Genomic DNA, 144,179 nt, shown 5'->3' with positions numbered 1-144,179 from the left:
GCTTTTTCTTGTATACATTTCTACTTCTTACTTGTAGCAACTCTAATTCTGCACTTTTGATTTTCTAACATTTTAACCCAATTCTTTCTCTATTTTTCTTGTCTTTAATTCAGTTGCTTTCTTTTTCTTTTATACATATCTTGCAATCTTGTTCTTGTGTATGCGAAGATCTAACTTTGCAAGAGAACTTCTTCCTCTTGATCCTGAGATAGACAGAACATTTCATAGAAGAAAAATTCTGCAAAGACAATAAAAAGAACAAGAACATTCTATTATGGCGAATAGACCACTAAAGGATTATGCAGCACCTTACGCTAAGGGTTTTCGATCTAGTATTTCAAGGCCTTCAATTGAAGCAAACAATTTTGAGATCAAACCTGCAATTATATCTATGGTGTAGCAAAATCAGTTTAGTGGAGGATCGCATGAAGACCCAAATCAACACTTGGAAGTCTTCTACTAAATATGCAGCACAATGAAAATGAATGGTGTTCCTTCAGAGGCACTGCACCTACTATTATTTGGGTTTTCTTTGAGAGATAGAGCCAAGCAATGGTTAAATTTTTTGGCTCCAAATAGCATCACCACATGGGAGCGATGTGAGCAACAATTCCTTGACAAATTCTGTCCTCCAAGCAAAACAGCTCATATAAGGAATTTTATTGCAAGCTTCAAGCAAGCGGAATCTGAATCTTTATTTGAAGCTTGGGATAGATACAATAGTATGCTCAGACAATGCCCACACCATGGTTTGGAAAGGTGGTTAGTGCTACATATGGTTTATAACGACATCAACTATCATACAAAGGTGTCCCTTGATTCAGCTGCTGGAGGGGCACTTATGAACAAGAGTTTGGATAAAGCCGAGGAGATAATTGAGAGCGTAGCTCAAAATCACCATCAATGGGCTAATGAAAGAAGTGGTGGCTATTCTTGTGTGAACCTAACAACAAAAGCATCAGGGAAATTTGATGTTAATGCAGTAACTTTATTGGCTACAAAACTGGATGCTCTTACAAAAAGGTTTGAGAATATGAGAGCTATTTCAAATACGGTCAATGCCATTGTTTCTTCTTGTGAAATATGTGGAAGTTCTGAACATTCAAATGACTCATGTCCATTAGGAGCTATCACTACACAAATCAATCAATTAGAGCAATGTGATGCAATCATGGGTTTCAATCAAAGGCAAAACAACCCATACTCAAATACCTACAACCCTGGATGGAAAAGTTATCCTAATTTTTCCTATAGAAATAATCAAAATCAAGGGCCATCCATGGGGGCAAGACCTAATTTTCAGTCCGGGCAGTAGAATTTTCAACAACAATCCTCTCAAGGCTTTCCTATGTCTAAAATTGAAAAGATGTTTGAAGAAATTATGTCCACTCAGAATGAAATGAAACAAGACATTTTAAAGCTTACTCAGAGAATGGATAATTCTGATAGACATCAAAAGATTCTGGAAAGTCAGATTGCCCAACTAACTTCATCATCTTCTAGAGCACCAAGACAATTACCTGGCAAGCCCGATGTCAATTCTATGGAGCACTGCAATAGAATTGAGCTTAGGAGCAGATGGACCTTGGGAGATCCCCAAGTGACTGCTCCAAAAGGGATGCACACTGAAGAAGAGCTCTCTCCTCCAACACCAAATCAGATTCAAGATAATGAGGAGAGTACCACTAAGGTTGAAGAGACTCTTCCACTTAACCATCAAAGTATAGCAGCCCCTTTTCCTCAAAGACTTATTATGTTAAAAAAGGATGAAGAGTTTGGCAAATTCTTGGAGAAGGTAAAAGAAATATGTGTTGAAGTACTACTTATTGATGCAATTCTTCAAATGCCTAAGTTTGCCAAATTCTTGAAGGACATCATGTCAAACAAAAGAAGGAAAGTAGACATAGAGACCATTGCACTTACAGAGGAATGCAATGTTCTTTTGGAAAAGAACACTTCCCCAAAGTTGAAAGACCCTGGAAGCTTCTATATTCCTTGCAATATAGGAACTGAATTTATCGAGAAAGCTTTTTGTGATTTGGGAGCAAGTGTTAGCCTCATTCCTTATTCTATTTGTAATAAATTAGGTCTAAAAAACTTTAAACTTACTACTATGGAACTACAACTTGTTGATCACTCCTGCAGGTATCCTATGGGTATTATAGAAGATGTGCCAGTAGAAGTAGGTGGGAGTATAATTCCCACTGATTTTATGGTGTTAGACATGGAGGAGGACCCAAAAATTCCAATCATATTAGGAAGACCATTCCTTGCTACAGCAGGAGCTATAATAGATGTTAAAAATCATAAACTTTCTTTGGTAATTGGTAAGGAACGGTTGGAATATGATTTATCTAATGCCTCTAACCATGTCTCTTCTCTTTTAAATGCTTGTAGCAGGGCAAGCATTTACAAACTTGAGGAATGGAACTTCCATCCTCATGGGAGGCCACCAAACAAAGAAAATATTGTGGCGGAAGATGTTGGGAGGAGGCCTCCCAACAAAAATGACAAATATGTCTGCCCTCCAAGGGCAAAGAAAAGAGGAGAGTGATTTAGATTGGTCGAGCTAAAGACCTTAAACAAGCGCTTCTTGGGAGGCAACCCAAGGGTTCTTTTTAGTTAGTTTCATTCCATGTCTCTATTGTTCATTAGTAGTATTTTTACTTTGCTTTTTGCTTTATTTTCAGGTTGAAATTTCACTTCCATGAGTTGGCCATGGATTCCTTCATGGGCATGGAAGTATTGGAGAAGCAAGAAAGGAGGAGAAGCATCAATTGGAGCAAAACAGAGCATGGCCGTGTGTTGTACATGACCAGGCATATGCTACAGAGAAAGGAGATGCTTGGGCCGTGTGTACATGACACGGTCGTGTGGAGTCTCCAGAGAAGAAAAGGTGCATGGCCGTGTCTCGTACACGGCCGTGTGAAGAATCCAGAGGAGGAGAACTTCTCGGCCGTGTCTCACACACGGCCGTGTGAAGGAACCAGTGCAGAAGCATGCACTGGTCGTGTCACCTGACACGACCGTGTGCTGATTCCAGAGGAGGTTGGTGAGGCCGTGTCCCAGACACGGCCGTGCAAGGATACCCAAGGAGAAGAAGGTTAAGGTCGTGTACCCTACACGACCGTGTGAGGCAACTCGAGAAGGAGAAGGTAGGGGTCGTGTAGATCTACGCGGCCCGTGTGAAGAAACCTATTCAGGCCGTGTCTCCTATACACGGCCAGATCCAGGCCATGCCCCTCACACACCCTCATCTCAACACCCTCTTCTCTCCAAAATTCCTCTCTTCTTCAACCTTTCTTCCAAACCTTTTCAGATTTAGACCTAAACCCCTTTCTTTTCCACAAACTTCATCTAGATCTAGATTCTTCTTTTCTCTTGGACTCAAGATCTCCACTTTCTTAACCTAAGATCTTGTTCTTCGAGATCTATTTCTTCAAGATCAAGTTTCTCCAACCATAAACAGTACCCTTCCCCATTCTAACTTGACAAAATGTCTAACCTTTAGAAGTGACTTCGCAAGGGGGGTGGTGGATCTAGTGGTGGAGACAAAGGGAAGGAGCCAACCAAAGACAAAGGGAAACAACCAGTGAAGGGCAAAGGAAAGAGGACCTCACACGACAAAGGTAATGACAACGAATTCAATATCGTATTTAGAAATGATGATCAAATAACTAGATTTGCAATTCTTGTCAATAGAAAGTTCGTGTGTACTAGGTATATGGACCCAACTATTTTAGATATGATGGGAATTAGAGATGATATAGATTGGATGATTGGGTTCTTGGATTGGAGTGATATGTTGTACACACATCTACCTACTTATCGTCACCTTGTTTTGGAGTTTCTAAGTTCACTAGATGTCCATTTTGCCAATGAGGATGATTATGTTGGCAAGATAACCTTAAGATTAATGAATCAAGAATTTCAATGGACATTTAGTGACTTCAACACTTATTTTGGATTATCTTCCGGTAGCTCTCGAAGGTTTGACTCTAGGTTTAATTGGAACAATTTTTGGAATTCTATCACCGGATTAGATCATCCCTATGAGCCCTCTAGAGTTAAGGCTTCTCATATGCAAAACCCTAGTTTTAGATATTTAAATCGAGTTATGAGAAAAATTATTTTTGGTAGAGGGGAAAGTGATGGAGTCGTTATGAAAGTAGAACTTTATTCTCTATGGGCTATGTTACATGATCCTGTCCGAATCGCCGAACCAAAGGACGCTGGGCACGTGGCGCGTTCCTAGTCGATGGTGTAGGTCTCCGTCTGGTCACACGGATCTCCGGCAAACCTGCACAGAAGTCGGGCCGGGAAGGGGTTCCCGGTGGCGACCCTCCGACGCTCAAGTCAGGTAAGTGGTGGAAAAAGGAGCTCCCAAGCTTGTAGAATGTGTACCTCCGGCGAAGTCTACGGCTCTTTATATAGGGCGATGAAAAAGATCCTACACGTCTATCGAGGCATGTGCGTGTCCGCAGCCCATGCCTCGGTGTGTACCTGTCAGAGAGCTTACCTGACGCCATACTGCGACAGTCCCACTGCGCCTTCGATGGGACAACAGGACACCCCGTTGTCAGACTAGGAGTATGGCCTAGCCATATGATTCGACGGCTGTCAGAAGATGTTCCCCCCTCTTTACTGCTCATAATCTGGGGCGTTCGACCGGCTGGACAGGGAGTCCGTCCGGCCGGCCCTTCCTCCTTTTACGCGCTGGCCGGACGGCACTCACCTCGCGTCCGGCCTGCCGTTGACATTGGTGTGCTGGGGAAATTTCCAGTAGGCGCTATGTAGAGACTGTTAGCAGTGTCACTTTTTCCTGGTTCTTCCCCTCGGCTCTTAACTACTGTTTCGACAGAGCGTCGGAACCCCGACCCGGTCAGGGCGCCTTTTACTACCGAATGTCCCTTGCTCGGCCGATCGGTCTTGTCCATTTCTTCCAAGTCCGGTCGGCTCACCCTTCTCCGGCGGGCTGCTTGGCCATTTGACCTCCACGTGGCGTTGACCCCTGGTCCCGGGTTCTTACCACCGGATCACTTGCCTTCCCTTCGAGTCTAGTCGAAGGAGGCGAAGTCCGACTGACTGGACTGCCGATCTGACAGAACAACGATCATTGCATTGGGCCGCTCGGCCAGGCCTAATGATGCTCGTCCGTTCGGCGGTATCTGGTCCGTGCCTTGTGGTCTCTTGGACCCCATGTCTGATGCTCTCCCCTACTATTCATCACGTGCACTGCGCACGGTAAGGGGAGCTCATTAAATGCGGCCAGTATCCCGCTGACACGTGGCGATCATGCGTTTGTCAGCGTATGGCGGTGGCGTCACATCCGATGGGACAGCCGCCGTTTGAAATGGACGGCTGGATGATGACCTCGTTATTGACGACCTAGATCGGACGGTGGAGGTTGCTCCCGGGCGGCGATATAAAGCCCGCGACTCCGTTTCCGCCGCCTTGTTGCTTCATCCTCCTCCGACGCTTCTCTGCTTGTTTTTTTCTCCGGCGACCTCGCCCCTCTACTCTTCAGCAAACCCCAGGCCCTCGTCGATCATCTTTCTTGCTCGTAAGACCCTCTTTCTTGTTCCCCAACGTTTTCTGCTCTTTGTTACTCGTTTCCTTCAGTCAGTTTTCCTCCATTCCTTGCTTGAACCTTCCCTTTTGGTCCCGTATTCTTGTCTTTCGCCCATGACTAGCACCTCGCAGTCGACCGGCGGTGCTCCGGGTCTATGGTACACGACCATGGAGAGCCTCTTTGATGAGGAAGACGCATTGTGTCTCGTTCGGACTTACGACCTGCCGACCGACCACCCAATAGTATTAGCCACACCGGCCGATCGGCCTCATGAACTGCCGCCCGGCACCGTTCTTTTCTTCCGAGACCAATTTCTGGCCGGACTGCGTTTTCCACCCCACAAGTTTTTCTTAGAAGTTTGCAATTATTTTCGCATTCCGCTCGGCCAGGTAATTCCCAACTCTATTAGGCTGCTGAGCGGAGTGATAGTTTTGTTCAAACTGAACGGCATCCCCTTAAACCCAAAAGTTTTCCACTACTTCTACTATCCCAAGCAGGCCGAGTGGGGTAATTTTGTTTTTCAATCTAGGATAAGTTTCGTCCTCTTCGATAGCATGCCGAGCTCCAACAAACATTGGAAGGAGCATTTTTTCTATATACGTTTTCCCGAGCGGCCAACTTTTCGCACCAAGTGGCAGACGGCTATGCCAGCGCAACCGGAGCTCGGCAAGTTTAGAGGCGACGCAACCTACCTTCATGCAGCCGAACGGCTGGTTGGTCAGCGTTATCATATCGACAAGCTGCTCCTTCCGGGAGTAATGCACATATTCGGCTTGTCTTCTACCACAACCGATCTGCCCTGCAGCATGAGTAAGTTCCCTTATCTTCCCTTTTGTTTTGTTCTAACTGATTTATTTTTTTCTTCTGCAACTGAAGTCATGTGGCATGCCAAGGCAACCGAAAAGCTCAAGCTGAAAGCCGCTCAGATTGAGGCGGTGAAGAACAAGGAGGTCACCGAGCGGGGCCTTGGATCCGCTGATCCGACCGATGAAACAAGTGAGGGGACTCAGGAGGTCCCTGAAGCCTTAGCCACTGCTGCCTCTCACGACGAGGCAGCGGACGGCACCGAACCTTCTAACCAAGCTGAGGTAGAGGGCCGTTTGGCAGATGATGTTCCGCTAGTCACTCGGAAGCGTCGACAACCGGAATCTGCCTCTGCCTCAACTCCACTTAATGAGCCCTAGTCCGAGCGCGGCGCGGATGCTCCGGTGCTGTCCGGGATGGTTTCCCTCGAGAGTACTCCGACCCCACATGGCTCTCCGAGGGCCAGCTCTGAGGTGCCGCCTTCCAGCCCTTCAAGAACCCTGCGCCGTATCAGGCGTTTGGGCGAGCTTCCTTCCTCGTCCACCGGTGGGCCATCCGGTAAGGCCGCTGCTTCTCAGAGCGAGCCGAGCGGCCAGAATTTAATTAAAACCGTTCTGCGCCTTCCTTCGGAGGCGTACATGGCTGCTGCTGATCGGCCAATGGTCCCTGAGCAGCAAATTACCTTGACGGGCCCTCTTGCACCGGGGTATGCTCTGTTTCTTTGTTTACGTATTTGAATTATGTTTTAACCTGTCCACATTTGCTAGCAGATCGCCATTAGCGATCGATTGGCCGAACCGGAGGACGAGTTGAAAAAACAAAAAGCTGCGGGGGGCACCGAGCAGTCGACGGCCGCTCTGGAGAAGGCCAAAAAAATATTGGAAGCCGAATGGAAAAGGGCTTCCGATCTGGCGAGCAAGGTCGTTCGGCTTGAGGCGATGATCAAGCAACGAGATAAAGAAATCAAGACGGCGACCACCCGGAAGCTTCAGGCCATCGATGATATGGACCGAATGAAGGTGGAGATCCGAGGGCTGGAGCAACGCATCAAGGATCTGGATGCTCTGCTGGCTACCGAGAAGGAGAGCCGCTCGGCCGATCTCTAAAGGTTTGATGGAGACTTGAAGGATCTCCAAGCTGCCAGCGATGCTGCCCACGCCGCACTTAAAGAGTATCAAGAGGGGGAGTCGGCCCGTTCTGACGAAGTGAGGAAGGCGTTCCTCCGCTCGGAAGACTTCGGAGAGAAGTTTACCGACAAGATATCCCTCACTTTCGAGGAGGCGATCAAGGTGGCGGTGGGCTATCTGAAGACCAAAGGCCACCTGCCTGCCGAGCTGACCATCCCGAGGACCTCGCGAGCGTGATGGACTCCATCCCCGACGCTCTTTTTGATTTTGATGTGTGAGGAGCGTTTTTAGGAACTTTTTTGTATTCCCACCGTTCGGCCCAACTTATTTCTGTAATGACTTGTTTGATTTACCTAATGAGTAATAGGTGACCTTCTGCTCCTTTCACTTCTGTTTTAGCAAGGCATTTTTCCCTCGTCACGCCAAAGTGTTCTTTATATCCTTTCCGCTCGGCACCACGCTTCTGTCCGGCTCAGTTCAATCGTCTTAATGACATCTATCATGCGACCGCGCAACAGCTAGGCTTTCAAATGTAGCCGCTCGGCATTTACATGCTAATATCTCTAACTTCCACTGACCAACTTTTTCTTTGTGCCTTACCCCCAAAGGGGTTTTCCGTACATTTTTGATAAGCGAGCCGCTCAGCCGTATGACCAGGCTATCGTTGATTGTATCATGTGACTGGCTATCCGCTCGGACGTTTATAGACGCCTCTCGATATTTAACGCCGGAGCTCGACGGTCTTCCGCTCGGACGCTTATAGACGCCTCTCGATATTTAACGTCGGAGCTCGATGGCCTTCCGCTCGGACGTTTATAGACGCCGGCTCGTCTCTCGATATTTAACGTCGGAGCTCGACGGTCTTCCGCTCGGACGTTTATAGACGCCGGCTCATCTCTCGATATTTAACGTCGGAGCTCGACGGCCTTCCGCTCGGACGTTTATAGACGCCGGCTCATCTCTCGATATTTAACGTCGGAGCTCGACGGCCTTCTGCTCGGACATTTATAGACGCCGGCTCGTGTCTCGATATTTAACATCGGAGCTCGACGGTCTTCCGCTCGGACGTTTATAGACGCCGGCTCGTCTCTCGATATTTAACGTCGGAGCTCGACGGCCTTCCGCTCGGACGTTTATAGACGCCGGCTCGTCTCTCGATATTTAACGTCGGAGCTCGACGGCCTTCCGCTCGGACGTTTATAGACGCCGGCTCGTCTCTCGATATTTAACGTCGGAGCTCGACGGCCATTACGGCTAACTTTAACTGATTATATACGCCCTGCCGAGGGGCGAGGGGTCTTCGTTATCGAGCGTGCGACTCGTACAATATACCTCCGGCCTAACGGTCCGGGGCCTTCGATATCGAGCGTGCGGCTCGTTTAATATACCTCCGGCCTAATGGTCCGGGGCCTTCGATATCGAGCGTGCGGCTCGTATATTTATATGCCCCGGCCGAACGGCACGGGGTCTTCACGCAGTAAGCCGTTCGGCGGAGAATGCTCAATGTGTTTTCATCTTTTTGCTTCCTGCATTACAAGTACATAGGCGACTAGCATATACACAAAAATGAATTACATTCGTGCACCTTTCATCCAGTTCGATAAGGCTGGAGATGATTTGCACTCCATGGTCGATCCAGCTGCCGCCCGACTTCATCCTCCAAATAATATGCGCCCGAGCGGAGCTTTTCAATAACTTTGAAGGGGCCCGCCCACGGTGCCTCCAGTTTGCCGACGTCGCCGACCGGCTTGACTTTCTTCCAGACGAGATCACCGACCTGGAATGATCTGGGGATTACGCGGCGGTTGTAGTTTTGCTTCATCCGCTGCCGGTACGCCATCTGCCGAACGGACGCCTTGGCTCGTTCCTCGTCGACCAAATCCAGCTCCATATTCCTCAGTTCGGCGTTGCCATCATCATAGCTCATCCTCCGGACGGACTCAGCACCGACTTCAACCGGAATGACTGCCTCGCCGCCATAGACCAAATGGAACGGTGTGACTGTAATACCCACTAAACTTGTAAGATAAATATATGAATGTGGGATTTTGCCTTAGAAAAATAATAGGAAGTGAGTTGAAGCAAAAAGAAATAAAATGAAATAAAAAGAAGTGAAGGTCAAGGATTGAACCTTGAACCTCTTATATTATAATTCATAGAGTTAATTAGTAGAAACCAATTGGGATAGAGAGAAGATATTGATAGCAAAGGAGGGAAACTCATGATAAAGGTAAGAGTAAAAGCTAGCCAAAAGAAAACAAGAAAAGAGCAAGAGAAAGACAACTTGCCTTCCTCCCTTTCTCTCCCTCTTCCTCTTTGATTTTGCCGAAAACTTAAAGAGGGATTAAGGGGATTCATTCCCCCTTATTTTATCATGAATGGTGAGAATAAATAGAAAATAAAATAAATGTAAGAAAAAAATAGAAAATGGGTTAAGGGAGAAGGAAAGCAAAAATCAATTTTGCTACTTCTTCCCCCTTAACATAAAAGGGAGCAAGAAAAGAGAAAACTATTTTTATCTCATTTTCTCTCATTCATCCTCTCCCTCACCGAGAACACCACAGTCCCCTCTCCTCCATCTTCGACCCCAAAGCCAAGTTTTTCCCTAAGAAAGCCTAAGATACAAGGAGGACTTAGCAAACGAATCAAGGGAAAGGAACTAGAAGGAGAGGCTACTTCTTCTTCACCATACCTTAGATCCACAAGAAAAAAGGATGTAAGCTTCCCCTCACCTGTGGTACAAGGCTTTTATGTGATTTTCGGATTCTATAAGGATTAGAAAACCTAGGAAAGAATTTAAGAAAATTCGGCTAAAGAAAGGGTTTTCAAATCTAGGATGGTTTAAGCAAGTCCTTATTTCATGATATTCTTTCTATGCTATGTAGGAAGGATTTTCTTCATGTTTTTATACTTAAATGATGCTTGATCAGAGGAGTACCTAAGCCTAGAATTTTGACAAAAAAATATGTTAAGGAGGTTAGGGAAAAAAAAATATTGTTTAACTAAACTAGTACAAAATTTCTCCCATGAACTACTAAGGGTTTTTATTGGTTTTCTTGCTTGAAAGTTACTTGGAACCAAAGAAATCCATTTATATGTTTCGGCCAAGAAAAGGGCTTAGGGTTAGGAAGACCTTTAAACTTAAATAACCATGTTTGTATGATAGAATATAGAGTTCTCTTAAAGAATTGCATGTTGTACATTGCTAGAAATTCATGAACTCTTATTTTAGATTTTCGGCCATGATAAGATGGATAGTTTAGAAAAGCTTGAACAAAATTCTAATATGCTCAAGACCTCTGTGATATTATGATATGAAAGTTGTTTAATGCCCTTATGTTTAAATTGAGTATAGAAAATTAGTTACATGATATATGACATGTAAGATCACAAGGGTCCTAGCTTGTTTATGAACCAACTTTATATATGATGTTCTTAGTAATTTTTGCCATGAAACTTACTTAGGTTTTCCATGCTTTAGGCCACTTAAAACCTAGTTTAGAGATTGGTAGGTTTCGGCCATAAGGAAAAATAAAAGAAAAAGGGAAAGAAACCTAGGAAGCCAAAGACACAATTCACATGTATGTTTATTATGCTTCTCTTTATACATGCTATGAAACTTGTATAATTTCTCATGCTTTTAGGCTATTTGAAGCAAGTTTATATTCTGTGAGTTTCGGCCAAGTAGGGTTTAAAAGACCTAGAGGCCTTAGAAATGAAACCATATGTGTTAAAAGTGCTTCCTATGAAAATATGATAATGTGTTGATTGTGTCACATATTTGTATAATTTTTCCATGATCTAAATGGATCATTGTGTGTTTCGGCCATGAAGGGATAAATTCCCTAGAAACCCTAGAACAAAAATTAAATATGCTTATGTCACTCTACATGAAATATGATAAGTAGAAAACCAAAGTTCTCATACTATATGTTGTTTAGTGACCTAAATGAGGCTAGGGTAAGTTTCGGCCATACCTATTGTATGATGTCTTGTTATGAATTTATACATGATGTTAGTTCAAGTTCACATGCTTGTATGTTTGTTTTTAGCCCTAATGAATACTTGTTAAAAGATTGACCAAGACATACGTTAAGGGCTTGAAGGACTTAGGAACTAGCTCAATATGCTTACTATGCTATTTGGAAAAAAATGCTATAAATATGGTTTAAGGTTTCCATGCTTTCATGACATTTGGGACCTTGTTTATATACTGATAGGGTTCGGCCACATGAGTTAAGGACTTGGAGAACTTAGAAACCAAGTTAATCATGCTTATAATGCTTTCTATGAAATTTATGTGATGATGATTTAGGGTTCACATGCTTGGAGGTTGTTTTTACCTAAATTGAGACCTAAGGGGGTTCGGCCATGATAGGAACCCAAGGGTTTAGGAAGCTTAGAACTCAAGTTAACTATGTTACCATGTTTCTTATGATAGTATAATCACATGATATACCCTTATGCTTAACCATGTATGCTTGTGATTTATACCTTTTTATGATATGATATGTGGATAGAGATATGCATGTTTTAATGATATATTATGTGCTTAGAAATATGCAAGCTTTAATGATATGCTATGTGCTTAGAATATGCATGCTTTTATGATATGCTATGTGAGTAGAAATATGCATGCTTTAATGATATGCTATGTACTTAGAATATGCATGTTTTTATGATATGCTATGTGTTTAAAATATGCCTACTTTTTATGACATGATGTATGCCTAAGTGATGCATACTTTTTATGATATGATGTATGCCTAAGTGATGCATACTTTCTTATGACATGATGTATGCCTAAGTGATGCATACTTTTTATGATATGATGTATGCCTAAGTGATGCATACTTTTATGACATAATGTATGCCTAAGTGATGCATACTTTTATGCTATGCTATGTGACTAAATGATGCATTTTTATACATGCTATTTTACTTTGTAAGGCTTGTACCAAGGGTGGACTCCTAATCAGTCCCTAGGCCTTGCTTTGTGATCAAGGCTAAGCCTTGCTTTGTGATCTAGGCTAATAAGGGATGGGCTCCTTAGTACACCCTTAGGTCTTGCTTTGTGATCTAGGCTAAGCCTTGCTTTGTGATCGATGCTAATAAGGGATGGACTCTTCAAGTACGCCCCTAGGCCATGCTTTGTGATCTTGACCTAGTTCCTAGTATGATTCAAGACTTGCTACCTTGGATATACTTAGGACGCGCGCATCTATGTTATGTATGTATGGTACAAGCCGGGGCCCTAAATATGTTGATATTATGTTCAAGTATATATATGTAAGAAGAAAATGGTTTTAAAAGATCATGAGACATACATATGTTTTTCGGATACATGTTTTAAAATCATGATGCATATAATCTATGATTATGTTGTGTTGAGGCTATGATTTAAGATATGCCATGATATGATTATGTTATGTTTCATGCTATGTTTTAAGAGATGATATGCCATGATATGATTATGTTATGTTTCATGCTATGTTTTAAGAGGTGATATGCCATGATATGATTATGTTATGTTTCATGCTATGTGTTAAGAGATGATATGTCATGATATGATTATGTTATGTTTCATGCTATGCTTTAAGAGATGATGTGCCATGACTAGTTATAATGTTTGTTATGTTGCATGATATGCTTAAAGAGTATGATATGTTATGCCATGACTAGTTGAGATCATGTTAAGTTGAGACATTATTTGATTATGTGTTGTTTGTTGGTTTTAATGAGTAGGAAAGGAACTTACTGAGCCATGAGTGCTCATAGCTTACTTTCCTTGTACCACAGATAAAGGAAAAAGCTGGATGAATTAAAGGAGCAGCAGGAGGGGCAACGAAGATGTGTGTGGCGGTGGCTAGGCAACTAATTAAGAACCTGCTTTAAAACCTTTAAGAACTATGCTTTGGTTTTGTGAAATGTAATACAATATGGGTGACTTGATGTTAAGTTTTTATTTATTTTGTTATCATGTTATGAAACCATGTTAGTGTAGTTCGGTTTTAATTAAGTTAAGAAAAATAATTTTAAGTCTTCCGCTGTAATACGTACGTAGAGTATCGTAGCCCCGTCCCTTGTTGATAGCAGGGAGGGCGGGCGTTACAGGTTGGTATCAGAGCCAAGTTATTGCCAGCTCACTACACACACATCAAGCCTCCTACCTGCCGCTCCAAGTAAGAATGTTTATGCTAAATTTACTTGTTATATGCTTATGTTTAATTTTCTTGTTACATGTTTATGCTTAATTTTCATGATTATATGACTTATGCTTTATTTTTTTCTTTCTTGTTATATTGCCTATGCTTCATTTCCTTTACTACATTGCTTATGCTTTATTTCCTTATGTTACATTGTTTGTCATTATATTCCTTATTTTTCCTTATGTTGTTTATGCTTTAGATTCATGTTTTACTTGCTTATATTTGATGCTTTATTCTATTCTTTTAGTTATAAATTAGATTAGGAGTATATATTGGTAGGTTAGGAATAATACCATAACAAATAGATAGAAACAAACCAATACGTTAGATTGGCTAAAATCGATAACCACTTACACTAGTCTATTTCTTTTAGATAAACATGGTTAGGACACGCAATGCCTGAACCGGAGGGACAGTGACTCCACCAGATCTGACGCAGGTAGTCGCAGACCTTCAGCATCAGATCGCAGAACAACAACAACTGATCACTACCTTAATGGGTCAGCAAGGCAACCCCTACTCCGATGGTCCGACATGAGGCCTATCTGATTCAGTGGCAAAGGCTTAAGCCGGAAGCATTCTCGGGAAACTGTGAACCATGGGATGCGCAAGCCTGACTCAAAACCGTGGAGAACATAATGGAATTATTGGATTGGCCTGAACACGAGAAGGTCAAATGCGCGTCGTTCTGTCTTACCGGAGATGCCCGGATGTGGTGGGACAGAGTAAAGGCGAAAAGGCAAATAAACCAAATGCAGTGGACAGATTTTGAGACAGAGTTCTTAGAGGAATTTTTCCATATGCAAGTGACCAACAAGCACAATGACGAGTTCACTGAGTTTCGGCAAGGTGATCTGTCAGTCAATGAAGCTGTCAAGAGGTTCAACCGCCTAGCCCGACTGTGCCCAGAACATAGTCGGTGGAGTTAATAGACCGCAGACTGCAGAGGAGCTAGTCAGCAGTGCCCCGATCACCGAGCACTATCGGGAAGTAATGAACAAGGGCAAGAACCAAGCACCGACCGGAGCACAAAATCGCACTAACTGGAAAGGAAACTCAAGTGGAAAGAGGTGGAATAAAACAAAGGTGGTCCGATAAGCGGACCAAGTACCTCGGTGTGCCACACGGAAGATGCATTCGAGTATGTCGGTGAGCACCGAAAGTGCTACAAGCTGCGGAAAGGAAGGTCATTTGATAAGAGATTGCCCTACTCACCTCGGGTGCACCACCTTGAGAACTTCCGAATAGGAGTGCCCCCGCTTCACCAGATGCAAGTGTCATAGAAGGGACTTCAATCACCAAGGAAGATTAGAGGCCCTCCCACTATGACCGATGCGAGAATCTACTCACTTACCCATGAAGGCGTGGCGACGCCTCATCAATATCGCTACTTATTTACAATCGTTGTAGTATTATTTGATCGGGCAACACACGCTCGTTTCTCAATGCCTTTCAAGAAGCTAGATATACCAGAACTCTAGAGGACACGTTCTTAACAACCTTACCATCCGGGGAGATTATGCCATCGGATCACATGCTGCAAGCAGCACTCATTCGGATCACAAACAGAGAACTCTACTGCAATTTGATAGTACTCGATATGCAGGATTATGACATAATTTTGGGCATGGATTTCCTTAGCAAGTACGGCGCTTCAATCGAGTGCCACAAAGAATTTCCGAAAATGAACCAGAGTTTGAATTTTACGGAGAATCGAAAGGAAAGGAGAAGTTATTGTCATCTATTAAAGCACAAAAGATGTTAGATAAAGGATGTATGGGGTTTCTAGCACACGTGGTTGATACCAATCAAGTCAAAGACCCGAAGTTAGAAGACGTCAGAATAGTATGCAACTATCCAAAAGTATTTCCAGATGAACTACCAGGGTTGGCCCCTGACAGAGAGATAGAATTCGGAATCGAATTGATTCCCGGTACTCAACCGATTTCAAAAGCACCTTATCATATGGCTCCGGCTGAATTAAAGGAACTTTAGGAACAGTTATCCGAATTACTCGACAAGGGACTTATTTCCTAGTCACTCTCCATGGGGAGCTCCGGTGCTATTCGTAAAGAAGAAGGGTCTATGCGAATGTGTATAGACTACCGAAGCTGAATAATGTGACGATCAAGAATCGGTACCCACTCCCACGGATCGATGAAAGGGAGCAACTGTTTTCTCAAAGATAGATCTACGATCCGCTATCATCAAGTGAAGGTGAAACCAGATGATATACCAAAAACATTTCAAATACGGACACTATGAGTTCATAGTTATGCCTTTCGGAGTAACCAATGCTCCAGCAGTATTTATGGACCTGATGAATCGAGTATTTATGGCATATCTTGATAAATTTGTAATCGTCTTCATTGATGATATACTTATCTACTCAAGAACCCCAGAAGAACATGCTGAACACCTGAATACTGTACTACAGATCCTTCAAGAGAAACAACTATATGCAAAATTCTCCAAATGCGAGTTTTGGCTTGACCGGGTAATATTCCTAGGTTATGTCATCTCCAAAGATGGAGTTATGGTGGATCCAAGTAAAATCGAAGCAGTAAATAACTGGAACCGACCAAAGAATGCCAGCGAAGTCAGGAGTTTTCTCGGACTAGCACGTTATTACAGCCCTCACCAAGAAAAATACAAAGTATGAATGGACAGAAGATTGCGAGAAGAGTTTCACGGAATTAAAAAGGAGACTGACCAGTGCTCTGATTCTTACTCTTCCGAAAACCAACAAAGGCTTCGATATGTACAGCGATGCTTCCATCACAGGACTTGGAGCTGTACTCATGCAAGATGGCAAAGTCATTGCCTACACCTCTAGACAACTTAAAGAACATGAGAAGAATTATCCCATTCACGACTTAGAACTAGCAGCCGTGGTCTTCGCTCTCATAATATAGAGACATTATTTATATGAAGCTCAGTGTAAGATTTATACCGACCATCAGAGTCTGAAATATTTCTTCACGCAAAAAGACCTGAATATGAGGCAATGCCGATGGCTCGAATTAGTTAAAGATTATGACTGCGAGTTCTTTATCACCCAGGAAAGGCGAACAAAGTGGCCGATGCACTCAGCCGAAAGTTCAGTGCCACCTGATGCAACTATTTTAAGATATGATGAACTTAAGAAATCTGTAATACCCACTAAACTTGTAAGATAAATATATGAATGTGGGATTTTGCCTTAGAAAAATAATAGGAAGTGAGTTGAAGCAAAAAGAAATAAAATGAAATAAAAAGAAGTGAAGGTCAAGGATTGAACCTTGAATCTCTTATATTATAATTCATAGAGTTAATTAGTAGAAACCAATTGGGATAGAGAGAAGATATTGATAGCAAAGGAGGGAAACTCATGATAAAGGTAAGAGTAAAAGCTAGCCAAAAGAAAACAAGAAAAGAGCAAGAGAAAAGCAACTTGCCTTCCTCCCTTTCTCTCCCTCTTCCTCTTTGATTTTGCCGAAAACTTAAAGAGGGATTAAGGGGATTCATTCCCCCTTATTTTATCATGAATGGTGAGAATAAATAGAAAATAAAATAAATGTAAGAAAAAAATAGAAAATGGGTTAAGGGAGAAGGAAAGCAAAAATCAATTTTGCTACTTCTTCCCCCTTAACATAAAAGGGAGCAAGAAAAGAGAAAACTATTTTTCTCTCATTTTCTCTCATTCATCCTCTCCCTCACCGAGAACACCACAGTCCCCTCTCCTCCATCTTCGACCCCAAAGCCAAGTTTTTCCCTAAGAAAGCCTAAGATACAAGGAGGACTTAGCAAAGGAATCAAGGGAAAGGACCTAGAAGGAGAGGCTACTTCTTCTTCACCATACCTTAGATCCACAAGCAAAAAGGATGTAAGCTTCCCCTCACCTGTGGTACAAGGCTTTTATGTGATTTTTGGATTCTATAAGGATTAGAACACCTAGGAAAGAATTTAAGAAAATTCGGCTAAAGAAAGGGTTTTCAAATCTTGGATGGTTTAAGCAAGTCCTTATTTCATGATATTCTTTCTATGCTATGTAGGAAGGATTTTCTTCATGTTTTTATAGTTAAATGATGCTTGATCAGAGGAGTACCTAACCCTAGAATTTCGACAAAAAAATATGTTAAGGAGGTTAGGGAAAAAAAATATTGTTTAACTAAACTAGTACAAAATTTCTCCCATGAACTACTAAGGGTTTTTATTGGTTTTCTTGCTTGAAAGTTACTTGGAACCAAAGAAATCCATTTATATGTTTCATCCAAGAAAAGGGCTTAGGGTTAGGAAGACCTTTAAACTTAAATAACCATGTTTGTATGATAGAATATAGAGTTCTCTTAAAGAATTGCATGTTGTACATTGCTAGAAATTCATGAACTCTTATTTTAGATTTTCGGCCATGATAAGATGGATAGTTTAGAAAAGCTTGAACAAAATTCTAATATGCTCAAGACCTCTGTGATATTATGATATGAAAGTTGTTTAATGCCCTTATGTTTAAATTGAGTATAGAAAATTAGTTACATGATATATGACATGTAAGATCACAAGGGTCCTAGCTTGTTTATGAACCAACTTTATATATGATGTTCTTAGTAATTTTTGCCATGAAACTTACTTAGGTTTTCCATGCTTTAGGCCACTTAAAACCTAGTTTAGAGATTGGTAGGTTTCGGCCATAAGGAAAAATAAAAGAAAAAGGGAAAGAAACCTAGGAAGCCAAAGACACAATTCACATGTATGTTTATTATGCTTCTCTTTATACATGCTATGAAACTTGTATAATTTCTCATGCTTTTAGGCTATTTGAAGCAAGTTTATATTCTGTGAGTTTCGGCCAAGTAGGGTTTAAAAGACCTAGAGGCCTTAGAAATGAAACCATATGTGTTAAAAGTGCTTCCTATGAAAATATGATAATGTGTTGATTGTGTCACATATTTGTATAATTTTTCCATGATCTAAATGGATCATTGTGTGTTTCGGCCATGAAGGGATAAATGCCCTAGAAACCCTAGAACAAAAATTAAATATGCTTATGTCACTCTACATGAAATATGATAAGTAGAAAACCAAAGTTCTCATACTATATGTTGTTTAGTGACCTAAATGAGGCTAGGGTAAGTTTCGGCCATACCTATTGTATGATGTCTTGTTATGAATTTATACATGATGTTAGTTCAAGTTCACATGCTTGTATGTTTGTTTTTAGCCCTAATGAATACTTGTTAAAAGATTGACCAAGACATACGTTAAGGGCTTGAAGGACTTAGGAACTAGCTCAATATGCTTACTATGCTATTTGGAAAAAAATGCTATAAATATGGTTTAAGGTTTCCATGCTTTCATGACATTTGGGACCTTGTTTATATACTGATAGGGTTTGGCCACATGAGTTTAAGGACTTGGAGAACTTAGAAACCAAGTTAATCATGCTTATAATGCTTCCTATGAAATTTATGTAATGATGATTTAGGGTTCACATGCTTGGAGGTTGTTTTTACCTAAATTGAGACCTAAGGGGGTTCGGCCATGATAGGAACCCAAGGGTTTAGGAAGCTTAGAACTCAAGTTAACTATGTTACCATGTTTCTTATGATAGTATGATCACATGATATACCCTTATGCTTAACCTTGTATGCTTGTGATTTATACCTTTTTATGATATGATATGTGGATAGAGATATGCATGTTTTAATGATATATTATGTGCTTAGAAATATGCAAGCTTTAATGATATGCTATGTGCTTAGAATATGCATGCTTTTATGATATGCTATGTGAGTAGAAATATGCATGCTTTAATGATATGCTATGTACTTAGAATATGCATGTTTTTATGATATGCTATGTGTTTAAAATATGCCTACTTTTTATGACATGATGTATGCCTAAGTGATGCATACTTTTTATGATATGATGTATGCCTAAGTGATGCATACTTTCTTATGACATGATGTATGCCTAAGTGATGCATACTTTTTATGATATGATGTATGCCTAAGTGATGCATACTTTTATGACATAATGTATGCCTAAGTGATGCATAGTTTTATGCTATGCTATGTGACTAAATGATGCATTTTTATACATGCTATTTTACTTTGTAAGGCTTGTACCAAGGGTGGACTCCTAATCAGTCCCTAGGCCTTGCTTTGTGATCAAGGCTAAGCCTTGCTTTGTGATCTAGGCTAATAAGGGATGAGCTCCTTAGTACACCCTTAGGTCTTGCTTTGTGATCTAGGCTAAGCCTTGCTTTGTGATCTAGGCTAATAAGGGATGGACTCTTCAAGTACGCCCCTAGGCCATGCTTTGTGATCTTGACCTAGTTCCTAGTATGATTCAAGACTTGCTACCTTGGATAAATTTAGGACGCGCGCATCTATGTTATGTATGTATGGTACAAGACGGGGCCCTAAATATGTTGATATTATGTTCAAGTATATATATGTAAGAAGAAAATGGTTTTAAAAGATCATGAGACATACATATGTTTTTCGGATACATGTTTTAAAATCATGATGCATATAATCTATGATTATGTTGTGTTGAGGCTATGATTTAAGATATGCCATGATATGATTATGTTATGTTTCATGCTATGTTTTAAGAGATGATATGCCATGATATGATTATGTTATGTTTCATGCTATGTTTTAAGAGGTGATATGCCATGATATGATTATGTTATGTTTCATGCTATGTGTTAAGAGATGATATGTCATGATATGATTATGTTATGTTTCATGCTATGCTTTAAGAGATGATGTGCCATGACTAGTTATAATGTTTGTTATGTTGCATGATATGCTTAAAGAGTATGATATGTTATGCCATGACTAGTTGAGATCATGTTAAGTTGAGACATTATTTGATTATGTGTTGTTTGTTGGTTTTAATGAGTAGGAAAGGAACTTACTGAGCCATGAGTGCTCTTAGCTTACTTTCCTTGTACCACAGATAAAGGAAAAAGCTGGATGAGTTAAAGGAGCAACAGGAGGGGCAACGAAGATGTGTGTGGCGGTGGCTAGGCAACTAATTAAGAACCTGCTTTAAAACCTTTAAGAACTATGCTTTGGTTTTGTGAAATGTAATACAATATGGGTGACTTGATGTTAGGTTTTTATTTATTTTGTTATCATGTTATGAAACCATGTTAGTGTAGTTCGGTTTTAATTAAGTTAAGAAAAATAATTTTAAGTCTTCCGCTGTAATACGTACGTAGAGTATCGTAGCCCCGTCCCTTGTTGATAGCAGGGAGGGCGGGCGTTACAGGTTGGTATCAGAGCCAAGTTATTGCCAGCTCACTACACACACATCAAGCCTCCTACCTGCCGCTCCAAGTAAGAATGTTTATGCTAAATTTACTTGTTATATGCTTATGTTTAATTTTCTTGTTACATGTTTATGCTTAATTTTCATGATTATATGACTTATGCTTTATTTTTTTCTTTCTTGTTATATTGCCTATGCTTCATTTCCTTTACTACATTGCTTATGCTTTATTTCCTTATGTTACATTGTTTGTCATTATATTCCTTATTTTTCCTTATGTTGTTTATGCTTTAGATTCATGTTTTACTTGCTTATATTTGATGCTTTATTCTATTCTTTTAGTTATAAATTAGATTAGGAGTATATATTGGTAGGTTAGGAATAATACCATAACAAATAGATAGAAACAAACCAATACGTTAGATTGGCTAAAATCGATAACCACTTACACTAGTCTATTTCTTTTAGATAAACATGGTTAGGACACGCAATGCCTGAACCGGAGGGACAGTGACTCCACCAGATCTGACGCAGGTAGTCGCAGACCTTCAGCATCAGATCGCAGAACAACAACAACTGATCACTACCTTAATGGGTCAGCAAGGCAACCCAGTTACCCCACACCAGTGCCCCCGGCAGCCCCTACTCCGATGGTCCGACATGAGGCCTATCTGATTCAGTGGCAAAGGCTTAAGCCGGAAGCATTCTCGGGAAACTGTGAACCATGGGATGCGCAAGCCTGGCTCAAAACCGTGGAGAACATAATGAAATTATTGGATTGGCCTGAACACGAGAAGGTCAAATGCGCGTCGTTCTGTCTTACCGGAGATGCCCGGATGTGGTGGGACAGAGTAAAGGCGAAAAGGCAAATAAACCAAATGCAGTGGACAGATTTTGAGACAGAGTTCTTAGAGGAATTTTTCCATATGCAAGTGACCAACAAGCACTATGACGAGTTCACTGAGTTTCGGCAAGGTGATCTGTCAGTCAATGAAGCTATCAAGAGGTTCAACCGCCTAGCCCGACTGTGCCCAGAACTGGTCCGTACTGAAAAAGAAAGGGTCCGGTTGATGTTGAAGATGCTCCGACCCGAGATACCTCTGAACGTAGCCGGCGGAGTTAATAGACCGCAGACTGCAGAGGAGCTAGTCAGCAGTGCCCTGATCACCGAGCACTATCAGGAAGTAATGAACAAGGGCAAGAACCAAGCACTGACCGGAGCACAAAAATCGCACAATACCAGAACTGACTGGAAAGGAAACTCAAGTGGAAAGAGGAAACAGTGGAATAAAACAAAAGGTGGTCCAGCCAATAAGCAGACCAAGTACCCTCAGTGTGCCACACGTGGGAAGATGCATTCTGGAGTATGTCGTCTGAGCACCAGAAAGTGCTACAACTGCGGAAAGGAAGGTCATTTGATAAGAGATTGCCCTACTCAGCCTCAGGCACCACCTTCGCAGAACTTCCAGAATAGGAGTGCCCCCGCACAGCTTCACCAGATGCAAGCTTTCATAGAAGGGACTTCAATCAGCCAAGGAAGATTGGAGGCCCCTTACCCATGAAGACGTGGCGAACGCCTCTACTGTTGTCACAGGTCAGCTACTTATTTACAATCAGTATGCTGTTGTATTATTTGATACCGGGGCAACACACTCGTTCGTCTCAATGCCTTTTCTGAAGAAGCTAGATATACCACTCCGAACTCTAGAGGACACGTTCTTAACAACCTTACCATCCGGGGAGATTATGCCATCGGATCACATGCTGCAAGCAGCACTCATTCGGATCGCAAACAGAGAACTCTACTGCAATTTGATAGTACTCGATATGCAGGATTATGACATAATTTTGGGCATGGATTTCCTTAGCAAGTACGGCGCTTCAATCGAGTGCCACAAAAGAAAAGTGATTTTCCGACCCGAAAATGAACCAGAGTTTGAATTTTACGGAGAATCAGAAGGAACGGAGAAGTTATTGTCATCTATTAAAGCACAAAAGATGTTAGATAAAGGATGTATGGGGTTTCTAGCACACGTGGTTGATACCAATCAAGTCAAAGACCCGAAGTTAGAAGACGTCAGAATAGTATGCAACTATCCAAAAGTATTTCCAGATGAACTACCAGGGTTGGCCCCTGACAGAGAGATATAATTCGGAATCGAATTGATTCCTGGTACTCAGCCGATTTCAAAAGCACCTTATCATATGGCTCCGGCTGAATTAAAGGAACTTTAGGAACAGTTATCCGAATTACTCGACAAGGGACTTATTCGTCCTAGTCACTCTCCATGGGGAGCTCCAGTGCTATTCGGAATGTGTATAGACTACCGAGCGCTGAATAATGTGACGATCAAGAATCGGTACCCACTCCCACGGATCGATGACCTGTTCGATCAACTGAAGGGTGCGACTATTTTCTCAAAGATAGATCTACGATCCGGTTATCATCAAGTGAAGGTGAAACCAGATGATATACCAAAAACGACATTTCGAACCTGATACGGACACTATGAGTTCATAGTTATGCCTTTCGGAGTAACCAACGCTCCTGCAGTATTTATGGACCTGATGAATCGAGTATTTATGGTATATCTTGATAAATTTGTAATCGTCTTCATTGATGATATACTTATCTACTCAAGAACCCCAGAAGAACATGCTGAACACCTGAATACTGTACTACAGATCCTTCAAGAGAAACAACTATATGCAAAATTCTCCAAATGCGAGTTTTGGCTTGACCGGGTAATATTCCTAGGTCATGTCATCTCCAAAGATGGAGTTATGGTGGATCCAAGTAAAATCGAAGCTGTAAATAACTGGAACCGACCAAAGAATGCCAGCGAAGTCAGGAGTTTTCTCGGACTAGCAGGTTATTACAGGAAATTTGTAGAGAATTTCTCCAAAATCGCAGCCCCTATGATAGCCCTCACCAAGAAAAATACAAAGTATGAATGGACAGAAGATTGCGAGAAGAGTTTCACGGAATTAAAAAGGAGACTGACCAGTGCTCTGATTCTTACTCTTCCGGAAACCAACAAAGGCTTCGATATGTACAGCAATGCTTCCATCACAGGACTTGGAGCTGTACTCATGCAAGATGGCAAAGTCATTGCCTACGCCTCTAGACAACTTAAAGAACATGAGAAGAATTATCCCATTCACGACTTAGAACTAGCAGCCGTGGTCTTCGCTCTCAAAATATAGAGACATTATTTATATGGAGCTCAGTGTAAGATTTATACCGACCATCAGAGTCTGAAATATTTCTTCACGCAAAAAGACCTGAATATGAGGCAACGCCGATGGCTCGAATTAGTTAAAGATTATGACTGCGAGTTCTTTATCACCCAGGAAAGGCGAACAAAGTGGCCGATGCACTCAGCCGAAAGTTCAGTGCCACCTGATGCAACTATTTTAAAGTTCGAGGATGAACTTTTTATGAGGTACGGGGTACTGTAATACCCACTAAACTTGTAAGATAAATATATGAATGTGGGATTTTGCCTTAGAAAAATAATAGGAAGTGAGTTGAAGCAAAAAGAAATAAAATGAAATAAAAAGAAGTGAAGGTCAAGGATTGAACCTTGAACCTCTTATATTATAATTCATAGAGTTAATTAGTAGAAACCAATTGGGATAGAGAGAAGATATTGATAGCAAAGGAGGAAAACTCATGATAAAGGTAAGAGTAAAAGCTAGCCAAAAGAAAACAAGAAAAGAGCAAGAGAAAAGTAACTTGCCTTCCTCCCTTTCTCTCCCTCTTCCTCTTTGATTTTACCGAAAACTTAAAGAGGGATTAAGGGGATTCATTCCCCCTTATTTTATCATGAATGGTGAGAATAAATATAAAATAAAATAAATGTAAGAAAAAAATAGAAAATGGGTTAAGGGAGAAGGAAAGCAAAAATCAATTTTGCTACTTCTTCCCCCTTAACATAAAAGGGAGCAAGAAAAGAGAAAACTATTTTTCTCTCATTTTCTCTCATTCATCCTCTCCCTCACCGAGAACACCACAGTCCCCTCTCCTCCATCTTTGACCCCAAAGCCAAGTTTTTCCCTAAGAAAGCCTAAGATACAAGGAGGACTTAGCAAAGGAATCAAGGGAAAGGACCTAGAAGGAGAGGCTACTTCTTCTTCACCATACCTTAGATCCACAAGCAAAAAGGATGTAAGCTTCCCCTCACCTGTGGTACAAGGCTTTTATGTGATTTTCGGATTCTATAAGGATTAGAACACCTAGGAAAGAATTTAAGAAAATTCGGCTAAAGAAAGGGTTTTCAAATCTAGGATGGTTTAAGCAAGTCCTTATTTCATGATATTCTTTCTATGCTATGTAGGAAGGATTTTCTTCATGTTTTTATAGTTAAATGATGCTTGATCAGAGGAGTACCTAACCCTAGAATTTTGACAAAAAAATATGTTGAGGTTAGGGAAAAAAAATATTGTTTAACTAAACTAGTACAAAATTTCTCCCATGAACTACTAAGGGTTTTTATTGGTTTTCTTGCTTGAAAGTTACTTGGAACCAAAGAAATCCATTTATATGTTTTGGCCAAGAAAAGGGCTTAGGGTAAGGAAGACCTTTAAATTTAAATAACCATGTTTGTATGATAGAATATAGAGTTCTCTTAAAGAATTGCATGTTGTACATTGCTAGAAATTCATGAACTCTTATTTTAGATTTTCGGCCATGATAAGATGGATAGTTTAGAAAAGCTTGAACAAAATTCTAATAAGCTCAAGACCTCTGTGATATTATGATATGAAAGTTTTTTAATGCCCTTATGTTTAAATTGAGTATAGAAAATTAGTTACATGATATATGACATGTAAGATCACAAGGGTCCTAGCTTGTTTATGAACCAACTTTATATATGATGTTCTTAGTAATTTTTGCCATGAAACTTACTTAGGTTTTCCATGCTTTAGGCCACTTAAAACCTAGTTTAGAGATTGGTAGGTTTCGGCCATAAGGAAAAATAAAAGAAAAAGGGAAAGAAACCTAGGAAGCCTAAGATACAATTCACATGTATGTTTATTATGCTTGTCTTTATACATGCTATGAAACTTGTATAATTTCTCATGCTTTTAGGCTATTTGAAGCAAGTTTATATTCTGTGAGTTTCAGCCAAGTAGGGTTTAAAAGACCTAGAGGCCTTAGAAATGAAACCATATGTGTTAAAAGTGCTTCCTATGAAAATATGATAATGTGTTGATTGTGTCACATATTTGTATAATTTTTCCATGATCTAAATGGATCATTGTGTGTTTCGGCCATGAAGGGATAAATGCCCTAGAAACCCTAGAACAAAAATTAAATATGCTTATGTCACTCTACATGAAATATGATAAGTAGAAAACCAAAGTTCTCATACTATATGTTGTTTAGTGACCTAAATGAGGCTAGGGTAAGTTTCGGCCATACCTATTGTATGATGTCTTGTTATGAATTTATACATGATGTTAGTTCAAGTTCACATGCTTGTATGTTTGTTTTTAGCCTTAATGAATACTTGTTAAAAGATTGACCAAGACATACGTTAAGGGCTTGAAGGACTTAGGAACTAGCTCAATATGCTTACTATGCTATTTGGAAAAAAATGCTATAAATATGGTTTAAGGTTTCCATGCTTTCATGACATTTGGGACCTTGTTTATATACTGATAGGGTTCGGCCACATGAGTTTAAGGACTTGGAGAACATAGAAACCAAGTTAATCATGCTTATAATGCTTCCTATGAAATTTATGTGATGATGATTTAGGGTTCACATGATTGGAGGTTGTTTTTACCTAAATTGAGACCTAAGGGGGTTCGGCCATGATAGGAACCCAAGGGTTTAGGAAGCTTAGAACCCAAGTTAACTATGTTACCATGTTTCTTATGATAGTATAATCACATGATATACCCTTATGCTTAACCTTGTATGCTTGTGATTTATACCTTTTTATGATATGATATGTGGATAGAGATATGCATGTTTTAATAATATATTATGTGCTTAGAAATATGCAAGCTTTAATGATATGCTATGTGCTTAGAATATGCATGCTTTTATGATATGCTATGTGAGTAGAAATATGCATGCTTTAATGATATGCTATGTACTTAGAATATGCATGTTTTTATGATATGCTATGTGTTTAAAATATGCCTACTTTTTATGACATGATGTATGCGTAAGTGATGCATACTTTTTATGATATGATGTATGCCTAAGTGATGCATACTTTCTTATGACATGATGTATGCCTAAGTGATGCATACTTTTTATGATATGATGTATGCCTAAGTGATGCATACTTTCTTATGACATGATGTATGCCTAAGTGATGCATACTTTTTATGATATGATGTATGCCTAAGTGATGCATACTTTTATGACATAATGTATGCCTAAGTGATGCATACTTTTATGCTATGCTATGTGACTAAATGATGCATTTTTATACATGCTATTTTACTTTGTAAGGCTTGTACCAAGGGTGGACTCCTAATCAGTCCCTAGGCCTTGCTTTGTGATCTAGGCTAAGCCTTGCTTTGTGATCTAGGCTAATAAGGGATGGGCTCCTTAGTACACCCCTAGGCCTTGCTTTGTGATCTAGGCTAAGCCTTGCTTTGTGATCTAGGCTAATAAGGGATGGACTCTTCAAGTACGCCCCTAGGCCATGCTTTGTGATCTTGACCTAGTTCCTAGTATGATTCAAGACTTGCTACCTTGGAAAAAGTTAGGACGCGCGCATCTATGTTATGTATGTATGGTACAAGCCGGGGCCCTAAATATGTTGATATTATGTTCAAGTATATATATGTAAGAAGAAAATGGTTTTAAAAGATCATGAGACATACACATGTTTTTCGGATACATGTTTTAAAATCATGATGCATATAATCTATGATTATGTTGTGTTGAGGCTATGATTTAAGATATGCCATGATATGATTATGTTATGTTTCATGCTATGTTTTAAGAGATGATATGCCATGATATGATTATGTTATGTTTCATGCTATGTTTTAAGAGATGATATGCCATGATATGATTATGTTATGTTTCATGCTATGTTTTAAGAGATGATATGCCATGATATGATTATGTTATGTTTCATGCTATGTGTTAAGAGATGATATGCCATGATATGATTATGTTATGTTTCATGCTATGCTTTAAGAGATGATATGCCATGACTTGTTATAATGTTTGTTATGTTGCATGATATGCTTAAAGAGTATGATATGTTATGCCATGACTAGTTGAGATCATGTTTAGTTGAGACATTATTTGATTATGTGTTGTTTGTTGGTTTTAGTGAGTAGGAAAGGAATTTACTGAGCCATGAGTGCTCATAGCTTACTTTTCTTGTACCACAGATAAAGGAAAAAGCTGGATGAGTTAAAGGAGCAACAGGAGGGGCAACGAAGATGTGTGTGGCGGTGGCTAGGCAACTAATTAAGAACCTGCTTTAAAACCTTTAAGAATTATGCTTTGGTTTTGTGAAATGTAATACAATATGGGTGACTTGATGTTAAGTTTTTATTTATTTTGTTATCATGTTATGAAACCTTGTTAATGTAGTTCGGTTTTAATTAAGTTAAGAAAAATAATTTTAAGTCTTCCACTGTAATACGTACGTAGAGTATCGTAGCCCCGTCCCTTGTTGATAGCAGGGAGGGCGGGCGTTACAGTGATGCCCGTCCCTTCCTTCGGAGTCGTTCGGATGACCCATAAGACGCCCGGCACTTCATCCGGCCAACTTCCTCCCAAATGGTCGAGCCGAGCGCGCAGAATATGAAGGATTTCCCGATTGGCCACTTCGGCTTGGCCGTTGCTTTGGGGATAAGCCATAGACGGCGCCAAATTGATCCTGTCCGAATCGCCGAACCAAAGGACGCTGGGAACGTGGCGCGCTCCTAGTCGATGGTGTAGGTCTCCATCTGGTCGCACGGATCTCCGACAAACCTGCACAGAAGTCGGGCCGGGAAGGGGTTCCCGGCGGCGACCCTCCAATGCTCAAGTCAGGTAAGTGGTGGAAAAAGGAGCTCCCAAGCTTGTAGAATGTGTACCTCCGGCGAAGTCTACGGCTCTTTATATAGGGCGATGAAAAAGCTCCTACACGCCTATCGAGGCGCATGCATGTCCACAGCCCATGCCTCGGTGTGTACCTGTCAGAAAGCTTACCTGACGCCATACTGCGACAGTCCCACTACGCCTTCGATGGGACAACAGGACACCCCGTTGTCAGACTAGGAGTATGGCCTAGCCATATGATTCGACGGCTGTCAGAAGATGTTCCCCCCTCTTTACTGCTCATAATCCGGGGCGTTCGACCGGCTAGACAGGGAGTATGGCGTCAGGTAAGCTCTCTGACAGGTACACACCGAGGCATGGGCTGCGGACACCCCGTTGTCAGACTAGGAGTATGGCCTAGCCATATGATTCGACGGATGTCAGAAGATGTTCCCCCCTCTTTACTGCTCATAATCCGGGCGTTCGACCGGCTGGACGGGGAGTCCGTCTGGCCGGCCCTTCCTCCTTTTACGCGCTGGCCGGATGACACTCACCTCGCGTCCGGCCTGCCGTTGACATTGGTGTGCTGGGGAAATTTCCAGTAGGCGCTATGTAGAGACTGTTAGCAGTGTCACTTTTTCCTGGTTCTTCCCCTCGGCTCTTAACTACTGTTTCGACAGAGCGTCGGAACCCCGACCCGGTCAGGACTCCTTTTACTACCGAATGTCCCTTGCTCGGCCGATCGGTCTTGTCCATTTCTTCCAAGTCCGGTCGGCTCACCCTTTTCCGGCGGGCTGCTTGGCCATTTGACCTCCACGTGGCGTTGACCCCTCGTTAGGGGGTCCTGGGATCTTACCACCGGATCATTACATAAGGTTGATTTTGATTCCGGCTTTCACTTTTTGCAAACCTTAGTGAGAGCTACGAGGGCATCTTCGGGATCAATAGTTCTTGGTGGTTTGATTACTCAAGTAGCCATTAACTTGGAACTTGATTTAGATGGGTTGGAAGTTATACATGGCAACGGTATGATCGACATGGATGCATGTCTTGCTATGAAAATGATTGTTCGGGATGAGAATGTTTTGCATTTCCTAGGAGGAATGGTTTTCCTTTGCCTCTTCCTTGTCCTTCTTAAACTTCAATTCGCAACCCATCTAATTGGCTAATCATTGATTTAGACCCCGAATATGTCCCTTCTATATCCGGAGACACAGAGCCACACATTGAGCCCTCGACATCTGGACACCTGCAACCTTCTGGTCATCTGGATCCAGCTAGGCATTCTTTTGCCTATGGTACGGGTCCCTCCAGATTTGACTTTTTTTATTTTCGTACTTCTCTAGAATCACTTCATCAGAAGCAAGATGCCCAATGAGAAATGTTGGAGGGTTGCTTCTCTTTATCAAATGACCAGTTTAGAGAGGTACAAAATCACTTTCAGTTCACGAGGAATTTTCAAGGACAAGTGGCTGAATTTGTCCAGGATTATGATACGGATCAGGCTAGAATGAGAGATTTTATGCAGAGCATGAGTGTCACTAGACAACAAGTAGATGCTCTATTTGAGTATCATATAATCCTGAGCGAAACTCCAGGTTTTCCTAGTTTTCCCATTGTCCAACCACATCGTAGGCCTCCTTTCCCTCGTCCACCTCCACCTCCTCCACCATATTGATTTCATCGGGATGATAAAAAGTTTAAGTCGGGGGGGGGGGGGTGTCGAACCTGATTTTTCTTTATGCATTATAGTTTTCAGTTTTTTTTATTTTGATTGTCTTGCTTTGATTTCTTGATTTTTGATAGTCACTTGACTATCTTTTGAAAACTTTGTGGCATACATCTTGAGAACATCAAAACTTCACTTATATGCTTTCTTGTCTTCAAGATTAAATGTTAGCATGTTCATTATCTAGATTCATGATGTTTTAAGTAATGCTAGTAGTATGCTTAATGTACCTCTTTTCTCTATCTTGGGTAGCATGAAATAAGCTAAGTATCTTATGGAGATAAGTTTTAGTCTTGGCTTGACCTTAAGGATCTTATCTTCACTACACCTATACTTGATGCTTGAATGGTTGATATCATTGAAATAGTCATGATTCATCTTGTTTGTTTAGTACTTGGTTTCCATGGTGATTTCTCAAACTTCATTTTGGTTACTGGATGAGGCTCAACTCATGTAAGCTCATTTGGAAAAAATCAAAATATCCCAACATTTGTGCTAAAAGTACACTTGTGAATAAGATTTGCACAATGCAAATACTTATGAAAAAGAATGTGAAAAAAGCAAAGAAAACAGTGAATAAGGGATATAATGAAATAGTTGTCGTGAGTGGAATCTAGTAAGTCACCCCTTTGAGACCGAGTTAGGTTACTGGGGAAATGATTGCCTAGCTTCTCTTGAGATTGAGCACGCCTTTGAGACCTTGGGTTGATTGAGAAATATGAACCAAGTGTGTGCTAAGTAAGTGCCTCTCACTGGTTACTTGTCTATCACTGGAAACATTAGGAATCCAAACTTGATGATGACTTAACTAGGATATAGATTGAAACTTGAAGAGTTTTGAGTTATTTTATTTGCACTATGCACAGGGTACTTATGCTTGAGCCATACTTAACTTGTTTTCATGATCATGCTTACTAATGAAACTTTTTGATAGAGTTAGGAAAATACATTAAGGATATGATAGCATTGTAGAACATATGAATTTAGATTGTAATATTTTGCTTAAGGACAAGCAAAGGTTTAAGTCTAGGGGTGTGATGTGTGTAGACTGTATACACTTGTTTATCATGTTTTGACGCACATTCACATACTTTGTACATGCTTTAACTATGCACTTTCGTACTTCCAGCTTTCCTTTTGAGCATATTTACTCTTTTTGTTCGGAGATATGCTTTTGTGCATTTTGTGTACACAGGAGTCGAATTTGGAGAAGATATTGACGCTTGAACAAGGGGGGAAGGCACAAGCCCTGTGTGCCACACGACCCTGTCATGAGGGGCTGCCCAGGCCGTGTGTGGATCACTGCTTGTGTGACTGTAGTAGGAAAGGAAGTGGCCTTGGCCGTGTGAACCTCACACGGCCGTGTCAAGATGAGAAGCCAGAGGAAGCCAGGTCGTGTACCCTACACAACCGTGAAAGCCTTCCAGAGTCGAAGAATGCCTTGGCCGTGTGCTTCACATGGCCCGTGCAGGAGTTCCAGAGCTGGAGGCAGCGCAGGCCGTGTGGATCTACATGGCCGTGCAAGGAGTGCAGTGGCAGAGCCAGATGTGGCCGTGTCTCACACATGAATGTGTGAGACTGGCAGAGAGGGGAGTGAGCCAGGCCGTGTCTCACACACGGCCAGGTCCTAGGGTCGTGTGGCGCCCGATTTTACCCCTCTATATAAAGGTTTCTTCTTCATTTCAAAGGGGATCTTCTCCATTTTGGGGGGAATTCAAGATTTGGGCATTCCTCCACCTTCTTGGAGGCATTTCCGGCGATCAAGGGCAAATCTTCAACGCTTCGACTCCGGGAGAACAAGGATTGGATCCGAAGACGGTTTTTCATAGTAGATAAGCTTTTTTTCCCTTTCTTTCTTGGATTTGGGATCAAGATGTTTGTCTTTTCCTATTCTTTGGGATTCTTTCCTTGTTCCATGGATTAGATCTCTTGTTCTATGATGGAGGGAGTATTTGTAATGGAGATTTGATGTAAACTCTTGTGGATTTGCCAAGATTCCTATTTCTATGATTTTGCCCTGTTTTGTATCTATTCTTTCTTGCGTGGATTGTTGTGATTAGGGATTAATTACCATGCTTGATTTAATGTTTGAATATCTTGTGGATCTTGTATGGATTTCTTTTCATTCGATTTTCCGAGGGACATTCGTGATAGGAACATGCCCGTGTAAGGACGTTTGAGAGGTAATCTTAAGAGAGAAATTAGGTATTTCAAGAGGGTAGGATAGATTGTTTGTATTAATCTTTATATCTTAATGAGGTTGAGAAGTAGTGGATTTCTATGTTGATTTTCTGAGGGACGCACGTGATAGGCAAGCCCGTGTAAGGACAACATAGGGTTCATTCCTAATTGATCGCATTTAGATATATTTCAGTCCTAGACCGGTTGTCTATTGCAAGAGGGAACCAGTAACCTTCTACAAATGCCGGACAATTAAGGAATACAATTTGGTAGATCATTACATTGAATAACATTACAAAGAAATCAAAACTCCTAGAACATACCTTTATCATTGCCCTTATTCTTGTCTCTTATTCTTTTATTTCTTTGTTTACATTTCATAATCATTGTCACGCCCCCAAAGGAGTCTCTGCCAGATAAAAATCCGGCAGCATCTCCCCTGTACCGGTGACAATCTGAAGCATCAATACAAGCAAAATACATTAGCCACATGCGGCTGGAATATTTATATACACAGCCACGCAGTCATATATAAAACAGCCCACATGGTTGTACTAAAACACAGCAGAAAAACATAAAACAAGCTCATACAAAACACATCAAGACACTGCTAGCCGGCTAGGCTTTATACAACAACCACAACAACACAAATACAACAACAACACCAAATACACCAAATACACCGAATGCACCAAATAACGAATACAAGTAAAACATAAGAGGAAACCCGAAACGCTCTTCGGATGTGACGTAGGACCCGGCAGACAGGATACTCCGAGCGACACTCCAACCATCTACTTGAAAACATAAAAATATACATGCGGTGGTGAGTATAGGTAACTCAGCAGGTAATAGAAAAGATAGTGCATGGTCTATAAATAAACATAGAGATCAAAGGCATACAGTCTCAGTAGGGAATCAAAGAACATGATCCTACTATCATAATCAATGCATCTGAACATATCAGACCTACTAACCTGACATACATACTGTACAAACTGCAACCGACATAATGATAGATACATACCCAATCTGGGATCGACGCCTGGTACAATGGTCAGTAAACTCACCAGATCTGCAACAGACTTACTCGTGACACCTGTACAATATAAATACGACTGCAAATACATGTAAAATAAATGACATGTATGCAGCATGACAACCATATGCAACAATCATATCGTAAACAAATGCAACATACCACAAACACATGCAACTAGTATCTACTAGGCATGTATGCAAATATATCTCGAACGATGCACCGCGCATCAAATGTAAATGTGCATGCATGCTCCATGGTCACCCCCGCCACCTCTCTAGACACCATGACCCCTGTATGGCCGAGAGGCTTGGGTCCGTGACAAACCGTACTAGCCTCCAGTACATGCACCGCTATAGGGGGCCGAAGCGGACGGTCAGCTAAGCAGTTATATAACTACATAGCTAAGGGTCCCTGACCACTCACAACTCAAGCCCTCTGACTACTGTACCTTCAAGACCCACTGCTCCAGAGTGGTCGAGGCTGGCAGAACACTGAGCGGCTGAATGAGCACGACAGGACTAGCTCCACTCCTAGCTACCACTCTCCAACAGTGGCCAAATGGGCAGCTATAAACAACCGACAACTCTCTCACCACAAGGGAGACAATAGTCGTCAGTATGCAATGAATGATGACATGATATATATACATATATAATCATGATACCGACACTGTCATCATCAATGCAACCCCCAAACCACATGAGTGCCCCACAATATGAGTATAATCGTCATGATACCTCCATATATACCACCAACCACATGCGCACAACTACACATGTATAATCGACCAAAGATCTCCAATAATCCCACAAGACACATGTATATACAAGAAACCTACAACCAACACAACTCCTCCAAAAGTACATAAGAAATACGTGTGTACATACGATATGCAAACGTATAGTCAACATGATGACTCCTATCATGCGTACCAACCTACGTACAGTCTGCATCATATGCCCAATCAGCATGGTAATACTAACAGCCCGACAATCCCTACAAGACCTACTCTACACGTGTAATCACAACAGAGTAGATATCAAGAGTTGAGACTATATATGAATTAAATAGATCATCTCTAAGCTCAAGCAAAAGTAACAAGCAGGAAAAACAGCAACCGAACACGATATAAGGTAAAGTAACCTAATCCGTCAAATAACAACCATGCACTAAGCTCAAAGAAAATCTACATAGAGGCAAAGGAAGAAATACCCGCCTCGAAAAGTCTCGTATCCCTCAGAACCACCCCATAGCACGCTGCTCGTCCAGATCAAAGTCCTGTGTCATATATATATAATGTATCAAATTATATATATATATATATATATATATATATATATATATATATATATATATATATATATATATATATATATATATATAAATCGTGTACCAACATAACTAGTTATCCTTAACGCATTAACTGAATCCAATTAGTGTCTTCTTCTATCAATTTAAATGGAAACCACTTCTCCTCTCCTAATTGTTTAAAATAGAACAACTCTAACATTCCATAAACAATTAGATTAAACTCCAACATGATTCACCTTTAATCCTCACCCATATCCATAATTTCCAATCCAAAACCCCTAATCTAATATCAACATGAACACAATACTACACACTAATAAATCTAAGCAAGAATAAACCCTACAACCCCTTAGAAAAATCTAATCCAGTAACTTACGGATCAGAACACAAAAGTAACATTGGGAATTGCCTACCTTGGTACTTTGGCAGTAATTTCTGAAGCTTACAGTCCACAAGAACCTCTGCTATCCTCTACCAAGAACCCTACATGAATTTCTTCCAAGATCAAACCCAAAAACCTAATTGCAAAGCAAATTTTGTGTGCTGAACCTTAGTAAACAGAGTCTTACTCACCTCAACCAGGCCTCAATTTCCCCAGCCGAGACTCCCATAGCTTCAAGAATTGGAAGCAAGACAGTGATGCACAGGCATTGTACCAACTAACACCTCCTCTGATCCAGAATAAGAAGCTTATCAAGATCGAAGTTAACTAAACAAGATCTTTGAAGCTTTACGATTCTGAATGAAGCCTACCTTGATCGAGTGCCTCCAGATGGTGTTGTTTCGATTTGATCCAGCAAGTGTGGAGCTGCTGATCAAATTACACCGAACAAATCATAGAGAAGAACAATGAGAATAATCGGCTGGGGCGATGCGATTTAAACCTTGTTGTGCCCTAGATCGGATCCCACCGATCGAGTGAAAAAATGGCCGAAAAGGCGATCACTCCACCGGGGAAGGCTTGGGCAGCGTCAGCCCCTTCAAAATTCTGGCGACAATCCTCAGGCGACGCGGTGAGGCCGAAACTGTCGGGGAAACCGTCGGCGTCGGGTCGCCCGTGCGCATGAGAGAAATCGAGAGAGAGAGGATGGAGGATCAGCAACTCAATCCCTCCTAAAGCTCCGGTGGTTGCTTTGCGCCAGCGACACCGAGAAGGGAAGGAGGGATCGCCGATCGTCGCTCGTCTGCGAGGGAGATCGGAGAAGGAAGGGAGGTCGGGGAAGGAAGGAGAGGAGGAAGGATCGGCGTCGGGTTTGGGGGAAACGGCGCTTGGGAAGGGAATTAAAGGAAAGAAAATAATTTATAATTATAAACATTTCCTCACCTAAACGGGTATCCCAAACAGGCCTTATTTGTACCCGAAATTGATCCCCTCAAAACCTATCTTACTAGCTCTGAAAAATTTCCAGAAAATTTCTAAAAATCCCCAAAAAATCCAATAAAATTTTTCGTCTAATAATGTTTATTATTAATTTTTGCGATATCTTACAGTCATACTTAGCTTCTTGAAAATCAATTGATTAGTTGTTTAGCTAATTCATATTGAGACATCTTTAGTGCTTATTCCAGTCCCTGTGGATACGATATCTTTTATTATTACTTACGACATTTCCGTACACTTGCGGAGGTCAACAATACCTTGCTGCAAATATAATATGATTTGTGCTCTCCAATCACCTTGTATCTCTATATCAACTTGTCTTTCAATACAAGATACTAACAATGTCTGCTCAACTGGCCGATCCAAGATCCATGGTGTTATAGCAGAGGCCAACTTAGCTAATTCATCCGCTACTTGATTCTCAGATCGAGGAATTTTTTTGTATATTTACTTCTTGAAACTGAGCCTTCAATTTATCAAATGCCTCAACATATAACCTGAGTCTATCATTATTAATTTCAAAATTACCTGATAACTGTTGGGCTGCTAACTGAGAGTCAAAATAGATATAAACCCAGGTTGCTCCCACATGTCGAGCGGCTTGTAACCTTGCTATCAATGCTTCATATTCTGCTTCATTATTAGTGGCCCTATAATTCAGCCTGATAGAAAGTTAAAGCTTATCTTCCCTTGGAGATGTGAGGAGAATACCAATTCCACTACCTTGTCTGGTTGAAGATCCATCCACATATACTTTCCATGTACTCTCTTCTTTAGGACCTTGAACCTCTATGATGAAGCTAGAGCTTGTGCTTTGATGGCCGAGCGAGGTTGGTACTGTATATCATACTCACTAAGTTTAGTTGTCCATTTGATCAACCGACCAAATGCCTCTGGGTTAAGCAACACCCGCCCGAGAGTATTGTTGGTCAAGACAATAATTGCATGTGCTAAAAAATATGGACGCAACCTCCGGGCAGTTAACACTAATGCATAGGCCAGTTTTTCGAGTGTAGTATATCGACACTCGGCTCCCTTTAATAAATAACTAGAGAAATATACAGGTTGTTGCTCTTTCCCTTCTTGTCTAACTAACACAGAACCTACAACATTTTTACTAGCTGACAAATACACCCATAGGGTTTCTCCTACTACAGGCTTAGCCAACACAGGAAGGGTGGACAAGTAGTCTTTTAATTCCTAGAAGGCTTTGTCACATTCTTCATCCCATTGAAATTTGTTAGCCTTCCGAAGTATTTTCAAGAAATGGAAGCTACGATCAGCCGACCTTGAAATGAATCTCGACAAGGCGGTGACCCGACCGGTGAGTCTTTGAGCTTCCCTCATATTGCGTGGAAGCTCCATGTTTTGAAGTGCTTTGACTTTGCTTGGGTTGGCCTCTATTCCCCGCTCGGACACCATATAACCCAGGAACTTTCCACCTTTTGCTCCAAACAGACATTTGCCCGGGTTCAACTTGAGGCAATACTGCCTTAATATTTTGCAAGTTTCTTCTACATCCTTGCAAAGATCAATAGCCTGAAGAGACTTAATTAAGATATCATCAACATATACTTCCATATTTCTTCCAATCTATTTCCGATAAGTTGCTCCTGCATTTTTTAGTCCAAACGACATAACATTATAACAATAAGTACATTCAGATGTTATAAAACTGACCTTCTCTTGATCCTCCTTAGCGAGAGAGACCTGATGATAGCCCTGATAGGCATCCAGCATAGAAATATATTCACATCCATCCGTAGAATCCACTAATTGATTGATCCAGGGCAATGGGTAATAATCCTTTGGACAAGCCTTGTTAAGATCACGAAAATCAATACATACCCTCCATTTGTTTCCCGGTCTAGAGATCAGGACAACATTAGCCAACCAGTTAGGGAATTGCACCTCCCTGATGTAGCCGACTTCCATCAGTTTAGCCACTTCTTCCTTGATGATTTGATTTTGCTCTGCACTGAAATTCCTCTTTCTTTGTATGATAGGCCGAGCATCTGGGAAGACATGTAAAGAATGCTCCATTACTGAAGGAGAAATGCCCGTAACTTCTTTGCTCGTCTAAGCAAAGACATCATTATTTTTCTTCAAGCATTGAACTAGCTCTGTTTTCAGGGCAGGATCAAGGTTGGCCGCTATATAGGTGATGGCTTCAGGTCGATCGGTCTGTATCTGGACCTCTTCCTTCTCCTCATAAACTAGGACAGGTGACTTCTCTTGTATGGTACTGACCTCCATTCTTTGCATTTTCCGGGTGGCATTGGCTTTAGTTCTGACGATCTCCACATAAAACTTACAAGCCATCTTTTGATCACCACGTATTTCCCCAACCTAGTCATCAACAGGAAATTTAATCTTCTGACAAAAAGTAGAAATAACCGCCCTAAACTCATTTAAGGCCAGTCGGCCCAGTATCACATTATAGGCGGATGGAGCATCCGCCACCATGAAGTGAGATCTTCTTGCCCTCATTAGGGTCTCCTCCACTAAAGATATGACCAACTTTATTTGACCGAGCAGTTGTACCTCATTACCAATGAACCCATATAGAGGAGTCACCATCTATTGAAGTTCACTTGGGTCAATCTGTAGTTGATCAAAAGTTTTTTTGAAAATAATATTTACAGAACTACCAGTGTCTATAAAGGTACGGGAAATAGTGTAATTGGCTATCACAACCTTAATTATTAATGCATCATCATGGGGTATTTCTACCCCTTCAAAATCTTTGGGCCCAAAACTGATTTCTGGCCCTGCTGCTCTTTCCATGCTACACCCTACAGCATGGATCTCAAGTCTTCGTGCGTGTGCCTTTTTGTCCCTGTTGGAATCTCCATTAGTGGGCCTGCCCGTGATCATATTAATGTTGCCTCGGGCGGCATTGCTCCTATTCTCTTCTTGCCGGACTATCATGGGCTCAGGCTGAGTTTTCTCAGGCACCTGAGTTGTACTGACCAAGGTTGGTAATATACCTTGTTGAGGCTCAACCGGACAATATTCTAATTTGAGTGGACTCTATTGCCTGGGATATTGATGTTGATAGTAGTTTTGCCTCTAATAATGATCCCTATTTGCTTTCTTATTTTTCAAAACAAAACAGTTTTCTGTATGATGACTGCTGGTCTTGTGATAAGTACACCATCTTCTTGGTGCTTCTTGCTGCATCTCCACATATTGTACCGCTTGTTGGTGATATACTGGATAACGATGGGGTGGAGGGATTACTCGAGGTCCCCTTGGTGGAGGAACTGGAGCGGGAGCCCTCTCCTTAACAGGAGCAGGAGAAGAAGTAGTATCTTCTTTTCTACGTGCAGCCTAAGCTTCTTCAACATTAATAAATTCAGTAGCGCGTTCAATTAATGAGTCAAAAATTGCAAGAGGATTTCTCACCAAATTTTTAAAGAAATCATTATCATTTAAGACCTGAGAGAAAGCACTTACCAATATCTCAGTAGTAGCATTGGGTACACCAATAGCTACCTGATTGAATCTCTTGATGTAGGCTCTGATGACCTCTTTAGATCCTTGTTTAATTGAGAATAAGCTCCAGGGAGTTTTATGATACCTCTTGTAGCAGGAAAAATGGTGTACAAAAATCCTCTTGAAATCTTTAAACCTTCGGATAGAATTTTCAGGCAATCTTTTGAACCAACGTTGAGCAGCTCCTCCGAGTGTGGTAAGGAACATCCAGTACTTTACTCCATCAGAAAATTGTTGTAATAATGCTACATTCTCAAATTTTAATAAATGATCCTCTGGATCTGTGATTCCAGTGTATTCGCCGATCTGAAGATTTTGATATCGCTTAGGAAGAGGATCATCCAATACACCTTGAGAAAATGAAGAAATAATTCTTTCTGGTGAGCTATCACTGGCAACCATCATTTTATCTTAGCGCTTCTCCTTGTCCGGTGCCTCGCCGGAGGATTCTTGAAATACAAGCCTTCGTCCTCCCTGCTCGACAGGATTACGAAGAAAGGCTTGATGGCGTCTAGTGGGAGAAGTAGTGGCCGGAGTAATGTATACACGATGTTCTTCTTCCAACTCTCTTTCCTTTCGTCGATCAGTAGTTGAGACCGCCAGATTATGAGCTACTGGCAAAGTAGCTCCAGTATGAGCTTGCTGCTGCTGTTGTTGTTGTTGTTGTAGAGCCTTTTGGACATGAGTGTTAATAAGTAAATCCATATCTTCACGACTAATGGTGAGTAGGTTCGATTTTCCAACGTCTTCCATCTTGCAATCTTAGACTCATGTAAAATTTCCCACAGACGGCGCCAAATATGATCCTGTCTAAGAAACTTAAAAAAATAGAAAGCTGGGGAGAGAACCTAATGTTGATGAAAAAGAATACCTGAGGACTTCCGATCTGAGAAAACCAAAGCGGATCCGGAAGAAGAATGCCACAGAATACCTCCTTGTGCAAAGACCCAAGGGCGGAAGGAAGAATCCTCTGAAAAATACCTGGACCTGGGGCTTTAACGACCTCCTACGCACAAGAGACCTGCCAACACTTTTATCAGCAACCTAAGACCGGGGTGGGAATCCTTGGCTAGGCCCTCCGACGCTCAAGTTAGTGATTTCTCTTGATGGGGAAGAAGGAAAAAGGAAGAAGATGAATAATAACTAAAAATTAGGGTTCGCAATAGATGACTATGTATGTAGTGAGAGTGAACATACCTGGCCAATGAAGAGGATTTCCCTTTTTATAGCACTTCACCTAACCTCCATAATCATGAAGTGGACCCCGATTTATTAGAGTTTGTTATGAGATGACATAAGCCATGTACTTGCAGAAAATAGTTTTTAAGGAATCTTTCTTGTACCCCAGATGTACCCTCTTTGTCGCTTAGTACCTGCAGAAGAGTCTGGAAACATCCTTCCCGCCAAATTAATTAACCTGTTATACAATCACATGCTACAGATATTTTCATAAGATATTTATGAATATTCCCGAAATATTTGTTCTCACCTTGTCTTATAAGTTATGTCAAGGTATATTTATCACCTATGCCTGCTCATCCTATTTTTACTATGTTATGGACAACCCGATATTATACTATGATTTGTATCGGACGGAATTGAACCTACGTTATGTCCGGGCGGGTTATTATTACTATTCAACATATGTCCTATTCGTCCAATAATATACTATAAATTCTATAAGGCTTTGTTTCCTTATATACCCAATCGATCATATACATCCGACCCATACTAGTCTATATCCAGATGTACTAATTCAGACAATCCCGGCCATCTATCTTAAAGTGCAAACCCGACCGACATTGACTAATCTTTCTTAAGGTATTATCCCGGCCAATATTCATGCTTGCTTAATTCTGTTATCTCATTTCTCCTTCCCATCGGGGACCTACTAAACCTAACGCATATCAGCTACAAAATGAAAGATTTTAACAAAATAAAATCTCCCTTTAATCTTAGTCGTGTGGCCGACCCCATGCTTGGACGCCAAGCATGGTTTGGCCGGCCACCTCTTGGACTCCAAGTTGATGCTAGGCCGGTCCCCTTGCTCCAAGCAATAATGTGTCCGACCCATTACTTGAGTAAGAAAAGGATTTAATGGATACAAGGATTTATAGAGGCTATAACACGGACCGAGAGGAGGAATTGGTTTTGGTCTCCGATGAGCTTGAGCTTCCTGTGTTCGCCTCGAACACCCAACTCAGGTTCATCAATAATAACTCATACTACTAAAGAGTTATTATTGAACTACCTCACCAATCCCATATTACATTATAGGCTCTTTCTTATTATGAGTGTGTTAATCTCCTTGTGTTTAAGATATCGAATATCCATTAATCAAATGAGTTACTAACACTCACTTAATTAACATCTAGCTCCAACAGTAGTACTACTCAACTTCATTATCATGCCGGAATACGTTCACCTACAGGGTTTACATGACAATCCTTATGAGCTTCTCAAGAGGGCATCATCAACCTAGATTACTAGGACACAGTTTCCTTTTATAATCAACAACACACCATATAAATAATATTATTTCCCAACTTATCGGGCCTATTGATCCAACTGAATAAATCTCACCCATTGATAAATTAAAGAAATAAATACTAAGTATATGTGATTGTTATTATATCGGGATTAAGAGCATACACTTCCATAATAACAGAGGTCCTGTTCTTTTATGTAGTCAGTATAAAAGAACAACCTCAAATTGTCTTGCTCAATACACTCATAGTGTACTAGTGTAATTTTATAGTCAAGATAAACTAATACCAAATTACACTACAATCATTCCAATGGTTTGTCCGAATCCATCTTGGTTGTGAGCTCCTATTTATAATTTATAAGAAACTGATAACATGATCTTCTGTGTGACACCACACACCATGTTATCTACAATATAAATTAAATGGACAACTACATTTAACATAAATGCAGACATTTGACCAATGTGATTCTTGTTTAAAATAAATGTTCATACAAAAAGCTAGGATTTTAGTATACATCCTAACAATCTCCCACTTATACTAAAAGACTATGCTGCCATATATGCTACCATACATCTGATTCCCATCCCCTCAACATGCCCATTAAAAGCTCTCACCAAAAGGGCCTTAGTGAAAGGATCTAGGTTATCTGCTGATGCAATCTTGGCGACAACAACTTCTCCTGGTTTTTTGATGTCTTGTATCAGGTGGTACTTGCACTCAATGTGTTTACTTGCCTTATGGGCTCGTGGTTCCTTTGAGTTTGCTACTGCACCACTTTTATCACAATGATAATTTTGGGCAAACCAGGAATCACATCTAAGTCCATCAATAAGTTTCTGAGCCATATAGTTTCTTTGGTTGCCTCAGAGGCTGCCACTTAGCTTCCATGGTGGAGTCCAAAATGCATTTCTGCTTATCACTCCTCAATGTTATAGCTCCACCTCCCAAGTAAACACATACCCCAAGGTAGACTTACTATTGTCCCTATCTGATTGGAAGTCAGAATCCGTGTAACCCATAGGATGCAAATCATTTGCCTGGTAAACCAGCATATAATCTCTAGTCCTTCTCAGGTACTTCAATATATGCTTTACGACAGTCCAATGTCCTTGTCTTGGGTTACTTTGATATCTGCTAACCATGCCCACGATAAAACAAATATCCGGTCTCGTACATAACATCGCATACATTAGGCTCCCTACAGCTGAAGGATAAGGAACTGCCTTCATGTCCTCTATCTCCTTTAATGTCTTAGGAGACATCTCTTTTAGATAAAGGTACTCCATGCCGAAAAAGTTAAGAAACCTTTCTTGGAGTTTTGTATGCTAAAACGAGCTAGGATAGTATCGATGTATGAAGCTTGGGATAAGGGCAACATTCTTTTCTTGTGATCCTTTATTACTTTGATCCCAAGAATATGTCCATATTCTCCCAAGTCCTTCATATCAAACTGCTTGGACAATCATACACTTACGTCTGACAACACTTTGACATTGTTACCAATGAGCAAAATATTATCTACATATAGTACAAGAAATACCACCACGTTTCCGTCACTCTTCTTGTATACACAAGACTCATCCGGACACTAAATGAATGCATAAGACTAGATAACTTCATTAAACTGGATGTTCCAAGATCTCGAAGCTTGCTTTAGTCCATAAATAGACCGATTGAGCTTACATACAAGATGCTCTTTGCCCTTCGCAATAAATCCCTCTGGTTGCTTCATATGGATGTTTTATTCAAGACTTCCATTAAGGAAAGCCGTCTTGACATCCATTTACCAAATCTCATAATCCATATGAGCAGCAATAGATAAAAGAATCCGGATAGACTTAAGCATGGCTACCGGTGAAAAGGTTTCCTCATAATCGATTCTCTCTTTCTGAGTATACCCTTTTGCAACAAGCCTTGCTTTGAAAGTTTCCACCTTCCCGTCTGTCCCTCCTTTTCTTTTGTATATCCATTTACGCCCAATGGATTTTACACTATTTGGTGGTTCTACAAGCTCCCAGACCTGATTAGAATACATAAACTCTATCTTAGCGTTCATTGCACTTTGCCAAGATGCTGCATCTTTTTCTTAGAGTGCTTCATCATATGTGCAGGGATCAGGTTCATGTTCACCAAAGATCAAGTTTGAAGACTCTCCTAAAAACATGAATCTATCAGGTTGCCGAACAACCCTCCCACTACGACGTGACACTGCTTGTAATTGTGCACCATTTGTGACACGTGTTGCAGTTTCTTGTGGTATCTCATCTTGTACTGTTGGTACTCAATAGGCATGTCTTCTCTTATTTCCTCAAGAATAATTTTACTCATGGGCTTGTGGTTTATTACATAGTATTCTTCTAAAAATTAGGCATTGGTACTATCAATGACCTTCTGATCTTTAGGACTATAAAATAAACTACCTTTCGTTCCTCTAGGATAACCCACGAACAAGTGAACTTCTGTTCGTAATTCTAACTTATCAGTGTCTCCCTTCAGCACATATGCTGGACTACCCCAAATTCGAATATGCTTCTGACTAGGCCTACGCCCATTCCACAATTCTATGGGAGTAAAGGGTACTGACTTTAGAAGGTACTATGTCACTGTTGTTTCCAGAGCATATCCCCAAAATGAATTTGGTATTTCTGAATAACTCATCATTGATCTAACAATTTCCATAAGAGTCCTGTTCTTCCGTTCTGCCACACCATTATGTTGGGGTATACCAGGTACAGACAGTTGGGATTGAATTCCGGCCTTTGATAAGTAACTCCTAAACTCTCCTAAGAGTTACTCGCCACCACGATCAGACCGTAGTGTCTTGATACTTTTACCATGATGTTTCTCCGTATCAGCCTTGTGATCTTTGAACTTATTAAAGCACTCAGACTTGTGGTGCATCAAGTAAATGTACCCGTATCTTGAATAGTCGTATATAAAAGAGACAAAATATTTGAAACCACCTCTTGTCTGAATAGTCATAGGTCCACACAAATCAGAATGAACCAATTTCAACACATCTTTGTCTCTATACCCCCATCTTTGGCTCTATACCCCTTAACCTTAAAAGGTCTTCTTGGTTATTTTTCCTTCCAAGCAAGACTCGCAGGTTGAAAAGTTTTCCACCACCAATGAACCAAAAAGTCCATTGACTATTAACCTTTGAATCCTACTCAAGATAATATGACCTAGCCTTAGATGCCAAAAATATGTTTGGTTCATTTCCGAAGGTTACTTTCTCTTATTAGAATTAGAAGATATGTTATTTCAATTTGTTGCATCGTAGGAGTTATTGGATTTAGAGTATATAAACTGCCAACCAATGTACCAGAACAGATAATCTCCCTATTTTTTCTTGACAACCACTTTGTTATTCAAAGAAATAGAATATCTATCCTTAAACAATTTAGAAACTGAAATCAAATTCTTTCTAAAACTTGGTACATAAAGGTAATTTCTCAAAATCAATATTTTATTCCTATCAAAAGATAAATAAACATCTCTCACTGCAACAGCTGCCACTTTTGTAGCATTGCCCATGCTTACGGTGATTTCCCATTCATGTAGTCGTCGGGTTTCCTAGAACCCCTGCAATGAATTGTAGACATGATCAGTGGCTCTCGTATCTACACACCAAGTACCGGTAGATAACACCACTAAACATGTTTCAACAACTAATGAATAAGATACACCTTTATTGTGCTCAATTTTGTGAGGGCAGTCTACTTTTTAATTCCAATCAATATAATTGGGACTTGTAAGTGTATAACAGCTAGGGGATTGAAAGCTATTTGAAATCCTAAGAATCACAAAATATTTAGTTAAGACATTAAAATAATATTGATTCCTCAATATCATTTAAATTTACCAACACCTCAAAACACCGTGAATTTTATATGCTATGTTAGTGTGGACGTATACAAATTCAAACATTTGTAAGAGGAGATTTTATTAATTTTATTATCTTGTCAACGTATCTTTATGACAAATAAAATTAATAGTTGGTCTGTTTTCAATCAAATATTTGGTTAAAACTTTAGAATTTTTATATAATATTGATTCCTCAAGCAATATCATTTAAATTCACCAACAGCTTAAACACCGTGAATTTTGTATGCCACGATAGTGTGGATGTATACAAATTCAAATATTTGTAAGAGGAGGGTTTTACCCATTAATTATCTTGTCAACCTAACTTTATGACAAATAAAATTACCTCAAACACCGTGAATTTTGTATGCTACAATAGTGTGGACGTATACAAATTCAATTATTTGTAAGAGAAGGTTTTACCCATTAATTTTATTTTGTCATCCTAACTTTTTGACAAATAAAATTACCTCAAATACAATGAATTTTTTATGCCACGATAGTGTGGACGTATACAAATTCAATCATTTGTAAGAGGGGGGTTTTACCTAGCTTTATGATAAATTAATAGTTGGTTTTTCTTCGATCACACAAATAATAGCAGTGAATTCGATGGGGAGGATACTATTAAATGTGCCTAAGTGTATACCATTACTTGATACTAAGTCCACTAAATAGGATTGTGCCCTTTCAGATGGAGAAGATCACACACATCCTAAATAATTTCCTATAATCATCCATTAAGGAAGTTTGATCTAGTGATCCGTAAACAAACTCATCCAATGTGGAGGAAGGCACTCAGAGCCAATACGCATGTTTGAATGCATCACTTACAACCCAGTAATGGAGATCGTGGAATTTAATTAAATTCCTCTCCCACTTAGTTATTTAGAACGAGGAATTTTAACATGCACACAAGCACACAAGACACAAGCACCCACAACATAAAAGGCAATAAATAAGAAAAATAATTTTCCAACTATTATGGCCTCATCCAATATTGTCCTCCGTATTCCACCAACCTTAGCCGCTTCTAAAGGGTTTACGTCGTCGCGTCCATCATACTTCCTTTTCCACTACGCCTCCGATGCTCAATCAGCACCACACCTCGCAAGAATACGATCCGTGATAAAAATAAAATTTTACATTTATCGATCCTATATTCCACGAAGGAATGTACATGTAATCTAGATCAAACAGAATGTAAAATCCTAATAACTAATACAGCTCCTGCTGTATTTAATAATTACAATCATGCACACATATAAACTACCCTCGACATGTCCGAGGGTCCAATCACACACAATCACAATAGGCCATAATAGTTAGAGTCTCTAACCATAGAGTTAATCTATTTGCACATCCTACTATTATCCTGCCTAAACCTATGTATGAAAAGTGCATAATTAACTAAAAACCAAACACACAGAGGCAAAAGACTAGCTCTGATACCAATTGTTGGTTGCTACACCTGGATTCCGTTCTGTTTCTCCTGTACAAAAATTTGTACAAGCACAGAACTTAACCTAGCTATCCATGTGCTCTACTGAAGTTAAACTTGGATTACAAATGATACTTACATTATTAATCCAAGTTACTCTTCAGAAGTTAAACTTGGATTGGAAATGATACTTAACATTTTTACTCCAAGTTTAACCGATGTGATCTTCCTAAGTTAAACCATATTACAGAAGTTAATTAAACATCTATTTCAAATATTGGCTTCCAGGTTAAACATGGTGAGGTACTAGGCCTTCTTGGTTAAGGAATCATCCACCAATTCCTAGACAAAGCCTTTTAAAGAAATTGGATATTTAACTTCTTACAGTAACCCTAGGTTTAACTACAGAGACCACAATAGAAACACAAGATCGAAATGCAAAATCTAAATACAAAATCGATAGCACGAAATCGAAACATAAAATCGCTAGCATCTTGTGTTGGTGTTTCAGAATCCATGCAAAGAAAATTAACTAATTAATTTGAAGCGGAAACCATTAATTAGTTATACATTTTTTTGTAGCTAATGACCTCTTGATCTTCTATTATATTCCTCTCCTTCTCTATTTTTTTGTAGCTAATGACCTCTTAATCTTCTATTATATTCCTCTCCTTCTCTTGGACGTCGTGTGGGAGATGATCTATCAAGATAACTCCACCCGAACCACTTCTTTGCCTCCAAGAAAATCAAGCCACCAAGGAATGCCAAAATGGGAAATTTCCTTCTTCTTCTTCTTCCCCTCTAAACAATCGTCCACCAAGGAGCTCTTCTTTTCTTTTCAAGTTTCGGCCACCAAGATGAGATAGGTGTCGACCTTAGAAAGAAGAAAGGGAAGAGAAGAAGATGGTGTCGCCGGCCTAAGAGAAGAAACAAAGTCAGTAGAGGAAGGGAGAGGGTCGACCACAAGGAAGAGAAGAGAGGAGGCAAGGCTTAGGTTGTGTGTAACACGAGGCACCTTCTCCTTTTCTTTTATAATGCTTGGTCATGGCAAAAAAAGAAAATTTTTAAACATAATTAAAACTTCCTTATTTGTGCCCTCCCTTTGAAAAAGGAAATTTTAACAATTAAAATATTTTTTTTCTAAATTTCCTATTGTACATGACAATAAAGGAAAGTTTCAAAATTAATCTCTCTCTTTTAAAATATGTAGACAACTACAAAAATGGAAAGATTAATTAAAACTTCTCCTTTTAAATTATGGTTACAAAAAAGAAAAGTTTTATCAAAAGTTAAAATATCTCTTTTCAACATTATAGATATCTATAAATAAGGAAGGATTTTAACAAAATTAAAATCTATCTTTAATCTTATGTAGATAGCTATAAAAGGAAAGATTTTAAAATTTTAAAACTCTCTTTTAAAATCATGAGGATGGCTATAAAAGGAAATTTTAAAATTAAAATTTCTCTTTTAAATCCCTTCATGAATGACTACAAAATGAAAAACAAAATAAAATATCCGTTTAATCTTAGTGGTTTGGCCGGCCACCTCTTGGACTCCAAGTTGATGCTTGGTCGGTCCCCTTGCTCCAAACAAGGATGTGTCCGGCCCATTACTTGGGTAAGAAATGGATTTGGTGGATACAAGGATTTATAGAGAATAAAATAGAGACCGAGAGGAGGAATTGGTTTTGGTCTCCGATGAGCTTGAGCTTCCCGTGTTCGCCCCGAACACCCAACTCAAGTTCATTAATAATAACTCATACCACTAAAGAGTTATTATTGAACTACCACACCAATCCCATATTATATTATGGGCTCCTTCTTATTATGAGTGTGTTAATCTCCCTTGTTTAAGATATCGAATGTCCATTAATCAAATGAGTTACTGACACTCACTTAATTAACATATAGCTCTAAGAGTAGTACCACTCAACTTCATTGTCATGCCGGACTAGGTCCACCTGCAGGGTTTACATGACAATCCTTATAAGCTCCTCAAGGGGCATCATTAACCTAGATTACTAGGACACAGTTTCCTTTTATAATCAACAACACACCATATAAATAATATTTTTCCCAACTTATCGGGCCTATTGATCCAACTGAATAAATCTCACCCATTGATAAATTAAAGAAATAAATACTAAGTATATGTGCTTGTTATTATATTGAGATTAAGAGCACACACTTCCATAATAACAGAGGTCCTGTTCTTTTATATAGTCAGTATAAAAGAACAATCTCAAATGGTTTTGCTCAATACACTCATAGTGTACTAGTGTAATTTTATAGTCAAGATAAACTAATACCAAATTACACTACAACCATTCAAATGGTTTGTCTGAATCCATCTTGGTTGTGAGCTTCTATTTATAATTTATAAGGAACTGATAACATGATCTTCTGTGTGACACCATACACTATGTTATCTATAATATAAATTAAATGGACAACTACATTTAACATAAATACAGACATTTGACCAATGTGATTCTTATTTAAAATAAATATTCATACAAACAGCTAGGCTTTTAGTATACATCTAACAACTCCCACGTGTTTCTCAAAAGCACTATCCTTATTTACGCATTCTATTACACACCTAACTGAAAAAATATGACCGGCCTAGTAAAAACATGGACGGACAGAGTGATCTCTCTTAAGTATTGAGCATTGCTACCTTTAAATTACTTGACATGGAAAGTTAAACATAGATACAGAAATAAATAAAATAGTCAAACACAAGTTCGAAAATATGACAAAGGAGTTGGTTTTATTACATGAAAAATATTAAACCATGTGAGGCCATTGTTCATAAGGGCAATTCAAAAGATTAATTCAAAATAGGGAATAAACTAGGAGTGTTTGGCAGTCAAGGAAATGTGTGGGGGGATTCGAAGTTATGTAGCCTCTCTCTTGCAGTTGCTTTACTGCGCCATCAATTCCATGACTAAGAGCATTGATGATGGAATCGATGATTAGCACATTGAAATCCTTTGATTTTAGGAGGTCTTTCTTCCTTATTTCAAATCGATCATCTTCCCCTTCTTGATAACACATTGGCTTCGTTCGGGTGGTTGTCAACTCAACAGAGAGACCAGCGGATTCAGATTTACCGGTAATCATATCATCCCGTTCAACTTCTAAATTCACCTCAAGTGTCTTCAGCTTAGTTTTTTGGTCATTCAACTTTTGTTGTCGTCGCCCACCAATTGAGTCTGGGCTGCCAGCTCCGCAATAATTGTAACATTTGATTCTTCTAGTTGAGTGGAGAGGCACTGTACTTCTGTGATATTTTCATCCAACTCAGCCAATATATTTGTTCGACAAGCAGTCTCTGAGCGAAGCCTTGCTTCTGTAGTCTTTAGGGCAGCCTCAACTTCCTTGGCTCTCTTGGGTTGAGCCTTTAGGGAGGCCAGCTCCTTGGCTTTCTAATTGACTCAACCGGTCTAGTTGAGCCTGGCTCTCTTGGGTTGGGCGAGAAGAAGTGTCGAGCATGCCCATCTCGAAAAAGCGTTTCTTCAGGTCCTCATTTTCTTGGACCAAAGCTATAAATTTATATAGCATGCCAATCCCAAACGCCCATTGCTATAAGACGAGAATCATTAAGAAATACGTAGAATGAAAGATAGTTGAAGGCTTGAGAGTTTATCGTAGTCAGGTTAAAAAATTACTCATCGTTCATCCCAACCAATGTCAAGTAGCCTAGTCTGCTCATGGCAGTCTCCCAAGCTTCCATTATTAGGCTCATTAGTAGTATATGACCATTGGCTAGTGGAGTTTATGACGGGGAAGCTAAGGGTGGGGCAAACGAAAGATTGTAGATGGTGGAAAATTTGTAGAGCCTCTTGGGTTCTACACCAGAAGTGAAGGATGGGGCCTCTAATGGGAAGAGCGGTTGGTGATAGAGGGGCATCGACCATAGAACCGGTTAGTTGAGAACTAGCCTCTTGTATTGGACTACCAAGAGGGAGAGTGGAGACAGACGGGCTGGTGGATAGAGTTCGCTTGGAGGATTGCACCTGGGTCTCTTCCTAGACGAGCGTAAGGTGGACGAGGATATAAGAACTATAGGATCCCATGTGATTTAAATGTTTAAATTAGAAATTTAATTTGATGTAACGAATCATTCAAAAATATATATATATAGTGATATGATGCTTGCTTCTTCATGATGTACTTGAGATTGTTGTAACGGATTCGTGTGGTTGCGAGTTGCCTCCATTGTAGCTGTGTTTTCCATGATGGCTCCGGGTTTCTAGTGCAGATTGGTAGAATGAGATTTGAGTTTTGGTGTGTGCTTGCCTACTACTACAGAATTGGATTTCTACTGGACAGATTTGATTTGAGGGTGGAGTTTGAATTCGATGTTGAGCTCGTTTTCTCTTGATAATGAATTGCTGGCATAGAACTTGGGAATTTTGATTTGAATCTGGAGCTGCACTGGCTTTCTTAGTGTTGGATGAGTTTCTGATTGAATTGGCAATTTGCATCTTATTCTTTTGATATGTTTTAATGTATTGTAACATACCCAGATTTATTACTATGACCTCTTGTTGAAGTTTTCAATGTGTGCTAGCCTAATCTTGATGGCATGGTATTCTGTTTTGGATTTGAATTAGTGAATTCTTGTTGGGATTTCAGTGTGTTAACAATGTTGTGCTTATTTCTCCTTTTTGGTATCGATTTGGGACAAATTTGAAAGAGTTAGGATTTGAATTGTTTAAGGATTTTTTTTTTCACTACTTCCTTAGGATGCTTAAATTGTGCATTCACTTTTTGAAATTTTTGAAATTTCAAATAGATCACATTATGGATGTTTACGGAAGAACTATGCATGATTAGTTGTGTTTTAAGATAAGTGTAAATCATGTTTCGCTCTATGGATATCAAGATGAATATGGGCATGGTGGTGATAATACGGGATGGGTTCCCTCGACGAGCTCCAGGGAGGGCCCTCCAAACATAAATGTTAAAGAACTGTAGAATGGTTATAGATAGATAATTTAGGTTCACCTAAGAGGTACCTCTCAACAGTTCATGAATAAGAATCAAATGAATGGGCTCTGATAAAGGTTATGTAAGTACTCCATGATTGTTTTGATGTGATCAACAAAGTCAAGTTAGGTCCTATTATTATTTTGATGTCTTGTGTCTAAGTGTGCAGGAACTTAGGAGCACAGGAAGTTGAGTGAAAGACGCAACTAGCGAGAAGAACAGCACGGGAGAGAACTAACAGATTCGGTGCATTTGAGGGATGAGACACTGTAGAAGAGTACGCTGGCATACGAGAAAGAGGCGCACGACGTTTCCGAGGGACGAGAAGTTGGAGCGGAAGACTGCTCGAAGGCCGGAAAATGGGTTCAGGTGAGCCCTATTTCGGATGGCCAAAATCACCCAAGAAAGTGGAACCGGAGAGAAAGACCCGAACCAATGCAAGCGGAATCGGAGTGAAAGACTGGGATCAAAAGTCAACAAAATGTTGACATTTTGGTCCAAGTGCCTGGACCTAGTCCGGGGTGCCCGGACCTGGTCTAGGCACCCGGACTTGGTCTAGCCGCTTGGACTCCGGGCGTCCGGAACCCCTCCAGGCGCGCGGACCTGAAATCTCAGCCAAACACAACATGGCGAGTTTTGTTACGATTCGGATAAAATTTTATCCCCCTCCAGGTGTCCTGACCAGGGCTATAAATATAGCCCTGACCCTAGTAAGTCAAAACAACACTAGTAAACGATTCTTCTTTAGTTTTATTCTATAACTAAGTACTTCAATTGTTGTAAGAGACTTCTTTGCCTGAAGGAGATTGTTTAGTGAGCTTCAACATCCTTGGATTAACAATCCCTTGATTGCAAACCAAGTGACCCTTTTGTGTCTCTTCTTTTTAATCAGTCTCTTATTTCTTGTATGCAAGTGTCTATTTTAATCGAGCTATAAGATTGAGAAATGGGATTTGTTTGTTTTTATTGTGAAGGCTATTCACCCCCTCTAGCCGGTCGCCAAGGAACCAACAAGTGGTATCAAAGACCAATATCTTCAGGAGGAATAACTCCGAACTAAGCACAAGAGATGGTCGGACTGAGCATCTACCCACCAAAGTTCGAGGGAGAATTCAGGAGCTAGAAAAAAAAGATGGAGGTATTCTTTAAGATAGATTTTGGTTTACTATTAATCATGAAATTTTATTTTGTAGCACCAGAGGGCAAAGAAGAATAACAATGGACGAAGAAAGAGCAAGCCAACTTCGTGGCAAACGGTAAAGCAGAGTTTCATCTGCTTAGCATTTTACCACCTCAAGAAGTAAACCGAATCAGAGCCTACGAGGCAACCAAAAAGCTCTGGGAGAAATTCCTGGAACTACATGAAGGGACCTCGGAGGTAAAAACTCATGAGATGGGATCTGCTCCAGAACCATATCAACAACCTCCAATTAGAAGAAGGTGAAACCATTGCACACTTTCACTCTAGAATAAAGGAATTCATCACTGAATTCACGAATCTCGGAGAAAAGGTAACCAACCGAGATTCACTAAGGTACGCGCTTAACGCATTCCCTAGGACTACTGGATGAGCATCATTAGTAGATTCTTATTATATCTCTAAGGATTTAGAAGTAAGTACTTTAGAAGAATTGTTTTTAACTTTTAAAGTTCATGAAACGAGATGTGCAAATCTGAAAAAGGAGCCCAAGCACAACATTGCCTTAAAGGCAAAAATGGATGAACCAGATTCTGAAACTTCTCTCGATGATGACGAAACAACATTCATGATAAGGAGATTTAAAAAGTTATTTAAAACTAATAAATTTAATCAAGTGTATGATACAAGAAGAAGAAAGATAAGATGTTATCATTGCAATAAAGAAGGACATGTGAAAGATAACTGTCTCAAATTGAAGAGCAAGGACAAGAACAAGCACAAAAGAAAGGACAAAAGACCAGTTCAGACAAAGCATCAAAATCTAAAGGTGACGTGGGACGAAACGTCGTCTGAATTGAAAATCTAAGTCATCACCGAACTTGCGCTAGTGGCAAGTCACCAAGAAGATGAAGATGAAGCAAGTTCATCCTTAATGAGCATTAAGAGCATCGATGAAGGGAGGCATCATCAGAGGAAAGTAGCACTACAAGGGGAGCATCAGAAATTGACAAGGTAAGTCCGTAGATTGGAAAAGAAACCTGGATATTGTCCTAACTGCTGAAAGCTATAAGTTTGTACTGACAGCGGTCTGCCCTGATGCACCTAAAGTGATTCTAGTGTAGAGGAGATTGAGTATCATAAGAAATGGGTAAAGGCAGATGAGATGGCGCGGTGTTACATTTTTCCTTCGATGTCAAATGTATTGCAACATCAGCATCAGAACTTACCAACGGCTGATGATATAATGAACAATCTCAAAGAACTCTTCAGACACCAGAGTAGGACTACTAGGCAAGAGACAATGAGAAAGTTAATGATAGCCACCATGTCGGAGGGGGCACCCATAAGGGATCATATCCTCAAAATGATGGTTTATCTGAACGAAATACAGATCCTTGGAGGAGAAATCGATGGGAAAACACAGGTCGATATTATTCTCCAAACGCTGCCCAGAAGTTTTGAGCAGTTTTGCCTAAACTATAACATGAACAAAAGGAGTATACGTTGGTGGAACTTCTGACAAAACTACAAGTAGCAGAAGGTATATTCCGTCACAGTTCTCAGATTCACTTTGCTGAAAATGATTCTACTTCTAAGTCGAAAGGCAAGAAGAAGAAACAGGCTGTCTCAGCAAAGAAGGTGAATAAACCTCTAGGTTCTTATTCCCAAGAATGTTCATGACCTAGGTTTTTATACCTTATCTGATCTGTGTTCCTAGACCTTTGATTTGATTCTTTGTCCTATGGTGCACATTATGTAGAGATGGATAGGTTTAGGATATTGCCATGCTTAGTGTCATGCATCATCTCGCATGATTGCATGCTGCGCGATAGTCGGCTCCATTATTGTTGAGCACATCGCCAGTTGCATGGATTTACACACACAACCACTCATGGGTTAGTGGTATATCAGGCAGGGTGTGTGGCAGTTTTGCTCTGTCAGTGCTCCGCTGGTCCACTCATGGGTAGCGTGATGCAGCGTGGTAGCACGTCATGGATCCCTCCTCTAGATTGTCTCAGGGAGATGAGAGCATTGCGCTCCCCCACTTATGATTTAGGATAGGACGATAGGTGTACTTTGACAACATCCCGTCCACTCGGTCACTCTTCAAGTGCAGTGACGGCAGAGTGCACGGTTGTCACAGCCCTACCCACTTGGTCTCACCATCGTGTGTGAGACGGCTAACTGGAGAGTAGGGGTGACCAAGACATGTCACTGGCATCATACGCATTGATGCATTTATTGCTTGTGTTTGCTTCACTTGTATGCTACATATTGGATGGATGCATTTGTTTGACATGCATATAGGATTCCTATACTTCTCGGTTGATTATTCATACACCAAGTCCTGGTTAGTACAGTTTTCTCCTATTTATTTCAGTTGCATTTATCATTATTATATCAGGAGACTGTACGCATGATTAGTGCTAATTGTAATTTTCTTTATTATGCATATCAGTAGTTACCCGCTGAGGAGTTGACTCACCCCGTGGATATTTACTATTTTCAGGTTGAGGCTGTCCGGAGGAGTTCCAGTCGCTAGTCCCCTGCAAATCGCGAGGATGTGCTTTATCTTTTAGTTTTCCTATTGTACTTTTTAGACTTGTTATAGTTTTGACACTTGGATATTGTGTTATCTTTATTGTTGATGAGTTTTTATTTGGATGTGTTTCTTTTTTGCTACATGCCTGCCTGGATGGAAGAAGAGGTGAGTTCGTTGTGATTTGTGTTTTATGGGTATAGTGGATTAGGATATCGGTTTTGGGCTTTATGGGTGTAATTGAGTAGGATTTTTGACTTGGTTTTTGTTATCGTTGCATTTGTTTAGTTTTACTATTAAACTGCGTGATTATTGCTTGTTTTTATATATATTATTCCGGCCGTGTTGGCCGAGGTATTTGGATGGATGTAGAAAGTTTCAGATTGTCACCCGTACAGGGGAGATGTTGCCGAAGTTTGTTCTGGCAGGGACTCTCCTGTGGCATGACAAAAAGTCTCAAGGACAATTAAAAAAATATTAGAGTTTAAGCTTTGAAAATTTTTTTTAACATATTTAAGTCAAAAGAAAAAAAATTCATATAAAGTTGAAATTATTATTAAAAAATTTTCTAAAAATTTAACATTCAAAAAATTTTAACATTTAAAATTTTTCTCACATTTAAGTGATAAAGTTCTCGAAAAAATTAACTTTTAAATAATTTCTAATAGAATTTTTGACAAACAATTGAAAGCATTTTTATAACAACTAATTACTTAACGGTTAGTCAATTAAATACTTATTTTAATAATTGGCTTCCAAGCTGTAACGTGACACTAGGCCTTCTTGGATATTGAAGCGACAATCACTTTCTAGAAAAAACCTTTTAAAAAAATTAAATATTTAACTTTCTATATAAATGTCAAAAAATAATTCATCTAAATATGATTTTGCAACTCAAACTAGGTTCCTTCCTACAAGATTAATCAAAAATTTCTTAGGAATGTATTTCTGTGATATTTTTCTAATTTGGCTCTTATGGTATTTAAAATATCAATTTAATTCATTGTATTTTCTAACATGTTGAATATGTGAGCATGTATGATTTTCAAATTTTCTATTTCCTTTTTTAATTTTTAATTTCAAATTTTCAATTTTTTACTTTATCGAAATCTTCTAATCGACAAGACCCAGTTAAGTTTGATTTTAATTCTTTATTTTCTTTTTCTAATTTATAAAAATTCTTCAATAATATTTTTATAAACTAAAATAACTTATCAGGAAGAAGAGACCGTAGCTAACTTACCATGTCGATCCCATAATCTAAAGCTTCCCTTGAAGTGATGTTTTCTTCCGATGTCGCTTGCCCTTCATCGATGCTCTCAATAATCATTTTAGACAAGCTTTCTTTGTCCTCGTCTTCTTGGTGACTTTCCACTAGCGAAAGTCCAGCGAGGGCTTCTATCTCCGATTCGATTGATGTTTCATCCCACTACGCTTTGAGATTTCTATGCTTGTTGGTTTGAGGTGGCTTCTTTATTGTAGTGGTAGTATCTTATTTTTATTTTTCTTCTAGTACCTTGCACTTGATTAAATTTCTTAGTTTTAAATAACTTTGTAAATTTTTTACCATCAGTGTCATTTTGTTGTCATCGAGAGAAGATTCAGAATCTCATTCGTCCGTTTTTGCCTTTAAAGTAATGTTGTACTTTGGCTCCTTCTTCAGATATGCACATCTTGTTTCATGAACTTCAAATATTGAAAATAATTCTTCTAAAGTACTTGATTCTAGATCCTTAGATATATAATAAGCATCTACTAATAATGCACATTCAGTAGTCTTAGGAAATACATTAAGTGTGTACCTTAGCAAATCTGGGTTGTTTACCTTTTCTCAGAGATTTGTGAGTCCGATGATGAGTTCTTTTATTCTTGAGTGAAGGTGTGCAGCAGTTTCACCTTCTTCGAACTTGGTGTTGTCGATTTGGTTCCTGAGCAAATCTCGTCTTGTGAGTTTCACCTCTGAGGTCCCTTCGTATAGTTCCAGGAATTTCTCCCAGAGCTCCTTTGCTGACTCGTAGGCTCCGATCTGGTTGACTTCTTGTGGCGGTAAGACGCTTAGCAGATGGAACTTTGCTTTGTCATTTGCCACGAAGTCGGTCTGCTCCTTCTTCATCCATTAGTATTCTGTTGGTGCAGGGAGCACTAGACAATCGAACCTAAGTTTGGATTGTGGAAAAGAGTTCAAAGTTAAGGTTATTTGTGGTCTAACAAGTGTGAATGAGCTTGAAGGAAAGTCCTAAGTGTTCTTAGGTAAAAGTCCTAGTAGATGCTAGGCAGATGGAAAAACCTAGGGGGAGGTAACCCTAGGTCTTGGGGGAGGTAACCCTAGCTGGTGGAATGTCTTAAGTAACACCCCAAATTTCCTCAATTAGAGTCCTAAAAGTAATTTTAAAATATTTAAAAATGCTATAGAAATATTCTAGGGATTTTTAGAAATTTTTAGAGTATTTTTATGTAATTTTTGGAGGTCGTTTGGTATTTTTACTAAACGAAGGAAGTTTTTACAAAAAAATGTTCAAGTCGAGATTCGAACCGTGCACCTCGGACCTGAACCGAGCCTTAACCGAATCCAGCCAGCCAACTATTCCAGCGAGTGTTGCTGAACAAAAAGGGAGAGAAATAGTCTTAAGCCGTAACCGAATTACCCTAGTTATAAAAGAAAGGACTTAAGTGAAATTTCGGGAATTAACCTCTCCTTCTCCTCTCTCGTGGCGTCGACTTCCTCTCGGGCAAAACTGCAGTCGAAGCAAGGACTTCGTCTCCGGCGCCGGCCAAGGGGCATTTTCGCGAGATCTTCACACCGTCGAGATCCTCTCGTCAAGGAGGAGCTGTAGGCACGAGGAAGAGGCCGAGATCTTCACTCCTCCGGGAACCCTAGAAGCCCCCTTTCATTCGGTTGTAGGTTTAAGAAGAGGTAAGTAACTTCCTCACCTGCAGTAAGAGTGGTTTTCGAATCTCCATTTCATTCTTTGCTTTCGGTAAAGTATGTGGCCTTTGAAGTTGTTGTCGTGAGCCTCAAAAGAGGATAAAAAAAGGGAAGTTGTATAGATTAGACATTTAATTTAAATCCCACCATCTTTAGGAATCGTACATCAGATTTGGTCAATTTTCGGATTGGTTTATGTTTGGGCCTTTCGGTTTTGAAGTTGTGCTAACAATGGGCATGAAGTGAGCTGAGGTATAGAGCACGAACAGGACAGAAGACCACAGTATTACCTTAAGCATTGTAGTTAGATTCCTCCTGTTAAAGAATGTTGTTCGGAATTTAGTGTTGTAGTATAGTTGTTTTTTTGGCTTTCCCTTGTCATTGCTGCCGTAGCTAGCTTAAGGGAATTCAGATGTGGATCCAAATCCTTTTGTTCATGAATTCTTGTGGGCATGATTAGTAAATTAGAAGGGTTACAGATTTCGGATCCCTGTTGTTGGGCAAGGAACAAGGAAGAGTTTAGTTTCCTTTAAAGCATGTAGTTTGATTTTGTAGAATGGTATATTATGTTACAATACATGAAGATCAGCCATGTTTTCCTAGGTTTTCAGTAGCAAATCTTTGTTTGGTTGTTTGCTTGTTTAGCTTATGGTTCTTTGATTCGGATTTTATGGGGTTCAGATTTAATTATTGTCTTAGAGTTGATCAGGTTGAGGTTATTCTATGGTTTCAATTCAGCAAGTTTGATTCCTTGAGTTTCAATTCAGCAAGTTTGATTCCTTAGGTTCAATTCAGCAAGCTTGACTTCCTATGCTTCAATTCAGCAAGTTGAATTTCCATGAGTTCCGAACAGGAGTAGCTTTTGTTCCTTTTAGCATGCAATTTGTGGTTTTCCTCATTAATTCCTTGAACATGATTAAGTTTCAGATTTTGTTTTCGTGCACGTTTATGCTAGTATAAATGCATTCGGGTTTGCTGTGCATTATGTTTTTATGTATGCAAATTTGGATTGGCATGTCATGAGTTTTATGCCTTAGTTTGGGTGCATGTGTTATAAACAGATAGTTTAGTTTTAGTTCTTAAAGTATGCAATTTTACGTTTTACAGTTTTAGTTTTGTTTAGCATTACAGTTCTAGATTAAAACATGCAATTTAATATAGTGCATTTTTATAAGTATTGTATGCAAGATTTTTAAAAGTATTGTTTGAAGATTTTGATAAGTGTTGCATGCAGAATTCCAATCTTAGAATAGATTTTTATTAAGCTTAATATGTAGAATTTTATTAGCATAGTAGGTAGATTTTTGGTTTAAGCATTTTAAAGTTAGAATTTGCTTAAACATTTCAGTTTCTTTTTAAAGAAGCATTCTTTTAGAAGTATTAACAAGTATAAGAAAGATAAAGAAAAGCAAGAAAAAGGCCAAGGCCTTAAGTAGATCCCAAAGTCAAGACTTTAGGGATTTTTGGCACACAAGGTGCTTGTTAAAATGCCGAGGCATTATATATTAGAAGTATTAAAAGATAACAAGTATTTTACTTTTATTAGTGGCACTGTGCTGGACTCTCAGTTGTCCTTGGGTTAGGCTCTCATAGTCATCCCTAGGTTTAGATAACCTAGTAGTAATGGCACGACCGACGGTCGACGGTCGACGACCCGAGGGTCGCCAAATAGGCCGCCAAATGGGTCAGGTCGTTACATACTAGATTCGGGACTAGCTACCTTAGGTCTAGTTAGGGATGCGCGCATAGCAAGTACAGTTGTCGGACCCAAGAAGAAAGTTGATTATTATTTTGAAGTATTATAAGTATAAGTTTTTGAACAAGTAAAGTAAGTTTTACATAAGTATAAAAGTATTAAAGAAGAAGTTTTTAAACAAGTGAATAAAAGAATAAGTTTAGAACAAATGAAATAAGTTTCATTTTGTTTTAAAAGCAGCAAGTTGAGTTTGTTGGAACCCCAAGGTTGTTTTGGTGTGATCAACAAGTTAAGTTAGGTCCTGTGTATTTAACCTTGTGTCTAAGTGTGCAGGAGCTTAGGAACACAGGTACTCGAGTGGAAGACGCAGCTAGCGAGAAGGACGGCACACTGTGCGTCCGAGGGACGAGGCGCTGCGGAAGAGTACACCGGCGGACGAGAAGGAAGCGCGCGGTGGTTCCGAGGGACGAAAGCCGGAGCGGAAGATTGCTCGGGGAGCAAGAGACGCAGCTAGCGAGAAGGTCGGCACCAGGGACGAAGATCATGGATGAGTCTGGCGGACGAGAAGGAAACACGCGGCAATTCCGAGGACGAGAAGCCGGAAGCACGCTCGAAGACCGGAAGTTGGGTTCGGTGAGCCCTTTTCAGGGGCGAGATCACCCAAGCGAGCGGATCGGGAGGAACCGAAGCGGGACTGAACCAGAGAAGCGGTCCCGGATGAAAAAGTCAACTGTGTTGACTTTCGGGGTCCGGGGCCCCCGGACCCATCTGGGGCGCCCGGAACCCTTCCGGGCGCCCGGAACAGTAATGTTGACCAGATCGAGAATTATCTCGATCTGAACGTTGGGGGATAAAATTTATCCCCCCAGGGCGCCCGGAACCTTTCCAGGCGCCCCGACCATAAATACAGCCTTGGTCCAGAAGCTTTACATCAGTTCAGAAATTGTAACAACACTTGTGTGCTTCCATTGCTTTGATTAGCTTCTTTCTTTTTGTGCCTACACTGCTGTAAACGAGGCTTCTCCGCCTGAAGGAGTTTTTAGTGCAACAATCTTTCTTGGATTAACAACCTCCCCGGTTGTAACCAAGTCAAAACCGGTGCCTCGTTTTTATGCTTTACTTTCTGATTAATCCATTTTTTTTCAAGTGTTAGCTTAATTGTCCGAGAAAGGGTTGTAATTTTACTCAGGGCTATTCAACCCCCCCTTCTAGCCGACCGCATCGGTCTTACAGAGTTTTCTTTTATGCTAACATGTTATTTAGATTAGCTTACTGTTCTTTGCTATTAGAAGAGCATGAGTAGCTTTACATGTTGAGCATTTCAGTATGTTTGTTTCTTTTACTAGTAGATGAGCATGAGTAGCTTTCCTTTTGAGCATTCAGTTTTAGTTATCAGTATATTCACATGCATATCGAGATTTTGTGAGTTAGATAGCGCTTACTAAGCATTCGCTTATAGTTTGCATTTCCTCTAACTGCAGATAAAAGAAAGGAAAAGATTTAGCAAAGGAAGGTGACAAGATGGAGCGGATGGTGTGTGATGCCAGGACTATGGAAGTCTTGGGACTTAGTTTAAGAATTTGTTAGATTAATTCTGTATATAGGTTGATAAGAAAGTGTTGGAGTAAGAAGCTGTATTTTATTTTGTTTCCGCTATTCATTACTTGCATGATTTGATTAAACTGCGTAGTGATGTTATTTCTTTTGTGTGTTTGATATATGTTCCAGCCACCTGTGGCTGATGTATATTATGTTTGTATCTCAGTTTAAGGTCACCGGTACAGGGGAGACTCTGTCAAAATTTTTCGGTAGAGACTCCTCGTGGTTTCGATCATACCGGTTAAGTAGAGTTAGTAGTTAAGTAACAGTCATCCTTAGAGTGTAGTGGTAGTAAGAAGGGTGGTCATTACATCCTAGCTGCGATTAGGCAACGTGAAGTCTTGGCCGGTCAAACACTTTGGGCGAAATCCTAGAGTCGGGGACTCTAGGTGAAAATCCTGGTGGTAGCGGACTAGGTGGAAGTCTGGACAGGTCATGGAGCGGACGTTTAGTATGAAGACCTGAAGTCTCAGACGTTGAACAAAAGTCCAGACGTTCATGGAAGACCGATCTGGAAAAAGGTAAACTCTCCTAAGAGGAGTAGGTGAGGACATGTTTCTCGAAGAAGGAATAGTACGTGTCGGTTCGACCTAAAGTTTCACCGAAACTCAAAGTTAGAATCGGACAGTCAAAGGTTGTCAAATTCATATGTTATATATATTGTTTATTGCTTGGACTAACTTTGTTTTGTAGAAAATCAATTGGCTGGAAAACTTGGTCCAGGCAATTGGACCAACCTCGCCCAATGTGGGCAATGGACTCCCAGGTGGTCCGAGCGCTCGGACCTGGTCTAAGCGCTCAAACTCAAAAAAATCATCCATAAGCCTACATGGAGTGCGTCAATTGGACGGGAGACATGGTCTAGAGGCTCAGAGGGGTTTCAGGTGCCCGAAACAACCTATATTAGCAGCATTTGACCAAGAGCTTGACAATGACATTCAGAACGACTTCTGCACTTGCGGTCTACTCCAATAAAGCCTCTACGACATCCAAAAGTTCTAACGACGACTCTGCTAAAGTTTTCATCCTACCAAGTCGTCAGTATTTTTAATTTTCTAATTACTTGTAATTATTTCAAATTGTACTTGTAATCTTTACGATTGATTAGTGATTACCCATTGAAAGCACTCTCACGTGCGGGCCTTGGAGTAGGAGTCACTACAGACTTCGAACCAAGCAAATCTTGGTCGTGTTAGCATTGTTTGTTTTTCGTTTCTATCTTTATTCCACTATCTTTTACTTAACTGTTTTAAACGAACGTGAAAGTCACAAGCGCTATTCACCCCCCTTCTAGCGAAACGATCCTACAATTGGTATCAGAGTGGGGTTGCTTCAAATTAGTGAAACCACCATTCAAGCAATTTTTTTCATGGTATTAGTCTTTTAAATTTTTCAGAATCTATTGGAATTGGTACAGTTGCCTTTTCCCGATCAATTTTATCACAATCGAGTTTTCTTCCTTTTCGAAGCTGGTGTAGCACCACTTGAATTCGTTTATTCACTTAAAAAAATCATCCATAAGCCTACATGGAGTACGTCGATTGGCCGAGACACGTGGTCCAGACGCTTGGAGGGGTTTCAGGTGCCTGAAACAAGCAGCATTTGACCAAGAGCTTGACAATGACATTCAGAACGACTTCTGCACTTGCGGCATGCTCTAATAAAGCCTCTACGACGTCCAAAAGTTCTAACGATGACTCTGCTAAAGTTTTCATCCTACCAAGTCATCAGTATTTTTAGTTTTCTAATTATTTGTAATTATTTCAAATTGTACTTATAATCTTTACGATTGATTAGTGATTGTCCATTGAAATCATTCTTACATGCGGGCCTTGGAGTAGGAGTCGCCACAGGCTCCGAACTAAGTAAATCTTGGTCGTGTTAGCATTGTTTGTTTTTCATTTCTATCTTTATTCCACTATCTTTTACTAGATTGTTTTAAATGAACGTGAAAGTCATGAGTGCTATTCATCCCCCTTCTAGCGCAATGATCCTACAATTGGTATCAGAGCGGGGTTACTTCGAATTAGTGAAACCATCATTCAAGCAATTTTTTTCATGGTATTAGTCTTTTAAATTTTTCAGAGTCTATCGGAATTGGTACAGTTGCCTTTTCCCGATCAGTTTTATCGCAATCGAGTTTTCTTCCTTTTCAACGCTAGTGTAGCACCACTTGAATTCGTTTATTTAAATTCTTTATCCCGTACTACTAAGCCAAGACCTAGTCTCGGGACAAGTTCTGTTTTTGTTTGTTGTGAAAGAGCTCTTTTTCAAATGGCCCGCCAAGAAGGTTATAGCACTGCATGCCCTCCCCTCTTCTCTGGCGAAGACTTCGGCTACTAGAAGAGTCGAATGGAGTACCACCTCAAGACACAAGTTGAGATGTGGATAATCATCTAGACAGGATTCGCATATCCCACTGAAGATGGAGTCCTCGTCCCATTTGACAAATGGGATGCACCAACTAGAAAGAAGATCGAGGCTGACGTCAAAGCTACTCAGACTCTACAATGCATTCTGACAAAAGAAGAGTTGAACCGAGTCCGCCTGTTCTCAAGTGCAAAGGAGCTGTGGGAAAAGTTTATCGAGTTGTATGAAGGAACTACCGACATGAAGGTAAGCAAACGTGATTTGATATTAAATAAACTTTATAATATAAAAATGCAGGAAGGTGAATTGGCAAGCCAACTTCACACGCAGATTCAAGACCTGCTCAACAACCTCCATGCAATCAGTCAGAAGGTGGAAAACCGTGATATCATCAGGTATACACTCAATGCATTTCCGAGGAACACTTTGTGGGCATCCATGGTAGATTCTTACAAATTATCCAAGGACCTTTCCTTAATAAAATTAGATGAATTATTTTCCAAATTCAAGCTTCACGAACAAACTAATACTACACGAGTCGAGAAAGGTATTGCTTTGATTGCAGGAACAAGCAGAACCCGAGAACGTAAAACCAAGCGCCGGACCAAACTTGAGTTCGAAGATGAACTAGACTCAGAAGATGATGAGACAGTGGAAAACTCTACAAGTGGAAGAAAGGATTCACCAAAAAAGACATCAAGAAGGTGATTCAGTCAAAGATAGTGCAACCGAGTCCAAAAGTCAAGTACGAAGTAACTTGCTATGGCTACAACAAAAAGGGATACATTAGAGCCAACTGTTCCGAACCAAAAGGAATCGAAGAAGCAACAGAAGAAGAAAGCACTGCAGGTGATGTAGGATAAATCCTCTTTAGAAGATTCTGACGAAGATCTTGAGCAGACGAGCTTCCTCACACTTACGACCCGAGAATAAGTCGATGAGTCTGAAACCAAGAGCGAGTCAGAAACAAAGTCTGAGAGAAGTCATGGATCCGTATCTGTTTCCGAAGGGCCTAACCACACTGTAAGTTCTTCTCAAATGGATAAACTACATAACTTAGTGAATTATCTCATGTGCAAGTTAGTTAAATCCAACGTCCGGCCAAGTCACTTCAAAAGGAGCTAACAACCCTTAAGGAAGTAACTAACCCAAGATCTTTGACTGAACCTGTTCAAATTGGAACGTCAACTCAAGTCCAAAAACTTGAGGAAGAAAATTCCAGACTAAAAAGTTAAGTCAAGGAACTAAAAGAAACATTGGAATAGTTCACCTTGGATTTCAAGAATCTTGATATGATTCTTAGAAAGCAAAGAGCCGTATACAATCGATCCGGACTTGGATACAAGGCTAAACATAAATTTAAATCATATTTATCTCTTATTAATCGTACCAATAGAAGAATAGTCTAAGCATGGGTCTCCAAGTCTAACTTGATCAATCATGTTGGACTTAGTCAATATTGGATCTCCAAGGATCAAATCCACTACCTTGTTAACCCTATCGAGACTATAATCCAGAGGGAGCCAATAGAAAGATCATTTTTATCATTAGGTAAACTCGTTTGATGTTTGCTTTACTGCTTTTATTATACATGCTTAGATTAAGCTAGATAAGGACTTAGGTTTGATTCACACTTGACTAGTTTGACCTAGGATTATCAGAAAGGAAATTAAAAATTCAATTTCTTTAAAAGTTTTTGTCTAGAAGTGGTTGATGATCTAATATCCAAGAAGACCTAGTGCCTCGTCATAGTCTGGAAGATAATTATTGAAATAAATATTTAATTAACTAACTGTTAAATCTTAGTGTAACTTAAATGTAAATCAATCCTTAGATATTAATCTAAATTAAAGATAAAATTAATCATCTCATAAAAACCTATAAGGTTCCCTGATTGACAATCTAGAAAAGAGTGAGATGGACTTACATAAAAAATTAGTTAAACTAAATTTAATAAATTAACTTAATCAATTGAGCTTAATCACTTAATTAATTAACCTAATTGATTAATCAATAAAGTTAAATTCAAACTTAATTACTTAATCAATTAACCTAATCACTAAAAATTAATTTAAACTTAATTAATTCAAACTTAATCAATTAACTCAATCAATTAAACTTAATCCATTAACTTAATCAATTAAACTTAACCAATTAATTAATTCAAACTTAATCACTTAATTAACCTAAACTAAACTTAATCAATTAACTCAAACTGAAATCAATCTATTAATCAAACTTAAAATTAATTTAAATTAAACTTAAATTGAACTTAAGTGAATTCAATCAACCATCTCACTATCACCCATAGGTATAACATGATTGACAATCTAAACTGGGTGAGATGGAGAATAAGGGGTAAAACTCAATCAATATATCTTACAATCCTTTTAAATTGGATCCAAATCAATTACTTTATGTATAGGAACATAACGATTTGGACCAATGGATGTTGGATAGTGGATGCTCCATACACATGACTAGAGACTGATTGAAGTTCACCAAGCTAAAATTTAAAAATCTAGGATCAGTTGCATTCGACAATGACAAAACACTTGAGGTAATCGAAATAGATAATATCAAACTGAGTTCTAATTTTTTTATTCAAAAAGTTCTATTAGTTGATAAATTGAATTTTAACTTAACATAAGTCAACTGTGTGACTCTAGGTATTTAGTAACATTTTCAAACTCTAAATATTTAATTAAAAAGTTGAAAATCTTGAAATTACACTTAAGAGAATTAGAAAAAAGAATATCTACATAATTAACCTACCAACCTCCTCACTCAAGTGTCTTTTGACACAACAAGAGGAGATTAAATTGTGGCACAAAAGATTAGGTCACACTCATATTAGACTCATTTCAAAAATGAGTCAAAATGACTTAGTTAGAGGCCTACCCAAATTAAAAAATTTAGAAAATACAATCTATAATGCTTGTCAATATGGTAAATAAACTAAGTCAACCCACAAGTTAACTAACTTGAATCGAACTAACTCGATACTTGAGCTCCTACACTTAGACCTATTTGATTCACATGGAGCCAAGTCATTAATTAGAAACTAATACTGCTTAGTCATAATTGATAATTACTTAAGATTTACTTGGGTAAAATTTCTAAAAACTAAAGATGAAACTCTCGAAATCTTTATAACTTTTTGCAAGTTAACAGAAAATGAAAAAGATACCAAAATCAAAAGAATTAGAAGTGACCATGGAGGGGAATATGACAATCATAGGTTTAACGAATTTTGTAAATAAATGGCTACAATCATGAATTTTCATGTCCTAGAACCCCCCCCCTCCCTCCAAACAAAATCGTCTAGTAGAATGAAAAAATAGAACATTACAAGAGCCCGCTAGAACCATGTTAAATGAATATAACATAAATAATCAATTCTGGATCGAAGTAATAAATACAACATGTTACATTCAAAATAGAATATTAATCAATAAATTTCAAAAAAAAATCCGTATGAAATATATTATAATAAAATCCATAACTTTAATTATTAAAATGTGTTTGGATGTAAAGTCCACATACTAAACACTAAGGACTATTTATGAAAATTTACATCAAAATTAACAACAGGAATCTTTTTAGGGTATTCCACAACTAGTAGGGCTTATAGAATCTATAACAAAAACACCCTAAAAGTTGAAGAAACAACCAATGTGATTTTTGATGAAGAAAATAATTTACCTAATTCAATAAATGAAAATATTAATCAAAATACAAGAAACATAGAAGATGATGAAGATGTTCAAATTAAACATAAACCTAGAGAATCACAAGAACTAATTGTTGACCCTAACATATAACCTTCTAGAATAAGTTCTTATCACTTGTTTGACCAAATTTTGGGTGATCCAACCCTAGGAGTTCGAACTCGATCATCATATAGAAACCTAAGTCAAATAGCTCTAATTTCCAAAATTAAATCCAATATTATAAAAGAAGTCCTACCTAACCCAGACTAGATAATTGCAATGCAAGAGGAACTAGTCCAATTTGAAAGAAACCAGGTCTGGGAATTTGTACCTAAACACATAAATAAATTCATAGTTGACATAAAGTGGGTATTTATAAATAAACTAGATGATAAGGGTAAAATAGTAAGAAACAATGCTACATTGGTAAAAAAGGGGTTCAGCGAAATAGAAGGATTAGATTATGATGAAACCTATGCACATGTGGCTAGACTTGAATCCATTAGGATGCTGCTAGCATATGCAGCATATAAAAGATTCAAGTTATACCAAATGTTGATGCGGGAAGCATCAGACGATCGAACCTTAGTTTTGATAATGGCAAAGGATTCAAAGTTAAGTTAGTGTGTGATCTAACATGTTTGAATGAGTGTTTCAGGAAAGTCCTAGCTGCGGTTAGGCAGGTGAAAAACCCTAAGGAGTGGTAACCTTAGGTCCTACAGGGCGGTAACCCTAGGTGGAGGAAAACCCTAAGGGACGGTAACCTTAGGCCCTAGGGGGTGGTAACCCTAGGTGGAGAAAAACCCTAGGGGGCGGCAACCCTAGGTCCTAGGGGGTGGTAACCCTAGGCGGAAAGTCCAGTCAGTCTGGAGGACCGGACTGGCATCAGCTAATCTCTCCTGAGGGGAGTAGGTGAGGACGCGTTCCCCGTAGAGGTAACAGTAGGCGTCGGGTCGACCTAGGGTTTCCGGTAGGGAATCCGAAGTCAGACTCGGACAGTCCGAAGACTGTCAGTTATTCCTTACTGTGTTTTATCAGATTCTAACACTGTCTTGCAGGGTATTTTGCTCGGACTAACCTTTGTTTGCAGGTGAGGAACCTGCTGGAAAAAGGTGGTCCGGGCGCCCGGGATGGATCCGGGCGCCCAGAGGTCCGGGCGCCCGGGATGGATCCGGGCGCCCGGGGCCAACTTTTATCCCCTGCGCGACTTCGCCACGTGGAGCATCCTGGTTGGTTGGCCACGTCACACTCCAGGCGCCCGGAAAGGATCCAGGCGCCCTGAATGTCATATAAAAAGAGGGTTGAGGTGCAGCTTCAAGAACAACGATTCAACAAGCTTTCCTTCTGCTGTGTGCAGCTCAAGAAACGACTCTAAAGTGCCGTTACATTCGCCGATGACCTAAAGCTTCAGTTATTATTTTGTTGTCGGTATTATTTCAATTCCAGTTGTACTTATTTCCTTGTACTTATTCACGATATTATAGTTGTTGCCCACCGGAAGCGATCAAGGATCGCGGGCCTTCGAGTAGGAGTCGCCTTAGGCTCTGAACGAAGTAATTCCCTGTGTCTTTGTGTTTGACTGTCTTTATTCCGCTGCTTATTACTCTATTAGTTTCACGTACGATTTACGGATTTCGAAAAATGAAATAGCCACGAGCGCTATTCACCCCCCCCCCCTCTAGCGCTTTCGATCCATCAATTGGTATCAGAGCGGGGTCATTTTGAATCGGTGCAACCACCATTCAAAATATTTTTTCGTGGTATTTATTTTTTTCAGAGTCAATTAGAATTTAGCCTCATAGCTATATTCTAATTCTTTTTCGCTCGAATCAATTTTTCTCAGAATTGGTGCAACACCACCCGAGTTCGTGGTCCATTTTTTTTCTTACCACACTACTAAGCCAGGATCAAGTCCTGGGATATTTTTTTTGGTTGTTTTTTCGCTTTAGGTAAAACTGAAATGGCCCTTCAAGAAGGCTACAGTACTGCCCGCCCTCCGCTATTCACCGAAGACGACTTCGGGTACTGCCATTGATAAGAGCATGCTTAGATCATCTTGGTTTGCTTCCCATTAAGTTTTGGGACTAAGAAGTATAATCAAGTGCCTAAAGTGCTTCTGTAACGACCCAATTTTCCCTATTTCAAGTTCTAAAAGTCCATAAAAATATTTGGAAATACCTTTAAAATATTCTAGAGATTTTTAGAAATTTTTAGAGTATTTTTACGTAATTTTTGGAAGTCGTTTAGTATGTTTACAAAAAAGAAAAAAACCCATTGAAGGCGAGGCTCGAACCCGTGACCTCGGGTCGAATCCGATCTAACCAGACGCAGCCGACCAGCTGAGCTACGCAGGTTTTGTTAACCCAATATGGAGAAAAATAGATTTAAGTTATAGAAAAGGGCAGAAATAAACCTAGGTTTTAAAGGGTTAATTTTCTTCCCAAGCCCTAAGTTCTATTTCTCCTCCTCTTCGGGTGCGTCGACGTCGCTGGTTTCGGGCGGAACCGCAGCAACTTTGGAGCTTCTCTCCGGCGGCCGGCGAAGGCTTCTTCCGGCGAATCTTGCGGATCCGAGCTCTCCTCGTCAAAGAGAACACGCGGAAAGGAAGGGATCGCCGAGATCTTCAAGCTTCACCTGAAACCCTAGAATTTGCTCTTCTCCGGTTGTAAGTCCAAGAGCAGCGAGGTGAGTCGCTACTCACCTGCAGTAGGATAGTTTCGGATTTCTATTTCGTTTGTTTTCGAATTTTTCTGTGATGTTGGTTTAGGGTTTGCCGTCGTGACCTTCAAAGAAAGAATAGGATGGGTAAAATTCAAGCATGTGGATTTGATATCTCAAGCTTTATAGTTTGAATTCGGATTTTGTTATACTAGGCAATGAGGAATCTTTTGTTTTGGTTCTTTGCCGTGGACTGAGCAGTAGCAACCTTCAATTCTTTTTGTTGCCGTGGCACATAGGATAGAGAACAATTGATGTCTTGGTTTTCAGTAGTTGAAAGCATTGTGGCATGTTTTAAAGGTTTCCTTTACTCTATATAAACATAAGCTGGGATTAAGTTTTCATAGGTTGTTTCATTTTCTTGAAACATTTTAGATCCTTGTTCTTTTCACCATGCTTCCTACAAAGGAATACCCTGCTCTGTTCGTGTGGAATTTTATAGTTTAAAGATCTGTTGCTCGATGAGGAATTTTGAGTTTTGGGTTTCTTTTGTTTAATTCTGCTGTAATTAGTTTAAAGGGTTATGTTGCTTGATAAAAGTATAGTTATGAACAAGTTATAGGAATCTTTAGTTTTGGCAGGTTCTGGTTTTGTATGTGTTGGGTATTTGAAATGAAACCAAGTTTTATGTGGGTTTAAAAACTCTAGTACGTGTCAATTTGTGATGGCAACAGTAGTGTTCCTTTATGCTTTGCTTGGAAGGAATCAATTTAGAATGAGTAGTACCTCTCAGGTTCTGTTCTAGTAAATCCACGTTTCAAGAACAACTTTAAGCTTAACACGTGTAATAGGTTTAGAAAACTAGCATTCCTTACTTTAAGCTTGCTGTGGGGATTTTTGGAATATATGCATATCTGTTTTCATTTGCTATTATTGAGCATGTGCAGTTTTTAATTGCTATGAGTTGAGAATGATCAGTTTTCTTTATTACTAGATGCACATGAGCAGTTTCTTTGGTTTTTATTTTCTATTTTAATAAGCATGAACAACCATGTATTCTAGTGGGAAAATAAGAGTTCTATCAAATTCTTTTAGAAGAATTAACAAGTAAAAAGAAAGAAAAAGGAAAGAAAGAAAAGGCCAAGGCCTTAAGTAAATCCCAAAGTCAAGACTTTAGGGATTTTGGCACACAAGATGCTATTAAAATGCCAAGGCATTTAAAGAAGAAGTAATTTAAAATAATAAGTATTTTACTTTTTAAGAAGAGGCTAGTACCCGACTTCCAAGGTTGTCATTAAACAAATCCAGGTGTCCAATTCCAAGGTCTTGGCCCTAGTAGACCAAGGTCTACTCTTTTAGGATTGACGACTCGCTACCCCAACCTATTAGGGAACGCGCATAAGATGGTACTGAGCCTGGGCCCAAGAGAAGTTGATTATTATTTTCAAATATTAAAGTATAAATTTTAAACAAGTGAAATAAAAGAATAAGATTAGAGTAAAAGAAGTAAGTTTCACTTTGTTTTAAAGATCAGCAAGTTTAGCTTTCTTTTATGCTAGCAGCTTTTACATGTTTAGTTTCTTACATGTTATTTATTTGCTAGTTGATGAGCATGTTTTGCTTTATATGTTAGCATTCCAGTTAGTTTGCTTTCTTTATTAGTTTATGAGCATGAGTAGTTATACATGTTATCTTTTCTGTTAGTTGATTTCTTTGCTATTTATGAGCATGAGTAGCTTTACATATTAGCATTCAGTTTTAGCATGTTTTTATTTGTATACATGCATATCGAGTTTTTGTGAGTTAGATAGCGCTCACTAAGCTTTATGCTTATAGACTGCACTTTCTCCTACTGCAGATAAAGAAAAAGGAAAGCTAATATGAAGGAAGGCGAAAAGGAGATGCAAGAGGGGTGTGTGATGTCTGCACTATGGAAGTCCTAGGGATCCTTGCGAATAAAATAAATTATGATTTGTTCTTTGAGTTAATTAAGTCTTTATGTGTTAAGGAAATTTGATAACTGTTTATAAGGACACTTGATACTGTGTTTGCTATTCAGTTGTGAGTATGGATTAGTTTTCCTTTATTGTTGCTGAGATAGAATTTTTATACTGCGTGGTTAATTGTTATGTGTTCCAGCCGCTTGTGGCTGAGTATATATACTGCATGTATTGTTGAATATGGTCACCGGTACAAGGGAGACTCTGCCGAAATTTTTCAGTAGGGTTTCCATGTGGTTTTTAATCACACCGGTTAAGTAGAGTTAGTAGTTAAGTAACGGTCATCCTTAGAGAGTAGTAGTAGTAAGAAGGGTGGTTGTTACAGCTTCCCTATGAGTACGGGGCAATTAAGCGCACATAAGGTGTTTGGTTAAATGCCAAGCAAGTGCAAGTACAAGAAAGTAATAGTTAAAAAGAAGTATTTTACTTTAGAAAGGCATGTACTAGACACAAGGTCTTTGGGTGGGCTCCTAGATCGCCCCTAGACTCCTAGACCGCCTAGTAGTACCTTAATGGATTCGGGATTAGCTACCTCAGATCTTATTAATGATGTGCGCAAAATGGTACAATGCCGGACCCAAGCAAGTGATTATTATTTTCACTAATATGTACTATAAAGTTTTTAAACTTCATGGTTTGTCTAGTGGAAGTTTCCTAAGTTGAAAATTGAGTTATGTAGTGCAACAGTGATAAACTTAATAGTATGCCAAGATGCCTGTTTTTATTTCGTTACTTGCATGGTTTTTAGTTGTCGGTATGCATGATAAACTGGTTTGAAAATACATGGCATGTACATATTTCCGAAGTACAATTTTAGTGTGATCTACTGGCAAAAACATGTTTACAATGTTGCATTTTTCTTCAAGCAGTTTAAAGAGCATGTCCTCTGTTAATGCATCTTTTTGTGAGTAGTGTTGGTGCGGGAAGCATCCGACGATCGAACCTTAGTTTTGATAATGCCAAAGGATTCAAAGTTAAGTTAGTGTGTGATCTAACATGTTTGAATGAGTGTTTCAGGAAAGTCCTAGCTGCGGTTAGGCAGGTGAAAAACCCTAAGGGGTGGTAACCTTAGGTCCTAGGGGGCGGTAACCCTAGGTGGAGGAAAACCCTAAGGGGCGGTAACCTTAGGTCCTAGGGGGTGGTAACCCTAGGTGGGGAAAAACCCTAGGGGGCGGCAACCCTAGGTCCTAGGGGGTGGTAACCCTAGGCGGAAAGTCCGTCGAAGACCTGACCGCATCGTAATCTCTCCAAGGGGAGTAGGTGAGAGACGCGTTGCCCCGTAGAGGAAGAGGGCTTGCCCACCTAGGGTTTCTGTAGGGAATCCTGTCGACACCTGGACGATCAAGACCGGCTATTCCTTAATGTGTTTTATCATATTCTAACACTGCCTTGCAGGTATTTTCTCGGACTAACCTTTATTTGCGGTGAGGAACCTGCTGGAAAGGTGGTCCGGGCGCCGGATGGATCCGGGCGCTGAAATCGGCGCGACCAACTTTTATCCTGCGACCGCCACGTGAGCATCCTGGTTGGTTGGCTCGTACACTCCGTGCGCCCTGAAGGATCCGGCATACGCCAATGTCATATAAAAAGAGGGTTGAGGTGCAGCTTCAAGAACAACGATTCAACAAGCTTTCCTTCTGCTGTGTGCTGCTCAAGAAACGACTCTAAAGTGCCGTTACAATCGCCGATGACCTAAAGCTTCAGTTATTATTTTGTTGTCGGTATTATTTCAATTCCAGTTGTACTTATTTCCTTGTACTTATTAACGATATTATAGTTGTTGCCCACCAGAAGCGATCAAGGATCGCGGGCCTTCGAGTAGGAGTCGCCTTAGGCTCCGAACGAAGTAATTCCCTGTTTCTCTGTGTTTGACTGTCTTTATTCCCCTGCTTATTACTCTATTAGTTTCACGTACGATTTACGGATTTCGAAAAACGAAATAGCCACGAGCGCTATTCACCCCCCCTCTAGCGCTTTCGATCCATCAATTGGTATCAGAGCGGGGTCATTTTGAATCGGTGCAACCACCATTCAAAATATTTTTTCGTGGTATTTATTTTTTTTCGGAGTCGATTAAAATTTATCCTCATAGCTATATTCTAATTCTTTTTCGCTCGAATCGGTTTTTCTCGAAATTGGTGCAACACCACCCGAGTTCGTGGTCCATTTTTTTCTTACCACACTACTAAGCCAGGACCAAGTCCTGGGACATTTTTTTTGGTTGTTTTTTCGCTATAGGTAAATCTGAAATGGCCCTTCAAGAAGGCTACAGTACTGTCCGCCCTCCGCTATTCACCGGAGACGACTTCGGGTACTGGAAAGGTCGAATGGAGGCATATATCCAGACTCACTTTGAAGTCTGGATGATTGTCAAAACCGGACTCGAACTACCATCTGACAACGCCGGTAAACCACTACCGTACAAGGACTGGGATGCATCTTTGATCAAGAAAGTGGAAGCTAATGCCAAGGCAACCTGCACCCTCCAGTGTGGCCTATCAAAAGAAGAACTCAACCGCGTCGGCCCCTTCAACAGTGCCAAAGAATTGTGGGAGAAACTAATTGAACTTCACGAAGGGACATCCGACACCAAGGTAAGTAAAATAGACCTAATTTTTAATAAATTATTTAACATCAAATTGCAGGAAGGTGAAACAGCTGCCCAACTCCATGCCCGGATTCAAGACCTGCTCAATGGGCTTCATGCAATTGGACAGAAGGTAGACAACCGGGATATCATAAGGTACTCTCTAAATGCATTTCCAAGGAACACCTTGTGGGCATCCATGGTAGATGCCTACAAGGTCTCCAAGGACTTATCTACCATTAAATTAGATGAACTGTTTGCAGAACTCGAACTTCATGAACAGACTAATGCACGCCCGACCGAGAAAGGGTTGGCTTTGGTTGCAGGAACAGGGAGATCGCGTGAGTCAAAAATCAAGCGAAGAACCGAACCTGAATCAGAAGAAGAAGAAGATTCAGAAGACGACGATGAACTTACCACCGAGTTCATCAACTTAGTAAAGAAGCTCTGCAAAAAGAAGGGCTTCAACAAAAAGGATCTCAGAAAGGCCATCCAGTCTAAAGAAGCCCAACCAAGCTCGAAGGTTAAATTCGAAGTGACCTGCTACGGATGCAATCAGAAGGGTCACATCAAGGCAAATTGCCCGAACCAGAAGGATCCAAAGAAACCCAAAAGAAAGAAGGCATTGAAGGCAACATGGGACGAGTCTTCTTCCGAGGAATCTGACGACGAAGAACTAGAACAGACGAACTTTCTCGCCTTGACAGCCCGGGACTACACCAACAGATCCGGAAGTGAGGATGAATCAGAAACCGAGTCCGAGAGAAGCCACGGATCCGCATCCGTTTCTGAAGGACCGAACATCTCTATAAGTAAAAATTGTTTATATAGCTTAATTAATTACTTAATGCATAAAGTAGCTAAGTCCAAGATTCGAATCAAAACGCTTCTAAAGGAGGTAACACTCCTTAAAGAAACGCCAAACAACGAATCCTTAACTGATCAAGTTCAGACTGGAACCTCAACTCAAGTTCAAAAACTTGAGGAAGAGAATTCCAATCTGAAAAGTCAGGTAAAGGATTTGAAAACTACCCTAGAACGATTCTCCTTGGGATCCAAGAATCTTGACTTCATTCTTGGAACACAAAGGACAATCTACAATCGAACTGGACTAGGATATAAAAAGAAATATAAATCTTACCTATCCTTAATAAACAAACCAAATAGAAAAGTGGTCCAAGCATGGGTTGCCAAGTCCAACCTGATCAATCAAGTTGGACTTGGACATTATTGGGTTCCTAAGGATCAAATACATTACCTCAATAAACCTTATCGAGGCTATGATCCAGGGGGAGCCAAAACTTTAAAAAATTTGAAATTAATCTAAAAACTCAAATTTAAAAATTCAAAATTAATCTAAAAACTCAAATTAAAAAATTCGAAATTAATCTAAAAACTCAAATTTAAAAATTCGAAATTAATCTAAAAACTCAAACTTAAAAATTCGAAATTAATCTAAAACTCAAATTTAAAAATTCGAAATTAATCTAAAACTCAAATTTAAAAATTCGAAATTAATCTAAAAACTCAAATTTAAAAATTCAAAATAAATTTAACTCAAAATTCAAATCTAAAAATTCAAAATTCAAAATAAAACTTAAAATTCAAAATTCAAAATAAAACTCAAAAGTCAAAATTCAAGATAAATCTAAAGGTTAAAATTCAAACTCAAAATTCAAAATTCAAAATTCAAAATAAATTTAAAACTCAAATAGAAGGAGGGTCCAGAATAGCTGGCAACTCCGAAATCTATTTACCCGATAGGGTAACCGAACTTAATCTACCCGAAATGGGTAAACAAGAGTAGAGTACCCGGATGGGTAAATAAGATAGATTAAAAAGGGTTAAATTTTAACTTGAAGCACAGTACTGGTGAAGTTTTTGGATGATAGTACGTTGGGAAAACTTGGGCATCGCATGTCTAGGAAGATATGGCTTCGACCTGGTGCATTTGGCCAAGTGGAACTAACCGAAGCTACCCTTAAATGGATCATAACTAGTTAGACCAAGGTTTAGTATTAAACTCACTGGGTAGGACTATTTGGGAAACCTCGAAGGCATGGTTACTTTAATGAGCTCCTTGTGACTCACCATAGCCCAGAGGTTTATCCAAAGAACGCTTACTTGTTGAACCCAAAGCTAAATCCAAATCTAACATAAAGTTAAGCAAAATCCTATAAATTGAACTAATTCATCTTACAAAATAATAGGATCCCCTGATTGAAAACATACATCGGGTGAGATGACTGAGCAAATTAAAATTTAAAATAATTCTCAATTAAACATCTTGAAAACGACATCTTTATAGCACAAATTTACGTTGACGATATTATTTTTGGATCAACCAACTCAAAATTTTTAAAAGAGTTTACCAAACTAATGGAAAATGAATTTGAAATGAGTCTAGTAGGTGAACTCAATTTCTTTTTAGGTTTACAAATTAAGCAAACAAAGGATGGAATTTATATTTATCAAACTAAATATGCTAAGGAATTAATTAGTAAATTTGGAATGGAAAATTCAAAAATCATTAATACACCAATGGCTACTAATGTTAAAATTGACTCAGACTTAGAAGGAAAACCAGTAGATTTGAAATACTATCGAAGTGCAATAGGAAGTCTACTGTACCTAACTGCAAGTCGACCAGACATCATCTTTGCAGTAGGTATGTGTGCAAGATACCAATCTTGTGCAAGAGAGTCTCACTTAACATTAGTAAAAAGAATCCTTAGGTATGTTAAGGGAACCCTAAACGTAGGACTTTGGTACCCTAGATCGTGCACCCTTGATCTAACCGGCTACTCTGACTCTGACTATGCCGGGTGCAAGCTAGATAGAAAAAGCACAAGTGGTAGTTGTCAATTTTTAGGCCACTGCCTAGTAAGTTGGTCAAGTAGAGAACAACACTGTGTTGCCTTATCTACCACTGAAGCTGAATATATAGCACTAGGTGAATGCACATCTCAGCTACTATGGATGATGCATACCCTTAAAGACTATCAACTTGAATATCAAAAAACAAAAATCTCAATTGATAACATAAGTTCAATAAACCTAACAAAAAACCCAATTCATCACTCAAGGACTAAACATATAGAAGTAAAACACCACTTTGTAAGGGATCATGTAGCTAAGGGTGATATTGTACTCAACTATGTTGAGTCAAAATCAAACCTAGCTGACATCTTTACAAAACCCTTACCTGAACTTGAGTTCACTTAGAAGACAAATAGGAATGTGTTGGGTAGAATAGATACTTTCAATTCAGTCCGTTTAATGCTTTTTGGTTTTTTTTTAAAACAACATTTTTTTTCAAAATTCTAGGCAAAACTTGATTTTTCAAAATCCCTACTTTACTAGACTTTCAAAAGTTGGATTTAGACTAGGATTTTCCCCTAGAAATAATGTTCCCCCAGGACTTAGCCAGAGCATCTCACAAACACCTAGGTATACCTTGCATGTGTTTGTAAAACATAGAACGGTGTGAGATGCATAGGGTACAACCTGGACTCGAGAATGCTTATTTCTGTGCATCAATATGAGTCTGGGCGATAAATACGTGATTAAAAGTAATCAAATCAAGTCTTCCAGCCTTAGTCAAATCTAACTGGATCTATTGACTTGACTTGACTAACCAAGTGAACACTGTTGCCCTATAGGCAATCAGTAAGTAGCTAAACGGTTAGACAGTTGGTGAAGGAAATAATAAGTTTAAGCATGTCTGTACTTAAAAGATCTGATACCTGATCAAAACAAATCTTGACTCATGCTTGGACTTTAGGGCTCTGATACCATACTAAAACAAATGGCAAGCTATTTAAAAATAAGGTCATCGCTTCTCCTTTGCCTTAAGTATTCTTGAAATACATTTCAAAAACATGCCTTAAGCAGCTTTCTCAAAAACTTTCTCCAAATTTAAAACTTTCAAGTGTTCTCTACTTTAAAACTTTAAATTTTTTAAGTATTATTTTCTTTAAAAAATTTTTAAGTTAAAAATTTTTTTAAAGCAGTATTATTTAAAACTTGGAAATTTTTAAGTTAAAAATTTTTCCTTGGAAATTTTCCTTAAACACCTGAATATTTTTTGAAAATTTTTGAAGATGAAAATCTTGTTTGAAAATTTCTGAAGCTGAAAATTTTGTTAGAAAATTTCTGAAGCTGAAAATTTTGTTAGAAAATTTCTAAAGTTGAAAAATTTTGTTTGAAAATTTTTGAAGTTGAAAATTTTGTTTAAAAATTTCTGAAGTTGAAAATTTCGGTTGAAAATTTTTTGAAGTTAAAAATTTTGTTTGAAAACTTTTTTGTGCAAATTTTGAAAGCTCCTCAAAATACACTAAGTTAAAAAGAGCTCCTTGTTGCTAATCTCTTCAAACAAAATCAATTGATAAAATTTTGAAAAATATTGCTATTTTAAGGTGTTTCCTTTCACTTGCTCCTTGCCTAAGTTAAATGGTTTCTGCTAAATTTTGTCTTGAAAAATTAAGTTTTTCAAAACTAACTCATTTTTGATATATGGCAAAGGGGGAGAGTAGAGAAATTCAAAGAAAGAAATAAAAATATAAATTCAAATAGAAATTCAAATTCAAAGAAAGAGTAGAGAAATTCAAAGAAAATAGTTTAAAGGGAGCTTGTATTAAGGGGGAGCTATGTTTATCTTGCTATCACGCTTATCTTGTGTCTTGTGCTTATACATAACAGCATATTTCTTGTACTTAACATTGAATTTCGGTTGCCATTATCAAAAAGGGGGAGATTGTTGGTGCGGGAAGCATCCGACGATCGAACCTTAGTTTTGATAATGGCAAAGGATTCAAAGTTAAGTTAGTGTGTGATCTAACATGTTTGAATGAGTGTTTCAGGAAAGTCCTAGCTGCGGTTAGGCAGGTGAAAAACCCTAAGGGGTGGTAACCTTAGGTCCTAGGAGGCGGTAACCCTAGGTGGAGGAAAACCCTAAGGGGCGGTAACCTTAGATCCTAGGGGGTGGTAACCCTAGGTGGAGAAAAACCCTAGGGGGCGACAACCCTAGGTCCTAGGGGGTGGTAACCCTAGGCGGAAAGTCCAGTCAGTCTGGAGGACCGGACTGGCATCAGGTAATCTCTCCTGAGGGGAGTAGGTGAGGACGCGTTCCCCGTAGAGGGAACAGTAGGCGACCTAGGGTTCGGTAGGGAATCGTCGGACTTACAACGTCAAGACCGTCGCTTATTCCTTACTGTGTTTTATCATATTCTAACACTGTCTTGCAGGGTATTTTGCTCGGACTAACCTTTGTTTGCAGGTGAGGAACCTGCTGGAAAAAGGTGGTCCGGGCGCCCGGAGGTCCGGGCGCCCGGAACAGGTCCGAGCGCCCGGGACCAACTTTTATCCCCTGCGCGACTTCACCACGTGGAGCATCCTGGTTGGTTGGCCACGTCACACTCCAGGCATCCGGAAAGGATCCAGGCGCCCTAAATGTCATATAAAAAGAGGGTTGAGGTGCAGCTTCAAGAACAACGATTCAACAAGCTTTCCTTCTGCTGTGTGCTGCTCAAGAAACGACTCTAAAGTGCCGTTACAGTCGCCGACGACCTAAAGCTTCAGTTATTATTTTGTTGTCGGTATTATTTCAATTCCAGTTGTATTTATTTCCTTGTACTTATTCACGATATTATAGTTGTTGCCCACCGGAAGTGATCAAGGATCGCGGGCCTTCGAGTAGGAGTCGCCTTAGGCTCCGAACGAAGTAATTCCCTGTGTCTCTGTGTTTGACTGTCTTTATTTCGCTGCTTATTACTCTATTAGTTTCACGTACGATTTACGGATTTCGAAAAACGAAATAGCCACGAGCGCTATTCACCCCCCCCCCCCTCTAGCGCTTTCGATCCATCAATGCAGCACATAAAGGATTCAAGTTATACCAAATGGATGTAAAATCCACATTATTAAATGGGTTCATCAAAGAAGAAGTTTATGTAAATCAACCCTTAGGATTTGAGAATTTAAACCACTCAAATCATGTCTATAGGTTAAAGAAAGCTTTATATGGACTAAAACAAGCACCTAGGGCCTGGTATGAACGACTTTCAACTTATCTAATATTCAAGGGGTTTAACCAAAGACAAATAGATCAAACTTTATTTGTTAAAACCTCAGAAAAAGATATCTTTATAGCTCAAATTTATGTAGATGATATAATTTTTGGCTCAACTAATACTAAATTTTTAAAAGAGTTTACTAAGTTAATAGAAAGTGAATTTGAAATGAGCCTAGTAGGAGAACTTAACTTTTTCTTAGGCTTACAAATAAAATAAACAAGGAATATATAATTTTCAAATAAAATATGCTAAAGAATTAATTAAAAAGTTTAGAATGAAAAATTCTGAAAATATAAATACTCCAATGGCAACTAATGTTAAAATTGACTTTGACTTAGAAGAAAAATTAATAGACTTGAAATATTATAGAAGTGCAATAGAGATTCTACTATACTTAACTGCAAGTCGACCTGATATTGTATTTGCAGTAGGTATGTGTGCTAGGTATCAATCTTGTGCAAAAGAATCACATTTAACTAATGTAAAAAAAGAATACTTAGATACATTAAAGGAACTCTAAGTGTAGGATTTTAGTACCCTAAGACTAGTACGTTTGAATTAGTTGGGTACTCTGATTCAGATTATGCTGGGTGCAAACTAGATAGAAAAGTATAAGTGGAAGCTGCCAACTTCTAGGTCAGTGTCTAGTAAGCTGGTCAAGTAGACAGCAACATTGTGTTGCCCTATCCACTGCTGAAGCAGAGTATATAGCAATAGAAGATTGTGCATCTCAATTACTATGGATGATGCCCACTTTAAAGGATTATTAATTATATTATAAAAATATAAAATTTTTAATTGATAACATAAGCTTCATCAACTTAACTAAAAATCTAATCCACCACTCAAGGACTAAACACATAGAAGTAAAACATCACTTTGTAAGGGATCATGTAGCTAAGGGTGACATTGTACTTGACTATGTTGAGTTTAAGTCAAATCTAGCTCACATTTTCATAAGACCCTTACCTGAACTTGAGTTCAATGCACTTAGAAGATACTTAGGTATGTGCTTACCAGAGTAGATTCTAATACTTTCAAAATTATTCCTTTATATTATTGATCTTTCAAAAGTTACAATTTTTTTTTCAGCTTGGTTTTAAAATTCTAGGAAAATTAGGTTTTGATCTCATCCAATCCCTTTTATACTAAGTGGAAGTTGGAGCATCTCTTCGCACATAATCCACATATAAGGAATTGTTTCATATTGCTTATGTGATGCTTTACCACCACCTAATGGCTACTTAAACAAATCTCAAGCAAGAGGTCTCAGGTTTGAATCCTAGCTCGGGTCATTTATGCATATATTTTTACTTTTTTTCTCTTCTTCTATTTCTTTTTGTGCATTGTAAAAATAAAGGAAATTTACGAGTGTTACAATTCCCCATACCTTATAAAAAGTTTGCCCTCGAACTTAGAACAAGTGTGGATACTTCCGTCTCATATCATCCTCGCATTCCCAAGTTGCCTCTTCATACTGCTGACCTTGCCACAACACTTTTACTAATGGTATATCCTTGTTCCTCAACTTTTTAACTTCTCGATCTATTATCTGAATAGGTCGACTTTCATAACTGAGGTTCTCTTGAACTTGTATCGTCTATGGCTTAATCACTTGATTCACATCGGGAACATGCTTCTTCAGCATTGAGACATGAAATATATTATGAATGGTTGATATTTTCGGAAGTAGTTCTAGCTCGTAAGCTACCTTGCCAATCCTTCTAGTGATCCGGTATGGCCCCACGTAACGTGGGCTCAATTTTCCCTTCTTTCCAAACCTCATTACTCCTTTCATAAGAGCTACTTTGAGGAACACTAAATCCCCAACATCAAATTCTAGTGGCCTACGGTGCACATCCGCATAGCTCTTCTGCCGGCTTTAAGCAGTTTCTATCCTCTGGCGAATGTTCTGAATAGCTTTGGTGGTGTCCTCGATAAGATTTGTCTGGAGTCCCATTTCTTTCTTTTCACCACCTTCATACCAGCATATAGGAGATTTACATCTCCTCCCATATAGGGCCTCATAGGGTGTCATTATGATAGTAGCTTGATAGCTATTATTATATACGAATTCTGCTAAGCATAGGTATCGACACCAACTCCCTATGAAATCTAAGGCACAAGCCTGTAGCATATCCTCCAGGACTTGATTTACTCATTCTATTTGCCCATCTGTTTGAGGATGAAATGTTGTGCTAAACCACAGCTTAGTGCCAAGAGCTCTCTGAACACACTCCCAGAAGTGTGAAGTAAAATGACCATCTCTATCAGAAATTATGGTCTTGGGAACTCCATGCAATCTGATAACCTCTTTAACATGCATTTGCGCTAGCTGTTCTATGAAGTAAGATGTTCTGATAGCTAGAAAATGGGCAGACTTGGTCAATCTGTCCACTATTACCCAAATAGCATCGTAACCATTCGTGGTTCTAGGTAGTCCTAGTATGAAGTCCATAGATATATCCTCCCACTTCCACTTTCGAATCTGGATAGGCTGTAGAACTCCGTCTAGTCTCTGATGTTCTGCTTTAACCCGTTGGCATGTTAGGCAGGTACTGACATATCTTGCAATATCTCTTTTCATTCCAGACCACCAGAAGTGTTCCTTTAAATCTTGGTACATCTTGGTGGAACCAGGATGCATCGCATAGGGTGCTCCGTGGGCTTCCTCTAGAATTTTCTTTCGTAGTTCTTCTTGATTAGGGACGTAGAGGCGCTCACCATAATATAGTATCCCACCGTCTGATATTTGGAACTCCCCATGTTCTCCTTCCTGTATTCCCTGCTTGATCTTCTGAATATTAGAATTTTCATCTTGCCCTTTCTGTATCTCGTCAAGCAGGGTTGACACTAATCTCAAAGTGGAGAGTTGCCCAGTAATGATTTCAAGCCCAAAATTTTCTATTTCTTTCTGGAGGGGAGTGGCCATGGCGGCTAAGGACAATAGGGCGACACACATTTCCAACTTAGTGCATCCGCCACTTTGTTCGCCTTCCCTAGATGGTAGAGGATTTCACAGTCATAGTCTTTGACCAGTTCAAGTCATCTCCGTTGTCTCATGTTCAAGTCTTTTTCAGTGAAGAAATACTTCAGACTCTAGTGATCTATGTAAATCTTGCACTGAGCTCCATATAAGTAATGCCTCCAAATCTTAAGAGCAAAGACTACTGTTGCTAACTCAAGGTCATGAGTAGGATAGTTCTTCTCATAATCCTTGAGTTGTCTCGAGGCATAAGCGATGACCTTTCCATCTGCATCAGTACGACCCTGAGTCCCAATTTAGAAGCATCACTATAAATATCAAAGCCTTCGTTATTCTCTGGGAGAGTCAGGATTGGGGCACTGGTCAGCCTCCTTTTTAGTTCAATGAAACTCTTCTCACAATCCTCTATCCGCTCAAATCTTCGATTCTTTCTGGTGAGTACTATCAGTGGTGAGGCGATCCTTGAGAAGTTCTCTACAAATTTCCTGTAATAGCCTGCTAACCCAAGAAAACTCCTGATTTCACTGACATTCTTGGGTCATTCCAGTTACTCACAACTTCTATTTTTGTCGGGTCTACCATAACCACATCCTTGGAAATAATGTGACCTAGGAAGGACACTTGATTGAGTCAGAACTCGCACTTGGAAAACTTGGCTTACAGCTGGCTTTGCTGAAGGATCTGTAATACTGTTCTCAGATGTTTAGCATGTTCTTCCTGAGTTCTGGAGTATATAAGGATATCGTCTATGAAGATGATTATGAACATGTCCAAATATGCTTTGAATGAATACTCTGTTCATCAGATCCATAAATGTAACAGGAGCGTTCGTCACTCCAAAAGGCATAAGTACAAACTCGTAGTGCCCCAAACTCGTAGTGCCCATACCTCGTTCGGAAAGTCATCTTCGGCACATCATCTGCATTCACTTTAACTTGATGATATCAGGACCGTAAATCTATCTTGAAAAAGACTGTGGCTCCCTTTAACTAATCAAATAGATCGTCAATTCTCAGCAGGGGATACTTATTTTTTATAGTTACTTTGTTCAACGCTCGGTAATCCACACACAATCGCATGGACCCATCCTTCTTCTTTACAAACAACACCAGAGCTCCCCATGGTGAGTGACTAGGGTGAAGAAAACCTTTGTCAAGGAGCTCCTGTAGTTGTCCCTGAAGTTCTTTCAATTCTGCCAGAGCTATGCGGCAGGGTGCCTTTGAGATTGAATGGGTACCAGAGATGAGTTCAATCTCAAATTCAATTTCTCTATCCGGAGCCAAGCCCGACAACTCATTCGGAAACACTTATAGGTAGTCACATAAAACTCTAACTTCCTCTAGCTTTTGGTGTCTTTATTGCTGGGTATTAACCACATGAGCTAGGAACCCAGCACATCCATCGGCTAACATTTTCTGAGCTTTTATGGCCGATAAGAATTTTTGGCTTCTCTTCTTGGATTCTCCGATGAACTCAAACTTAGGCTCTACCTCAGGTTGGAATAGGACTCTTCGTTTATGGCACTCGATGGAAGCACCATACTTGCTCAGAAAGTCCATCCCAAAAATAACATCATAGTCAGACATGTTCAGCATTAACAGATCATTGTACAGTTCTCTGTCTGAAATTTTGACTGGCACAGCACGTACCCAGTGCGTAAATATCATTATCTCTCTCGATGTAGTGTTGTTAAGAACTGTCTGCTCAAGACATCCGGGGCCATACCTATACTTTCAGCGAATATTATGGAGACAAACGAATGAGTTGCCCCAGTATCAAATAGCACAGTTGCATATAGATTAAAAATACATATATGACATGTGACAATAGTGGAGGCATTTTCTACCTCCTCTCTGGTAAGGAAGAAGACTCAAGCATTAGTAGCACTTGGTGGAGCCTCCACTCTGCCCTGGTTAATTTGGGGACCCTCCAATGTGGCCTGCATCTAGTGTAACTGCGCCTAATTGCCTCCGTACTGAACAGGTTGCGCTGGAGGTAGGTTTCTCTTGGTCAGGCAATACTTGGCTATATGCCCCTCTTGACCACACGTATAACATCCACTAGTGTCCTTGCGACAGATTCCAGGATGCATCTTTCCGCACATGGAACACGTGGCATTCTTAGGCTGCTTGCTTACAGATCCTCCCTTCTTAATACTCCACTACTTTCTCTTGGAGCTCTCCTTCCAAGTTGAACCATGTCTCGGGGGTTTCTGAGTGCCAGAACTCCCTTGATTTTTATTCTCAATCAGTACTGGCTTCTGTTGCTTGATGTTGTTCAGGTAATACTCCATGATCAGGGCACTACTAATCAGCTCTTCTATAGTCTGCGGTTTATTTATTCCGCTAGCTACATTCAGAGCTATCTCTGGCCTCAACATCTTGAGCATTAGTCTCACCCTTTCTTGTTTCGTGCTGACCAGCTCGGGGCATAAGCAAGCTAGTCTATTAAATTTCTTCACGGCTTTATCCACCGATAAATTTCCTTGTCGAAATTCTGTGAACTCGTCATAATGTTTATTCGTGACTCGTATATGGAAGAACTCTTCGAAGAACTCGGTCTCGAAGTTAGACCAAGTCATTTGATCCACTTTTCATTTTGCCTTGACCCGTTCCCACCACATTCTTGCATCACCAGTAAAGCAGAAGGAAGCACACTTAATCTTTTCTACCTCCGGCCAGTCCAGTAGCTCCATTATGCTCTCCAGGGTTTTGAACCATGCCTGAGCATCCCATGGTTCATTGGTGCCAGAGAAGTTCTTTGGTTTCAGTTTCTACCACTAGATGAGGTATGCTTCTTGTCTCACTACCTTTGCTGGTGCTATAGGTGTAACTGATGGAACTTTGACGGTAGTAGGTGTCACCATATTGGCTTCCGGTGGGACTACAGGAGGAGCTTGCTGATTAGCAGTCAGGGTGGCAATGACCCGCTGCTGCTCCGCCAATTGTCTCTGCAATTGAGCTACTACTTCTAAAAGGTTGGGCTGGGGTGCAGACTCATTTCCCACCGGTTGAGGTTCATTAACTCTCGGCTATCTAGCTGGTCGTCCTCTAGCCATTCTATATATCCATAGACCAACCAGTGAGATATTTCGTCAGCCTATCATCATTCTTATTTACTATTATTAGTACTTCCCTGTATAAGCACACTACTTCCTATCATTAGCACTTGATAGTATTTTCATGTATAAGCGTGCTAAATCTGAACAAGCATTCTTAATAATCATAACAGAATTAGATGCATAAAAGTTATGAAAATGGTAATTTCTTACTTGGAGGTTGCAGGATCAATGCTTGAGGTGTGTGACGGAATGATGGAACTTGCTCTGATACCAAACTGTAGCGCCCGCCCTTCCTCATACCCTTAAGCTACAAGACAAGCATTACTCTTTCCTCGTACATCTAAATTTTCGACATTCTTAACTATTATATGCTGCTTAGTCCATAGATCTATTCTAACCTGTTATGACTGGTAGGATATGACTTGCAACCACGTAGGGCCGAAGGGATTCAGAAGCTTCTAGTGGGTCTGGGTCGTGTGGCCTGACAGGTGTTGTACTCTCAACTAACATAGGGCACTGCCATGTGAGGGTCACACGGCCGTGACCCTTGGGAGAGGATGGAAGGGGCATGGTCGTGTGAACCCACATGGCCATGTCACTTCGGCCGAGAGAAGGAGAGGCACGACCGTGTGGAATCACACGGCCGTGTAACATTGGCCGAGAGGAGGAGGTGCCCGGTCGTGTGATCCCACACGGCTGTGTCACCTCGACTGAGAGGAAGAAGGGCACGGTCGTGTCACCTTTAGCCGAGAAGAGGAAGGGCACAGCCGTGTGCTTCCACACGGCCGTGTTGCCTTGGCCAAGAGGAGACAGCGCACGACCGTGCGAACCCACACGACCGTGCCACAGGTCATGCGGAGGATCCCCTTTCTCCACTGAAACATGCTTGTTCTCCTCTTTTTCACTTTCACTTACCATTCAAAAATCTGCCAAGCCGTCAAATTCATCTTAAACCAATTAGTGACAGTATCTTAGGTAAAGCGGAGAGAAAAAAACAAAATGAAGTTTCTACATGTTGCCCATAATAATAATTTCTCTGATCTCTTTCCATTGTTTCACCACACACGCACACACCCGAAGCACCACTCCTGCTGCCTCCTCCTACCTGAACTTTCCTTTACCTTTATCTGCAGTATAAGGAAATTCAAATCTATAAGCGGATGCTTAGTAAGTACCATCTACTTGATGGATCGAAAGCGCTAGAGGGGGGGTGAATAGTGCTCGTGGCTATTTCGTTTTTCGAAATCCTTAAATCGTAGGTGAAACTAATAGAGTAATAAGCAGCGGAATAAAGACAGTCAAACACAGAGACATAGAGAATTACTTCATTCGGAGCCTAAGGCGACTCCTACTCGAAGGCCCGCGATCCTTGATCGCTTCCGGTGGACAACAACTATAATATCGTTAATAAGTACAAGGAAATAAGTACAACTGGAATTGAAATAATACCGACAACAAAATAATAACTGAAGCTTTAGGTCGACGGCGACTGTAACGGCACTTTAGAGTCGTTTCTTGAGCAGCACACAGCAGAAGGAAAGCTTGTTGAATCGTTGTTCTTGAAGCTGCACCTCAACCCTCTTTTTATATGACATTCAGGGCGCCTGGATCCTTTTGCGCACTGGGGGACGTGGCCAACCAACCGGATGCTCCACGTGGCGAAGTCGCGAGGATAAAGTTGGTCGGCGCCGGACCACCTTTTTCAGTTCCTCACTGCAAACAAAGGTTAGTCGAGCAAAATACCGCAAGATGTGTTAGAATCGATAAAACACGAAGGAATAACGATAGTCTTTGATTGACCGTCTGAGTCGACTGATTCCCTACCGGAAACCCTAGGTCGACCCGACGCCTACTGTTCCCTCTACGGGGAACGCGTCCTCACCTACTCCCCACAGGAGAGATTACCTTATGCCAGTCCGGTCCTCCAGACTGACTAGACTTTCCGCCTAGGGTTACCACCCCCTAGGACCTAGGGTTGCCGCCCCCTAGGGTTTTTCTCCACCTAGGGTTACCACCCCCTAGGACCTAAGGTTACCGCCCCTTAGGGTTCTCCTCCACCTAGGGTTACCGCCCCCTAGGACCTAAGGTTACCACCCATAGGGTTTTTCACCTGCCTAACCGCAGTTAGGACTTTCCTGAAACACTCATTCAAACATGTTAGATCACACACTAACTTAACTTTGAATCCTTTGCCGTTATCAAAACTAAGGTTCGATCGTCGGATGCTTCCCGCACCAACAATCTCCCCCTTTTTGAGAATGGCAACCGAAATTCAATGTTAAGTACAAGAAATATGCTGTTATGTATAAGCACAAGACACAGGATAAGCGTGATAGCAAGATAAACATAGCTCCCCCTTAATACAAGCTCCCTTTAAACTATTTTCTTTGAATTTCTCTACTCTTTCTTTGAATTTGAATTTCTATTTGAATTTCTATTTTTAATTCTTTCTTTGAATTTCTCTACTCTCCCCCTTTGCCATATATCAAAAATGAGCTAGTTTTGAAAAACTTAATTTTTCAAGACAAAATTTAGCAGAAACCATTTAACTTAGGCAAGGAGCAAGTGAAAGGCAACACCTTAAAATAGCAATATTTTTCAAAATTTTATCAATTGATTTTGTTTGAAGAGATTAGCAACAAGGAGCTCTTTTTAACTTAGTGTATTTTGAGGAGCTTTCAAAATTTGCACAGAAAAGTTTTCAAACAAAATTTTTAACTTCAAAAAATTTTCAACCAAAATTTTCAACTTCAAAAATTTTTAAACAAAATTTTCAACTTCAAAAATTTTCAAACAAAATTTTTCAACTTCAAAAATTTTCTAACAAAATTTTCAGCTTCAGAAATTTTCTAACAAAATTTTCAGCTTCAGAAATTTTCAAACAACATTTTCAGCTTCAGAAATTTTCTAACAAAATCAGCTTCAGAAATTTTCAAACAAGATTTTCATCTTCAAAAATTTTCAAAAAATATTCAGGTGTTTAAGGAAAATTTCCAAGGAAAAATTTTTAACTTAAAAATTTTAAAGTTTTAAATAATACTGCTTTAAAAAAAATTTTAACTTAAAAAATTTTTAAAAGTTTTAAAGAAAATAATACTTAAAAAATTTAAAGTTTTAAAGTAGAGAACACTTGAAAGTTTTAAATTTGGAGAAAGTTTTTGAGAAAGCTGCTTAAGGCATGTTTTTGAAATGTATTTCAAGAATACTTAAGGCAAAGGAGAAGCGATGACCTTATTTTTAAAAAGCTTGTCATTTGTTTTAGTAAGGTATCAGAGCCCTAAAGTCCAAGCATGAGTCAAGATTTGTTTTGATCAGGTATCAGATCTTTTAAGTACAGACATGCTTAAACTTATTATTTCCTTCACCAACTGTCTAATCGTTTAGCTACTTGCTGATTGCCTAGAGGGCAACAGTGTTCACTTGGTTAGTCAAGTCAAGTTAATAGATCCAGTTAGATTTGACTAAGGCTGGAAGACTTGATTTGATTACTTTTAATCACGTATTTAACGCTCAGACTCATATTGATGCACAGAAATAAGCATTCTCGAGTCCAAGCTGTACCCTATGCATCTCACACCGTTCTATGTTTTACAAACACATGCAAGGTATACCTAGGTGTTTGTGAGATGCTCTGGCTAAGTCCTGGGGGAACATTATTTCTAGGGGGAAATCCTAGGCTAAATCCAACTTTTGAAAGTCTAGTAAAGTAGGGATTTTGAAAAATCATGTTTTGCCTACAATTTTGAAAAAAATGTTGTTTTAAAAAAAAACCAAAAAACATTAAACGGACTGAATTGAAAGTATCTATTCTACCCAGCACATTCTTATTCGTCTTCTAAGTGTACTGAACTCAAGTTCAGGTAAGGGTTTTGTAAAGATGTCAGCTAGGTTTGATTTTGACTCAACATAGTTGAGTACAATATCACCCTTAGCTACATGATCCCTTACAAAGTGGTGTTTTACTTCTATATGTTTAGTCCTTGAGTGATGAATTGGGTTTTTTGTTAGGTTTATTGAACTTATGTTATCAATTGAGATTTTTGTTTTTTGATATTCAAGTTGATAGTCTTTAAGGGTATGCATCACCATAGTAGCTGAGATGTGCATTCACCTAGTGCTATATATTCAGCTTCAGTGGTAGATAAGGCAACACAGTGTTGTTCTCTACTTGACCAACTTACTAGGCAGTGGCCTAAAAATTGACAACTACCACTTGTGCTTTTTCTATCTAGCTTGCACCCGGCATAGTCAGAGTCAGAGTAGCCGGTTAGATCAAGGGTGCACGATCTAGGGTACCAAAGTCCTACGTTTAGGGTTCCCTTAACATACCTAAGGATTCTTTTTACTAATGTTAAGTGAGACTCTCTTGCACAAGATTAGTATCTTGCACACATACCTACTGCAAAGATGATGTCTGGTCGACTTGCAGTTAGGTACAGTAGAGTTTCTATTGCACTTCGATAGTATTTCAAATCTACTGGTTTTCCTTCTAAGTCTGAGTCAATTTTAACATTAGTAGTCATTGGTGTATTAATGATTTTTGAATTTTCCATTCCAAATTTACTAATTAATTCCTTAGCATATTTAGTTTGATAAATATAAATTCCATCCTTTGTTTGCTTAATTTGTAAACCTAAAAAGAAATTGAGTTCACCTACTAGACTCATTTCAAATTCATTTTCCATTAGTTTGGTAAACTCTTTTAAAAATTTTGAGTTGGTTGATCCAAAAATAATATCGTCGACGTAAATTTGTGCTATAAAGATGTCGTTTTCAAGATGTTTAATTGAGAATTATTTTAAATTTTAATTTGCTCAGTCATCTCACCCGATGTATGTTTTCAATCAGGGGATCCTATTATTTTGTGAGATGAATTAGTTCAATTTATAGGATTTTGTTTAACTTTATGTTAGATTCGGGTTTAGCTTTGGGTTCAACAAGTAAGCGTTCTTTGGATAAACCTCTGAGCTATGGTGAGTCACAAGGAGCTCATTAAAGTAACCATGCCTTCGAGGTTTTCCAAATAGTCCTACCCATTAAGCTTAATACTAAACCTTGGTCTAACTAGTTAGGATCCATTTAAGGGTAGCTTCGGTTAGTTCCACTTGGCCAAATGCACCAGGTCGAAGCCATATCTTCCTAGACATGCGATGCCCAAGTTTTCCCAACGTACTATCATCCAAAAACTTCACCAGTACTGTGCTTCAAGTTAAAATTTAACCCTTTTTAATCTATCCTTATATACTCATCCGGGTACTCTACTCTTGTTTACCCATTTCGGGTAGATTAAGTTCGGTTACCCTGTCGGGTAAATAGATTTCGGAGTTGCCAGCTATTCTGGACCCTCCTTCTATTTGAGCTTTAAATTTATTTTGAATTTTGAATTTTGAGTTTGAATTTTAAGCTTTAGATTTATCTTGAATTTTGACTTTTGAGTTTTATTTTGAATTTTGAATTTTAAGTTTTATTTTGAATTTTGAATTTTTAGATTTGAATTTTGAGTTAAATTTATTTTGAATTTTTAAATTTGAGTTTTTAGATTAATTTCGAATTTTTAAATTTGAGTTTTAGATTAATTTTTAATTTTTAAGTTTGAGTTTTTAGATTAATTTCGAATTTTTAAATTTGAGTTTTTAGATTAATTTCGAATTTTTAAATTTGAGTTTTTAGATTAATTTTGAATTTTTTAAAGTTTTGGCTCCCCCTGGATCATAGCCTCGATAAGGTTTATTGAGGTAATGTATTTGATCCTTAGGAACCCAATAATGTCCAAGTCCAACTTGATTGATCAGGTTGGACTTGACAACCCATGCTTGGACCACTTTTCTATTTGGTTTGTTTATTAAGGATAGGTAAGATTTATATTTCTTTTTATATCCTAGTCCAGTTCGATTGTAGATTGCCCTTTGTGTTCCAAGAATCAAGTCAAGATTCTTGGATCCCAAGGAGAATCGTTCTAGGGTAGTTTTCAAATCCTTTACGACTTTTCAGTTGAATTCTCTTCCTCAAGTTTTGAACTTGAGTTAAGGTTCGATCGATCGGTTAAGGATTCGTTGTTCATGCGTTTCTTTAAGGAGTGTTACCTCCTTTAGAAGCGTTTTGATTCGAATCTTGGACTTAGCTACTTTATGCATTAAGTAATTAAGCTTATATTTTTACTTACGAGATGTTGGTCCTTCGGAAACGGATGCGGATCCGTGGCTTCTCTCGGACTCGGCTTCCGATTCGTCCTCACTTCCGGATCCATTGGTGTAGTCCCTGGCTGTCAAGGCGAGAAAGTTTGTCTGTTCCAGTTCTTCGTCGTCGGATTCCTCGGAAGAAGACTCGTCCCATGTTGCCTTCAATGCCTTCTTTCTTTTGGGTTTCTTTGAATCCTTCTGATTCGGGCAATTTGCCTTGATGTGACCCTTCTGATTGCACCCGTAGCACGTCACTTCGAATTTAACCTTTGAGCTTGGTTGGGCTTCTTTAGACTGGATGGCCTTTCTGAGATCCTTTTTATTGAAGCCCTTCTTTTTGCAGAGCTTCTTTACTAAGTTGACTATTTCGGTTGTAAGTTCATCGTCGTCTTCTGAGTCTGGTTCTTCTTCTGACTCAGGTTCGGTTCTTCGCTTGATCTTTGACTCACGCGATCTCCCTGTTCCTGCAACCAAAGCCAACCCTTTCTTGGTCGGGTGTGCATTAGTCTGTTCATGAAGTTCGAATTCTGCAAAGAGTTCATCTAATTTAATGGTAGATAAGTCCTTGGAGACCTTGTAGGCATCTACCATGGATGCCCACAAGGTGTTCCTTGGAAATGCGTTTAGAGAGTACCTTATGATGTCCCGGTTGTCTACCTTCTGTCCAATTGCATGAAGCCCATTGAGCAGGTCTTGAATCCGGGCATGGAGTTGGGCAGCTGTTTCACCTTCCTGCAATTTGATGTTAAATAATTTATTAAAAATTAGGTCTCTTTTACTTACCTTGGTGTCGGATGTCCCTTCGTGAAGTTCAATTAGTTTCTCCCACAATTCTTTGGCACTGTTGAAGGGGTCGACGCGGTTGAGTTCTTCTTTTGATAGGCCACACTGGAGGGTGCAGGTTGCCTTGGCATTAGCTTCCACTTTCTTGATCAAAGATGCATCCCAGTCCTCGTACGGTAGTGGTTTTCCGGCGTTATCAGATGGTAGTTCGAGTCCGGTTTTGACAATCATCCAGACTTCAAAGTGAGTCTGGAGATATGCCTCCATCCGACCTTTCCAGTACCTGAAGTCGTCTCCAGTGAATAGCGGAGGGCGGGCAGTACTGTAGCCTTCTTGAAGGGCCATTTCAGTTTTACCTAAAGCGAAAAAACAACAAAAAAAAATGTCCCAGGACTTGGTCCTGGCATAGTAGTGTGGTAAGAAAAAAATGGACCACGAACTCAGGTGGTGTTGCACCAATTCCGAGAAAAACCGATTCGAGCGAAAAAGAATTAGAATATAGCTATGAGGCTAAATTCTAATCGATTCCGAAAAAAAATAAATACCACGAAAAAATATTTTGAATGGTGGTTGCACCGATTCAAAATGACCCCGCTCTGATACCAATTGATGGATCGAAAGCGCTAGAGGGGGGGTGAATAGCGCTCGTGGCTATTTCGTTATTCGAAATCCGTAAATCGTACGTGAAACTAATAGAGTAATAGGCAGCGGAATAAAGACAGTCAAACACAGAGACACATGGAATTACTTCGTTCGGAGCCTAAGGCGACTCCTACTCAAAGGCCCGCGATCCTTGATCGCTTCCGGTGGGCAACAACTATAATATCGTGAATAAGTACAAGGAAATAAGTACAACTGGAATTGAAATAATACCGACAACAAAATAATAACTGAAGCTTTAGGTCGTCGGCGACTGTAACGACACTTTAGAGTTGTTTCTTGAGCAGCACACAGCAGAAGGAAAGCTTGTTGAATCGTTGTTCTTGAAGCTACACCTTAACTCCCTTTTTATATGACATTCAGGGCGCCTGGATCCTTTCCGGGCGCTTGGAGTGTGACGTGGCCAACCAACCAGGATGCTCCACGTGGCGAAGTCGCGCAGGGGATAAAAGTTGGTCCCGGGCGCCCGGACCTGTTCCGGGCGCCCGAACCTGTTCCGGGCGCCCGGACCTACGGGTGCCCGGATCCATCCCGGGTGCCCGGACCACCTTTTTCTAGCAGGTTCCTCACCTGCAAACAAAGGTTAGTCCGAGCAAAATACCCTGCAAGACAGTGTTAGAATCTGATAAAACACATTAAGGAATAACTGACAGTCTTCGGACTGTCCGAGTCTGACTTCGGATTCCCTATCGGAAACCCTAGGTCGACCCTCACCTACTCCCCTCAGGAGAGATTACCTGATGCCAGTCCGGTCCTCCAGACTGACTGGACTTTCCACCTAGGGTTACCACCCCCTAGGACCTAGGGTTGCCGCCCCCTAGGGTTTTTCTCCACCTAGGGTTACCACCCCTAGGACCTAAGGTTACCGCCCCTTAGGGTTTTCCTCCACCTAGGGTTACCGCCCCCTAGGACCTAAGGTTACCACCCCTTAGGGTTTTTCACCTGCCTAACCGCAGCTAGGACTTTCCTGAAACACTCATTCAAACATGTTAGATCACACACTAACTTAACTTTGAATCCTTTGCCATTATCAAAACTAAGGTTCGATCGTCGGATGCTTCCCGCACCAACACTACTCACAAAAAGATGCATTAACAGAGGACATGCTCTTTAAACTGCTTGAAGAAAAATGCAACATTGTAAACATGTTTTTGCCAGTAGATCACACTAAAACTGTACTTCGGAAATATGTACATGCCATGTATTTTCAAACCAGTTTATCATGCAAACCGACAACTAAAAACCATGCAAGTAACGAAATAAAAACAGGCTTCTTGGCATACTATTAAGTTTATCACTGTTGCACTACATAACTCAATTCTCAACTTAGGAAACTTCCACTAGACAAACCATGAAGTTTAAAAACTTTATAGTACATATTAGTGAAAATAATAATCACTTGCTTGGGCCCGGCATTGTACCATTTTGCGCACATCATTAATAAGATCTGAGGTAGCTAATCCCGAATCCATTAAGGTACTACTAGGCGGTCTAGGAGTCTAGGGGCGATCTAGGAGCCCACCCAAAGACCTTGTGTCCAGTACATGCCTTTCTAAAGTAAAATACTTCTTTTTAACTATTACTTTCTTGTACTTGCACTTGCTTGGCATTTAACCAAACACCTTATGTGCGCTTAATTGCCCCGTACTCATAGGGAAGCACTTTAGGCACTTGATTATACTTCTTAGTCCCAAAACTTAATGGGAAGCAAACCAAGATGATCTAAGCATGCTCTTAATCCCCAAAACTTAAGGCATCATACATATCATAGCATCAATCTCCTTTAACATGCAACACATTTAAAACATATCATAACATGTATTAACGAAGCTACTCATACTGTAGGTGATAGGTATTTACTTCCTTTGGCTAAATCTTACGATTATAAAGTGCAAGGAAGACCCCAATATCCGCCCTCGTATGTCTTAATCTTCGAGTCACCCTTCTTTTGCGTACTATCTCCTTGGGAGGGACCCTCTCCTTAGATTCCCTCCTTGGAAAGCTTTAAAACTTGGAGCTCTAGGTTTCCTTGGCCGAAACTTGAAAGGAGGAAGAAGAGAAATCAGCTATAGAGGAAAGAGGAGGCGGAAGATTAGGTTTTGATCTCATCCAACCCCTTTTATACTAAGTGGAAGTTGGAGCATCTCTTCGCACATAATCCACATATAAGGAATTGTTTCATATTGCTTATGTGATGCTTTACCACCACCTAATGGCTACTTAAACAAATCTCAAGCAAGAGGTCTCGGGTTCAAATCCTAGCCCGGGCCATTTATGCATATATTTTTACTTCTTTTCTCTTCTTCTATTTCTTTTTGCGCTTTGTAAAAATAAAGGAAATTCACGGGTGTTACACTAGGTGCCTGGGAGGATAAACTTTTATCCCTATCACAATAGAATGCTCCACATCGTGTTTCAGATAAAATCCTGCTTTGGGTGCCTGGAAGGATTCCGAGCACCCGAATTCAAAATGTCAACATTTTGGTTCCGCTCGCATTAGCCCGGGTCTTCTGCTCCAGCTCCACTCGCTTGGGTGATTTCAGTCATCCGGAATAGGGCTCACCCGAACCTATTTTCTGACCTTCGAGCAAACTTTCACTTCGGCTTCTCGTCCCTCAGAAACGTCGCGCGCCTCCTTCTCATCTGCCCATGTACTCTTTCACAGCACCTCGTACCTCAAACGCACCGAGCTCGTCGGCTCTCTCCTGTGTCATCCTTCTCGCTAGCTGTGTCTTTCGCTCGACTTCTTGTGCTTCTAAGTTCTTGTACACTTTGACACAAGGGTTAAATACCAACAAGACTTAACTTTATCTAGTTGATCACATCAAAACTACCATGGGGTACTTACATAAAGAAATGTAGAATGGTTACGGATAGATGATTTATGTTAACATAAGAGATACCTCTCAATTGTTCATGAATAAGGATTAAATGAATGATCTTTGATAAAGGTTACCACCATTGCATCATGTTTATCTTCTTATGCCATATTGAAGTTTCCACTATTGTGAAATGCAAGCTTATGCATGATGTTTGTTTGTAGTATTTAACTCTTATCAAGTTATGATTAATTTACCTTGAAGTAGAGGTAGGATCTAGCTTTATATTCTCCTCATTTGAGAACTTGTTCTACTATTTATGTTTTATATCTACATATGGATTATACTTACAGGGTTAGTGGACTTATAATGTAAATAATGCAAATGGAGGAAATGGCACCAAGGATGTGATATGAGACATGGAGGCGAAGTAGCCGAGGAGATGGGATGGAATGCAAAGTACACTATCCGGGGGTCTCTAGGGGCATGTTAATAAATTTTGTTCCCAGATTTGTTACATTAATATGAGTTGGAGACTATGTGCTTGATTTGTAGGAGTCTTATGAATTTCCAATTGAAAAAATATATGTTGAGTTTGTTGGATCGTGAAAGTTGATAGAGGGGGCTGAATATCGATTGAAAACGTTTGTAGAGAGTATGCAGCGGAAAAATAAAAGAACAACGCTTACAAGAACCAATTTACTTGGTTCAGAGCCTTGGTCGACTCCTACTCCAAGGCCCGCACTCATTGAGTGCTTTCATTGGGCAATCACTAATATTTCGTAAAAGATTACAAATTTGAGTACAAGAACTTTAGATAAGAAATATTGACAATAATAGAGAAAAGGAAAAAGAGCACGTTGTCGGAAAAGCTTTGCAACGTCGTAGGGGAACAACGCAGTAGAGTAGATGTCGTTGTTGTAGTTTGCTCCAAGACTCACCCTCCTTATATAGGAGGCTCCGGGCGCCTAGACAGTGACGTCGTCAGACCAATCAGCGCGCTCCAAGCTATCGAGGATAAGCTTTGTTGGATCGAGAAGTGCTAGAGGGGGGGGGGGTGAATAGCGCTCGCGGCTTTCACAATTTTCGAATATGTACGAGTAAAAACAAACGCAGCGAAATTAAAGAACAAGCAGATGAACACAGTGGATTTACTTTGTTCGGAGCCTGTGACGACTCCTACTCGAAGGCCCGCGATCCTTGATCGCTTTCCGTAGGAAACAACTATAAGCACGAGAATTATTATAATCTACGTACAAATTAAAACAATAATTAAAAATACTGACAACACTTAGAGAATATGAATTCTGGAGCTCAGGGCCGTCGAAAAGTAGTCACAGCACTTCGGGAACCTTTTGTTAGCAGCTAATTGCGTATAGGGATCGCTTGGAGTTCTTGTCGTGAGCTACTGGTCGAGATCCCTTATAAAGGGTGTTCAAGGCGCCTTCCACTGTTCACCAAGGCGCCTTGAATGAGCCGAGTCAGCCGCGGAGATAAGGGCTAAACTGGTCGAACCTTATCAGGTTCAAGGCGCCTTCATCCTCTCCAAGGTGCCTTCATCAAGTTGTCCAAGGCACCTTGGCTTCCTTTAAGGCGCCTCCAAGCTTGCTTCGCAGCCAGCTCAGGTTTTGCACCCGAGGCGCCTCCAAGCTCCATAGAGGCGCCTCGGTACTGTTCATCCGAGGCCAATTTTTCACTTTGGTCCCTACAAGATATGTTAAACATAAAAATACCCTGCAGCACAAAGTTAGCTCATAACACATAAGTGATAGTATAAAAGTGAAAGTTTGACAGTCTCCGGACTGTCCGAGTCTGACTTCGGGTTTCCAACCGGAAATCCTAGGTCGACCCGACGCCTACTGTTCCCTCTGCGGGGAACGCATCCTCACCTACTCCACTCAGGAGATTTACCTGCTGCCAGTGTGATCCTCCAGATCGACTGGACTTTTGCTCAGCACTCGAAGCTTCCGGACTTTCTGCTGGACATCCGCTTCCCGGATAGTCTAGTCTTTCACCTGGTTCGCGACACCAGGACTTTCCACCTAGGGTTACCACCCCCTAGGCCTTTTGCTTGAAGCCTTCGACCTGCCAAGACTTTCCGCATAGGGTTACCACCCCCTATGACCTAGGGTTACCACCCCTAGGGTTTTTACCTTGCCTAACCACAGTTAGGTCTTTTCCTGAAACGCTTAACAGATTTGTTAGATTACTAAACATCTTAACTTTGAATCCTTTGCCATTATCAAAATACGAGTTCGATCGTCGGATGCTTCCCGCACCAACAATCTCCCCATTTTTGATTATGACAACTCAAATTCAAAGTTAAGTAAACAGATAAGCAAGTAAAGCGAGCATAAAGAAAAAAGATTTTTAAGGCGAGCAAAAATGATCTTGTAATGCTCCCCCTTAAGTATTACTCCCCCTAAATAATATTTTATGATTAATTTTGAATTGGCTACTTTTGAATTGGCTACTCACCCCTTTGCCATATATCAAAAATAAGTAATGGAATACGTAGTTTTGGTAGAATTAAATATATTGTTTGTTAGAAAGATAGAGAATTAAATAGTCAATAGATTTCTAAAGAGAGAAAGAAAATTTCAAAAACACTTAGCATTTTATAAGTGATTTCATTGTTTAGCTAAGTGAAACGCAATAAGTAAGGGAGATTGGCTTAGCTTAATGTTGAAAACACCTTTTAAACATTTGAAAAATATTCTTCAAAATTGACTAAAGTATTTGCTAAGAGATTTGAAGTCACTTAGAAAATATGAGTCAAGAGAGAAGTTTTGGAACTAAATAATTTTTTAAAGAAAATTTTGAAAGCTACTTTTGCTTAGCAGAGATTTTTAAAGTTTACAAAGATATGCTTTTTAATACTTTTAAAAAGTTTAAAGAATGAAAGTTGCTAGGTCTTTTGCAAACACTGATTTTGAATAACTTGATTATTCAGTTAGTCCTTAAGTCCAAGCATGAGTCAAATTAAGGAAATTTCAAATTATCGAAAATGATTTGGTCAGGTATCAGAGCCCTAAAGTACAAGCATGATTAACCTTAATAGATCCATTTCCTTCACCAACTGTTTAACCTGTAGCTACTTGCTGATTGCCTAGAGGATAGCAGCTTTCACTTGGTTAGTCGAGTTAAGTCATTTAATCCAGTTAGATTTGACTAAGACTGGAAGACTTGATTGGATTACTGTTAATAAAGTATTTAACGCCCAGACTCATATTGATGCACAGAAATAAGCATTCTTGAGTCCAGGCTGTACCCTATGCATCTCACGCCTTTCTATGTTTTACAAGCACAAGCAAGGTATACCTAGGTGTGTGTGAGATGCTCTGGCTTAAGTCTAGGGGAGCATGATTTCTAGGGGGAAAGCCTAGGCTAAGGCCAACTTTTGAAAAAATCTAATAAATTGGGATTTTGAAATAAATATTTTCCTAAAGTTATTAAAAATAAGCAGACCCAGATTATTTGAAACTAAGTAAATTGTTGACTAGCAAGCATGCAAATAAGTAGATATCACTTCCAGAAGGTCTAACAAAACAAATAGATAGTGAAATGTAAGTTCCCATAGTCAACAGTCCATAGTACAATGCATAAAAGTGTCATATCAAAAAGTAGGATCATTTACTCAAGGAGCATCAGCTGGTGGGTCATCAACGGGAGGTGGTGCATGGGGCTGCTCGGGTGCTGGCTGACCTAGATATCGTATCTCATCTTGGAGGGAGGTAAATCCGGTAGCCATCTCGGATCGAAGGGAGAGAACTATCCGTCGTGTCTGGATGGACTCGACCTCGAGTCGAGCAAGTCTGTCCTCGACGGAGAGTGGTGCAGAGGTCGAAGGTCCGGCTGAGGTGGATGGCCCGACAGACGGGGAAGGATCCGCGAAAAGATCCTCAGCTAAGAAGTCGGCCCACTCCTCTCCCTCGCTTGGTATATCCTCGGCCTCTGGAGCGATAGGGGCAGCGGCTGGCTGTGGTCGTCCTATCCAGGCTAGAACTCCATCAGCGATGATCTCAGCATTAGCTAGTTTGCAACTGTGGGACCCTAGCTCGTCATATATGGTTAGAGGGATGATTGTCCCTCTAGTCACATCTATGCCCTCTATGGTCGAAAAGAAGCGTGTCAAAATATGACAATAGGGCATGTGTACTATTCTGGAAGTGACTGTCCCAGATGCACAAATGATGTTCTGGAACATATGCAAGGCTATATCGATATCTAATCGATGACACAAGGCGTACAAGAAAAATGAGTGTGAAGACCGCATCTTCGGGACATCCCGAGATGAGATCAGCAAAATACATGCTGTCAGGACCCTATACATCACATAGTCCTAATCCCGAAGAGAGACTGACCTGAACTCAGTCAGGCCAAGAGGTCTTTCTTCCCCGAAGAAATACGTATAGATAGTATCTAACGTAATATGAGAGTAGGGATCGTCAAATGGCAGTTCCCTACTGGGGTAGCATAAGAAAGTAGACTCTGAAGCTTTAAGTCCTAGGGTGGTGCGTAACAAGGTGGGAGTAAGCTCAATGTCAGTACCAGCAACTCTGGTGGAGTACGTACTATCATCAATCCTCTCAAGGTTGTGATAGAACTGTGCACATAATTCCTGATTTACTGTATTAGTGCAGTAAACCATTTGGTCCAGTTGATAGTGCTCTATCATCTGGATAGATGACTGGCAAAACACGGTAAAAAAGGACCTATTAACATATCTAGGTTTGATAGGATCAAAAGTGTATCTAGCAAAGGTATCCCTAAGATGTACAGTAGGGAATCTGATATGTCACGCCCCCAGAGGAGTCCTTACCGAAAATTTTCGGCAACATCTCCCCTGTACGGGTGACAATCTGAGACATACATACATACAAAATACATCAGCTACATATGGCTGGAATATATTTACACAACCACGCAGTTATATAATCAGCCCACTCGGCTGGAACAGAAATAAACACAACCACGCAGTTATATAATTATATTAATCAATAAACACAATGGAAATCACAAATAACGATCACAAAACATAAAGCAACTAACTACACAATAATATCAAACCAAATACAAGAGAACTCAAATCATAAACAAGTACAAAACCCAAAATCTGAATAGCGTAAATATAAAATCGTGGGTTGTCCACGAACGCGACGTGGGATCAAGGACAGCTCTCCTACGACTCCATAAATCCTTTACACCGCTAAATTACCATATGAGGTGGTGAGTATAAAGACTCAAGTAATAGAGCAGATAGTATGAAGTATAGTAAATCAAACTAGAGAAGGTCGTATGGAAATAGCAGATACTACGGTGATATCATAATAAGTGTCCATACCGAAACCATATTCTAGGCTAGCAGATAAGGTAAAGTGTAGCAAAGTTACAGAATTGCTCGATAACTATTGTGCAGGTATATGCGAGTCAAGAATAAAAGTCAAACACATATCACAAGTATAAATCTCAACATATATAAGCATAAGATAAATAAACAACAACATAAGCTAGTAGCAAGACGTAGATAAGCAACAACGTAAGTAAACAACCAACGGATATAATAACAACAGTATATACGGATGGTCACCTACCACCCTCTCTCACGACCCCGACACGGTCGAGAGGTGGATCGATCACCCAAAGGCCGCCACTACTCTCGGTGACCGAGGATCAGTGCATAGTAGTGAATAGCTACGTCTGCGATGGGGTCCCCGGCATGACTCCACTATCACTACCCACGAGTGTGCGGTGGGGCACGACAGACAGACGCCGCTCACCACTACCCGTGAGCGGTACGGCCTCACGACCACACCCGAGGGGCCAAGGTCGTGATCATCTGATGACATGATGCGAACAATGTAATAGTCATCATATATATATAAATAGAAACAGGTATGCTACATGAAGCCAGCATGCTCAATAAGGTGTGTAAATAAACAGCAACTAAAGCATGTAAACATGGTATCAGGTGTCTATATATCCAATACCTAATTTCTACTGTCTGGCATCTGGTATCTGATATCCGATACCTAGTAATATAGTATCTGCTAAATATCATCGATAGCAACGAGAGACTGTATAGATACAGAAACGAGTAGCTCAAAGATTGAGTGGAAGTATCAAACGCAGGAAAAATAAGAGTGGAGTCAAGATAAATACAAGAGCTATCCGAAAATATAACTCATGCACTAAGATCAATATACTAAAGAGATAAGACAAGAAGTACCCGCCTTTACACGTCGATCGTGATAAATAATGCCACGTCGAGATGTATCTCCAACTGGTATCCTGCAACACAGAATACGTAATATTGCTAAGTTATATCATAAGCCAAATAGCTAATCCTAATCCTAATCCGATTAGAAATCAACATCTTAATTCCCTTCACTGATTCAACACTTCTTTCACTCCATCAAACCGGATCAGAAATGAGACTTCATGGAGTAAACTCACAACAAGCTTTACCAAATCAACCCTAACAACAATTATTCATCCTTATCCACCAAACCAACCCTCAATACCTAAATTAACATCATACGTACATATCTAATTAGTTTTACTCAGTTAATAAACTAAAATCTAATAAATGAAATTCTTACTTCATCAACTCAACCGTCACCAATGGAAAACAATTAATTAACAATCAATCCAAATTATAAACTCGGATCCATATACTCTTATTTATCATAAATCGAATATTGAATGAAACTCTTAAGAAATAAATCCATCTATGACCAATTACCAACTCTTCTTACCCCAAACATCAAATTAACTTCTAATCCCAAGTATTTCATAATCAAATCAGATGAAACTAAACACCATTTAACTTCAATCCCTTACCTTAGTCCGGAGGTGATTGATGGTAGTACATGGCAGATAACTAAGGTCTACTACTGCTTCCCACTCCCTTCGATTGCTAGCCTTAATCTGATTCTCAACGATGGAGCAGTAGCAGTGTGGAGGGTAGAATTCCACCTTGAATCATGTCGGGAGTAGGCCTCTGGCTGCTGAGGATAGTTTGGCAACCATATCGCTCAGGTGGACAGAATAGAAAGGGAAACTGGCTGCTTGTGGTGGATCTGCCACCCTAGCAGCGACAGCGGCTGATCAGGAAGCCACAGTAAGAATGAGGCTGCCGCGATGAGATCTCAAAGGTGGGAGCAGAGAGATCAGGTAAAGGTCGGCAGCATCGCGAAGAGAAAAGGGAAGGAGAAGGAAGAACCGGCGCTGGACGGTGGTGTGTGGCGCGACATCGGGCTGAGAGAGGGAAGGAGACAGCTAGGGCACAGAGAAGAGGGGGAATCGGCCTCGGCAATCAGGTGCCGCGATGAGGAGAAGGGCGGTGGTGGTGTGTGCGGCGCGATGAGAGGAGAGGGAGGAAGGGTTCGGGTGGAAGAAACGAGAAGAAGGGAAATAATAGGTTTAATAATTGCAACTTAGGTTTAGATTAATTAAACCATAAGTTAATTCCTCAATCAACTCCCACAAAAGGGATAGTCCAAACAGGCTTTTCTCGTCCCTATTATTTTATCCCCGCAAATTATTACATACGAGCTCCAATTAAATCCCAGAAAATTTCTAAAAATTCCTGAAAAATCCAATAAGATTATTTGTCCAATAACCTTATTATTTAAATATTATTTGGGTGTTGTATTTTATATGATATCTGCTGATGGAAGTCTAGCTGGAGTAGGATCAACGTGACAGCGCTTCCTATTTTCAACGATTTTATAAAAATTGGCAAAAATAAGCATGAATCTTATGTAAAACTTGATCGGGAAGGGTTGAGATTATACCTAAGAGGCATTGCTAGGTGTTGAGGGAAGAACAACGGGTTGAAGGCGCCTTGGTTGCTAGAAATCGCACTCGGAAGTCGTGCTCGGCGTCGGCAGAAAGTGAACAGAAAGTGTTCTGTTCGTTTTCTGAAGTCAGAGATTGAAGGCGCCTTAAGCAAATTAAGGCACCTTAAGTAAATTTTTGGAGGCGCCTCGAATTGATCCGAGGCGCCTTAAGACGATGCGGCGGGAATTTTCCTGCCACGCTTGGGGGCGCCTTTTCATGTGGGAGGCGCCTCCATGAGGTGCCATGTGTCCTCCCATTTTTATATATTTTTATTTTTCTTAAATAATTAAGTTAATTAAGTTTAATTAAATTTTGAAAGTTTAATTGATAACCAAAAAAAATTTTGAAGATAAATTTTAATTAATTTTCAGAATTTATTTAATTAATTTAGAAGATAATTTTAATTTAATTGATTCTGAAAATGATTTTGATATTGATTTTTTTTTAAAAAAAAAAGAAGTTTGAAGTTAAGTTTTAAAGATTAAACTAAGTTTGAAAAGATTTTTAAAAGAATTTTGAAATTAAGTTTTAAAGATTTTTAAAATAAGTTTGAAAGGTTTTTAAAAGAATTTTGAAATTAATTTTAAAAGATTTAAAAATAGGTTTGAAAATATTTTTAAAAGAATTTTGAAAAAATTTTGAAATTAAGTTTTAAAGTTTTAAAAATAGGTTTGAAAAGATTTTTAAAAGAATTTTGAAAGAATTTTGAAATTAAGTTTTAAAATTAAAAATAGGTTTGAAAAGATTTTTAAGAGAATTTTGAAAGAATTTTGAAATTAAGTTTTAAAGATTTAAAAATAGGTTGGAAAAGATTTTTAAAAGAATTTTGAAATTAAGTTTTAAAAGATTTAAAAATAGGTTTGAGAAGATTTTTAAAAGAATTTTGAAGTTAAGTTTTAAAGATTTTTAAAATTTATTAATTGATTATAGAATTTGAATTAAATGAGTTTAATTTTGAATTTGAATTTTAAATTCCTTAGTCATCTCACCCGATCTAAGTTTTCAATCAGGAAATCCTATAATTTTTGTGAGATGAATTGAGGTTCAATTTAAGGGTTTGGTTTAACTTTGTGTTAGATTCATGTTTAGTTTTGCGTTCAATAAATAAGCATTCTTTGGATAAACTTCTGAGCTATGGTGAGTCACAAGGAACTCATTAAAGTAACCATGCCTTCGAGGTTTTCCAAATAGTCCTACCCATTGAACTTAATACTAAACCTTGGTCTAACTAGTTAGGATCTGTTTAAAGGTAGCTTCGGTCAGTTCCACTTGGCCAAATGCACCAGGTCGAAGCCATATCTTCCTAGACATGCGATGCCCAAGCTTCCCTAACGTACTATCATCCAAAAACTTCACCAGTACCGTGGGTCAAGTTAAATCTAGCCCATTTTTTCTAACCTTAATTATCCTACCGGGTAGTCTACTCTTGTTTACCCATTTCGGGTAGATTAAGTTTGGTTACCCAATCGGGTAGTTTAGTTAGTGTTGGGTTCTTCGGGCTGCGAAAACCGCTTTTTCGCGTCGCGGAAACCCCGAGTCACCCAAAGCCATGGATCTCGTGCAAAGATTCGTAAACAAAATTTTTGAAAAACCTTTTTCTTGTACGAGTTTGTAAAACCTTTAGATCTACACTAGATGAGGGTTATACCTTCGAAGCGTGCCCTTCGCTTATCCCGCTCGTCCAAGGTACACGTCGGATCTCCAAAGTATCAAAGTAGATACTTCTCTAGTGATATCCATACGAACAAGGAGTGCTCTCTAGCACTCAAGGATGGAGAAGAGAGACCCCAAGTGTGCTAGCACTTTCTAGGGCTCTCGGATGGGAATGGAAGAAGAAAGGAAAGCAAGGAAGAGAATACAATACACTCCTCTAAAGTATTACCTTTCTTCTTGGACTTCTTGGATTAACTCAAATCACCCTCTCCACTCTTGGAACCTCACGGCAACCACCATGGAGAGAAGAGAGAGCACTCAAGGGAGAAGAAGAGTGAATACACCACATGAATGAAAAATGAATTCCCATTCATTCACAAAGTGGCCGGCCACTCTAGGAGGTGTAACCTCCACATTAATTCCAATTAATGTGGAGACCATTAAGAGTTGTAACCCCCATGAGGTGGCACTCTAGGATGATGTGATTCACTCTTCTCAATTGATTTGATTCACTCTTCTTCTCCCTTGGGGGCTCTCTCTTCTCCTTCTCCCATTCCTTGGCCGAACACTCCATTGGTGCTAGCACACCTTGTGTTTTGGTCATCTCCTTCTACTTGTGTCCGTGTGGATACATATAGAGGTTGTCTACTTTGACAACTAGAGATCCGGTGACATCTTGGACAAGCGGGAACGCGAAGGGCTTCGCTACAAGGGTAATGATCTTAACTTTAGTGTAGATCTAAAGTTTTTACAAACTCGTAAAAGAAAAAGGTTTTTTCGAAAATTTTGTTTACGAATCTTTGCACGAGATCCATGGCTTTGGGTGACTCGGGGTTTCCGCGATTATCAGAGCCACGTGCAAAGACTTGTACGAGTTCGCTTGTATTTTTATGAAAAATATACCTTCTGTGATTTTCTGTAAAATTGAGTTTTAGAGTTTTTATGAGTAATTTTTCCGTAGAAGTGAAGCACAAGTGTCAGGCTTCGGCTACCGGAAAGTTTTCTTTAAACGGCTTTTGCCCCAAATCCGCTTTGGGACAGCGGGTCGGTGCCATTAGATCGCAAAGGAGCAACTCACTATGGTTAGATCGTGGGTAGGGCATTGCCCTAACCCGAAGGAATTTGCTCGCGATTGCACCAAATCGCAAAAATGAACCCAGGGAAGTTTTTTCCCGGCAATGTCTCGACCCAAATCATTTTGGGACAGCGGGTTTAGGCGCTGTTGGATCACAAAGGAACCCTGGCGATGGTTAGATCGGGGCGCTGCCCTCGGCCGCAAGGGATCCGTTCATGATCAAAACCGCTAAACGGGACCGGAAATTTTACTCATAAAATTGTAAAATTATTTTAAAATTACAAAAATTATGAAAATATATAATTTTGAATTATATATTAATTTTTGATAGTCATAGCCAAAATACCCAATAAGATTGGATTTATGTTGTAATTCATAATACCCGTCATATGATTATTTTTATTTACCACCTGCGCGTCGTGCCTTTCTATTATTCTGGTTTTAAATTAGATTTAAACTCGAATATAACTTGAGTTTCAAATTGTAATGTACAAATTCGAGCGGTGGAGGGTCCACACGAGACGGAGTTCCGAGGCGGGCACGAGCAACACAAGGTGGTCAAAGGGAGGAGCTTGGAGAAGCTGTTGACCCTAGGTTGACCATTCGATCTTCTCATTGGCTTGAGAAGATCGTAGTAGGGCCATGACTAAATCACAAATAGATTAATTAATTAATTATTTTGTATCTAATGCATGTTTAATAATTAATTAATTAATTAGTGCATTAACGACTAGATTATATCTAAGTCATGCACATGATGCACCCTTGCGATTAGATTAGATCTAAGTCATGCACAAGATGCATCCTACTCGATTAGATTAGATCTAGATCGAATCAACTCTAAATGCCTAACCGTGCCGTGATACCTATCACTACCTCGATCACATGTATTGTTGAATCTGCCAAAGCAGAGCAATACATATTATCTTGGTAGGGTACAGAGGGACAATCTTGGTCCCGCCTATCAACGCATAGGTGAATACAAACTCAATTAGATTGAGTATTCCTAGTTACTCGGTTGGATCGAGTCAACTATAGGCATTCTTCCAATAGTTGGAAAGGTAGGACAAAATCACGTTTATATTAACTCTCGGGCGTATTAGCCAAAGCTAACTCGAGTTTTAATATAAATATGGATCTTGATCCTATAAACAAGAGTTGCATAGAGATGTAATTGGTAATCGTTACCTACCGATCATACTAAGCCTTGGGCGTATTAGCCAAAGCTAACTCAAGGGTTAGTATGATGTGGATCTTGTCCCACAAGAATTATAGTATTCAGTGGGAGCATCATTTAGTTAAAGGCCTAATTAAATGTTTTTAAAAGAATATGATATTTATTTCTGCAAATTTTATGTTGTAGATAACTATGACGTCGAATACGAACTCTTTCTCCCTGCGTTCTGTCCTTAAGAAGGACAAGCTCAACGGAGCGAATTTCCTTGACTGGTACAGGAACTTGAGAATAGTTCTCACTCAGGAACGTAAACTGTATGTTCCTGCCACTGCCACGCGAGCTGACCGGAATGCTTACAAGAAGCATCAAGATGACGCATTAGATGTGTCCTGTCTAATGATCACGACCATGAACTCTGAGCTTCAGAAGCAACACGAGTTGATGGGCGCTTACGATATGGTTGAGCATCTTCGCCAACTATATCAAGGACAAGCAAGGCACTGGAAGAGGAACTCCAAAGAATACCTGGAAGATCTTAAGAAGAAGAGAAATAAGATTTCTACTTCAGGTATACATGTTATAGAAGTCAACCTCTCTATTTCTTCATCGTGGGTATTAGATACCGGATGTGCTTCGCACATTTGTACTAATGTACAAGCGCTGAGGAATAGCAGGGCATTGATGAAGGGTGAGATAGACCTACGAGTAGGCAATGGAGCACGAGTTGCTATTATTGCTGTAGGATCTATCTCTTCCCTCCGGGCTTGTACTAGAATTAGATGATTGTTGTTATGTGCTTGCCTTGACTAAGAACATTATATCAGTTTCTTGTTTGGACAAGAAAGGATTCTCGTTTATAATAAAGAACAAATGTTGTTCTGTCTATTTAAACGATATGTTCTATTGTAGTGCACCTCTGATAAACGGACTCTATATTCTAGATCTAGAGAGCCCTATCTATAACGTTAGTACCAAGAGGTTCAAATCGAACGATATGAACCACACCTATCTCTAGCACTGTCGCTTAATGACAAGCGCTTATCCCAGCTCCATAAGGATGGTTTGCTGGACTCATTTGATTTTGAATCATATGAGATATGTGAGTCATGCCTACGAGGCAAGATGACCAAGACTCCTTTTAGTGGGCACAGCGAGAGAGCGACTGATTTGTTAGGACTCATACATGGCGATGTATGCTAGAGGCGGTTATAGGTACTTCATCACGTTTACTGATGACTTCAGTAGATACGGTTATGTGTACTTGATGACACATAAGTCTAAATCCTTTGAAAAGTTCAAAGAATTTAAGAATGAAGTACAGAACCAGCTTGGCAAGAGTATTAAAATACTTCGATCAGATCGAGGTGGTGAATACTTAAGCCATGAGTTTCGTGACTATTTAGCTGAGAGTGGGATTCTATCCCCACTCACTCCTCCTGGAATGGTGTGTCCGAAAGGAGGAATCGTACCTTATTAGATATGGTACGGTCTATGATGAGTCACACAGATCTTCCGACATATCTATGGGGATATGCTCTAGACACGGTAGCTTTCATTCTCAACCGAGTTCCATCTAAGGCCGTGATAAAGACACTATATAGGATATGGACTGGGAGAGATGCCCAGGTGTCTTTCATGAGGATTTGGGGTTGTGAGGTTTATGTACGACGTCAAGTCTCAGATAAATTAGGACCCAAATCCGACAAGTGCTATTTCATCGGATATCCTAAGGAAACTAAGGGATATTACTTCTACATTCAACACAAGGTAGTTGTGGAAAAGGGTCTTTCTAGAAAGGGATTTTGTTTCTAGAAAGACTAGTGGAGCACGCTCGATCTTGAAGAAGTTCAAGATGCGAGCAAAACTGATGCCTCAATGGAAATTGAACTGGAACCACAGTGTTGTGGATGATGTTGTTCCACAAAGAGTTGAGGAACAACAACCGGTTCAAGTAGACATACCTCTTCGCAGTCCGATAGGGTACGTCGTCACCGAGAGATATTCATTTCTCTTATCTGACCATGAGCTTACCACCTATCTAGAAGCTGTGACGAGACCAGATTCTGAGAAATGGCTAGAGGCCATGAGATCCGAGATGGATTCCATGTACACCAACCAAGTATGGACTTTGGTTGATCCACCTGAAGGGGTAAAACCCATTGGGTGTAAGTGGGTCTTTAAGAGAAAGACTGACATGGATGGACTTATCTATAAGGGTCGCTTGGTAGCTAAAGGTTTCAAGCAGATTCATGGTATTGACTATGATGAAACTTTTTCTCCAGTAACGATGTTTAAGTCCATTCGGATCATGCTTGCTATTGCAGCCTACCATGACTATGAGATATGGCAGATGGATGTCAAAACCACGTTTCTGAATGAAAACCTGCTCGAGGATGTGTACATGACACAACCTGAGAGTTTTGTAGATCCATAGCATATTAGCAGAGTATGCAAGCTGCATAGGTCCATTTATGGACTAAAGCAAGCTTCTCGGAGCTGGAATCTTCGTTTCGATGATGCGATCAAACAGTTTGGTTTCATCAAGAACAAAGATGAACCTTGTGTCTACAAGAAGGTTGTAGGGGATGTAGTTGTCTTCCTCATATTGTATGTGGATGACATACTACTCATTGGGAAGGACATCCCTATGCTTCAGTCTGTCAAGACCTGCTTAGGGAGTTGCTTCTCAATGAAAGACATAGGCGAGGCATCCCGCATTATAGGGATACAGATCTATAGAGATAGATCTAAGAGATTGCTTGGCCTAAGTCAGAGTACATACATTGACAAGGTACTCCTTCGATTTGCCATGCAGAACTCCAAGAAGGGATTTCTGCCGATGTCACATGGAGTGAGTCTTTCGAAGACTCAAGGTCCTTCTTCTAGAGAGGAGAGAGACCGCATGGATCAGATCCCTTATGCCTCAGCCATAGGATCGATCATGTACGCCATGCTATGTACTCGACCTGATGTCTCGTATGGTTTGAGCATGACGAGCAGATACCAGTCAGATCCAGGTGAAAGTCACTAGATAGCGGTCAAGAATATTCTTAAGTACTTAAGAAGGACTAAAGAATATTTCTTGATATATGGAGGCAATGATGAGCTAACTGTAAAGGGTTACAATGATGCCACAGATCAGGATGATTATCGATCGCAGTAAGGGTTCGTGTTTTGTTTAAATGGTGGTGCCGTGACGAAGAGTTGAGGACACAGATGGTGATTCTACAACAGAGGTCGAGTATACGCATCGAGGCAAAGGAGAGGCTGGATCCACAAGTTCATCGAACTTGGGGTGGTTCTAACATCGACCCTTGAGCTCTATTGTGACAACAATGGAGCTATAGCACAAGCGAAGGAACCTCGCTGGACCAAGCACATACTACGGCGCTTCCATCTCATTTGAGAGATTATCGATAGAGGAGATGTGAAGATTTGCAGAGTACCTACAGAGGCTAACATCGCAGATCCCTTGACCAAGGCTTGGGCACAGAGAAAGCATGATGGCCACACTAGGTCATTAGGCCTTAGAGCCTATACTGATTGGCACTAGTGCTAGTGGGAGATTGTTAGTTAGAGCCCTAGAGCCAATCATTTAATGATTGTATGGACTCATGTATATCATATTCTTGTATATGAATAAAGGCAGTTGTTTGGTTATTATACTTATTTGTATTAGTGCCAAATAGACTAAGTATAATAGCGTCCTTGAGTAGAAGGTTCATACCTATATCAATCGATTAGTTGAATCAATAGTGAGATGATATAGGGAACACTACTCTAAATCATTCCTAGTCGAGTATTAACATTCAGGGACAATGTTAATGCAATAAGACTAGCATGTAGGTCAGCTCGATGACTTGATCTCACAAGTCATGGATATAGAGATATCAAGCTGACACATGGGTATACATTGGAGAATGTATACTGAATGACCCGCCATGAGAAAGTATCATGGATCGTTATATGAGTGTCATATACTTTCTCATGTGGCTATTAGTATGACTATTAGTCCTTAGACCTGAAGTCACCATGGATCCCTACATAAGGAGTTATGTACTTTGGTTTCGTTAAACGTCACCCGTAACTGGGTGGACTATAAAGGTGATTACTGGGTATGTAACAAATTATGCAGAGGGATGTGAGTGATGTAGATGGGATCTATCCCTCCCATATGACCGGAGCGACATCAATATTCTTGATAGAGTTATACCACGAAGTGCATGGCCATGCCCAAATGATTCAACATTAGATGTTGAGCTCATTTGATCGAGTGAGTCTACTTGGAGTTCAAGATTTAGATTGATTAGAGGCTGACATGGTCTATGCCTCATATTGATCAATCTAGATGTCTAGGATAGAAGGACAATGACATATTTTGTGAGGAGTCACAATTGGTAGTCACAAGGTGATGTCGGATCTCGACATTCTTGTAACTTGGGTAGTAATGATGTATTGCTAGATACCGCTCATTACTTATGCTTCTAAATGAGTTTAGGGGCATTGCCAACGTTACAAGAACCTATAGGGTCACACACTAAGGACATGTGGATGGAGATTTCGTTCATATGATGAACTAAGAGGATTAGATTCATTTGATGAATCAAATTGGATTAAGAGTAATCCAAATTGGGCTAATTGAGTTGGACTCAAGTTGATTCATGTATTCAATGAGTCTAATTTAGATTATGACTCATTAAATCAACTTAATTTAATGAATTAGATTTATTATATTAAGTTGGCTTGAATCATATGGTTGGATTAGATCAACCATGAGAGATATTTGATCAAGTTTGACTTGATTTGAGAGGAAGAGAAAAAGTCATGTTTAACTTGACTTTTTGCCACATCACTAGTGAGTTGGCAAGATGTGGACCAATAGGATTGCTCCACATCATCAATGTGTGCCACCTCATGGAGGTTACAGGCCTCCATAGCATTTAATGTGGCCGGCCCACATTAAATGAGGAGGTTACACTTGTTGCCATGTCATTTAGTGAGGTGGCAAGATGTGGACCAATGGTGTTGATCCACATCATCCTAGAGTGCCACCTCATGGGGGTTACAACTCTTAATGGTCTCCACATTAATTGGAATTATTATGGAGGTTACACCTCCTAGAGTGGCCGGCCACTTTGTGAATGAATGGGAATTCATTTTTCATTCATGTGGTGTATTCACTCTTCTTCTCCCTTGAGTGCTCTCTCTTCTCTCCATGGTGGTTGCCGTGAGGTTCCAAGAGTGGAGAGGGTGATTTGAGTTAATCCAAGAAGTCCAAGAAGAAAGGTAATACTTTAGAAGAGTGTATTGTATTCTCTTCCTTGCTTTCCTTTCTTCTTCCATTCCCATCCGAGAGCCCTAAAAAGTGCTAGCACACTTGGGGTCTCTCTTCTCCATCCTTGAGTGCTAGAGAGCACTCCTTGTTCGTGTGGATATCACTAGAGAAGTATCTACTTTGATACTTTGGAGATCCGACGTGTACCTTGGACGAGCGGGATAAGCGAAGTATAGATCTAAAGGTTTTACAAACTCGTACAAGAAAAGGTTTTCAAAATTTTGTTTACGAATCTTTGCACGAGATCCATGGCTTTGGGTGACTCGGGTTTCAAGCGCGATTTTGTGAAGAACCCAATAGAGTGGTATCGAGCCACGCAAAGACTTGTACGAGTTCGTTGTATTTTTATGAAAATATACCTTCTATGATTTTCTGTAAAATTGAGGTTTTAGAATTTTTATGAGTAATTTTTCCGAAGCGAAGCACAAGTGTCTCGAGACTTGTAGGCTTCGACTACAGAGAAGACGTTTTGCCCCAAATCCGTTTGGGACAGCGGGGTCGGGTGCCATTAGATCGCAAAGGAGCAACTCACGATGGTTAGATCGTGGGTAGGGGCATTGTCCCTAATCCCGCAAGGGAATTTGCTTCGCGATTGCACCCGAAATCGCTAAAAACGAACCCGCCGGGAAGATTTTTCCGAAACGGCAATGTCTCGACCCAAATCGTTTTGGGACAGCGGGTTTAGGCGCTGTTGGATCGCAAAGGAACCCTCGCGCAAGGGGATCCGTTCCGCGATTGCGCCCGAAACCGCTAAACGGGACCGCCGGGAAATCTTACAAATAAAAATTATAAAAATTATTTTTAAAATTGCAGAAAAATTATGAAAAATATATAATTTTAAATTATATATTAATTTGTGATTGTCATGTCCCAAAATACCCAATAAGATTGGATTTGTGTTGTAATTCATCATACGACCTGCGTGCTGTTATGTGTTTGCGCGTGTTGTATGTTTTTATTTATTCGCGACCTGCGCGTCGTGCCTTCTCTTATATTCTTGTTGTAAATTAGATTTAGACTCGAATGTAACTCGAGTTTCAAATTGTGATGTACAAATTGGAGCGGTGGAGGGTCCACACGAGACGGAGTTCCGAGGCGGGCACGAGCAACACAAGGTGGTCAAAGGGAGGAGCTTGGAGAAGCTGTTGACCCTAGGTTGACCATTCGATCTTCTCATTGGCTTGAGAAGATCGTAGTAGGGCCTTGACTAAATCACAAATAGATTAATTAATTAATTGTTATGTATCTGATGCATGTTTAATAATTTATTAATTAATTAGTGCCTTAACGATTAGATTAGATCTAAGTCATTAATGATGCATTACGATTAGATTAGATCTAAGTCGTGCACAAGATGCATCCTTCTCGATTAGATTAGATCTAGATCGAACCAACTCTAAATGCCTAACCGTGTCGTGATACCTATCACTACCTCGATATGTATGAATCTGCCAAAGCAGAGCAATACATATTATCTTGGTAGAGGAGGGACAATCTTGGTCCCGCCTATCAAGGTGAATACAAACTCAATTAGATTGAGTATTCCTAGTTACTCGGTTGGATCGAATCTATATGGCCTTCCAATAGTTGGAAAGTAGGACAAAATCACGTTTATATTAACTCTCACGTATTAGCCAAAGCTAAAGTTTTAATATAAATATGGATCTTGATCCTATAAACAAGAGTTGCATAGAGATGTAATTGGTAATCGTTAATACTAAGCTCATGTCTGTAGCCAAAGCTAACTCAAGGGTTAGTATGTGTGGATCTTATCCAAGAATTATAGTATTCAAGAGCATCATTTAGTTAAAGGCCTAATTAAATGATTTTAAAAATATGATATTTATTTCGCAAATTTTCATGTAGATAACCATGACGTCGAACACGAATTCCTTCTCCTGCGATCTGTCCTGGAGAAGGACAAGCTCAACGGAGGTATAAGAACTTGAGAATAGTTCTCATCCAAGAACATAAACTGTACGTATTCCGGAGGCTCCTCTTGCCAATGCCCCATGAGCCCAAAGATGCTTACAAGAAGCATGACGCATTAGATGTGTCTGTCTAATGCTCGCGACCTTGAACTCTGAGCTTGAGAAACATGAGTTGATGCTTACGATATGGTTGAGCATCTTCGCCAACTATATCGGGCATGAGAGATTTGAGATCTCTAAGGCACGGTTTGCAGGTCCTTATGTACTCAAGATGATTGGGCACATAGAAAACCGCTTGGCCAAGAGCTGGCCAGTGACTTGATCTTGCCGATAGCTATAGTCAATTTGTTCTCAACTATAACATGAGCGAGATTGACAAGCCCGAGCTACTTAGTATGTTACGAACTGCTGAGATTAACCTTAAGAAGATTAAGCCCATTATGATGGTCCAAAGCACAAGGGCAAGGGCAAGCCCAAAGGTAAGGGAAAGTCTCAAACCAAGGGCAAAGGCAAGGCACTGGCCGAAAGGAGGGGTCGCCAAGGATGCTACCTACTTCCACTGCGGTTGCAAGGTATACTTGGAGGATCTTATAAGAAGAAGCGAAGTGAGACTTCCACTTCAGGTATATATGTTATAGAAGTCAATCTATCTATTTCTACATCATGGGTATTAGATACTGGATGTGCTTCTCACATTTGTACTGATGTGCAGGCGTTGAGAAATAGCAGAGCATTGGCAAAGGGCGAGGTGGACCTACGAGTAGGCAATGGAGCACGGGTTGCTGCTGTTGCTATCTCTGCCCTCTGGGCTTGTACTAGATTTAGATGATTGTTGTTATGTTCCTTCTCTTACTAAGAACATAGTTTTAGTTTCTTGTTTAGACAAGAAAGGAAACTCTTTTATAATAAAAGACAAATGTTGTTCTGTTTATTTAAAAGATATGTTCTATTGTAGTGCACCACTAATAAACGGACTCTATATTCTAGACCTTAAGAGCCCTATCTATAACATTAGTACCAAGATGTTCAAGTCAAATGACATGAACCAAACTTATCTCTGGCACTGTCGCTTAGGTCATATAAATGACATAAGGATGGTTTGCTGGACTCATTTGATTTTGAATCATATGAGATATGCGAGTCATGCCTACGAGGTAAGATGACCAAGACTCCCTTTAGTGGGCACAGCGAGAGAGCGACTGATTTGTTAGAACTCATACATAGTGATGTATGTGGCCCTTTCAATGTCACTGCTAGAGGCGGTTATAGGTACTTCATCACATTTACTGATGACTTCAGTAGATATGGTTATGTGTATTTGATGACACATAAATCTGAATCCTTTGAAAAGTTCAAAGAATTCAAGAATGAAGTCCGAAAAGGCAAGAGTATTAAAATACATCGATCGGAGCGGTGGTGAATACTTAAGCCATGAGTTTCGTGACTACTTAGCTGAGTGTGATTTTATCTCAACTCACTCCTCCTCGAACACTGGAATGGTGTGTCCGAAAGGAGGAATCGTATCTTATTAGATATGGTACGATCTATGATGAGTCACATCGATCTTCCGACATACCTTTGGGGTTATGCTCTAGAACCCTTTATACTCAACCGAGTTCCATCCAAGGCCGTGATAAAGATACCATATAGGATATGGTGGGAGAGATGCCCTGTGTCTTTCATGAGGATTTGGGGTTGTGAGGCGCTCGACGTCAAGTCTCGACAAGTTAGGACCCAAGATCAATTCTTTCCTGATATCCCAAGAAACTAAGGATATTACTTTACATTCCCAGTCGGCTGGTAGTTGTTGTGGCAAGCGGGGTCTTTCTAGAAAGGGACTTTGTTTCTAGAAAGACTAGTGGAGCACATGATCTTGAAGAAGTTCAAGATGCGAACAATTGATGCCTCGATGGAAATTGGTGAACCACAAAGTGTTGTGGATGATGTTGTCCCACAAAGAGTTGAGGAACAACAACCTTCAAGTAGACATACCTCTACTCTGAATAGAGATGCGTCTAGGCACGAGAGATACTCATTTCTCTTGCGACCATTATGACATTGTGCTAGAGGATGAGCGACCACCCCTGAGCGAGAAAGCTATGCTGAGACCATGGCGAGGCCATTCTGGGGCTGGAATCTTCGATTCGATGATGCGATCAAATAGTTTGGTTTCATCAAGCGAAGATGAGCCTTGTGTCTACAAGAAGGTGGTAGAAAACATAGTTGTCTTCCTCATATTGTATGTGGATGACATACTACTCATTGGGAAGGACATCCCTATGCTTTGGTCAGCGAGACCGACTAGGAGTTGCTTATCAATGAAGGACTTAGGGTCATTCTGACATGGATAGATCTAGAGATAGATCTAAGAGATTGCTTGGCCTAAGTAGTACATACATACATATACGATGCCTTATGGTGGCATAACTCCAGAAAGGGATATGCGAGTCTTTTGAAGACTCAAGGTCCCTCAGAGAGGAGAGAGAGACGCATGGATCAGATCCTTATGCCTCTATAGGATCGATGTACGCCATGCCATATTATGTACTGACACTTGTCTCGTATACTTTGGGCACGGCGGATGATCCGGTTCATGGATAGCGATCAAGAATATTCTTAAGTAATAAAGAAGGACTAAAGAATATTTCTTGATATATTGAGGAATGATAAGCTAGGCAGTAAGGTTACAGTGATGCTAGCTTCCAGACCCAACCGGGATGACTATAGATCGCCTGAGTTCAGTACTACTTGAATAGTGCTAGGAGTTGGCGAGTTCACACCACGTTTCCATCTTATTCGAGATTATCGATAGAGGAGATGTGAAGATTTGCAGAGTATCTATAGAAGCTAACATCGCATTCCTTGACCAAGGCTTTGGGGGAGGAGGAAGCATGATGGCACACTCAGGTCCCCTTAGAGCCTATCTTTCCTACTCTTGTTGGGGAGATTGTTAGTTAGAGCTAGAGCCAATCATTTAATGATTGTATGGACTCATGTATATCATATTCTTGTATATGAATAAAGGGTTGTTTGGTTATTATACTTATTTGTATTAGTGCCAATCAGACTAAGTATAATAAGCGTCCTTGAGTAGAAGGTTCATACATATCAATCGATTAGTTGAAGTGGATATCACCTACTAGGTCATTTGAGTGACTGTAGATAAGGCGACATTGCTGTCGATGACTTGATCCACAGTCATGGATATAGAGATATCAGTCGACACATGGTATGCATTAGAGAATGTACATTGAATGACCCGCCATGAGAAAGTATCATGGATCGTTATATGAGTGTCATATACTTTCTTATGGCTATTAGTATGACTATTAGTCCTTAGACACGAAAGTCACCATGGATCCCTACATAAGAGGTTATGTACTTTGGTTTCACTTCACCATGATAACGGGTGGACTATATAGGCCATTCTTGGGTATGTAACAAATTATCTGGAGATGTGAGTGATGTAGATGGGATCTATCCCTCCCATATGACGGGAGCGACATCAATATTCTTGATAGAGTTAGACCACGAAGTACATGGCCATGCCCAAATGAGTCAACATTAGATGTTGAGCTCATTTGATCGAGTGAGTCTACTTGGAGTTCAAGATTTAGATTGATTAGAGGATGACACGGTCTATGCCTCATATTGATCAATCTAGATGTCTAGGATAGAAGGACAATGTCACATATTGTGAGGAGTCACAATTAGTAGTCACAAGGTGATGTTGGATCTCAACATTCTTGTAACTTGGGTAGTAATGATATATTGCAAGATACCGCTCATTACTTATGCTTCTAAATGAGTTTAGGGGCATTGCCAACGTTACAAGAACCTATTGGGTCACACACAAAGAACATGTGGATGGAGATTAGATTCATATGATGAACCAAGAGGATTAGATTCATTTGATGAATCAAATTGGATTAAGAGTAATCCAAATTGGGCTAATTGAGTTGGACTCAAGTTGATTCATGTATTCAATGAGTCTAATTTAGATTATGACTCATTAAATCAACTTAATTTAATGAATTAGATTTATTATATTAAGTTGGCTTGAATCATATGGTTGGATTAGATCAACCATGAGAGAGATTTGATCAAATTTGACTTGATTTGAGAGGAAGAGAAAAAGTCATGTTTGACTTGACTTTTTGCCACATCACTAGTGAGTTGGCAAGATGTGGACCAATAGGATTGCTCCACATCATCAATGTGTGCCACCTCATGGAGGTTACAAGCCTCCATAGCATTTAATGTGGCCGGCCCACATTAAATGAGGAGGTTACACTTATTGCCATGTCATTTAGTGAGGTGGCAAGATGTGGACCAATGGTGTTGATCCACATCATCCTAGAGTGCCACCTCATGGGGGTTACAACTCTTAATGGTCTCCACATTAATTGGAATTAATGTGGAGGTTACACCTCCTAGAGTGGCCGGCCACTTTGTGAATGAATGGGAATTCATTTTTCATTCATGTGGTGTATTCACTCTTCTTCTCCCTTGAGTGCTCTCTCTTCTCTCCATGGTGGTTGCCGTGAGGTTCCAAGAGTGGAGAGGGTGATTTGAGTTAATCCAAGAAGTCCAAGAAGAAAGGTAATACTTTAGAGGAGTGTATTGTATTCTCTTCCTTGCTTTCCTTTCTTCTTCCATTCCCATCCGAGAGCCCTAGAAAGTGCTAGCACACTTGGGGTCTCTCTTCTCCATCCTTGAGTGCTAGAGAGCACTCCTTGTTCGTGTGGATATCACTAGAGAAGTATCTACTTTGATACTTTGGAGATCCGACGTGTACCTTGGACGAGCGGGATAAGCGAAGGGCACGCTTCGAAGGTATAACCCTCATCTAGTGTAGATCTAAAGGTTTTACAAACTCGTACAAGAAAAAGGTTTTTCGAAAATTTTGTTTACGAATCTTTGCACGAGATCCATGGCTTTGGGTGACTCGGGGTTTCCGCGACGCGAAAAAGCGGTTTTCGCGGCCCGACGAACCCAACAGTGGTATCAGAGCCACGTGCAAAGACTTGTACGAGTTCGTTTGTATTTTTATGAAAAATATACCTTCTGTGATTTTCTGTAAAAATTGAGTTTTTAGAGTTTTTATGAGTAATTTTTCCGTAGAAGCGAAGCACAAGTGTCTCAGCACTTGTTTTAAACGGCTTCGTTTTGCCCCAAATCCGTTTGGGACAGCGGGTCGGGTGCCATTAGATCGCAAAGGAGCAACTCACGATGGTTAGATCGTGGGTAGGGGCATTGCCGCGATTGCACCCGAAATCGCTAAAAACGAACCCGCCGGGAAGATTTTTCCGAAACGGCAATGTCTCGACCCAAATCGTTTTGGGACAGCGGGTTTAGGCGCTGTTGGATCGCAAAGGAACCCTCGCGATGGTTCGATCGCGGGTAGGGTCGGTGCCCCTGGGCCCCGCAAGGGGATCCGTTCCGCGATTGCGCCCGAAACCGCTAAACGGGACCACCGGGAAATTTTATTCATAAAAATTGTAAAAATTATTTTAAAATTACAGAAAAATTATGAAAAATATAGAATTTTGAATTATATATTAATTTGTGATATTCATGGCCCAAAATACCTAATAAGATTTAATTTGTGTTGTAATTCATAATACGGCCTGCGTGCCGTCATATGATTGTGTGTGCTGTATTTCTCTTATATTCTGGTTGTAAATTAGATTTAGACTCGAATGTAACTCGAGTTTCAAATTGTAATGTTCAAATTGGAGCGGTGGAGGGTCCACACGAGACGGAGTTCCAAGGCGGGCACGAGCAACACAAGGTGGTCAAAGGGAGGAGCTTGGAGAAGCTGTTGACCCTAGGTTGACCATTCGATCTTCTCATTGGCTTGAGAAGATCGTAGTAGGGCCATGACTAAATCACAAATAGATTAATTAATTAATTATTTTGTATCTAATGCATGTTTAATAATTAATTAATTAATTAGTGCATTAACGATTAGATTATATCTAAGTCGTGCACATGATGCACCCTTGCGATTAGATTAGATCTAAGTCATGCACAAGATGCATCCTACTCGATTAGATTAGATCTAGATCGAACCAACTCTAAATGCCTAACCGTGCCGTGATACCTATCACTACCTCGATCACATGTATTGTTGAATCTGCCAAAGCAGAGCAATACATATTATCTTGGTAGGGACAATCTTGGTCCCGCCTATCAACGCATAGGTGAATACAAACTCAATTAGATTGAGTATTCCTAGTTACTCGGTTGGATCGAGTCAACTATAGGCATTCTTCCAATAGTTGGAAAGGTAGGACAAAATCACGTTTATATTAACTCTCAGGGCCAAAGCTAACTCGAGTTTTAATATAAATATGGATCTTGATCCTATAAACAAGAGTTGCATAGAGATGTAATTGTTAATCGTTACCTACCGATCATACTAAGCCTTGGGCGTATTAGCTAACTCAAGGGTTAGTATGATGTGGATCTTGTCCCACAAGAATTATAGTATTCAGTGGAGCATCATTTAGTTAAAGGCCTAATTAAATGATTTTAGAAGAATATGATATTTATTTACGCAAATTTTATGTTGTAGATAACCATGACGTCGAATTCGAACTCGATCTGTCCTTGAGAAGGACAAGCTCAATGGACAACTTGAGAATAGTTCTCACTCGGGAACGTAAACTGCACGTTCGGCAGTGATGCCATGCCGTGACAAAGATGCTTAGAAGCATCAAGATGACACATTAGATGTGTCTGTCTAATGCTCGCGACCATGAACTTGAGATTGGGCGCTTACGATATGGTTGGGCATCTTCGCCAACTATATCAAAGCGAGCATGAGAGATTTGAGATCTCTAAGGCATTATTTCGACAGGGCTCCGTAGGTCCTTATGTACTCAAGATGATTGGGTACATAGAGAACCTCGGTTCCCACAAGAGGCCATTGACTTGATCTTGATCTTGCATCCTTGCGGATAGCTATAGTCAATTCGCTCAACTATAACATGAGCGAGATTGACAAGCGACTAGCTACTTAGTAGATTCTGACTGAGATTAACCTTAAGGTTAAGCCATTCGATGGTAACAAGCACGGGCAAGGCAAGCCGGTGAGAGTCCCAAACCAAGGGCAAGGCAAATCAAGCCCTAAAGGAGGGGGCCAAGGATGCTACCCTTTTGCCTAGACCTTTGGAAGGAGGAGCGCAGTATACTTGGAGGATCTTGAAGAAAAGTGAGACTTCCACTTGTATATATGTTATAGTCAATCTATCTATTTCTTCTTGGGTATTAGATCTGATGTGCTTCTCGGTTTGTATTGATGTAATACCGAAAGCATTGACAAGAGTGAGGCGGTGGACCACGGTAGGCAATGGAGCACGCTTAGGTCTGGTTCGGGATTTACTTTCTACCTGCTTTTGCTGTATACTAGAGTTAGTCAATTGTTGTTATGTGCCGCATTAACTAAGAACATAGTTTCAGTTTCTTGTTTAGACAAGAAAGGATACTCTTTTATAATAAAAGACAAATGTTGTTCTGTTTATTTAAAAGATATGTTCTATTGTAGTGAACCTATGATAAACGGACTCTGCATTCTAGACCTTGAGAGCCCTATCTATAACATAAATACCAAGAGGATCAAGTCAACTGACTTGAACCAAACCTATCTCTGGTACTGTTGCTTAGGTCATATAAATGACAAGCGCTTATCCCAGCTCCATAAGGATGGTTTGCTGGACTCATTTGATTTTGAATCATATGAAATATGCGAGTCATGCCTACGAGGCAAGATGACCAAGACTCCCTTTAGTGGGCACAACGAGAGAGCAACTGATTTGTTAGGACTCATACATAGTGATGTATGTGGCCCTTTCAATGTTGCTGCTAGAGGCGGTTATAGATACTTCATCACATTTACTGATGACTTCAGTAGATATGGTTATGTGTACTTGATGACACATAAGTCTGAATCCTTTGAAAAGTTCAAAGAATTCAAGAATGAAGTACAGAACCAGCTTGGCAAGAGTATTAAAATACTTCGATCAGATCGAGGTGGTGAATACTTAAGCCATGAGTTTCGTGACTACTTAGCTGAGTGTGGGATTTTATCTCAACTCACTCCTCCTAGAACACCACAGTGGAATGGTGTATCCGAAAGGAGGAATCGTACCTTATTAGATATGGTACGATCTATGATGAGTGATCTGACATACCTTTGGGGTTATGCTCTAGACACGGCAGCTTTTATACTCAACCGAGTTCTATCCAAGGCCGTGATAAAGACACCATATAGGATATGGACTGGGAGAGATGCCCAGGTGTCTTTCATGAGGATTTGGGGTTGTGAGGCTTACGTTCGACGTCAAGTTAGGACCCAAATCCGACAAGTGCTACTTTATCGGATATCCCAAGGAAACTAAGGATATTACTTCTACATTCCCAGTCAGCAGACTGGGGTCTTTCTAGAAAGGGACTTTGTTTCTAGAAAGACTAGTGGGAGCACATTTGATCTTGAAGAAGTTCAAGATGCGACAATAGCACTGATGCCTCGATGGAAATTGAACTGGAACCACAAAGTGTTGTGGATGATGTTGTTCCACAAAGAGTTGAGGAACAACAACCAGTTCAAGTAGACATACCTCTTCGCAGGTCTGATAGGGTACGTCGTCAGCCTGAGAGATACTCATTTCTCTTGTCTGACCATGATGACATTGTGCTTATAGAGGATGAGCCCTATCAAGCTGATGAGTCCAGAAATGGCTAGAGCAAGCTTCTCGGAGCTGGAATCTTCGATTCGATGATGCGATCAAACAGTTTGGTTTCATCAAGAATGAAGATGAGCCTTATGTCTACAAGAAAGTTGTAGAAAACATAGTTGTCTTCCTCATATTGTATGTGGATGACATACTACTCATTGGGAAGGACATCCCTATGCTTCAGTCTGTCAAGACCTGGCTAGGGAGTTGCTTCTCAATGAAGGACTTAGGTGAGGCATCCCACATTCTTGGGATACAGATCTATAGAGATAGATCTAAGAGATTGCTTGAGTCGAGTACATACATTGACGAGGTACTCCTACGATTTGCCATGCAGAACTCCTGCCGAGGTCACATGGCGTGAGTCTTTTGAAGACTCAAGTCCCTCTTGGAGAGGAGAGAGACCGCATGGATCTGATCCCTTATGCCTCAGCTATAGGATCATATATGCCATGCTATGTACTCGACTGATGTCTCGTATGCTTTGAGCATGACGAGCAGGTGAAAGTCACTGGATAGCGGTCAAGAATATTCTTAAGTACTTAAGAAGGACTAAAAAATATTTCTTGATATATGGAGGCAATGATAAGCTAGCTATAAAGGGTTACAGTGATGCTAGCTTCCAGACCGACCAGGATGACTATAGATCGCAGTCAGGGTTCGTATTCTACTTGAATGGTAGTGCTATGAGTGGCAGAGTTCAAGCAAGTCACAGTTCCATCTTATTCTATCGATAGAGGAGATGTAGATTCTGCATCAGCTAACATCACAGATCCCTTGACCAAGGCTTTGGCACAGAGGAAGCATGATGGTCACACTAGGTCATTAGGCCTTAGAGCCTATACTGATTGGCACTAGTGCTAGTGGGAGATTGTTAGTTAGAGCCCTAGAGCCAATCATTTGATGATTGTATGGACTCATGTATATCATATTCTTGTATTTATATTAAGGCATTTGGTTTTTGGTTATTATGCTTATTTGTATTAGTGCCAGATAAAATAAGTATAGTAACGTCCTTGAGTAGAAAGTTCTTACCTATATCAATCGATTAGTTGAATCGATAGTGAGATGATATAGGGAACACTACTCTAAATTATTCCTAGTCGAGTATTAACATTCAGGGACAATGTTAATACGACTAGCATGTAGGTCACCTCGATGACTTGATCTCACAAGTCATGGATATAGAGATATCGACACATGGGTATGCATTAGAGAATGTATACTGAATGACCCGCCATGTGAAAGTATCATGGATCGTTATATGAGTGTCATATACTTTCTCGTGTGGCTATTAGTATGACTATTAGTCCTTAGACCTGAAGTCACCATGGATCCCTACATAAGGAGTTATGTACTTTGGTTTCGTCAAACGTCACCCGTTGGGTATATAACGAATTATGTAGAGGGATGTGAGTGATGTAGATGGGATCTATCCCTCCCATATGACGGGAGCGACATCGGTATTCTTGATAGAGTGAGACCACTAAGTGCATGGTCATGCCCAAATGAGTCAACATTAGATGTTGAGCTCATTTGATCGAGTGAGTCTACTTGGAGTTCAAGATTTAGATTGATTAGAGGATGACACGGTCTATGTCTCATATTGATCAATCTAGATGTCTAGGATAGAAGGACAATGTCACATATATTGTGAGGAGTCACAATTAGTAGTCACAAGGTGATGTCGGATCTCGACATTCTTGTAACTTGGGTAGTAATGATGTGTTGCTAGATACCGCTCATTACTTATGCTTCTAAATGAGTTTGGGGCATTGCCAACGTTACAAGAACCTATTGGGTCACACACAAAGAACATGTGGATGGAGATTAGATTCATATGATGAACCAAGAGGATTCGATTCATTTGATGAATCAAATTGGATTAAGAGTAATCCAAATTGGGCTAATTGAGTTGGACTCAAGTTGATTCATGTGTTCAATGAGTCTAATTTAGATTATGACTCATTAAATCAACTTAATTTAATGAATTAGATTCATTATATTAAGTTGGCTTGAATCATATGGTTGGATTAGATCACATCTACATCACTCACATCCCTCTACATAATTCGTTATATACCCAGTAATCGCCTTTATAGTCCACCCAGTTACGGGTGACGTTTCCTTATGTAGGGATCCATGGTGACTTCAGGTCAAAGGACTAATAGTCATACTAATAGCCGAGAAAGTAACTATATAGCCATCCATAATGATCCTTTCTCGATACTTTCTGCGGGTGGTCTGATACATTCTCTAATGATGCACGATATCGCACGATGTCTTGTATCCAGCGACGGTCTCAATGCGATCAGACATCGACACTGCTCGGTCGATATGTAATCTTGTATGCAGAATTGATTTTAGTGGTTCCTCATCTGTTCCAGTTCTCCATGATCGATCGTACAACATAAATCGATTCATTGGTAAACCTTCTTCTATCGCACTAATATATATGCTTCACATGCCTGCCACAGATATGATATACATGAGTCCATACAATCATCAAATGATTGGCTCTAGGGCTCTAACTAACAGTTAGGGGGTGCCAGCTATTCTGGATTCTCCTTCTAAATTTTTATTTGATTGAGTTTTTGAATTTTGATTTAATTTCAAATTTTAAATTTAATTTTAAATTTTGAATTTTGAATTTTGTATTTTAATTTAATTTAATTTAATTTTGAATTTAATTTAATTTCAAATTTTTTAATTTAATTTTGAATTTAATTTAATTTCGAACTTTTTTAATTTAATTTTGAATTTTAAGTTTGTTTAATTAATATCGTTTTTCTTTTTGCTCCCTCTGGATCATAGTCTCGATATGGTCTATCGAGGTAGTGTATTTGATCTTTCGGGACGCAGTATTAACCAAGTCCAACTTGATTGACCAATTTGGACTTGGTACCCATGCTTGGATTACCTTTCTATTTGGTTTGTTTATTAAGGATAAATAAGATTTATATTTCTTTTTGGTTTTGTATCCTAGCCCAGTTCTATTATAAACGGCTCTTTGTGTCCCAAGAATTAAGTCAAGATTCTTGGAACTTAAGGAAAACCGTTCTAAAGTATTTTTTAAATTCTTGACCTAATTTTTCAAACCAGAGTTTTCATCCTCAAGTTTTTGAAGTTGAGTTGAATTTCCGGTCTGAACTTGGTCAGGTAATGATTTAGAGTTAGTCACTTCTTTAAGGACTACTATTTCCTTTAGAAGTGACTTGACCTTAAGATTCGACTTAGCTAGTTTGCGCAACAAATAATTGACTAGAATATATTGCTTAGCGAGGATCCGCTGGAATCAGCGCCGGAATGCGATCTGTAGCTTCGCCTCGGACTCGTCCTCCGACTCACTCGCTCTCGGATCCTCAATCAGATCGAGCCGTGGTTAAAGTTTCGTCTGTCGCATTCGTCATCGTCTTCCAGAGGATTCGTCGCCTGTGGCTCTGGCCTTCTTCCTCTTACCTTCTTCTCTTTTGATTTGGGCTGATTGATGTGCCCCTGCAGTTTGGTTACCTAGAGTATAACTCGAATAACAACTTACCTTTCAAACTTGGTTGAACCTCCTTGGTTTGTACCACCTTCTTTAGATCTTTCATGTTGTCTTCTTCTTGTAAACTTCTTCTTTACGAGGTTCACGAGCTTGGTTGTTAGTTCGTCGTCTTACTAAAGTCGGGATCTTCTTCCATTCGGTTCTCGAGTTCGCCTACTTGCTCACGGTTCGTGACACTGCAATCAAAGCAACCCCCTTCTCGGTCGGCTGTGCATTAGTCTGCTCATGTAATTCAAACTCACAGAATAATTCATCTAACTTTATTGAAGATAAATCCTTGGAGACTTTGTAAGCATCTACCATTGATACCCACAATGTGCTCCTCGGAAACGAGTTTAGTGCATACCTTATAACGTCCCGATTCTCTATCTTTTGCCCGATTCCGTGAAGAGAGTTGAGGATGTCTTGAATTCTTGCATGTAGTGAACTCGCCGTCTCACCTTCCTGCATTTTCAGATTATATAATTTATTAAGTAGTAAATCACGTTTACTCACCTTTGTATCGGAGGTTCCCTCGTGAAATTCAATCAGCTTTTCCCAAAGCTCCTTTGCTGATAAGAATGAACCAACTCTGTTGAGCTCCTCTTTGGTCAATCCACACTAGAGGGTGCAGGTAGCTCTGGCGTTGGCTTCCACTTTCTTGATGAGGGAGGGTTCACAGTCTTCACAGGGAGTAGGTTTTCCATCAGTGTCAGTCGGTAGTTGAAATCCAGCTCGAATGATCATCCACATCTCGAACTGGATCTTTAGAAACGTCTCCATCCGTCCCTTCTAGTACCCGAAATCTTCTCCGGAGAAGAGCGGGGGACGGACGGTGCTGAAACCCTCTTGTTGGGCCATCGAGATAATATGCAAAAGAAAAATAAAGAAATACGTCCCAAGACTAAGTCTTGGATTAGTAGTGCGGTAGTAAAGAATTGAAAAAGAACTAACTCGAGTGGTGTTGCACCAACTTCGAGCGAGATCGATACGAACGAAAAAAAACTGGAATATAGTAATAATACTAATTTCAGTTGAGTCCGAAAAATTTAAAACACCGTGAAAAATTGCGTGATTGGTGGTTGCACTATATCAACGCGACCCTGCTCTAATACCAATTGTTGGATCGAGAAGCGCTAGAGGGAGGGGTGAATAGCGCTCGCGGCTTTCACAATTTTCGAATATGTACGAGTAAAAACAAACGCAGTGGAATTAAAGAACAAGCAGATTAACACAGTGGATTTACTTCATTCGGAGCCTGTGACAACTCCTACTCGAAGGCCCGCGATCCTTGATCGCTTTCCGTGGGCAACAACTATAAGCACGAGTATTATTACAATCTACGTACAAATTAAAACAGTAATTAAAAATACCGACAACACTTAGAGAATATGAATTCTGGAGCTCAGGGCTGTCGGAAAGTAGTCGCAGCACTTCGGGAACCTTTCATTAGCAGCTATTTGGGTATAGGGATCGCTTGGAATTCTTGTCGTGAGCTGCTGGTCGAGATCCCTTATAAAGGGTGTTCAAGGCGCCTTCCACTGTTCACCAAGGCGCCATCATCAAGCTGTCCAAGGCGCCTTCATCAAGCTGTCCAAGGCGCCTTGGCTTCCTTCAAGGCGCCTCCAAGCTTGCTTCACAGCCAGCTCAGGTTTTGCACCCGAGGCACCTCCAAGCTCCATGGAGGCGCCTCGGTACTGTTCATTCGAGGCCAATTTTGCACTTTGGTCCCTACAAGATATGTTAAACACAAAAATACCCTATAGCACAAAGTTAGCTCATAACACATAAGTGATAGTATAAAAGTGAAAGTTTGACAATCTCCGGACTGTTCGAGTCTGACTTCGGGTTTCCAACCGGAAATCCTAGGTCGACCCGACGCCTACTGTTCCCTCTGCGGGGAACGCGTCCTCACTTACTCCACTCAGGAGATTTACCTGCTGCCAATGCGATCCTCCAGATCGATTGGACTTTTGCTCAGCACTCGAAGCTTCCGAACTTTCTGCTGGACATCCGCCTCCCGGCTAGTCCAGTCTTTCACCTGGTTTACGACACCAAGACTTTCCACCTAGGGTTACCACCCCCTAGGCCTTTTGCCTGAAGCCTTCGACCTGCCAAGACTTTCCGCATAGGGTTACCACCCCCTATGGCGTAGGGTTACCACCCCCTAGGGTTTTTACCTTGCCTAACCACAGTTAGGTCTTTTCCTAAAACGCTTAACAAATTTGTTAGATCACTAAACATCTTAACTTTGAATCCTTTGCCATTATCAAAATACGAGTTCGATCGTCGGATGCTTCCCGCACCAACAAGCTTTGCCTTCCGGGCGCCCGGACCAGTTCCGGGTGCCCGGACCAACTCTGGGCGCCCAGATCCCTTTCGGGAGCCCGGATCACTTTTCTCCAGAAAGCCCTTTTCCTACAAGAAAATGTTAGTCCGAATAGAAGTAACACTACCCTACAAGACAAAAGTTAGCGAAATAGAAGAATAATAGTAATTAGATTCTGTCTCACCAAGACCAGAATCTAATCAAGATCTCAACTTAGAGTTCCAAAATGGTTCTAAGTTGGATCGGCACCTAAGTTCCCTTAACCGGGAACGCGTCCTCACCAAGTCACTTACCTGTCGGACGTTCGGTCAGCCCGTCGACCCGTCTGGACTTCGTGCCAGTTATCAGGTCAACCCATCGACCTAGCTGGATTTCGTGCCAGGCATTCGGTCAGCCCGTCGACCAGTCTAAGCTTCGTGCCAGCTGTCAGGTCGACCCGTTGACCTAGCTAGACTTCGTGCTAGACATCCGGTTAGCCCATCAACCAGTTTGGACTTCTCCTGTACACTTAGTTAAAGTGTTAGATCACAATGAAACTAACTTAACCTACTTTATCATTCATCAAAATCTGGGTCAGACCATTAGTACTAACCGTACCAACAATCTCCCCCATTTTGATGCAATGACAATCTGGGTGAAGTTAGTGAAAAATATGCAAAACGTAAGCAATCAATTTAGGTTAGGGTTTAGGGTTTTGATATTTTGTATTTGGTTTGATATTTTGTATTTGGTTTGTTAATTAACTTAAACCACCTAACCCTCCCTCTTTGACATTCATCAAAAAAAGAATATAGAATAGATAAATGGTTAAGTCAAAGAAAAAAATGAAATTCAGAATTCGAACTAAAGTTAGATTGACTTGGGGGAGTTTAAAGTAGAAAATTTGCTTTAAACTTTATCTTTTAGCTTTTCAAAAATAGCTAAGTTTGAAAAAGTAGCTAACTTAGAAAACCAACTTTACAAAATTTAAACTTTTATCTACTAGTTTTTTGAAAAGGAATTTAAAAACAATTTACAAACATAAATTTTAATAAAGGCTAATTTTCAAATATACCTACTTTACAAAAGTAACAAAAGTCAAGTTTATCACATTCAAGTTTTAAATCTAATTTTCAAAACTAAGTTTGTAAAATCAAAATTTCAAAACTAGGTTTGTATATAAGTTTTATATACAAGTCAACTTTTTAAGAAACATAAGATTATAAAATCCAATTTTCAAAGACTTAGTTTTATAAAAACTAGTTTTCAAAAATAGATTTATTAAATTAGATTTGCAAAAAATAAGTTTATAAGGTCACAAAAAATATTTTTCAAAAATATTTTCAAAGCGGAGAAAATAAGTTTGCTACAAATAGTTTTACTAACAATGAAAATAATTTAAATTAACTCTCCCACTGAATCTTACATTATTTTTAAAATAAAACTTTTTTTAAAAAATAAAGTAAGATTTTCAAAGTATTTATTTATTTTTTTAAAAAAAATTGAGGTAGGATTTTCAAAAGAGATTTTAAAGAGAAATTTGATAAGAAAAAGAATCTAAAGAATTTTTAATAAAAAACTTAAGGAAATAATTTTTTTAAGTAAAAAAAAACTTTGATCTCTCCTTGAATTTGATACTCCCCTAAATTTGATACTCCCCCTTAATTTATTACTTTCCCTTAATTTATTACTCCCCTGTAATGCCCCGCCTCCTACTGATTAAGCTGTAAGGACGAGAGTTACATTATGCTAAACTATTCTGGGACTATCACCGAATATTAAGGTGCAGAAAAGCTGAACTAATTAAAATTCTTTGCTAATTGCTATAAAATCTGGAATTTATATTCAAAATACACTTTTATTGTTGTATATATGCTAAAGAAGGGAACCTAAACTTTCTATTTGATCAAAGAGCTGAAATCAGACACTTCTAGCTAAAATAAGACTTTCCAATCGATCGGCTGATCGATTGGAGTTATTTGATCGATCCCCTGATCGATTCAACGTGCTACTGTGCACGGAGGTCAATTCTGGATCGATCGGGTGATCGATCATGCCTGGCCAATCGATCCGATAATCGATTCAGAGGCTCTCTGTTCGCGGAAATTAAATTCTCGATCGATCGGCTGATCGATCCATGGCTAATCGATCAGCTGATCGATTCATCAGCTCTTTGTACGCGGAAGTCGTGTCTCAATCGACCGGCTGATCGATCGAGGACTCCTCAATCGATCTACTGATCGATCCAACAGCTCTCTGTGCGCGGGGGATTTCTTTCCAATCGATCGACTGATCGATTGAGGACCCCTCAATCGATCGGCTGATCGATTGGGTTTCTGATTTTCCAGAATTTCAACTCGAACTCATACAGAACTTTCAGAAAACCACTAATGCAAAAAAATACTACTAAGCATGACACTACTTATAGTTTACTATCTAATATCAAGACAATGAGGAGTCTAAGCATGGCGAAGTGTATACCTTCACAGTTCATGATACTTAAACACCCTAGAAGTGCAGAAAAGTAACCAAAATTGAAATACTAAGTCCTAGATGGACTAATCCCCAGGAGTCTTTATTCCAAGTTCCTTCTCACACACATCGGGTCGCATTGAACTCCAGACTCCGCTAATCCATCTTCCCTTTTCCTTTATCTGCAGTATAAGGAAAAAGGAAACTATAAGCTTGGGAGCTTAGTAAGAACCTTCTACCTCACAAAACATGCATTCGATGAAATCATGCTTTCCAAAGATGCTATGCTGATATACATGATGAAAATCATACTAGAATATTGAAACATGACATATTGACATACAGGTCATGTCAATCAACTACTAAACGTAAACCATTGGTTGTATCAATAAGAAAGCTAAACTGGTACATAAGCTAAGCTAAAATAAATGTTAGGTTAATGCTGAAACTATACTGTACTCACATATTTGGTTTGTGAAGTTTGAAAATTATTTTCATAATAGATAAAAATACTAATCATGCTGCTGATGGGCCCGGTAACTGTACTTGCTATGCGCGTATCCCAAACTAAACCCGAGGTAGCTAGTCCCGAATCTAGTAGGGTTTACTAGGTTATCTAAACCTAGGGATGACTATGGGAGCCCAACCCAAGGACAACTGAGAGTGCAGTACAGTGCCACTGATAAAAGTAAAATACTGTTCATAAGCTAATTTATCTTACCTTGCTCTTACTAGGTTATCTGAACCTAGAGCTAGGTTATCTAAACCTAGAGGCGACTATGGGAGCCCACCCATTGGACCGTAGTCCCTTATAAACTGAAGCAAGACTATGTATGCTATTTAAAATGTATCTTTGGCATTTAACAGAGTTATTAAAATGCCTACTGTAGCATATAACTGTACTAGTTATTTTATCGAGCACCTGGTGTGCTCTAACTCTGCATATGGCTACACTAAGAACATAAAAGCGAACTAAGAACATAAAAGCATACAATTAGCTACTAATACTGCAGGTGAGGGGTTACTTACTTCCTACGCTAAGTTTTCTTACAATCTGATCGCTAGGTTTCCGGAGAAGAAGATCTCTTCGACGATCCACTTACGTCTACGTGTTCTTCTCGCAGAGAGGAGCGTCCTCGTATCGGAGACATCTCCGGAAGGTGCTCCTACGACCCTAGGGATGGAACCCTAGGTTTTTCTTGGGTTTGTGTGCCAAGAGGGTGAGGAAGAGAGAGGGGCGTCGGGTGAGGGTGAGGGATAAAAGAAGTTGTCGATCAAAATAATAAATCCCCCCTTAAATTCCCTATTTATATTAAGTGATTAATACGGCCCAACTAAATCATAAATATAATTTCTCTCCTCTTCTTTCAGCACACCCCTACTGGGGCCCCTTGGTTACTAAAGTCACCCTATAAGTCATAGAGTCCATAGGTTGCGGGTTCAATCCCCGCTTAGGCTGTTATACGTTTTTATTTAATTTTGCTACTTCTGCTACTCTAAAAATTCTATAAAAATATTCTAAAATTCTAGAAAAATAATAGAATATTTCTAAAATTTATTTAAGAATTTTCGGGCGTTACAATCCCTCATACCTTATAAAAAGTTCGTCCTCGAACTTAAAATAACTTTGGGTATTTCTGTCTCATACTAGCTTCTGTCTCCGAAGTTGCCTCTTCTGTTGTGTGATTTTGCCAAATGACTTTTACTAATGGTACCTCCTTGTTCCGTAATTTCTTAACTGCTTGGTCTACTATCTGAATAGGCCGACTGTCATAGCTGAGGTCTTCGCGGACTTGTACCGACTGAGGCTCAATCACCTGGGTGGCATCTGGGATATGCTTCTTCAGCATAGAGACATGAAATACATTATGGATAGCTGACATCTCCTGGGGTAGCTCTAGCTCATATGCTACCTTGACAACTCTTCTGGTGATAAGGTATGGTCCCACATATCTGGGACTTAATTTGCCCTTCTTCCCAAAATGCATTACTCCCTTCATGGGAGCCACTCGGAGGAATACTGTATCCCCAACTGAAAATTCTAGGGGTCGGCGCCATGTATCAGCATAGCTTTTCTAGTGGCTCTGAGCTGTCTCTAACCTCTGGTGGATCTGTTGTATAGCTGCTGTGGTATCTGCTACTAGATTTGTCTGAAGTTCTTGTTCTTTCTGTTCACCACTTTCATACCAGCAAATTGGAGATCTACACCTCCGCCCATAGAGAGCCTCGTAGGGTGCCATGCCGATGGTGGCCTGATAGCTATTGTTGTATACAAATTCTGCTAAACACAGATATTTGCACCAATTTCCCTTGAAGTCTAGGGCACACGCTCGGAGCATATCTTCGAGTACCTGATTTACTCGCTCCGTCTGACCATCTATCTGAGGATGGAAAGCTGTGCTAAACTTTAACATGGTGCCCAATGCTGACTGTACACACTCCCAGAAGTGTGACGTGAATGTACTGTCCCTATCTGAAATAATGGTCCGTGGGACTCCATGCAGTCTGACGATCTCCTTGAGATACAACTGAGCTAGTTGCTCCATGGAGTAGGATATTCTGATAGCTAAGAAGTGGGTTGATTTAGTCAACCTGTCGACTATTACCCAGATGGCATCAAAACCATTCATGGTTCTGGGTAGTCCCACTATGAAATCCATGGAAATATCTTCCCACTTCCATTCTGGAATCTGAATAGGCTGCAGGACTCCTCCTGGTCTCTGGTGTTCTGCCTTGACCCTCTAGCAGGTCAGACAAGTACTGACATATCTAGCGATGTCTCTTTTCATCCCAGGCCACCAAAAACATTTATTTAGGTCTTGGTACATCTTGGTGGAACCAGGATGCAACGCATAAGGGGTCTTGTGAGCCTCGTCTAGGATCTTCCTCCGTAGTTCCTCCTGATTCGGAACGCATAGTCTGTCACCAAAATACAATACCCCACTATCAGATACTTGAAACTCTCCACTTTCTTATTCTGCTATCCCTTGCTTGATTTTCTGAACCTTAGGGTCCTGATCCTGAGCTGTCTGGATGTCACCAAGCAGGGTAGATGCTAATGTCATAATAGAGAGCTGTCCAACTATAAGTTCGAGATCGAAATCTGTAATTTCCTTTTGTAGGGGCGGTGGCATGGCTGCTAGGGATAGTAAGGTGGCACTGGACTTCCTGCTAAGTGCGTCTGCCACCTTATTGGCTTTTCTTGGGTGATAGAGGATGTCTATGTCATAATCTTTGACATGCTCGAGCCATCTGCGCTGTCGCATATTCAGATCCTTCTGGGTGAAGAAGTACTTCAGACTCTGATAATCTGTATACACTCTGCACTGAGCTCCATACAAGTAGTGTCTCCAAATTTTGAGGGCGAAGATGACTGCTGCAAGCTCAAGGTCATGAGTAGGGTAGTTCCTCTCATAGTCCTTGAGTTGTCTAGAGGCATAGGCGATCACCTTGCCATTTTACATCAGTACTGCTCCTAGTCCCAATTTAGAGGCATCGTTGTAAATATCAAAGTTGTCTATGTTTTCTGGCAGAGTCAAAATGGGAGCACTGGTCAACCTTCTTTTTAGCTCGATGAAGTTGTTCTCACAGTCCTCTGTCCACTGAAATTTTGTGTTCTTCCTGGTGAGAGCTGTCAGTGGGGAGGCTATCCTAGAGAAATCCTCTACAAATTTTCTGTAATAGCCTGCTAATCCCAGAAAGCTTCTGATTTCACTAGCGTTCTTAGGTCTTTTCCAGTTACTCACAGCCTCTATATTACTGGGGTCTATCATGATACCATCCTTGGAGATGATGTGACCCAGGAAGGATACTTGATCAAGCCAGAATTCACATTTCATGAACTTGGCGTACAACTGGTTCTGCTGAAGGGTCTGCAGTACTATCTTGAGGTGCTCTGCGTGTTCTTCCTGAGTTCCGGAATAGATAAGGATGTTGTCGATGAACACGATAACAAACTTATCTAAGTATTCTCTGAATACTCTGTTCATGAGGTCCATGAAAGTAGCTGGGGCATTCGTCACGCTAAAGGGCATGACTACGAACTCATAATGTCCGTATCTGGTCCTGAAAGATGGCTTGGGTATATCGCCTTCTTTAACTCTCACCTGGTGATATCCCGATCTGAGGTCTATTTTAGAGAACACTGCTGCTCCCTTTAGTTGATCAAACAGGTCATCTATCCTAGGAAGAGGATACCTGTTCTTAATCGTGACTTGGTTTAGTACCCTGTAGTCTATACACATGCGCATGCTCCCGTCCTTCTTCTTCACGAACAATACAGGAGCTCCCCATGGTGAGTGACTAGGGCGTACAAAACCCTTGTCAAGCAGCTCCTGTAGTTGCTCCTGAAGTTCCTTTAGTTCTGCTGGGGCCATTCGGTAGGGTGCTTTGGAGATGGGATTCGTACCGGGGATGAGTTCTATCTCAAATTCAATCTCTCTGTCTGGCGCTAGGCCCGGTAACTCCTCAGGGAAGACTGCTGGGTAGTCACATATAACTCGGACCTCTTCTAGCTTTCGGTCCTTGTGCTAACTGGTACTGACTACATGTGTTAAGAATCATGTGCATCCCGAATTTAGTAGTTTCTGTGCTTTCAGAGCTGATAGAAACTTCTTGGCCTTTCTCTTTGGTTCTCCGATGTACCCAAACTGTACTCCTACTTCAGGTTGGAATACAACTTTCTGTTTATGACACTCTATGGAGGCACCATACTTGATCAGAAAGTCCAAATCCCAAGATGACATCATAGTCAGCCATATCTAGCACTATCAATCACTAAAGAGTTCTCTGTCCGCTATAATGACTGGCACTGCTCGGAGCCAGTGCGTGGATGTAAAATACCGGAAAATAGGCGAATATTAATAAGGGAATTTTTCAAAATTTTTGGAAATTTTTCGGGAATTTTTCGGAGCTCGTATGGACGAGTTAACGGGGACAAAATGGGGCCCGGAAAAGCCTGTTTTGGCTACCCTATTTAAAAGAGGAAAAGTTGAATTTCTTAATTCCATTTTCTTTATTTATTTTCTTTTTTCTTTGTTTTTGGTTTTCGCCGTTCACTCCTTCTCCCTGCCGAACTCGCGCTGATTCTCCTCCGAGCCCTAACCACCCTAACCGGTGGTTCCTTCCACTATTTCTCTTCTCCTTTGCTCTGCCGCCCCAATTGCTTGAGCCCTAGCCTCTCCGATCTCCTCTTTGCACCAACCGTGCCCTAGATCCATCACCGGCCTTCTCCACGCTGAGCTCTGCACAGAGCCACCGCTGACCTAGCACCGCCGCCCTCTGGACCGAAGCAGCGTCGGCCACCTAGACTCCCTCTCTTCTCCTTCGGTCCGATGAGCCACCGTCGGACACCTTTGATCTCGGCCCCATCGCGGTGATCAGTAGCCACTGGACGTCGACGCGCAGAGATTACACCGTGCCCTAGTCCTCCATCTCGCTGGCACCCGAGTACCACTGCCGGTGTTCTCCCGTGCCTGAGCTTCATCTCCTCTTCAGAGTAAGGTTGTTCGGATGAGGTAACAACAAGTGATTCCAGCAGTGATTCGGCAGTGTAATTTAAGGTTTCCAGCAGCAATCAACCCTTGTTGGCAGTAACAAACCTTCAGTGGATCAGTGATTCCTGCTGTGAATTTAGGTAAGGTGTAGATGGTATAATTTTTACTGAGTTTGGGTTTAATTTGATTAATGAAGGTGTTGGAATTGTGATTTAGGTTTATCGGTTTGGGAGATTTGCAATTTAATCTTGCTCCGACTGTTGATTTACAGTAGCAACGTTTCCAACCAGATTTGGACAAGTTGTAGAGGTAAGTTTGTATATGTACTAGATTTCATTCTAGTTGTGGACTTGTTAGGGTGCCCTAATTCTATTTAATCGTGATATGTGGCTTGAGTGGATTTGGGTTTTACCCTAATTTAGCCTTAAGGATTTTATTTAGCTATACATTTGAGTTAGCTAAATAAATTATGTTTATATTGGTTATACAGGACCTTGACGTGAGTCGAGTATCTCGGAGTCAGATTGGACCTTTCTATTTTCGGAGGCGGGTACTTTTGACTTTTTGTCTTTGATATGCTTAGTAATGAAATTAACATGTTGCATTAATTGTGTTTCTTATCTGTTTCGGTTAATCACTACCCAAATCTTGGTACATGCTTGATTTATTGATTGGTTTGCATCTCATGTATATTTTACCTGTTTATACATGCTTATAGGGGGTAGTGATATACCATGCTTTACCATGTTCAGGACCTAGGTTTTATACCTTCTGTGTACCTTTGGATTGTTTTGATTCATGGACCTATGATGCATTTTTATATACATGTGGATTAGGTCAGGATATTTTGTGGTTAGTGTCATGCACCATTTGCATGATTGCATGCTGTGCGATAGTCCGCTCCATTATTGTTGAGCACATCGCTAGTTACATGGATCTGCACACACCACCACTCATGGGTTAGTGGTCGATTCAGGCTGAGTGTGTTGCAGCAGGGATTCTGTTAGGCACCGTTGGTCTGCTCGTGGGTTGTGTGACACAACGTGTTATCCGGTAGGGATTCCTCCCCGTCTTTGAGTTCCGGGAGATGAGAGCATTGTGCTCCCCCATTTATGATTTGGGGTAGGAGGATAGGTGTACTCCGACAGCATCCCGTCCACTCGGTCACTCATCAGGAGTAGTGACGACAGAGTGCACGTTGCCTACCCACTCGGCCTCACTATTGTGTGTGAGATGATCGACTGGCGTCAGGGGTGACCAGGACGCATCATTGGCATCATGTGCATGATGCATTTATTGCTTTTGTTTGTGCTTGCTGCATTTATATGCTGCATATTGTTTGGATACCTATGTTTGACATGCATACAGGATTCCTATACCACTCGGACTGTTTGTCCTTATACACAGGTCCTGGTTAGTACAGTTCCTCTCCTGTTTACTTCAGATGCATATTTATATCTTTCTTATATCAGGAATGATTAGTGTTAGGTGTTATTTCTTTACTTTGCATATCAATTGTACCTGCTGAGTGTTGGACTCACCCCGCCTCCATTGTTGTTATTTTCAGGTTGATGTTGTTCGGAGGGAGTTCCAGTCGCTAGTCCTCACTGCACGTAGTGCTAGATCCCTGCAGACCTCGAGGATTTATTTACCATTTGGTTTGGTTTTTATTTGCTTATGTGTGTACTTGGTTATTTGGATACTTGGACATCGTATGTTTTTCTTTTGATATTGATGGATGTTCTATTCGATATGTTTTTACTACATGCATGCCTGGACGGCAGAAGAGGTGAGTTTCGTCGGATTTGAGCTTTACGAGTGTAGTTGAGTAGGGTGGATTTCGAGTCAGTGTATAGTTGTGATTACTATTATTAGCTGCGTGGTTGTGATAGCGAGGTGAATATCTATATAAACTGCGTGGTGATTGTTTTTATTTATTGTTATTATTCCAGCCTCTGTGGTGAGGTATATGAGGATGTAGAAAGTTTCGATTGTCCACCGAGATGCTATCTAAATTTTCTCGGACGGGGACTCCTCCGGGCGTGACAATTTAGTGGTATCGGGTTATACGATCTTTTGTTTTCGTATTTTTGATGTTTGGGATAACCTGATACCAATTTCTTTACTTGGTATCAGAGCGCCAAAGTTCGGCGACGCTTGTTGGATTTCCGTGTTTTGGAATTTTGAGATTTATCTGATACCAATTTATTGGTATCAGAGCAGGTTATGGATACCTACTTTTGGTGTTCTAGATGTTTGGATGTCTATTTCGGTTTGTACGGATTTCCGTTATGGTTATGTTTCGGACTTCCGTTTCGGATTATATGGATTCCAGGTCAGAAGTTGGGGACTGGACAGCGATGGAACATCTCCAGACGGCAAATAGGTATGATGTTTATTTTTATGATAGTTAAGACATCTATTAGCACTTTATCTTTATTACCTATCTGGTTGTTGTAGCCATATTACATGTGATGGGTTAGCCACTGATCTTGGTCGACCCTAATAGAGATCAAGGATTATAGTCTCTGGTGATTTTTCATATCATACCATCAGTAGTTTTAGCTTCTGTTACTACTATTAGGAGATGGAGGCACATATCAGCCTATGCTATTGTTAGCTGGGTAATGGATGATACCTATATATTCCTGTGGACTTAGCTAGTAGAGTTTTTATACTCGTATTTTTTTGGATATTAGGGTATCCAATACGATGAAAATTGGTCATTGGAGAGTTATCATGTTTAATCATTGTTGAGAATGATTTGAGGTTGAGGGATATTGGGAGATCAGATATTGTGATGTGTTGATTTCTAATGATTTATGAGAGTAAATGTTATGTGGTTGTTTGATGATCAATTACTAGATATTTGTTTTGATGATCTATTAGTGGATAACTATTTTGATGATTTATATTTGGGGATGTCGTTGATGGTGACATAATGAGTGTCATGTATGATATTTACAGGTTTGATGATTATAGTTGGTGCTCATATTATAAATCGGGTGCTAGAGAGTTTATGGTTTAGTGTGCCTATGCGATTTTAATAAATCTGGTTAGTTGTGGTTAGTTAACAGGATGATAAAAATTGATATATGCTTCCTCTGATATTGGATTATGTGGATAAATAATGATTTGATGTTTCGAATGTTAACTTGCTCTCATGGGGAGTAGAAGACTGATTTATGTTTGTCAAGTTGGGTAGTTGTGGTTTGATATACCTTAGTTGCTTGTGGAGGATTAAGGTATTCTTGATTAGTTAGTAGATGAATGATTTAGTTTTGTTGGTTGATCAGTAGAGGATTGCCATACTCTATTTTTAGAGGTTCGAACCTTTAGGATATTTGTGCTTAGTTATGTATCTAAAGCACATTTGAGTACATGTTTTGTACTGACGTGGAAAGGACTGATTTAGCCATATATCACTAACGGCTTGGATATGTTATAGAGGATCGATGTATCCTATTCTATGAAGACTTTGACCGTGGACTGTATATACTGTAACGCCCGCCCTCCCTGCTAACCCTAAGGGACGGGGCTACGATACTCTACGTACAAATTTTCTTTTTAAAACAGCGGAAGACTTAAAATAATTTTCATAGTTTTAATAAAACTTTTCTTTTAAATTTCTTTTGAACTATACTATCACATGGCATCAAAAATCATAACATCAAATCCAGTGGAACCATAATGTCAAGCCACACATGTTTAGGTATCACAAGTCATAAAATACCAATGCATAGTTCTTTAAAGAAACTTTAAGCAGGTTCTTATTTATTTGGTTGCCTAGCCACTGCCACACACATCTTCGTTGCCCCTCCTGCTGCTCCTCTAACTCATCCAGCTTTTTCCTTTATCTGTGGTACAAGGAAAGTAAGCTATGAGCACTCATGGCTCAG

This window comes from Zingiber officinale, chromosome 6A (assembly GCF_018446385.1).
Source record: "Zingiber officinale cultivar Zhangliang chromosome 6A, Zo_v1.1, whole genome shotgun sequence".
Lineage (NCBI taxonomy): Eukaryota > Viridiplantae > Streptophyta > Magnoliopsida > Zingiberales > Zingiberaceae > Zingiber > Zingiber officinale.
Note: the sequence above shows the minus strand (reverse complement) of the source record.